At 43.8% G+C, this 142,933-nt stretch overlaps 9 protein-coding genes across 19 annotated transcripts in view; 6 read left to right on the forward strand and 3 right to left on the reverse strand.

Moving 5' to 3' along the window:
- mink1 (misshapen-like kinase 1) overlaps positions 1–13,194 on the forward strand; it is a 38,630-nt gene extending 25,436 nt beyond the window's left edge. The window contains exons 13-32 of one of the 7 annotated variants that reach the window (XM_042708575.1): positions 667–753; positions 1,567–1,758; positions 2,042–2,212; positions 3,006–3,272; positions 4,069–4,148; positions 4,510–4,613; positions 4,820–4,914; positions 5,532–5,555; positions 6,175–6,305; positions 6,976–7,105; positions 7,354–7,470; positions 7,872–7,980; positions 8,305–8,460; positions 8,610–8,753; positions 9,550–9,684; positions 10,052–10,152; positions 10,729–10,878; positions 11,925–12,084; positions 12,416–12,555; positions 12,812–13,194. In XM_042708575.1, the coding sequence (XP_042564509.1) occupies positions 667–753; positions 1,567–1,758; positions 2,042–2,212; positions 3,006–3,272; positions 4,069–4,148; positions 4,510–4,613; positions 4,820–4,914; positions 5,532–5,555; positions 6,175–6,305; positions 6,976–7,105; positions 7,354–7,470; positions 7,872–7,980; positions 8,305–8,460; positions 8,610–8,753; positions 9,550–9,684; positions 10,052–10,152; positions 10,729–10,878; positions 11,925–12,084; positions 12,416–12,555; positions 12,812–12,895 (2,577 nt within the window). In that variant the 3' untranslated portion in view covers positions 12,896–13,194. Of the gene's footprint in view, positions 1–666; positions 754–1,566; positions 1,759–2,041; positions 2,213–3,005; positions 3,273–4,068; positions 4,149–4,509; positions 4,614–4,819; positions 4,915–5,531; positions 5,556–6,153; positions 6,306–6,975; positions 7,106–7,353; positions 7,471–7,871; positions 7,981–8,304; positions 8,461–8,609; positions 8,754–9,549; positions 9,685–10,051; positions 10,153–10,728; positions 10,879–11,924; positions 12,085–12,415; positions 12,556–12,811 lie in introns of all 7 variants that reach the window. The other 6 variants (XM_042708574.1, XM_042708577.1, XM_031572511.1 and 3 more) reach the window with 6 other exon arrangements.
- A 5,107-nt stretch (positions 13,195–18,301) lies between these two features.
- On the reverse strand, positions 18,302–32,390 carry gnb2 (guanine nucleotide binding protein (G protein), beta polypeptide 2). The gene is made up of 11 exons (XM_012834793.3): positions 31,409–32,390; positions 24,884–24,986; positions 24,677–24,715; positions 23,990–24,096; positions 22,955–23,018; positions 22,098–22,260; positions 21,677–21,743; positions 20,340–20,541; positions 19,950–20,166; positions 19,671–19,822; positions 18,302–19,588 (listed from the first exon to the last, which is right to left on the reverse strand). The coding sequence occupies exons 2-10, from the start codon at positions 24,938–24,940 to the stop codon at positions 19,716–19,718; spliced, it is 1,023 nt and encodes a 340-aa protein (XP_012690247.1). The 5' UTR covers positions 24,941–24,986; positions 31,409–32,390; the 3' UTR covers positions 18,302–19,588; positions 19,671–19,715.
- Positions 32,391–36,058: 3,668 nt separating this feature from the next.
- On the forward strand, positions 36,059–46,848 carry slc12a9 (solute carrier family 12 member 9). Of its 2 annotated transcripts, XM_031572515.2 has the most exons (14): positions 36,059–36,671; positions 37,366–37,579; positions 38,338–38,472; positions 38,970–39,107; positions 39,229–39,537; positions 39,834–39,941; positions 40,164–40,275; positions 40,381–40,538; positions 41,005–41,087; positions 43,127–43,251; positions 43,502–43,694; positions 43,908–44,082; positions 44,594–44,740; positions 45,040–46,848. In XM_031572515.2, exons 2-14 carry the CDS (start codon positions 37,369–37,371, stop codon positions 45,915–45,917), a joined length of 2,772 nt encoding a protein of 923 aa, XP_031428375.1. In that variant the 5' UTR covers positions 36,059–36,671; positions 37,366–37,368; the 3' UTR covers positions 45,918–46,848. The 2 variants fall into 2 exon arrangements, with proteins under 2 accessions (XP_031428375.1, XP_042564516.1); XM_042708582.1 differs by having other exon boundaries at positions 36,059–37,579.
- Positions 46,849–47,057: 209 nt separating this feature from the next.
- hsd20b2 (hydroxysteroid (20-beta) dehydrogenase 2) lies at positions 47,058–59,899 on the reverse strand. Its single transcript, XM_031572517.1, has 11 exons — positions 59,638–59,899; positions 51,938–51,984; positions 51,614–51,689; positions 51,231–51,341; positions 51,064–51,131; positions 50,708–50,752; positions 49,503–49,537; positions 49,323–49,404; positions 48,836–48,901; positions 48,531–48,680; positions 47,058–47,854 (listed from the first exon to the last, which is right to left on the reverse strand). The coding sequence occupies exons 1-11, from the start codon at positions 59,852–59,854 to the stop codon at positions 47,717–47,719; spliced, it is 1,035 nt and encodes a 344-aa protein (XP_031428377.1). The 5' UTR covers positions 59,855–59,899; the 3' UTR covers positions 47,058–47,716.
- A 3,375-nt stretch (positions 59,900–63,274) lies between these two features.
- si:ch211-284e13.9 (uncharacterized protein LOC566600 homolog) lies at positions 63,275–67,158 on the forward strand. Of its 2 annotated transcripts, XM_042708583.1 has the most exons (3): positions 63,275–64,287; positions 65,727–65,813; positions 66,404–67,158. In XM_042708583.1, exons 2-3 carry the CDS (start codon positions 65,754–65,756, stop codon positions 66,893–66,895), a joined length of 552 nt encoding a protein of 183 aa, XP_042564517.1. In that variant the 5' UTR covers positions 63,275–64,287; positions 65,727–65,753; the 3' UTR covers positions 66,896–67,158. The 2 variants fall into 2 exon arrangements, with proteins under 2 accessions (XP_042564517.1, XP_042564518.1); XM_042708584.1 differs by lacking the exon at positions 63,275–64,287 and having other exon boundaries at positions 65,201–65,813.
- A 3,774-nt stretch (positions 67,159–70,932) lies between these two features.
- Positions 70,933–88,076, forward strand: gucy2d (guanylate cyclase 2D, retinal). Its single transcript, XM_031572518.1, has 20 exons — positions 70,933–71,277; positions 76,075–77,122; positions 77,388–77,689; positions 78,218–78,590; positions 78,678–78,753; positions 78,919–79,024; positions 79,789–79,908; positions 80,461–80,544; positions 80,668–80,844; positions 80,952–81,108; positions 81,392–81,541; positions 81,814–81,962; positions 82,072–82,235; positions 82,417–82,609; positions 82,885–83,059; positions 84,092–84,190; positions 85,605–85,699; positions 85,845–85,930; positions 86,379–86,474; positions 86,647–88,076. The coding sequence occupies exons 2-19, from the start codon at positions 76,276–76,278 to the stop codon at positions 86,461–86,463; spliced, it is 3,438 nt and encodes a 1,145-aa protein (XP_031428378.1). The 5' UTR covers positions 70,933–71,277; positions 76,075–76,275; the 3' UTR covers positions 86,464–86,474; positions 86,647–88,076.
- A 1,284-nt stretch (positions 88,077–89,360) lies between these two features.
- On the forward strand, positions 89,361–93,289 carry si:ch211-284e13.6. 2 transcript variants are annotated; one of them, XM_012834825.3, is made up of 4 exons: positions 89,361–89,688; positions 90,055–90,194; positions 91,354–92,410; positions 92,543–93,289. In XM_012834825.3, exon 3 carries the CDS (start codon positions 91,379–91,381, stop codon positions 92,366–92,368), a length of 990 nt encoding a protein of 329 aa, XP_012690279.2. In that variant the 5' UTR covers positions 89,361–89,688; positions 90,055–90,194; positions 91,354–91,378; the 3' UTR covers positions 92,369–92,410; positions 92,543–93,289. The 2 variants fall into 2 exon arrangements, with proteins under 2 accessions (XP_012690279.2, XP_012690278.2); XM_012834824.3 differs by lacking the exon at positions 90,055–90,194 and having other exon boundaries at positions 89,362–89,688.
- Positions 93,290–100,276: 6,987 nt separating this feature from the next.
- On the reverse strand, positions 100,277–103,284 carry si:ch211-284e13.5 (uncharacterized protein LOC793850 homolog). The gene is made up of 3 exons (XM_012834820.2): positions 102,352–103,284; positions 101,900–102,229; positions 100,277–101,762 (listed from the first exon to the last, which is right to left on the reverse strand). The coding sequence occupies exons 1-3, from the start codon at positions 102,974–102,976 to the stop codon at positions 101,212–101,214; spliced, it is 1,506 nt and encodes a 501-aa protein (XP_012690274.2). The 5' UTR covers positions 102,977–103,284; the 3' UTR covers positions 100,277–101,211.
- Positions 103,285–121,528: 18,244 nt separating this feature from the next.
- Positions 121,529–135,237, forward strand: si:ch211-284e13.4 (insulin receptor substrate 1-B). 2 transcript variants are annotated; one of them, XM_042708585.1, is made up of 3 exons: positions 121,529–122,122; positions 124,348–127,650; positions 134,459–135,237. In XM_042708585.1, the coding sequence occupies exons 1-3, from the start codon at positions 121,771–121,773 to the stop codon at positions 134,464–134,466; spliced, it is 3,663 nt and encodes a 1,220-aa protein (XP_042564519.1). In that variant the 5' UTR covers positions 121,529–121,770; the 3' UTR covers positions 134,467–135,237. The 2 variants fall into 2 exon arrangements, with proteins under 2 accessions (XP_042564519.1, XP_031428606.1); XM_031572746.2 differs by lacking the exon at positions 134,459–135,237 and having other exon boundaries at positions 124,348–127,872.
- Positions 135,238–142,933: the final 7,696 nt, after the last annotated feature.

Below are 142,933 nucleotides of genomic sequence, written 5' to 3' on the forward strand. Positions count from 1 at the left end.
TGTGTGTGTGTGTGTGTGTGTGTGTGTGAGAGAGGTAGCTCGTGAGAGTGTTGTTTGCAGAGCTCGGTGGGTGAGCCATAGCCTCGCGCTCTGCTGCTCTCCCTGTCACTGGGATTCAGAGTGGCAGAAACATTACACACTAATCAGCATGAATTACAGAAAAGCTCCTTAGGCTGAGCCCCTTCTCCCCGCCACCTGCTTCACAGGCACAACATCCACCACCACCAGCGCCAAACCTATACGTTCTCCATACGTTCTCCATACGTTGTCCATACGTTACATACACTCGCTTTTGTCAGCAGATCAGCTGTGTAGGAACTGAACAAACATTGCAGGAATTTAAGAAATGTTTTGGCCCGTTTCCAAGTGCAACAGCAGAGACAAAAAAAAAAATGCCAGTGTCAGTGTTGCTAAGAGACTTTGCATTAAGCCATTCCACACTCCTTGGCTGCCGTGGCTCAGCCAACCAGAAGACCGGGGTGCCGGAGTACCGACACACCCCCTCTCAGTCTAGTCTGTTTAACATGGTGACGTTACTATCTCTCTGTCTCCTTTTCCAGTCTTTTTCTTCAGTCCTCATGCTACTTTCCACTTTTCTTTCTTTCTTTCTCTCTCTCTCTCTCTCTCTCTCTCTCTCTCTCTCTCTCTCTCTCTCTCTCTCTTCAGGAGTTCATAAGGCATAAGTTAGAGGAGGAACAGCGACAGTTAGAAATCCTCCAGCAGCAGCTGCTTCAGGAGCAGGCACTGCTCATGGTAACTCTGTGTTTTCTCTCTGCTCCTCTCTCCATCTCTTTTATTCCCCCCATCTCTTTTATTCCCCCCCTTCCTTCCCTGGTTTTCCCCTCCCTCTGCTTGTCCTTCCTCTGGCTCCAGGAAGTTTTAAGTGCGCTGGCAGATATGATTAACTCATATGCTGTCTCTCCTTACCTCTTAATGTGATAAACAGAACAGAGCTTCTAGCATGATCTGGGATTTAGTTTTTTTTATTTATATATTTTTTTTCTGGTGTTTATCAAGTGTTCTGTTACGGAACACTCAAGATCTGGCTTCTAGCATCACTCAATGCCATGCTAGAAGCAAGTGTCTGCATGTCCCTTTCTGTGTGTGTGTGTGTGTGTGTGTGTGTGTGTGTGTGTGTGTGTGTGTGTGTGTGTGTGTTTATTGCGTGAAGCGTTATCTGCATGTGTGTGAGATCGAATAAACACACACTAAAAAGAGCTCAAAGGCTGTACAGGCCTCAGCAAAAATACTCCCATAAACACCAGTTCTCACATGCCCATGACCTGGACAAACAGTCTGCCCTCAGCATGCAAACCCCCGCACAATCCCATGTGTACAGACGCCATATTTCCTGATCAGTTTGCCCCGATCAGTTTGCCCCGATCAGTTTGCCCTGATTAGGTTGCCCTGATTAGGTTGCCCTGATTAGGTTGCCCTGATTAGGTTGCCCTGATTAGGTTGCCCTGATTAGGTTGCCCTGATCAGTTTGCCCTGGCCCAGATGCGCGTTCTCCTCTGACGTGTCCCGTGTGCGGGCGTCCGTCCGTCTGTGTGTGTGTGTCTGCAGGAGTACAAGCGCAAGCAGCTGGAGGAGCAGCGCCAGTCGGAGCGTCTGCAAAGGCAGCTGCAGCAGGAGCATGCCTACCTGGTGTCCCTGCAGCAGCAACAGCAGCAGCAGCAGCAGCAGGAGAAGAAGCCCCAGCTCTACCACTACAGCAAGAACCTGGAGGCCAACAACAAGCCTGCGTGGGCCCGAGAAGTGAGTGGGAGCGTGGGAGCGCCTGCATGCCAACACTCACACGAGGGGGGCGGATGGAGAGAGTACAGAGTGTGCTGGATTTGTTCTGGATCTTTTTTTTTTTCTCTCTCTCTCTCTCTCTCCCCAGTGCTCTTATGTGCAATTCTTTTCTTTCTTGTGTTGTGTCTGTCTGTATACACCCCTCCCACTGTCTTGTGTGTTTTCAACACCCCCTTCTCCACCTGTGCCCCCCCCCTTCTCCACCTGTGCCCCCCCCCCCCCCCCCCTTCTCCTGGTTCTTCAGGTGGAGGAACGCAGCAAGCTGAACAGGCAGGGCTCGCCTAAAATCTGCACCACTGTGTCCGACACCAACATCCAATCACGCTCCGACTCCATCAACCAATCAGGGGCGGCGCAAGCTGCCCAGACCCCGCCCATGCAGCGTCCGGTCGAACCACAGGGGGGACAGGGGAAGGTTTGTATTTCTCTTTTTTTTTTATTATTAAAAAAAAAAATATATAAATATTCCTCCTGCCTGATGCTGTCCATATGGAGAGCAATATGTGGTGAGGGAGACGGGGAAGGCACTGTCACGACAAGTCCACTTTGTGGGTTTCAATATGGCCAAATGAGCGGCTGTCAAATGAATGTGATGAACCATAACATTATAAGCAGTTGCACTATATTTACAGTTCACTTAGCTTTTTCATCCACATCGAACTGATTATGTAAAAGTGCCTAGTTAGACTCGGCTTCTTGCTCTTTCTTTTACTAACCTTCCTCTCCTTCAGATGCCTAGATCTAAATCTGTCTCTAAAGTGCTTCTCTTCTCTTCTTTTCTCTTCTCTTCCTCCGTGTTGGTTTTCTGTCTCTGCCCTTTCTCCTGCATGTCTCAACTTCCTCTGGTGTGTGGGGAAATGCTATCCTGTGCTGCTTGCGACACGCCGATCCACTGCTGCCGGCCTGGGCCTCCACTCCCATCCTGTGCTCATACCTCTACAAATGAAATTTAAAAAAAAATGGACGTGTTCTAAACCGATCAACAATCAATCGACACAAACCCAAATGATCAACCTAATCTCCTTTGTTACCCTTGATGATTTTTCCACCAAAATAACTATTCCCTATTCCCTCCAATCGAAACCAATAACATCCACTCATCTGAAATTCAACCCCCTAACTCCCCCCTTTCCCCTTTTAATCACCTGGTGACCCCTGAACCCCCTCCTTACCTTGGTGATTGGTTAATCTCCTGGTCCCACCCCCAGTTCCAGATGGCCCACCTGGTGCCCCTGAAGCCGTACGCGGCCCCCGTGCCCCGCTCCCAGTCCCTGTGCGACCAGCCCACTAAGACCATGTCGGCTTTCCCCACGCAGGAGCCCTCCCCCTCCCCCACCCCCCGCCCCCTGCACCCCAGGGAGCTTGTGCGCCAAAACTCCGACCCCACCTCCGAGAGCCCCGCCCCACAGCCGCGGCCAATGAGGGAAGACCGCGGGCCCTGGATCCGCCTCCCAGAGATTGAGCAGCCACCAAAAGTGAGCGTGAAATGATGGCGATGATGATGATAATGATGATAATGATGGTGGTGGTGCTAGCACTAGGAGTAGTTTCTCCACCAGCGAAAATGAAAATCACTCACACCCTAAAATATATAACAGACCAAGGACGGCCGTGTTAAAGTAAATATACAGATCAATCATTACCAGACTAATCGGAGGGCAGTATTATTGGGTTAATGTGCTGTTAATGAGACTATGTTTATCTAAATATTCATAAACACAAGCCAGGCAGTCCTCTTGCTAACCAACTTAGCTCTCATTTACTCAGTCATTGCCGGGTTCTTGCAAAGGAATTAGAGAAAGTGAGTGTGCTAAGTACTTAGTAATTCAAGTATTAAGAAGCAAACAGGTGGCACTCTATGTCCCTTAAACAAATCTGAAACGAATACATTGAATGCCTTTGAGGACATTCATACATGCACAGATACACATTTGACTGCATTCATGCATGACCATATGTTTGGGTGGCTAAGTGCTGTAAAACAAGCTCTGTACCAAAAACAGACATCAGGAACATGTTGTAAAACAGGCCGTAGGTCTACCGTGGCCCAGAAACACACCTCCACAGACAGACAGACAGACAGACAGACAGTCTTCATCATTGGCCTCTGGTCATTGAAGAGAGTCTCTCAAGCTTATTCATGACTATTCATAACTGTTTATGTTCCACACACTAAGACCATCTGTCTCTTCCTCTTCCTCCTCCTCTTTTTTTTATCCTCTCGCTTTCTCTCTCTCTCTCTCTTCCTTGTCTTCACTCCTCCGGACTCAGATCCCCCAGCGGACTTCCTCCATCGCCACGGCGCTGAACACCAACCTCTCCTCCGGGATCAGACACCCAGTCCGTGCAAGGTGAGCCACAGTTGAAGATCACACACACACACACACACACACACACACACACACACACACTCTCTCTCACAGATGTGGTAGACATAATTATAACTGATGTCAAGTAGGTCATCTGAGTGTACAGTGTATGAGATTAATATGTGACGCATGTATCCTGTGTAATGGCTGAGGTAATTGCTTGTCCAGATTATTGATTGTTGCTGTGACACGATGCTGCTAATGGGAGTTTCCAGTAGGTGTGTGTGTGTGTGTGTGTGTGTGTGTGTGTGTGTGAGGGCTGGGAGTGTCCAGTAGGTGTGTGTGTGTGTGTGTGTGTGTGTTGTGACACGATGCTGAGCTAATTGGGCTTCCTCTTTGGCAGTAACCCGGACCTGAGCCGCAATGACCGCTGGGAGAGGGGAGACAGCATGAGTGTGGTGGCCAACCTGCCACAGACAGGCTCCCTGGAGCGACACCACATCCTCGGTCAGTGTGTGTTTGTGCATGTGTACAGATCAGGCAGCTGAGGTGTACGTGTGTGTGTTTGTGTGTTTGTGCATGTGTACAGATCAGGCAGCTGAGGTGTGTGTGTGTGTGTGTGTGTTTGTGTGCCTAGGGGTGTCATGTTGTTGTTGTGTATGTTTATAAGATTTTTCTCTTTTTTTTTTTTTTCTTCCCCCCCCCTCCTCCAGGCTCCTCCAAAATGGATTCGTCTCCCATCCTCCACCATGACGGGCGGCACAAGCCAGGAGAGTCGCGCACCTCCTCGCGCCCCAGTCGCCCAGCGGTATGTCTGAGCGCCTCCCTCCCTCTCCCAGCCTCCCTCCCCCTGCCATGGGGCTGTTCTCTCAGGTTGTAGACACTCAGCTGTAGTTAGCAAAATTTGGTTGTTCAAATTCAGTTTGTTCAATGTTTTTTTTTTTTTTTTTTTTTTTTTATCATTTTAGTAATTATTCTTAATAAATGTAACTACATTATTGCTCCTATTTTAGATACATAAATCTAAACATATGTATATATATATCTCAATATTTCGCAGTATTTTTTTTCAAATTCTGTCATTTTGTAGCTGTGCTAGATGTAGACGAGATAGAGATGGTCTGGGGGTTTTGTCAATTCCCTCTAGTCAGTCTACTGCAGGCTCAACTTCCCTGTAGCCTGTGAAACTCTTCATCCTTTTCACTATCGCACTATCTTTCACTAACCTCCTCTTCTGCCCCTTTCCCCTCCTCTCTCTCTCTCTCTCTCGCTCTCTCTCGCTCTCTCTCTTTCTGTTTTGGGATTGCTGTCATTTGCACCTCTTCCTCTGTGCCCTGACCTTCACTGACACCCCCCGCCTTTCTTAATAACTCCCTCCTACTCCCCCTCCACCTCTGTACCAAACTCCCCATCTGTGATGCCCAGAGTTATAAGCGAGCTATAGGAGAGGTCAGTAACCAGTTGTGTCCGGTGTGTGTGTGTGTCCAAATGCAAGCTGTTGCGTGTGTGTGTGTGCAAGCACAGGCTCTTGTATGCGTGTTTGTGTGTGTGTGTGTGTGTGTGTGTGTGTTTCCAAGTGCAAGCTCTTTTGTGTGTGTGTGTGTGTGTGTCCAAGCACATGCTCGTTCATGTGTGTGTGTGTGTGTCCAAGCGCAAGCTCTTGTGTGAGTGTGTGCCCAAGCACATGCCTGTGTGTGTGTGTGTGTGTGTGTGTGTGTGTGTGTGTGTGTGTGTGTGTGTGTGTGTGTGGCTGTGCCTCTGCATGCCACATACTTTGGTGTTTGAAAACATCCGTACAGCGACCCCAAATGACCCTGAATGCACTGCAAATCAGATTATCCGGTGTGAATCCCCTCTCTTGGTGCTGTTTGCATGTCCTTCAGCCCGTGTCTGATGACTACATTTGTTTTTTGCACGGACATTTAATTTTGGGAGCTTTGAACCATTTTTTCAAAAAGTCCATACATTGCTCTTACTGGATGTGTCTTTTGTGTGTGTGTGTTTTGTGTGTGTGTTTTGTGTGTCTGTGTGTGTGTGTGTGTGTCAGGACCACGGGCTGTACGCTAAGGAGCGGGCTGAGGAGCAACCCAGACCCCCAGTGAAGGCCAACGACTACTCCTCATCCTCCGAGAGCAGCGAGAGCAGCGAGGAGAGCGAGAGTGGAGAGGGACCCGAGGAGGAGGAGAGCCCAACTGACCGGTGAGGGGGAAGAACCCAGGGAAGAGAGAGAGGGAGGGGCTAAAAACTGGAAGAGAAACAGAGAGAGAGTCTGAAAACTGGTAGAGAGAGAGAGAGGCTAAGAACTGGAAGAGAAACAGAGAGAGAGTCTGAAAACTGGTAGAGAGAGAGAGAGGCTAAGAACTGGAAGAGAAACAGAGAGAGAGTCTGAAAACTGGTAGAGAGAGAGAGAGGCTAAGAACTGGAAGAGAGAGAGAGAGAGAGGCTGAAAACTGAGAGAGAGAGAGAGAGAGAGAGAGAGAGAGAGAGAGAGAGAGAGAGAGAGAGAGAGAGAGAGAGAGAGAGAGAACTGGAAGAGAAACAGAGAGAGAGGCTGAACTGGAAGAGAGAGAGAGAGAGGCTAAGAACTGGAAGAGAGAGAGAGAGGCTGAAAACTGAGAGAGAGAGAGAGAGGCTAAGAACTGGAAGAGAGAGAGAGAGAGAGAGGCTGAAAACTGGTAGAGAGAGAGAGAGGCTGAAAACTGGTAGAGAGAGAGAGAGGCTGAAAACTAGAGTGTGCTGGTAGCTAGAGACAGAGAATGATATCCTAAGTGTTTCAAGCAAGAAAGAGTCATCATGTTGGCTGCCCATTCCCAGGTTCTAGTTCTCTGTGTTAACCCCACTCCTCCTGGTGTCCTCTTTGCCTGTCCAGCCCGCGGGATGCAGACACAGACTCAGTGAACACCATGGTGGTCCACGAGGAAGAGGAGGAGGAGGAGGGTGAGGGGAGAGAGGAGGAGCGCGCCGGAGGATACGGGGACCAGACCATGCTGGTGCAGCGAGTAAGTTTCAGTGTGTGTGTGTGTGCGCGCGTGTGTGCGCGTGCGTGTGTGCGCGTGTGCGTGCCTTTTGTATGTTGACCACAGCATTGCCTGTCTGTCTACTATAGCTATTTGAGCCTGAGCATGACAGCTGGGACTCATGCCTGACGTGTGGTCATGGTCAGTCCTTTGGTGGTTCTGGTTCTGCTGGATCCAGCAGGTGGCGTGAACATGTGTGCCGACCGCATATTTGTCCCTCTGTGTGTCAGACTCCCGAGAAGCGTAGCCATAACGGCTACACAAACCTGCCCGACGTGGTCCAGCCCTCCCACTCCCCCACCGACTCCACGTCCCACTCCTCGCCGGGGAAGGACTCGGCCTACGACGTGAGTCAGCCTAGCGGAGCGAGCTCTAGCCACTCTCTCTCTCTCTCTCCGTCACCGGAGGACTTTGTGTCTCACTCTTTTATTTTTGTTTCGACTGTAGTTTGCATCATTAGTGTTGTGCTGCGGTGTGGTGGTGCTGTGGTTAGTGTCACCGCTGTTGGCGGATGACTGGGGTTCGATTAGGATCACTGCAGGTTAGGTCACTTTGGATGGCAGTGCTACATACTCGGCCTACCTTTTACCTTTTAATCACGTGACGAATATATATAGGGGACATGAATAGATGGAGGCTAACCAAGAGCACTTGCTTACACACCAGATAGCACTTTCCCTCCTTGACGAGACACAAATCCCCATGAATGATAAACCAGTGATGTGATTCTTGTGTCTTGTGTTCTTAGTATCAGTCACGAGGTCTGGTCAAGGCGTCTGGGAAGTCCTCCTTTACTACTTTTGTGGATCTGGGAATGTACCATCCACAAGGCGGCTCGGGGGAGTCCATCCCAGGAAGTGAGTACTGTTCATCTGGACGGATAAGAGCTGTGTTATGGAGCGGCTCATCGTGTCAGGTTCCAAAAAGCTGACAATAGTCATGATTGAATGAGATAATCTGCCGGGTATTATACGTCATACCTCCCTAGTTAAAATCCTACTGGCCTTTTACTGGCCTTAGAAAACAAACAAACAGAAAGAAAAAAAAAAACATATTGTCCCTTTAATACCCACAATCAAATCAGATTGTGGGTATTAAAGGGACAATATGTTGTTTTTTTTCTTTCTGTTTGTTTGTTTTCTGACCCCTGTTGTAAACCACAAACCTCCCTGTGCTTCCAGCCCTGGGGTCGAGGTTCGAGCAGCTGAAGGCGGAGGTGCGCAAGGGATCCATGGTGAACGTGAACCCGACCAACACTCGACCCCACAGCGACACGCCAGAGATCCGCAAATACAAGAAGCGCTTCAACGCCGAGATCCTGTGCGCTGCTCTGTGGGGTGAGTTGGCGTGTGCGTGATGCGTGTGCGTTTGCGCGTACTTCATGGTCCAGGTGTCTATGTGCGGAAGCTTTGGTTATTTATTGTGCTTATATTGTGTGTAACTGAACTGGTTCCGTGTGTGTGTGTGTTTTGGGGTTTTGCTGTAGGTGTGAACCTGCTGGTCGGCACCGAGAACGGTCTGAAACTGTTGGACCGTAGCGGTCAGGGCAAAGTCTACCCCCTCATCAACTCGCGCAGATTCCAGCAGATGGACGTCCTGGAGGGACTCAACCTGCTCATCACTATATCAGGTCCACTTTACAATCTGGCTGTTTGTCTCTCTCTCTCTCACATCCGCACACACACGCACACATCCGCACACACACACACACACACACGCACACATCCACACACACACACACACACACACACACACACACACACACACACATCCGCACACACGCACACATCCGCGCACACACACACACACACACACACACACACACGCACACATCCGCACACACACACATCCGCACACGCGCACACACACACACACACACACACACACACACACATCCGCACACACACACACATCCGCACACACACACATACACACACTCACACATCCGCACACACACACACACATCCGCGCACAATCGCACTAAGACACACCCAGACACACGCAACACATTCTTGCATCTGCTCCCAACTGTGCCATGTGTTGACCATACTCACCAACAGGATGGACAATTTGCCAGCGTATGTTATGTTATTTTCGTCTTGGCAGTGTCCCACCGCTCAACTTACTCCACATAATTGCTCACCTAAGTTTCTGCTCTCGAACTCTGCATCCCTTCACTATGCACATTACATTACATATTGAGGTTTTGTATATTTTTTTAATGATAATTTTTTTCCCACACAAACGTACTGTCTTGTATAAATCTGATTGTATAAACCCTAGGTATCTAGGTAGGTCTTCCTCTGTATTTCCAGTCATAACCAGGAAGCAGTAGTGGCATGTAGCCCGTAAGTAGCCATCTTCCCTCTCGCCGCACTGCTCAGGAGATTCACACGCCCCCCCTCACTCTCCCCCCCCCCTCCCAGGGAAGAAGAATAAAGTGCGCGTGTACTACCTGGCCTGGCTCCGCAATAAGATCCTGCACAACGACCCCGAGGTGGAGAAGAAACAGGGCTGGACCACTGTTGGGGAGATGGAGGGCTGTGTGCACTATAAAGTCGGTGAGTGAGGCGGAGAGAGGGATGGATGGAGGGAGAGAGGGAGGGATGGAGGGATGGAGGGAGGGAGAGAGGGAGAGAGAGAAAAAGAGAAAGAGAGGAGATATGGTCTCAGCACCTTACACTTTGACACCACTCTAATGCAAACACTCTGAACATCAAAGAGTTCTTTTAATTACCTTATATTTATGTGAACTTTATTAAAACATACAAGTACTGTTTTGCAAAAATATGCCGTAGAATGATTGAATTTATTCCAAGACTAAACGATAATAACATGCCAGTATTTTATTATTTATTATAAGTTTGGAAGGAGCGTTGGAGTGTAGGAGATGACAGCTGAGACGTGCCTGTGTGCTTCTGTCCACAGTGAAGTACGAGCGAATCAAGTTTCTGGTCATCGCTTTGAAGAATGCAGTGGAGGTGTACGCCTGGGCTCCCAAGCCTTATCACAAATTCATGGCTTTCAAGGTTGGGATGGGTTTCTGCTTTTGATGATGTTCACCTGGTCTGTCTGCACTAGGCTCTGTGTGGCATACATTACAGCAGAATGGGTTTCGAGTTACCTGTCCTGCTTGCTCATTTGACATTTTTAGTGGCCAGTTTTAAAAGAGAGTTGACTGAACACTAAAATCCTATTCCACGCTTTCTTTCCATGCTCTCTCTCTTTTCTTTTAATTCTTTCTCTCTCTCTCTCTCTTTCCTTTGATCACGCTCCTTCTCCCTCTCTCGATTTCTCAATCTTTCTCCTTCTCGCTTTCTGTGTCCATCACTCTCTCCCTCCTTCTCCCTTGCTCTGTATTTTTATATTTCTCCTTTTCTCTCTCTCTCTCTCTCTCGCTCACCCCCTCCTCCTTCTGACCTTCCTACCCGCCGCTCTCTCTCTCTCTTTCTCTCTCTCTCTCTCTCTCTCTCCCTCTCCCTCTCTCTCTCTCTCTCTCTCTCTCTCTCTCTCTCTCACCCCCTCCTCCTTCTGACCTTCCTACCCGCCGCTCTCTCTCTCTCTCTCTCCTCCTTTCATCCCCCTATCTTCCCCTCTTCCTCCAGTCTTTCGGTGACCTGCCCCACAGACCCGTGTTGGTGGACCTGACGGTGGAGGAGGGGCAGAGGCTTAAGGTCATCTACGGCTCCACCGCCGGCTTCCATGCCATCGACGTGGATTCTGGGAACAACTACGACATTTACATCCCTGTGCATGTAAGTCGTCACTCACAGCAGCTAAAAACACTGAAACATGACGGTTGAAATGGTGGTGGCCTTCAGATTGGCTTTAGCCTAATTAACTAGCCCCGATGTGATGAAATGTCATGAATTTCAGCACATGCAAATACGCACCCTTCAGCCTTAAAAAAAAAAGAAGGTCCAATCTGATCTAGAAACAGTGAAACGAGGAGTCATTTCAATTTTAAATAAGCAATATAGTAACAAAGTAGATTTCTGGGTTTCCCTTCCCATTAATCCAGCACCTGGTTGTGTGCTTCTGACATGTTGCTTATTCGTGGCTACTTTCAATGTGGTGAGAGGGAGATTCTAGGCCCAGGGAAGGAATTTGACAGATGAAGCACAGATCCTGTTTGCACATGAGTTAACCGGTAAACTCAACTGGGTGAAGAGCTGACTGAACTGACTCAACCGATTAAACAGAAACACAGTGATGAAGTTCTGGAGCTTAAACAAATTAAAGGCCGATTCAGAGATATATAAGATATTATTTTCTCTTTCTGTATAAAGTGAACTTTCTTACAAATGTTCTTCCTTAACCTTTACAATGTAGTATGTGCTGCTTGAGCTCTTCTATGTTGACCTCCATTTCAGGTTTGCTTGAAATCCCACTACCCCCACAACATATTTAGTTTTTTCTTTTAAACACTTTTATTTTTCTGTATTATTGTTCTGTGTGAATGGCATATTAGATGCACACTAACCCAATGTGCACTCTTTTCGTCACTGGTTGAAGTCTGTAAACCATAGGTACGGTTAGCTATAGTAAAGCTTTTTTTATTTTCTTGATTTAAATAAAGATCATTCCTGGATCACTGGTAGAAAATGTTGTTTTTTGTTTCTTTTCTGTAACTGAATATGTAAACCCAGTTGTGTCATTCCATACCATAACACACACTCTCTCTCTCTCTCTCTCTCTCTCTCTCTCTGCCTCCCCCCTCTCTCTCTCTCTCCGTCCCCCCCCCCCCCCCCCCCCCCTCTCTCTCTCTCTCTCTCTCTCTCTCTCTCTCTCCATCCCTTAGATTCAGAGTCAAGTGACTCCTCACGCCATCGTGTTCCTGCCCAGCTCTGATGGGATGGAGATGCTGCTCTGCTACGAGGACGAAGGCGTCTACGTCAACACCTATGGCAGGATCATCAAGGATGTGGTGCTGCAGTGGGGGGAGATGCCCACCTCTGTGGGTGAGTCCCTCACACACACACACACACACACACACACGAACACACACACACACACACAAACACACACACACACACACACACACACACACACACGAACACACGACCACACACACACACACACACGAACACACACACACACACACAAACACACACACACACACACACACACACACACACACGAACACACGACCACACACACACACACACACGAACACACACACACACACACACACACACACACACACACACACACACACACACACACATACGTATGCAGGCCAGGATGTCCAGATTCAGTTGAGCAACTTTCCCCATCTTTCTTTCCCCGTAGCTCACATCTGCTCCAACCAGATCATGGGCTGGGGAGAGAAGGCCATCGAGATCCGCGCCGTGGAGACGGGCCACCTCGACGGGGTCTTCATGCACAAGCGAGCGCAGAGGCTCAAGTTCCTGTGCGAGAGGAACGACAAGGTGAGCCGAGCACACCTAACACACACAGACCTGTACAAACGCCCACGACACACACACATACACACACACATATACACACATACACACTTCTACTCCCATACAGCCAAATGAACACAACTGCTGTATGTGTATATATATGTTCAGTGTATACAATATATAACGCAAGACCCCCACACTCCATTAGAATGACTGACCTGTGCTGGACACGTGAGTGACTGACAGGTCTTCTTGGCCCCTTCTTGCCCCCTCCTCCTAGGTGTTTTTCGCCTCCGTGCGCTCCGGGGGCAGTAGTCAGGTGTACTTCATGACCCTGAACAGGAACTGCATCATGAACTGGTGAACAGGAAGGAGCTGACACTGCCATTCCACTCTGCTGTCTGTGTTTGACCTCGAGGTTATCTTATACTCCTAAACAAGCCCTCTTTTCATACGCCTGTACACACACACACACACACACACACACAGACACACACACACAGACATAATGTTTAACAATGTTGCTTGCATATGCTCAAAACCAATGGGTGCAGCCACTGCTGTATTACAGACACACATGTGGACCCAACTAAATAATGTTGTCAGTATCCTCACAGTTCTTATACAAGTGTGTGTACACACACACACACACACACACACACACAGACACACAGACACACAGACACACAGACACACAGACACACAGACACACAGACACACAGACACACAGACACACAGACACACAGACACACAGACACACAGACACACAGACACACACACACAGACACACACAGACACACACACACACACACACACACAGACACACACACAGACACAGACACACACACAGACACACACACACACACACACAGTCACGTGCATGCCCCTGGGGTACTGGTTGGGGTTCTGTTCTGGCATCCACACCAAAGTGAGATGCCCTGGTGTTGCCTCTTGGTGTTACATAGGGGCTTTTTTTTCCCTCCTTCTCTCCCCCTTTGTTTTGTGAGAGGCAACCCCGTCTCGTCCGTGGTGCACTCCCAGAATCTCACAATCCAGAACAGACTCCAGTGTCCTCTGTACATAGCCCTGCATTAACACACCACTTCGGGGTCTAACAACATTCCTTCCTTCCTCTCCTGAGCAACAGACAGAAATAACGATCAACTGTACAGAAATTGATTTTGAAATATAGTGAAGATGAAGATTTTTTTTTTGGGGCGCGGGGTGCAAAAAAAAAAACAAAAAAAAACAAAGCAGTCTGTCATTATTATTTAACCAGAGCTAGCATATTAAAGACTGGCAGGCCTGTCTAATGTATTAAGCTTCCTGTCGGGGTAACGCCTTTGCAGAGCTCTTTGCCTGAAATGTACTGCAACGGCACACTCTAGTGTTTTGGAGTGGCATTGCAACGCCTGTAATTTACCATTCATCACTTTGGAGTCTTGTAGAGTAGGCTGTTTTCATGTTGGTGAAGAGAAAAAAAAAAATCATTCGTAGTGGTTGATTTTTCATTTGGAAAAGAGGGAGGGAAAAAAACACTTTTAAAGAATGCTGACAATACTTTTCACCTGTTGGCCTCTAATTGGAGACGCCAGTACCAGAACTCTGGAGCGCTAGTGAACACACTATGGGTGATTGAACACAGATAAGCTAACCGCGGCGGAGCGCCACTGTGCCACCAGACTGCTGCTCGGCCTCTGCCCCGCTTCTCGCTCCGCTGTGCATTACCAAATCCTACCAAACTACAAATTTGTCTGTCTGAGTAAAAGTGAAGCAGTCGATCCAATTCCCTTTTCTTTTTTTTCTTTCTTTAAAGGCAGTCTTTCTTTGTTTTTCCTCCATTGTCCTCAGTTCCTCTATATCTACAGCGACTTGATATTCTCCGTACTGTATCCGTACTTGATATTATTCCTCTTTTTATTCTCTACTGTTTTATTGCTGTTCTATTGCAATACGTGCCGTTCCAGTGGCGTTCTCGTTTGAAGTTCTTAGAGGGGACCTCTTCAGTTTTTACAGTGGGAGAGAGGCTTTTGGGGGGGGGGGGGCATTTACGGAGGATTTGGAAAAGAAGAATAGAATAATGTGATTACTTATGGGAGATGTATTATTTACAATGAGCTTGAAGGATATGTGGAATACCAGTCAGATCGGTCATACTACAGACCATTTTATTAACAGATCTGAACAGATCAGAACTCTTTGGCCCTTTCTTATCTTGATGTACTTATTTTCGGCTTGTAACAGAGATATTAGGGTGCGTGCGTGCGTGCGTGTGTGTTTTTGCTGGTTTGTATGTTTGTGTGTGAGAGAAAGCAACTGGAAGGAGTTTAAGAATATGAAACGGTTCTAAGCAAATGTCTAAGCTATTCAACAAAATTATAATGATTTTTTTTACTGAATTAGAAGTTATATAATTATGTTTAAAGGTATGTGTATATATACAGTGATGCACATGCATAGCTTGCTGATAGCACAGAGCAATGAAGATTATATTTCAAAATTATATAGCACTTTGACCTCTCCCTGATATGTAAGCATTTATGTATAATTTGCTTCAGAGTTGAATTAATTAATAATTTTAATAGTATGACATTGCCCTGTATACCTGAAATGGTCCAATTTATGGACACGTCAGAATTTGCCAAATTCTTTTGTTCCATATGGTATGATTTACATATCATTAAATGACTATGACTGTCACAAATACTTGGTAGCTTTGATTAATGTGCATCCAAAATGTTGCCCTGATTGATAGCCATTACATATTGTGTCTGAGTGACAGTGCACATCTATACATTTCAACCCTGGTCCTAAAACAAGTAGGCACGTATGAGCAACAATGCCATTGCTATCACATTCAAATATTGAACAAATAGACAGGCAAACTCATTAGTGATACAATCAGTCTTTTGCTTACGAAGCCAAACTGCCATGTTTACCACAATTGCCGTGCCTTGGAGTGGGATAGGTGGTCTGTACATGTGTGACTGTGTTTGTGTGGGACTGAAAAAGAGAGAGAGAGAGAGAGAGAGAGAGAGAGAGAGAGATGGGGAGGGAGGCAGGGGTGTCTTTGAATCAGTGCTTTAGCCGAGCACCTCTCCTCTGTCACGTCAGCCAAGGAACGTCAGGGCTTACCGATAAAGCGATAAACACTGAGACAAAATGGCAGCCCCCATACCCCCTTGTTCTTAAAAAAAGGTGTCGTGCCAACAAAGTGCACTTAAAACATTCAAAGCCAGAACTGACCCCTTGGTTTCCACCTTTTGAACCCATTCAAACATAAAGCCATGAAATTAGGAAGGTTATTCTAGTCAGGCAAAAGGCATCGGCGTCCTGGCATGTATGTCACCTCACCTGAGCATGGCCCCGTGCTTTCTCACACCGTCTGGCCAGGGAAGAGAGCTGTGAAGCGGGAGAGGAGAAGGGAGAGGATGGGGTCGGATGGCTGACCGTGTATTTTCTCATTGTGGGCACTAGTATTCCAGCTCTGTGTGTTTTGTCATTACATCGTGCCTGTGAACGGATTCCTCCAACTTCCATGCTTGCCACTCACTGGTGAAGTTGGTTGCCATGGAGAGGGGACTGGCTCGCTGCATTGCGATGCAGATCTGACTGATTATTTTGTTGTTGTTGTTTCCGCATCCTGGCCAGCCGAGAGATCCACCACCATTTTGCACCACTCTGTTTAGACTTGTGTGTGAAATTAGCAAGATACTTAGTAAGAGAAGCCATCAACTTTTTACACATTACTGCAGATTGTGTGAACCAGAGAATGATCAGATTTGAGAGGAGATACTGAAAAACTGCTGATTTATCAGTGTTCAAGCGAACTATAAGAAATACTTAGAAAGACTTTTGAGAGGCCTAAGAGATCATTTTGCTTTAATGGGGAGGGGGCAGGGAGAAAATTAATATATAACACATATAAGGATGAGGATATTTTTATTACATAGATATGTAAATTGTATTGAAAGAATTTAACGAATGTACCTCCACTGAAGAGATTTCTGTGTAACATATTTTTACCGATATATTAGCAATCTAAGCACAATACATTTCTGACTTCAATATGATACTGTAGCTGTACATGTGGCTATATACACAATATCATTTTTTTTTAGCTTTAGAATGAGTTCCCTTCTCGCTTTTCTCTTTCTTTTGTTTTTGCGTTTTAAAAGAATGTGTCCGTAGCTTTTGGAAGGTCTAAGAGCTTTTTTTTTCGACCAAGGTGTGTCACGCTCAGCCCTCCCTCTTTTAGGAGTAGTAAGCAGCTGGCACTGTTCTTTACAGAAAGGTGGTTTGAATCAATGAAAAATTCATTTCTTGGTCACTTCACAAGTTTGAATAAATGTTCTTTTTTTTGTTTTGCCCTGAAAAATGAGATGCATATCTCAAACATGGCTTTCTAAGCCAGCAACCTTAGTAAAGTCTTAATTTGTCATTATAGAAAGGTAGAATTATTGAATTCATTTCAACGTCGTCTTGGGTTTGCACTCACAGTTTCACATGTACAACAACAATTTCACCAGTCAGTTTATTATCAGTGTGTCGTAGTCATTACCACATCGCAATAAAATGTTGACTTAGTCGAGGTCCAAAATACTGCTTTCATTTCAGAGCAATATTGTGTCAATTGTATGCCTTGATGATAAACTCTTGTTGGCCCCCGATGTTTGTATGTACTTGTGTTAGTGTGACTGGATCCAGTGTAAAGGCTCATTGTGGCCTCCTGTGGCCTTCTGAATGTCCATCCCCTGCACTCCTCGCCCCCACATGGGTACACAGGCAAAACCCTTTGTTCTTTGTGTCACCCCCTTCCAAACGTACTGATCTTGTAAAATGAACAAAAATGAAAACAATGGTGGAGCTTATTAATATGTTTTATATTTGCGGGGGAAAAAAAACCTAGATGGTGGATTCGGATGTTTAGTAGCATGGCTCAGATTGCCAGAAGTCATTAAGATGGTCATTTTAGTGATGCGTCTTAATCAAGAAGGCCTTTTGACTGCTGTTTTTAGATATTGATCTATTTAACCTGCTGTAATCAGTACTTAGCAAATGGCATTTCCTCTACGACTCTAGAATAAAGAAGATAAAGAAATCATTACCATACATGGACTTTCTAAGTATTCACAAGGTTTGGGAAGGATTTTAACTTGGTAGTATGTTGTCATGGTAACCAGGAGAGGTGGAGTCTGAAGCGGTTTAAGTTGATATCCTCTGTGATGGGTTCATTACGTTAGCTTTTTATTTCATGTTTGTGTTTTATTTTCATTCATAAAAAAAGTTTGTTTTTTTGGATAAGTAGATGTTTGAACTGTATTTTAGTGTTCATGTTTTAAGAGTGGGAACTTCAGATTGTACTTCACGAACAGATGAGATTAAAGTCTTAAAATATTGTGTTGGATGAACTCATGAGTCTTTATCATGTCTTAACACAGGACTGGTTGGTAAAATAAAAATACTTTGATCTTAGTTCATCCTCAGTGTCATGTGTTTTTTTGTTCCAAACTACAATTGTCCTAACCCTATGCAAACACACCTGGTGTACATTTCCCCAAAGCATTGTTGAACAACTTCCATCATTAAATGATCGTCTTTCTCTCATTTTGAACACTCTCCATGGTTACCACAGTGGTTGCTCAGCAATGCTTTTGGGAAATGCAGTCCTGGATAGTGAGCCAAGATCCAGCCTAAGTGGAGTGGTGTTGGGCATATGAATGTGCTATAAGCAAGCCTTTGCAGCAGTGAATTGTAAATATCAAAGAAATGACCATTGATATACATTTTTAATAAAGACAGTGCAGTGAATTGTTACTGAAGTGTTACTTGCAAATGAAAACAATTTGAAAATGTAGTACATTCTGAAATATAACATGGCCAACCATTTCAACAGTTCCCTTAGAGCTGTGACATTCAATATATTATGAACTATTAATGGATGTACTGGGTTGCCAAAAATGTGTGTCAGTACATGGAGTTCTTATGTAATTACCATGCCATTCAGTCAGTGTGACAAGGGTCTGCGTTACTTCAGATATTTGGTGTTTTAATTATTTTCTAGTTACCGTTCTTACCTTAACAATGTATATGAGGCACACAGGAAAATGAATAAAATAAGCTTTAAAAAAACAAAAACCATTGAAACAAAACTATCATATATTACTTATATATATGCAGGTGTACATATCTATAAAAACGTTTACAACAGAAATGGCCGTGTGAGCCAGCTGACATATTTGGCAGTGTTTTTTGTGTTTTTGACCTTTGCCCTCTGCTTCAGTAGAGACAGTAGACGCCATCCTTCTGCTCGCTTCGGGTCACTGTGTTTACATAGTGGTGGGGATATGCGACAAAATCAAGACATGACAAGGGACTGTTTCAACAAGTCCCTCAAGGTCTCGGCGAGCTTCCGAGATGGTGTCCTTTAAACAAGCAGGTGTTTTGTGTCTGTGTGTGTGTGTGTGTGTGTGTTTGGGTGTGAATATCTGTGTCTGTGTTTGTGTGTGAGAGAAAGAGAAAGAGAAAGCAAACTAGAAAGAGAAAGAAATACTGGTCATACCAGGAGTTCGTAAAGCATCTACCAGCCTACCAAATACTTCCTTTAATGAAGAAGTTGTTTTGGTCACTTCGTGATTCAGTGTAAGAAGTAGTATGCAGTGTAAGATGTAGTATGCATTGTAAAGTGTTGTCGTCAGTATAGACATTTAAAGAGTACTAATATGTGAACACTTCTGTATACTTCAAGTGGGCAAACCTGCATACATTCTGATTGGTATGGAGAAGAATTGCTTGTGACATGTATATTAACGGGTACGTAAACTCATACCTAAATGGAATTAATATTTACAATGACCTTCTGTATGTTTGTGTGTGTGTGTGTGTGTGCATGTGTGTGTACACCTTATATACAATACAGTGTGCATACAGAGTGCAATGTGTGCACCGAAGTGTTAAGTATGAATACTGTAGGACCATTTTGAGAGGGGGTGTGTGTGTGTGTGTGTGCTTGCATGCAGGTGTGTGTGTGTGTGTGTGTGTGTGTGTGTGTGTTTGTGTGTGTGTGTGTGTGTTGGAAGGACACAGAGAGAAATGGAGAGACAGACTGAGTGAAATAGTAAATGTGTGTGTGTGTGTGTTTGTGTGTCTGTATGTGTTTGTGTGTGTGTGTTGTTTGTGTGTGGTCAGTTCCAAATCTTGAGGAAGCTATCCCAAGATCCGGTGCTCACCGCCATGCCATCTTCTGTAACACCCAGACAACTGACACGATTGTCATGACCCGCCAACACACCTGGCAGGGAGAACAATAGAGATGGATGGATTAGCATTAGCATTAGCATTAGCTTTAGCACTCTCAAAAAAGATTAACAAAAGCTCAAATCATTTCAATCTTCTTTCTTTGAGTGACGCCACCAAACCTGCTCGGTCGCCCTTCATCGCGTCCCAGATGTTGCAGTTGAAGTCGTCGTAGCCGGCGAGCAGCAGGCGTCCGGAGCGGGAGAAGGCCACCGAGGTGATGCCGCAGATGATGTTGTCGTGGGAATAGAGGCCAAGCTCCTGGTCGGCCCGCAAGTCGAACAGACGACAGGTGGCGTCATCTGATCCTGTGGCAAACGCACTGCCGCTCGGGAAGAACTAGGAGACCCGGAGGAAGTGGAAGGGATAGAGAGATGGATGGGATTTTAAAAGAGAGCGGGAGAAATAAGTGGAAAACGCCAGGCAATAGGCAAACACAGATTTAGTCACATTTTTACTGAATTTCTACATTCAAGTGTTTAGGTTGTTAAGGTGATGGCAGCCACACTCACACAGACGGCGTTGATGTCAGACTCGTGGCCGGTGAACGTCTGCCTGCACATGCTGTCCCGGATGTCCCAGAGCTTGATGGAGGCATCGCATGCGCCAGAGATGAACAAGCGGGAGTCGGGTGCCAGGGACAGACTCATGACGTCTCCGCTATGACCGGAGAACACGGTAGTCTGCTGCCCAGTCTCTATATCCCACAATGCACTGCAAAACACATACATCAGGAAGACGTCTTTAGCTGCACACACACATTAGTATAGTTACATCTAGAACACGACTACTTATACATGTATCTTATACATACAGGAATAAAGATTTACTTTGAGAAATTATTATTCATTTTTAGATTAATCTCAACTCCAGATAAGTAGAGAACCACGAGAACTACAGATGAATTAATCAATAATCAGTGATCAAGAATATCCTACGTTTTTGGTTTCGTCAGACATTTAGATTTTTCCACTTTTTCCTATTCTTTTCCTTGGATAGTATTCTCAGCTGGTGTGCTGGGCTTTTTGAGTTAATTATAAATTGATTGAACTGATTAGCATCATTCCAATTTTTATTGAATAATGAAATCGTAATTTGAATTGAGAATATAGCGTGTGTGTGATGAATACTGTACATAATTGCTATTAATATAGTTACATGTTGAACTAGTAAGGGTGCACCCACAGCCATATTTATAAATATATATTTGATTGAATCCCTTTACTGTTGATATTTAACTGTATAGGAATATCATTTCTAAGTTTCCTTAAATGATTCCTTTTATTTTATTTATACTATATAGACAGATATTAGTAAACTCTGAACAGACTATTGTAACTACTGAATAAGTTCATTGAAAATATAAATACACCCTTCTCTTTTAACTTTACAACACTGTTTGGTCCAAAAGCCTATTGAATCAGGTATAACTGAGGTACATGCCCCTTACACACAGAGTCACATAGAGTCACATAAGGCTCCATAAAGAACATTTGGTGAATAAACAGCATTTGACATAAGGCAAGGATGTCATCAGTGCTACTATCAGGAGGTAAACAAAGCCATATCATGTATTCTGAAACATCAAGCTGTAAGGGCTTATACTATGACATCGTAACGCTTTATGAATATGAGTGCAGTCATTACTATGTTATATAGACTTATGTCAATCATTATGTGACAGTATGAATACTTCATAACCCTTTATGAAACTGTTTATAATGCTTTATGGATAATGGGTTTAAGTAAAGTGTTATCAAAGTAATACATGTGTATGGGTTTATATAAAAAGCACAAAAAAAAATGATATGTTTTATGAGAGTTGTTTATGGTAAAATAGTGGACTGACCAGGTTGTATCTCCTGAACTTGTGATGATTTGATTGTCATCAATGAAACGACAGCAGGATAGGTAACCTGGAAACAAAGGCAGGCAGGTTGATTAATGATTAATAGGGAAAGCAAGAGCAGGTCTTTGACATTTGACAGATGGTGACAGATCATGCTAAACCAACACAGGGAACTGATGCCAACAGGCACATGTGCTAACATTAGACACAAAAGGGAGACCTGAGCTTCTCTGTTCTAATTTGGAACATTTACACAGAATGAATGCAGTTCAACGTGCACTGCATGCTGGGAGATCCCCACAGTCCATCACTTCCATAATGCGGAAGCTTCGCTAACCCCCATGCACTGTACGAAATATTATGAGAAGTTCCGACTATACTGTCGATGGGAATAACGGACAATAATGCAGGTGCAGGTTACCTGTGTGGCCAGGTAGTTCTCGGCTGACGCGGACATTGCCCTCGCGGGTCTTCAGGCTGTAGATGGAGCAGATGTTGTCCAGCCCCCCGCAAGCTACGAAGTTCCCAGAGGGAGCGTAGGCACACGTCATCACCCAGGACGAGCGCAGGGGGATGGCATGCATCTGAGGGAGGAGGGGGGCGACGTGAGAGAGAGTGAGAGCTTTACATTTACATTTACATTTAGTCATTTAGCAGACGCTTTTGTCCAAAGCGACGTACAAGGGAGAGAATATTCAAGCTACGAGCAATAGAACCTGGTGTAACAATAAATAAATACTACTTTACATAAGAAATATAACAAAATGAAATAAAAAAGAAAGAAAGAAGAGCAGAAATGTAACTGCTGTAATTGCAAGTTACGCACTAGTCGAAGTGCCAGTTAGGACAGGAAGTGCTCTCTGAAGAGTTGGGTCTTCAAGAGCTTCTTGATGACCATACACATATAAAGGAGACGCAGAGTGGGATCGGGCACCATAATCTCAGGTTATTGGCAAAAGTGATGCCAACAGGACTGCTCTTTAATGAATTGCCACTCTCAAACTTGACAACAATGTATGCAGTCTGCAAAGGTTACTCTACAACAGTGTGTTTTTGATAGAACATAGGACGTGTGAGAACAGGAAGCTATAGAAAATTGAAAATAGAAAACTGCTCAGGTCATCATATCATACACCAAATTTGTCAGACGTAAGTATTTTATAATACCTACAATATTTACAATTAGTTTATTTTTAAAAGAATCTTAGGTTTTTAAATCTCACAATACTCACTTTCCAAATGCTCGGACAGCACAGTGTTCCTAGTGAGTGAAATTACCTTATTAGTGGTGTAGCTGTCCCAGATAATCAGTTTGCCATCTTGAGATGCACTGACCAGGAGCCTTGGGGACAGAGGAAACATTTACATCAGCCGTGTGAAGACAAGCTCTCCCCCTAGTGGTCACACGAAGCACATGCAATGGCTCCAATGTCTTCCCATCATATCAGTTACACCTAAAATGGGGATGTGCTTCTGAAGAGGGAGCTGAAGGTTGTGGTGTCCTTTTCAGACCTAAACTCTGCTTTCTGTATTTGAGAGGTCTTGCAGACCGTATCAGTGGCAGTCTTGAGCATTAGGGTTGACACGCCCTATCCTCCATTTCTAGGAATTGTCACATTTTCATTACTGACCAGAGCACATTACCACAGGCCTACACATCACAGCACCTATAAAAAGAAATGTCATGAACTATAAAACACGCTTCCTGGTCTAAATTGGTCTAACATGCAACACAGCCACAAAAACAACAATTAGGGACTAATCCTTCACATCAAGCCCTAATTTAAGCATCTGATAGGAAACCACAGCAACAACAACATTTTACATCTGGTAGGAAAGATCTGTGAGGTACACAGATGTGTTGATAGAATTACCAGCATAAGGATGGGCCATTTTGGGATAGGTCAAAATATATAATTCGCTATAATTGACCATCTATCATACAAACATGTGATTTCAAGGCCAACCCATCATCTAACCGACACTTTAACATGACCCTGACCATAATTCCAAATCTAAATGTATTTGCATTAATAACAGTGTGCAAACAGAGCCTACACATTGGCTGTTTATTTACGGTGAGTCATTCAAATAAAACATTTGTATACGAGGCCTGGGTATTACTTGCCACTCGTTACCCACATATATACACATGCATGTATGTATGCGTGCGTATATATGGATGACTAACGCGTACAAGACACAAATGCAGGCGGAGTAGCCTTGCTGCACATTTTCAGAGAAATACATGCACAGCCTGTTTTGAGTCGAGAGCGTCATAAAAAGAAAGGTCGAGAGCCTGTGTGTGTTCACCTTGAGTCAGTGCCCCAGTGCATGGCATAGATCTTAGCCAGGTGCCCACGGAGAGTACGCCTCGTCCGCATCTGAATGCGCCCAACGGGGTCCAGACCTGCCGTTATCTGTCGAAGCGATGCACACACACACACACACACACACACACAAGCATGCACACATAAACCACGTGAGCAGTAAACAAGCAGACAATCGTCATAGTTACTACACTACACACCAACAAGGAAAAGAGGAAAGCAACTAGCAGTGAGTGGTGCTTCACTGATAACTATGACACCACACTTAAAAGGTACTAATAGCTTTCAAAACTCCATACATCCATGTCGTGATAGTCAAATATATACTGCTGACAGATGGGAGGGCATCTTGTCAATGCGTAGTTGACACCACTAAAAGTCATTAGCGTACTTAAGTGATCAACATTAGATCAAGCATAGTGTGATCATGATTGACATTTGGGTATTATGCATTCTCAACTGAGAAGTCAGGCTTCCACGTACAAGATGAGAATGCTTATCCACAGACTAACTGGATCAGATTTGGACCTTGTAGCCAAAAAAAAAAAAACCCATAGGTATTTTTGGGCCTTACAGTTTTAGCACAGTTCTTCTTTGTGAGAAAGCTTATTGGTGAGGGTTCTGTGTGGGGAATGTGAATGTGAGCTCCGGTGCTGTGTCTGCACCTTACCTGAGTAAGGGTGGAGTCTCCGCATGCTTTCCTTGCATCCTGCCACAGAAACAGATCAAAACAGAACCTGAGACATTGACAGCTTGTGCCTAGTGTCTGTCCAACACCACAAATGAACTTGAAGAGATACCGTTAAAACGTTAAAACAAACAAACAAACAAACAAACAAACACACTGTCAATACATGTATAAACACAGTCATCTCACTCTGATCTGGTTCCTCAGTTGCTCTGCCTCCTGCCGTAGCTGCTCCAGCTCGCTCATGGTGGATTCCCCCGGCCCGCTCGCTCACCCTCTGCCTCTCGGCCACCTGCAAGAGACACAGAGCACGACACACCGACCACACCAGTGAGAACCCTCTCTCTCTCTCTCTCAGCCCAGTACAGGCACAGCCGAACAGCATAGGGTTGAGTGTCACCTTCAGGGTGAGAACCAATAAAAGTGAACCTAGAAACAAGATGGCCTGACCGACCACGCCTCACTGAATGACCACGTTACTGTGATTTCTCCAGCATTGCTCTACAATGGGCTTTTTTTGTTCTATTTGAATATTAAGAATTGATATTCATTTCATTAGCATTTATTGTATGCAGTTCCCTCAATGAGCTCTAAAACAGACTGATTTGCTAGAGAGCAGGAGCTATGGTGTTGATGTACAGCAGAAGGCATAAGGCAGTACTCCAGGGAGCTCAGCTAATGCCTTATTTATGCTCGCATTCATAGCAAGCCACTGCCGCTTCATTGTTCAAAAGTCCCACACAAGCGCAGGACACAGGAAAGGTCAGCATACTCAACCACAGATTATTATTATTATTATTATTATTATTATTGTCTCATTCTTTGCCTTCTCTTCAAATTACCCAAAGACAAACAAACCTATTTTCCACTGTTCTGTGAACTAAAACATTTGTAGGTAAATACTTTCAAATATTTTAGACAACAGTTAAGTAACAGTTAAATAAGATTCTGTGATCAGCCCATACTGTATTCAGTCTCATATTGTGTTAAATTGCTCCTATCTGTATTATGCATCAGAAAATGGTATTAGTCTTAGTATCTGTGGGACATAATCTGTAATACCATGTAATCTGGGTGGAGAGCATCATGTAATGGGTTTTGTGGTCCATGACCTACTGCACTTTACAGAGAAACAAGATTAGGATTATGGCAAGTAGCAATCAAAAGGGTGTTTTTGCTTGTGGCTTCCGTGTGTGTGTGTGTGTGTGTGTGTGTGTGTTTGTGTGTGTCTCTTGAATGCATTATTTAAACCTCATTAATTGAACATGATCATCTCCACTGAGTCGAAATAGGATTTTCAGATCATTGCAATAAACAAAAAGGCAGATAGACATAATGCAATACAGCAAATTAGGAAAAATGAAGGCGGAGTAGATAGCATTCAAGTATTGTACAAGTCCACGAAGAACCCTGCAGTGCTAGTCGGAGGAAAAGAACACATTCAAATTGCGTTACATAAATAGAAATATTTTTTTTCACATTTGTGGGTGTATTCAAATAGGCCATAACCTCATTTAAACCCATGACAGGCTGCCCTGATACGGACAGTGGGTATTTGCATCCCGTGGACAGTTATATCTAGTGAAGGTCGCATTCGAGTTTGCATAGGGACTTTGTGCAACTATAAGGAGGCCTCTTACGAAGGAGGAATGTGAAGGTAAAACCACCAGGAGGCTGCCTCCTGTGAGGGAAGGTCGTACTTGCAAAGGACCTTACATCACGAGAGATGGCAATGGATGTGTTCCCTTCACATGAAAGCCTAAATGGTGTCCGATGAGAATTTAGTTATCACACCTATACACTCTCTCTCTCACACACACACACACACACACACACACACACACACACACGGGCGGTATTTCGGTTTAATAGTTGTCTGTATTATTACGCCACCGCATGAATTTTGCAATAATGTCAATACCGGGATATTTTTTTAAAGCATGAATTAAAGCATTAGAATTTCCCATAATTTCGTCTATTAGAGAATTCCACATCAGTTGCAGGTAGTCTGCTTAAATCTCTTGCCACCAATTACCAAGTGAGATAGCTAGGTAACCATCAAACTGATAAATAATCTGATTAATTAAGAACAATGTCCAGTTTTGAAATCGAATGGATGTAAAATTTTGACGCTGTTTGAGTCTGTAAACAATGGGAAGCTCGACAAAATTCCTAACACCCCCACGCAGTAGCATAGGTATGTCTCCTAAATAGTAATAATAAGTTAATGCCGTAACCTACCCTAGGACATCCATCAAGCTGGAAAACGTCAACAGGCCGGTGTTCCTAGCTAAGAACTTCGAGGGCCGATGTCTGCTTTTATTATTTTTAAGTTTTAGTTTCCTGTTTTTTGTTATTTCAGTCATAGAGAGTAAATTGCTCTAGTAATTAGGGGCCTCGTCGTTATTGTTACCTCCACCAAAGAGGTTATGTTTTCGGTGCCGTTTGTGTCTGTAAGAAGGATTACGCAAAAACTATCTGCCCGATTTTCATGAAACTTGGTGGAAAGGTGTAGCATGGACCAAGGAAGAACCCATTAAATCTTGCTACTGGAAAGATCAAATAGTGTAATGTTGAGCAGGATTTACATCCAGGTTTCCCTGACTTCTCTGCCATCTACTGCGACACAAGAAACACCGCACTAAATGGGAAAGCACACAAGGGAGGTCTAATCTCAACATAAAACATTGGTAAAGGGTGGACAAATACTCAAACTACACCGGATCCAACACACAGGCAGCAAAAAGCATGCCCCTTCTGCGTCGGTCAGTGCAGTGGACTGGCGATGATGAAAAGGCTCTGATGAAGCGTCGGTAGTATGACGCCAGCCCCAGGAAGCTCCACGGATCTCCATTGTTGCAGGGAGAGGCCAGAGGCCAGAGGCCACTCTCTCTCCACTGCTACTCTTGCTGGATCAGTGGCCACCCCTCCAGAGCTGATGACATAGCCCAGGATTGCGGTCTCTCGCCAAAACAGATTACACTTCCTCAGGTACGGATGCTGACCAGCTCGGTAAATAGCATAGAAGACTTCACTCAGGTTAGCCAGGGCGTTCTCGAAGTCTGCAGCTTGGACAAGAAGGTCATCTAGGTAGACCACACAGCAGTTACGAGGAACACCAGCCAGGACTCTCTCCATCAGGCACTCAAAAATGGCTGGTCCATTGCAGAGCCCAAAAGGAAGCACTCTGAACTGCCAGAGCCCCAGGCCAATGGAGCGGGTTTTCTTTAGGTATGCCTCTGGCGTCAGCTCCACCTGCCAGTGGCCACTGCGGAGGTTGATGGAGCTGAACCGGTGGGAACCCACAACGTAGTCGAGGGCATCATCGATATGTGGCAGCAGGTAGAAGTCTTCGCGGGTGACTTCGTTGAGGTGGCAGTAGTCGACACAGAATTGCCAGGTACCATTTTTCATATTGACCAGGACTGCTGATGGGCGTGATGATGACTCCTGTCTCCACCATCTCTTGAATCTCTTGAAACCCTCTTGGCTAAGGGGCAGCCGCCGGGGGCAAAGGCGGATGGGGTGCGTGTCTCCAGTGTCGTGCTGGACCAGGCTAGTGTGTGTAGTGACCACGGAGATCCCGGTGAATTGCTCCTGGGACCCTCGCAGCTGGTCTCTCTGGCTTGCCTCCAGCCCCTCAAAAGCTCCACTGGTACAAGTCATTGACCGCCAGTCTGGTCTCAGCTGTTGCCAATGGTCTCAGTGTGGTCAGCTCTGGCAGTGGTGCGGTGCCTCTATGATGTGTGGGCTTCTCCGGAGGGTGCCGTGTCGGTGCAGTGGCCTCTGGCTCAGCTGATGGTGGCGATGCGAGGACCTTGTGGACTGGCGGCGGCACGGCAGTAGATTTCCTCAGCTTTCGACAACCTGAGACGGCGTGGGCAGCCCTCAGTCTCAGTCTCACCTGAGGTGGGCTCAGTCTCCGGTTGCCTTAGTACCCAGAAGTCGATTAGCTCCAGACACATCCACCTAGCCAGCAGAACCAGTCCAAGATCCATCAGGACATGAAACTCCTTGCCCTCTAAGGCGCATGCGACCTGGACCCACCCACCCCCATCTCCTCCGCGGACCAGGTTCCGAAGCGAGCGGTCAGCTGAACTTAGACGAGGTAGGTCTCGAGTGGGCCTTCTGCACTACAGCGGGGCAGCTTCATCGTTGCCTCCGTTGTCTCATTGGTGGTCCTCAGCTGCTACCCCCCTCATCATCCAGGGCTGGGGGCGTTTGCTCCATCAGCTGCTCCTTCCTGCCATCCTCGCAGCGGGGAAACAGCCGGGTTCAGCCTCATTAAGGCTCTTCGAATATATAGCCTTTCGGCTGTGCCCCACCCCACTGCAACTAGTCAATGAGATCTTCAATGTCTTCCAGCGTGGTCAACCCAGATCCTGCCTCTAACACCACTGTAATGTCAAGTAGGAACAATGCAGTGGTTTCTCTGGCTTCTCTGCCATTTATTGTGATGAACACTGATACTGAATGGAAAAACCCACGAGGGAGGTCTAATAACTACAAATACACTAACTACACAGGGTCGAACACATAGTCATCTATACATATCACTTAAAAATGGTAACAGAAATACACGCTAACAGCAACACAGGAAGGAAGACACAAGTACATTCCAAAATGGAACACAATTAACATTCTCTCTACATTTGCACAGCACTCTAGGCTCACTGCATCACGTACACACACATGTGGAGGCACGCTACAATAATATTAGGTGTATGAACTTTAAACGATAAATTCAGTGATGTCATAACCTACCGATACCATCCATACAGTTGAAAATACTGTGAAATTTGAGTCCATATCGCCCACCCTTAACTCACACACACACACACACACACACACATACATAGAGAGAGAGAGAGAGAGAGAGAGAGAGAGAGAGAAAGCGGTGAGGAATTAGCTGGGTCATTGTTCCCTGGGGGAAACTCAACACAGATGGATCGCACTGCACTAATGGGAGGCGACAAGGGGAAATGACTGGGTCCCAGTCTCATCTCCCAGCTGCTCACTTTACCAATAGAGAGACAGGAGGAGGGGAACGCGTCACCCAGTCCACTGGATGCCATGAAGACTCACACGGGACCTCATCACCTACTGTGGATGCCGACCACACTTCCTTTGCACCATGCTTCAGATTTACGCTGTCACTGCATCTCCAATTACAGTAAGACAACTAAGCCCCCCTCCCCAGTTCCTAGGTCATGCATTATCAGTCACTCTGGAATGAAAAAGGGGATTCCTTATTGTATTTCCATGTTACATCCATATATATAACCACTAAATATTTTACATCAACACAGTTGAGATCGCTGGCCCTCGAGAACATAGGGATGTGGGCTGATAATGGGTATTTCAGTGTAACACATCAAGAGACATCACTTGGAACTAACAATAATTAACCACATTTCAAAAACTGAAGAGAAACCTTGGAGAGACGAATGATATGCTGCCATTCCATTTTAATTGTGTTTGCTTATTGGGGCTGTAAAGATGGGATGCCTTGGGGAAAAAGTCTGCCAAATGAACAAGCATATGACATTCCTGAGAAGTTTAATGGTCATGTGTTGTATAGCAACATAGTCTTTCAAAAGGACAACGCAAAGCTGTTATGACACTAATTATGTACATTGCTGATTTACTGGTTACAACAACAGTTCTGCTGTATGCAGCCATTATAGGCCATTTGGAATCCACCAACAACCACAAGGCATTTCCTCCCTCTGCCTATAGCTTAAAAGGTAGGATAATGGTGGTCATGGCCCACTTCAACCACATTTACTCATCCAATAAATCATGTGAGATGATTTGCAAAACTGAAAAAAATGGACTTGTGGGGCCATGTATTTGACACTGCAATGAAAGTGTGTAATATATGAACAATTTAGGCCCTGTGAATCTGAGCCTCCCCATCTACCATCGGTAGAGGGATGACAAGACTGCAATGTAACTACACCAGTTAAACGCAGGTAAAGTCCTCCTGACCTGGCAGTTTCTGTCTCGATGTTCAGTTCACTGTGTTCTATTTTCACTATGCTACACTTTGTATTCGATATTAGGCTATTACAGATCTGTATTTCATATTTTCGTTAAGTCCCAGATCAAATATATGGTAGGGTTCTGGTTAGGTGAATGACCGAGACGGATTCAGGCAAGAATTTTCAAGGCCTTCACGATAATGTGCGTTTTAAACCAATAGCCTTACAACAATGAACCTTTAATAATGAATCTTACAAAAAGGTATCAAAACTACAATGGTCAGTGTGCAAGGCTCCGTTAGTATGACCAATCGGAGGCCATCGCTCTCGATTTCAATGTAACAATAAACAGCAAATGTATATAAGCGCTTTTCTGATTAAATGTTAATGTTAATGTTAACGAATGCGTTTCTACAGCATACAGGCCTACAGTCTATGCCATGACTGAATCAGAAAGACCGTGTAATCTCATTCCTCGCCGTGCTATAGCCCACATTCAATCCAAATGAAAATGCAGTAGGCAGGCGATCCATAAACCGCAAAACTGGTGATTGTCCAATGTGGTATTTTGACAAGATCTACAATCGAAATCCAACAAGTAGCCAAACATAGTGCTTTAAATTTCACCATTTATGTCAATTGTACAGAGAGGACTTAAAAACAATCTGTAGGTTAAACTGAAAACCATGCACATCCTGATGGCACATGCAAGGGATGGATGGATGGATACCTGTATTTTTTTATCTTGCTGGTGAGGCAGCTGTTTCCCACGTCGAATGACTATGGGCTGGATTGTTTAGACGGGACGAGCGAAGTCCCCCCTTGATCTTCTTGACAAAAACAAAGACTGATTAAATTACAATGTATTCAGAGCTCCCCGCTGGCTGTTTCCTATCTTGTTTTCCTTCTGGTAGCTTCTTTCCAAATGTCAGAAATATATCAAATATAAGTGCAGGGCCACCATTGCTCCTATTGACTGGACGCCTTCTCGAGATGAATTTGCTTCTGATGTAGCCTTTCCCGTTTCCTCCTCCTCAGGTTGGGTTCGTCTTAGAAAAAAAATAAGCCTTACCAGCCTGACTATAAGAACCGGCGATCTAAACAATCGCAAATTGACACTTCATTTCAGTCTGTTTTCACCCAAGAGCTGGACAAAGATAAATAAATGTCGAGGCATTTGTTTCTCTCTAGTTGTGCTTTTGTGATCCTCGCTTCCTTCCTCCCTAGCTTGACGGTCTCTTCCTCCTCCCTCTTTACCCGTTCTATGGTTGCGATATGACCGTCGCCTCCCTTCTTCAAAAATGAATTATTAAGTAAATCGAGGCACTCTGGGTTTGAGGCTTGAAAGATAAATCAAATATGATAACGCAAAACGACTTAGTTATCTTGTTGGATGAGAACAAAACCCACCCATCGGTGCCACAATGCCAAGAGTCAAATCACCATGTAATTGATGAAGCTATGATTACAATACAGTTTTTTCGATGACACATTTAAATGTCAGTTTTGTCCCAAATGAAATCATACGGTAACGTAACATCAAATATGCACGACCAACCACACCCATTCTGCCTGAGACTGTACCATTTCAAAACTCCCCTTATCAACGCAATTTGCCTGAAATCTGAACTAAAGTTCTTCAGTAGGCTACACATCTCACGAGAGCAATGGTGAGTTGGCCATGGGAGGGACATTTTGTCAAAATCAAGCTGAATGTATTTGTAACAAAATAGGGCTACGCTGCTGCTATAAAATGGTTGTCGTGTTTGTGAACAACTTTAAACAAAATATCATTGGCAGCGGGCCTACTTCCACGCCCTCCAACAAGTTGAAAAAAGATTGCGTCTAGTTTGTTTTCACTTCTATGTCACATGACTTATCATCGCCGCAGGCCATTCGAGCAGCAGTCATTCAAAGTCACAGTGTGCTATAACAAATGGTAGAAAAGTCGAATTATTTTGATGACCTTTAGACCATTCCAAAAGAAATTTGCTCATGCTACGGCTACCAGCTATCTGCGACATGCTCTTCCTTATATAGCCTGTCATTTTTTGTCTATGAAAACGCCTCTGGAGAAAAAGAAATGCACATGTTCTCTTTGAACTCCCTCAATGATCTGACTAGATTTGCAACCAACAACAATCAACGTTAGTTCTATTCCATTTAATTCATTATTAGAAGCAGTAGTAATTAAAACTTCACACTTGGTTGATTGCATTGAGCTTTTGTTCTTCTGAGACTTAGACCAATACTCAGAGGATGTCCTTTGATAATGAGGTGTGTAATTACAGTTATACAGGTTTCTATTAGCCAAGAGGATTGTAACACAGAAACAGGAAAGTGAGAAATAAAGCTGAAAATGTGTGCTGATCATCTGATCATATTTTATACTAGAACCTACAGTGTCCCTCGGGAGGAAACGTGGAGATGGAGACTTCCACGAATGAGCACATCAGTATATGAAAGATTGTATCCAACATTGCATATTTGCACATTTTAAAGCTAAAAAGCTGTTTTATTCAGGCAATTCATATTTGGCAGATGGGAGTGATCAGTTCATGTTGGGGTCTATATAGGGACCCATTTCCTGAACTTGTGAGCTCTACTGTATGAGCAGTACATGTGAGCATTTCCTCCCCTGCACAAAGTCTGCAAAATGGTTTGCTCCACCTGCCCTGTCTTTAAGCCCCATCAGGGACTGTAGTAGCTGAGGATAGGTTGCTTAGCAACAGAATATGCAGGGGCTAGAGCAGGCACCGTATGGGCAGGGAAGGATATGAGGAGTAGTAGACTATACTGACATGTGTTTAGGAGCACAGTCTGTACTAATCACTACAGCACACTACAGTAACGGTCTTTGGTTGAATAGATATGCATGGTCTGTCGTGTGTGTGTTGAGGTATGTGATTAAGCTCACAGAAGAGTTCCTGTCACACTTGTACTTGTGAGTCTTGAAATAGGTGTCAGTCCAACCATTTTGTGGGGTGTCTAGTGTCTAATCAGTGTTGACTGTGAGCTTAAGGAAAAATGACAGACATCTAAATCACCACACTTTTCTCTCAGTTGTCCTCAAGGCAAGGGTACACCATGGAGTCATCCAGACATTTTTTATTTATTTTGACATCCACTGTCGAATGGATGTCGAATGTCGAACACTGAGTGGGAATACCCATTTGAAATCAATGGTGATTTAAACACTAGAGGGCGTGTCTGTTCTCTGCACCGTGGCTTCCTTGAACAGATGTTCCATTTTCATACCGAGGCGGCCTATTTGTATTTCTCCTCGAGTCTCTTCAATGGTGAAGTATATGACTTGGATGAAACCAGATGGACTAAGACTTATTTGCAGCCAGTGGTTTGACATCCAAAAGGATAGTGAAGGACTGCAGGCTCATTCCATAAATGCCTAAATACAGACTCAAATTAGATATGGTGGCAAATATATATTTATATATAAATGTAGCCCAAAAATGTCTAATATAAACTGATTTTGATTGTATTGTATAAAAATGTCTAATATAAACTGATTGTTGATTGTACAAAAGTTGTTTTATTCAGGCAATTTATATTTGGCCGATGGGAGGATTGTGAGACCAGGTATCTACTAATGGTTAACTTGGCAGCACTGGTGAACGGACATACAGTGTTTACAGGTGTAAAGGTCATCACGACAAACATAGAGCCGACTTTGTATCTAATGACCAGGTGTACAATACTTTCATTCCACAATACTCAGATGCCCATTTTTCTTATACCCGGAGCTAAATGAAAGATAAACACAACTGAAGACTGAAGACATCTTTTAAAGAATGTATACTTCACATTAAGCAAATTAATGTTTACAGTGTAAACAGTGTAGAAGTACACTCTGTCCACTCCCATCCACATTGTTTAGCGAGTGATGTGGTGGCACTGGGCATCAAACACTCATTTCACAATTGCCACTAAATTCCACTTAGGAAACCAAAGGTTGAGAGAGATGGGATATGGGAAACTTACCACAGACCTGTGCACTGCTGCATGACAGCTGCCAGAAGGTCCATCGCTATATCTTGTTCCTCAGTCAAAGTCCCTCTTTATTTAATTCTACACAGCAAACCCCTTGTCCCCTCATACACACTGAATGACAACCTCTGTCTCATCAGTTAGAATGAACAGGTGACACAAATTGACTGAGAATTCAAATGTTTTTGGACTGTACGTCTTCTCTCACCCATACTCAACCGCACAAACTTCAGCACCTGCATGGAATGTTACCAGTGCAGAGGAATGATAAATATTACTTTTTTGTACAGTTATTAATAACAAAGCTATGCTGACCGATCGCCATCCAGGAATACAGTTTTTACAGTGTATCATGGTCCATGACTGAATGCAGTAGTTTTATCAAACATACTAGTTCTCCAGCAGATATTTTGGGCTTCTTGCTTATCTTTATTGCTCTTATATGTCACGTGGTACTCAAAACAAAACCATATTGGTGAGAAATTATTAACACAATATTAGAGTTATGTGTAATATGTTCTATTGTACTAAGTTTTCAGAGAGTGGGGTTGAATTTAAGACTGTGAACATCTACAAACATTGCATTTCAACATTTTTCAGGCATAAAAGTATTCTGGCCTTTGTGCATTTTCACAAATTGACTATTAATCTAGAGTGGCCATTTATGCTAGATATTTCTTACAAAAAATGTGTGCATAATATTTCACAATACCTTAATAGCTCTGTGCATAATTCAAACTTATATGAGAATCATTTAAAATGGATGCTCTAATATAAAACAAAACATCTGGACTTCTACAGAGTTCAGTAAACAGCAACTGAAATGTGAACACAGTCTGGTTGGTCATTCAGAAGCTGCGAGATTTGGGCACTCCTCACCACTTTGTGTCTAGTGGAAATTGGCAAGAAATGCAAACACAAGGTAGAGCTTTATAGATCACACTCTGATGTGTTACACTAGCAAACAAGACTGGAAGGTTGAGGATGAATGTCAATACATCTGACTCACTCTGTTGCTTCTTTGCACAATACAAATCATGTTGCTCACCCCAACTTACAAGTTTCACCATCAACACATCAGTTATTTCTCTATAAAGCCTAAATATTGGACATTGACATAGTCTGCAATAAACATAAGAACAACGAAACTCCTTTTACCCACCCAACTGATGTGATTCTGAGAAAGATGTATTCAGGCATAAGCTACGTTGCTTTGAAATATGTTTCGAGAGTTGAACCAAAAGTACGGTATACAGTACAGTACAGTATAATTTACTCATACAGTAGGCCTAAACATGGACATTGCACCTTTCGCGCGTATTTGGGCTTTATAGCGGGCTACTAATAAACCTTTACAACTTCTAGAAAACTCATTATTCACGCAGCATAAGGATCCTTACGTAAGCAGCAGTGCACGTGCCTCATCCTTTCCAGGGGGTTATTGATAGTCTGCCTACGATCTGTTGGGGAACAATGCTGCCCGGCCATCAGTTTTAAACTCCCCTCCCCTTTTGAAGTCACATGGGTAATCTGTACTGTCCCGTGACTTGGGACAGCAAAATAGCTTTTAATGTTGTAAGTAGAGCTCTAGATGCATGAGGAGTAAACTATGCCAATACACACATAGCAGATGTCACGGGGAAAAGAGAGTGTATTGTCCACCCTGTGGCAATTTAAGCTATCTGTTTATTCAGAAAGAGGAAGGAATGTCACACCCGGCTGTAGCTAATAATATTCACGACAAACGTTTATTGGTCGAATTTTTATTCTGACGTGGTTATCTGATCGCTTTATTATATCTACCTTTCCAACTTCCTCCATATCTAACTTTAACGGCCACATAAAAACGACCTTTACTTTATTAGTCTGCAGACCTCACTGTTTGCTGGCTTGTGTATGTGTCTGAACTGAACGGAAGTAACTTGCGATTCAAAGCAGTCTTTTCTGCTCTGCTCTGCTCTGCTTTGCTCGACACACGCAAGAGACAGGTAGGTCGTTTTAACTCTTTGGGTGGGTTTTGACCATCTGAAGTCAGCACGGCAGTATAGGCTACGAAACTGTCAAACTTTTCTGTTCTTGTGGGTGGGTTGCAGTTATTTACTCGCTGCATGTAAGTTAACAGCGAGCATTGTTATGCCTCGTTCACGTGCAGATGTTGTTATTTGGACATGCGCTATTTCAGAGGCTGATTTGATGTTCAGGTGTTCTGGAGAGACAGGAGACATGTCGCAGTATAGCGGCCTTCTGAAATAAGGGTACCATGTAGTATGATTGCATGCAATGAGAAGGAACTTTGTGTTGCTTGGTTTTGTCACCCAGTTTCTGTTCTTGTAGCCCTCAATGGCCCAGTTTGTTTCACTGTATATGACCTAGCCTAGTCAAGGGTAGATGGACTCAGACATGATTCATTTTCAATGCAGTTTTAAATAGTTTCTTTGTGAATTGCCTCCGTGACTGTAGGCTACTGAACGCTTCCGCTATTTGCACCTTGTTATTTACGATTTGTGTGAGTGTATATGGAACACAAACTCTGCATACTATGATTTCTTACACCATGTGTAAATGACAACCGCTGTTATACACCAGTTTTTGATCTGTGGGATGATACTAGCTCTATGAGTCAGAGATTAGGAATCGTAAAGCTGGGGAGAGGTTGACCTGTTGTGAACTTCCTTGTTGTAGGTCATGGCCAGCGAGAACGCCCCGCTCCTTGGCCATGGGGTGTACAGTGTGGTTGGCGATGGAGATAAAACACCACGCCGCTCGTCACGAGGGGCCCTCGAAGATGACAATGCAAAGGCCCCCAACGCCCCTAACCGCAAACTTAACACTTTCTTTGGCGTGATGGTGCCCACCATACTCTCTATGTTCAGTATTGTGCTCTTTCTAAGAACTGGTAAGTGAACAAAACAGTGAGCACTGTGGATAGACAAGAGCCTGGAGGCTGGTGGTGAAATGGACGGAGCCCCTGAATTTCCCGAAGAGAGTATTTTTATATCTAGTGCACACAATTTAACATCTTGTTCCCTCTACTTGTTAACCTGTTCGCCCCACTGAAAGCTGTCTCGTGCACACAAAATGCTCTTCTTGTGAGCACACGAAAGTCTTCTTGTGCTCACAAGATCATTATGTGGCGCTCACAAGATACCCATGCACCTCCCCGGAGTCTGTAGCTGGAATAAGAAACTTGAAGCTGATGACAATGTCATGTGGCCTGACTACAGCAGCAAGAAGGTCTTTGTAAGACATTTCGAGATAGAAATACAACTTGATTGTGCAAAAGAATATACTACAAGACCTAATTGCAGTCCACGATTCTGGCAAAAGGTTGTTCAAGATGGTAAATTGTGCACACTAGAATAAAAAAAATACTTTCTTTACAGGACTTCACAGGCTCTGAAGAAACGTGTAAAGGAACTGAAAATTAAACCCGTGAAAGTAGAAGTAGTTGATTTGGTAATGAAAGATTACAGAGATCTGCATTGATGCAGTGAATCATTATTTGTAGAAAAGGTTGGATATTCTGTACAGATGAATACAATCCCTCGATTGCTTAACATGAACAGTTTACATGGTATACTGAAAAGGCAAGAGAGTCAGTTTTAATAGTGTATTCTGCATGGCTGTCTGTAATCATTCTCTTGTGTTTTGAAGGTTTTGTTGTTGGCCATGCTGGTCTCCTACAAGGCCTCTTGATGCTGGGTGTGGCCTATTTTATCATCTCCTTGACAATCCTGTCCATCTGTGCAATCTCCACCAATGGAGCGATCGAGGGAGGGGGAGCATACTGTATCCTTTGCTTCAGCTGTTGATAATGACATTATTGTGTCGCCACCATCCTCGGCAACATTTCACCAGCAGTACTTCATGCTCCTGAAGAACTGTTAAAGGTGCAGTCCTTGATTATACTTTTACTTTTCTCTAGCTGTCCACCCGGTTTACGTCCAGTGTTTGGACACAGTCCTGGCTCTGTAAATGGGAAACAAACAAAGTGGTTGGAACTAACCAATAGATTATTCCAGCCACATGCTCCACTGCTTTAGGAGCATGGCAGGAATGGGGTGTTTGTTTGTATGTTAAGCTCAAATATCAACAACCTTTCCCCAAGGTCGATAACTGCACCTTTAAGTCTTTCCATCTCCTGTGTGTGAATAGGACGCAGTTGTCAACACCCCACCATACACTGGTTGTGCAGTGGTCTGTCTGTTTGTTCCTGTAGCCACTGAGAAGAGCCACTGATTGAAAACTGTTATAATTGTTGATTCACCTTAACTGAGACATATCAGTCATGATCAGCAGGTCACTGGGTCCAGAGTTTGGTGGCAGCATTGGCCTCATGTTCTTCTTGGCTAAAGTCTGTGCCTGCGGGGTCTATGTGCTCGGACTGGTGGAGGCCGTACTTGCCGTTTTTGGCAAGGATCCAGGTCAGTCATAATCTAAAACAAACCCAACCTCTCCACCAAACTGTCACTTAATTGAATGTTCCATGCAGCTAAGTCAGGGCGGTCTCACACCCTGGTATCTGTTTTCCTGTGCGTCTCTTAGCCTCTGGACTGGTGGGTGGTCTGCGAGTGCTGCCGCAGGGCTACTGGTTCACGGTGCTGTACGCCTCCGCGGCGCTGCTGCTCTGCCTGCTGGTGTGCCTGGTGGGCGCGCACATCTACTCGCGTGCCGCCCTCCTCATCCTGCTGGTGGTCACCGGCGCCCTCATCTCCATCCTCATCAGTCCGCTGGTGGTGGGGCCGCGCACCTTCCTCATCAGTCACCCCAGCCCAGTCAACCACAGTCAGACGCTGAGCTACAATGTCAGCTACACTGGCTTCAAAACCACCACACTCCAGAACAACCTGGCCGGTGAGTGTGTGTGTGTGTGTGTGTGGGGGGGGAGGGGGTGAGGGTGACGTAGAGAGGAATTGAAGTAAGTGGATTCTTGATAAACCAAATTTGAAATGGCTAGGATGGTCAATTTGTGTGAAATGCTCTTTTTATTTAATATTATGGAGTGGAGACCTCTGGAGTGCAGACCAGAGGCCACAGGCTGTGTGCAGAGACCGAGAGAAGATAAGCACGTGAATTAAACGGGAAGGAGGCTTCTCGTGTACTTTCATCTACATCTAAAAGTGAAAACCCTCCTTGCTTCCTCTTTGCAGCGGGCTACTCAATCGACTATAGTACAAACAAGAAGATGTCCTTCGCCACTGTTTTTGCCGTCATGTTCACCAGCTGCACAGGAATCATGGCAGGTGCTAACATGTCGGGTACGTTATTTTTACTTCAGCTTTTCTTTCTTCCTCTTTTTGATAATCAAAAGTTATATGATAACTAGACTCTTGCTAGCCGCCAACATTCCTACTCCTATTTATTGCTGTGTCTCACACACACACACCACATCTAGATTTTAAACTTAGATGTAAATGAAAACGATAGCATAGCACTTCTAATGTTGTTTGAACGGTCCCCTTATTGTATCTCCATTGTAGGCGAGTTGAAGAACCCAAGCGTGTCGATTCCGAAAGGCACGATCCTGGCTGTTCTCTACACCTTCGTCGTGTATGTCATCCTCTTCCTGCTGGTCAGCTCAACGTGTGAAAGGTTACCTCACCTGAGTGCATACATGTAGACATTGAGATGTAGCATTAACGTTAAGGTCTACATTATGAAACGCCGACTGCAATAACTCCTTCATTCTTGTTTCAGAGCTTTGTTAATTGGGGACTACGGCTTCTTCCAGCGCATTAACATATGGCCTCCATTTGTGCTCGTCGGCGTGTACTGTGCCTCCCTCTCAGCTGCCATGTGCTCTCTGATTGGAGCGTCACGCATCCTTCACGCACTGGCCTTGGATCAGCTCTTCGGTCAGTACGAGGAGATGAATGGCGACTATAAAGAGACACTTACTATCTCTTACTATTTTTAAAGTGAATTCTTTAGGGTTTTCTAGCCTTTTTATTGGCAGAAGGGGGGTGGAAGAAAGGTGGGGAGAGTGGGGACAGGGAATGAACCTGGGTCCTCGTGGGAACGTAACTTGCAATTACAGCAGTTACACTTCTGCACTCTTTCTTTCTTTTTTATTTCATTTTGTTATATTTCTAATGTAAAGTAGTATTTATTTATTGTTACACCAGGTTCTATTGCTCGTAGCTTGAATATTCTCTCCCTTGTACGTCGCTTTGGACAAAAGCGTCTGCTAAATGACTAAATGTAAATGTAAATGTGGACCCATATGTAGTGTGGGACAGCAACCATTCCCATTCTTACTATCTCTTGAGTGAGGAATACTTATTGGGTGGTGGTGTGACTGATGTTTGTGTTCTGTTGCAGGTTTGCCTCTGGCCCCAGCTACCATCACATCCAGCTCAGGAAACCCCTGGGTGTCTGTGCTGTACACCTGGGGGCTGGTTCAGGTATGAATGTCTGCATGTGTGTGCTTGCATGCATGTATGTGTGTCAGATGGATGTGTTTGTGCTTATATGCATCTGAATAGATGATTGGTATCAGTAAGGTGTTTATGAATAATATGAGGCGTGACACAACAACATCAGTCCAGGTTTTTTTTTTCTTTTTTTTCATTTTAATTCTACAGTTACTCCTCTTTAAAATAAGGGGTCATTTGTAAAATGGGATGCAGCCAATCCAGAGAAATTAGCGAAAATGTTGAAGGTATCATCATCTTAACATAAAATTTAAGTTTGGAGAAAACCGTGAACTCTTTGTGTAAATTGGAATTCATGCATAGCAACTGATCCTGTCATTCAGTCGTCATGAAACTTTGCATACAGATAAAAGACAACCACATTTGTTTTATGTGGTAGTCCTTCATAACATACTCAGGGACTAAAATTCTATGAGCGTCTGTTCTAAGTCATTCTCTACGCTGTCCAAAGAAAGATCTAGCTGCCTTGTCTTCATTGCTTTGTCTACCATTTTGTGTCTGGTATTAGTGTGTGTGTGAAACTGTTTATCGCTTCATATTAGGCTGTTTGGTGCCTGTGGTACTTCCCTGTGTTCGTTTAGCATCCATCGTCAATGTCTTTGCCAAAAGATACCTGCCTCCTGTTTTCCACATTCTCGGGAGTTGTAAACCATCTAGATGCACCGTGTAGCGCATAGCAAAAGAACTAAGGCAATATAGTGAGAGAATGAGCAGGAATTAAGTGAATCTAGGATATAAAAACAGCATTGAAAAATATATTAAAAAGACAGAACATTAAACACTATATACATGTAATTTAAACCTGCAATGGCTGACTCATCCAATCCAGGTAATACAAATCTTTTAAATGGGCCTTTTTAGATTTTGACCCTTTCACAAAATACATCAAAATCACACATTTCGCCTTTATGGCAAAGCCAAATATTGTGCATTGTATTTGGAACATTCTGGAATATTTCATGTGGGTTGTTCTTTTTTTTCTCAAACAGGAACCTTTTTACAACCTTTTTATTTCAGCTTGCTTGTAGGCAAAGAAAACATTATAGCCCCCCCATTGTAGTCCCAAGTAGCAAAAGATTGAATGATTTTGTAAATGTTCCGTATGGATTTAGTCAAAATGATTTTTGAAGATGGACCAAACCATGTCAGAGGAACAGAGGAAAACATGGTGTAACTTGTAGTGACATCTTAAGGATGATTTGTTTGAAATTGGGTCAAAAGCTTCTATATGCCACACAATTCCATTAAGATTTGCCGTTCACGCAAGCATGTATGAGCTGCTGAATTTTGATTGGGCATAGGTAACCATTTTGTTGAGCACGCCATATGAAACTTTAGGAGATCGTCAAGTATAAGCACACCAAATTTCCAAATGTTAGCTTAAGCGGTTCCTGAGATATTTAAATGTGTCAGTTGCAGCATCTCCTTTGGATAAAATGTAACAAAATTTGACTTGTATCAAAAAATATAGCTGGGTATAAGTATACAAAACTTTAGCTTAAGCCATTCTTGAGATATTGAAATGTGTCAGTTGTGGTGCCCCTATGAACTTTGAACCTATATGACACAAGATATTGGCTAGTGAAGCACTAGATTTCTACTTTGAACATTATTCACCAGGTAGTGCTACTCCACAAATGAATCACAATGAGCTAGGGTCATGCGGCTCTTAGAGGCCTTTACTGAGATTCCTGTATCTGAGTAGCATTCCTCCATGCTAGCTCCCCACAATATTTTGGTGACTGATACATTATAGATTAAGGAATGTCTTTACAGCAAAATTAGAACAACGATATTTTGTTAAATAAACATTTTTCGACACACTCTAATTTCAAATCGCTATATCTGAGAAAGATATTGCGACACTGGACTCATTTTGTGGTGACTCGCCCCATATAATGTTTTGTCACTTGTAAAATATGATGTTTGATCACAACTGAGTTCTAAGTGTGTGTGACTTCCTTCTGTGGTTGATTTTGATGGGCACTAAACATTCGTATTTACTGCAGTGCACAGTGTTTGCTGCTGAGCTGAACGTCATTGCAGGCCTGGTGACTGTGTTCTACCTGCTGGCCTACGCAGCAGTGGACCTGGCCTGTCTTGCTCTGGAGTGGGCCTCCGCCCCTAACTTCAGGTGCTAATGTAACCCATAACCCCAGGCTAATGCTCAGGCTATGATTTCTACTATGTTTTACCCTGGCAGTGCATGTGTGTTGGTACTGTCCCCATTTGACATCAGTCTGATACTCCATTCTTGCACTATTCACACTCCCCCTTGTATCCAAGTTCAAGCTTATTTCTTTTTTATAGGTACTGATAATCTAATGGATGTGTTCCTTTCTGTGTGCCAGCCTCGTCATCTGTTTCTCATCTCTGTTCCACAGGCCCACGTTCCAGTTCTTCTCCTGGCACAGCTGCCTGCTGGGCATAGTCAGCTGTGTGGTGATGATGTTTGTGATCAACCCAGTGTACTCCTCAGCCAGTATTGCCATGCTGCTGCTGCTGCTGCTGTTCCTGCATTACCGCTCCCCCACCAGTAGCTGGGGCTACATCAGCCAAGCACTGATCTTTCATCAGGTACACACCAAAAACAACACAGTGAGCACACACACACACACACACACACACACACATGCATACACACACAATGCATGGTTCGGATGATTTAAGTATTCATTTGACATTCTGCCTATTTGTGGTCAAATTTCAGGATTACTGGTGCTCTTCACACATGTTCTTCTGAATCAGTTTCTTTTTTATTCATTCATTCATTTATTTTCCCCTCATCAGGTGCGCAAGTATCTGTTGATGCTGGACGTACGCAAGGACCATGTGAAGTTCTGGCGGCCCCAGGTGCTGCTGATGGTGGCCAACCCTCGCTCGTCCAGCCAGCTCATCAACTTCGTCAACCAGCTGAAGAAGGGGGGCCTGTACGTGCTGGGCCATGTGCAGCTGGGGGACCTGGGTAATGCTGGAGGCATTTGTCTCCACGGCAACATCCCCAAGGATGTGTAGAGATTTGATGTTGTAGTAGAAGGTTGTTTGTAAATGTGCCTGCATTAGTATGGGTAATGAGAACAAGCACTGAGGTGGAAATCAGCATCTGTGATGTAACTAGATTCAACGGGGAATGGACAATGGGAAGTTTTGCTCCCTCATTTCCTTGAAATCCCTTCATGATCACAAACAAGAACCTTAGGCAGAACAGCACCCACCACGGCTTTACAGTAATTTAGTAATCTCAGTTGCTACCTTCTTTTTAGCTTTTATTCAAATATTCCTAATGATGATCCCTGTTAAGTATTAAAATACTAGACCCCAATGTTCAGAAGGTAACAGTTCTATTCAGAAGGTAAGGTACTACTTGCCTCCCTGCAGATACCAAAAGTTACCTTAGTTAGTTTCCATGGAGAGTTAACTTGCTTTTTTTTTCAGTTTTTCCTTTTCTCATCTCCTCCCATCCTCTGCCTCCACAGACCTCCTGCCCTCAGACCCTGTCCAGCAGCAGTACAACTTCTGGCTGAGTCTGGTTGATAAGTTGGGGGTGAAGGCCTTTGTGGATCTCACCCTGTCCCACTCTGTTCGGCAGGGGACCCAGCACTTACTGCGCATTACCGGACTGGGTGAGCAAGACTGGTCCGTTGGACCAGATGTCTGGTATACGGCTATAACGATGCAAAACCATGACATTAGAACACCATTTTGGATATAGAATAGAGAGTAATGCAAAACCATGTCATTATGACACCATTTTGGATACAGTTTGAATCACAGTGAAATACTGCATGTGTGATAATTCCTCACTTAGATAGACTCAACCCTAGGTGGAGGTGAATACTAGAAAACTAGAAAATAGTCTGTGTTATGCAACTCTTTTTCTGATTTCATGCTGTATGTCATTTTTCTCTCTTACCTGTTCCAGGTGGAATGAAACCCAATACCTTAGCCATGGGCTTCTATGACAACTCCTATCCTGACGACTACTTCCTGCAGGACCCTAAATTTTGCCCGGACCCAAATGGCGCCCCCAGCAACGAAAACGACGATTTTGGGGTTGACCTGCCATCCCTGCAGGCGCACTTCGGCCCGGTGCGAGACGAGGTGAGCCCGCGCTCGCTCTCGCCCGAGGAATATGTGGGCATCGTCTCCGACGCCATCAAGATGAACAAGAACGTGTGCCTGGGCCGCTACTTCCACCAGCTGCACGCGGCCGATGTCCGGGGTCTGCGCGGCGAAGGCGCAGGGGTCACCATCGACGTGTGGCCCCTGAACCTGCTGCGCCCCGGCGGCAGCGGCAGCTTTGCCGACGTCTGCAGCCTCTTCCTGCTGCAGATGGCCTGCGTGCTCAACATGGCCAGCGGGTGGCGCCGTGCGCGCATGCGCATCTTCCTGTGCGCCGAGGCCCAGTCGGAGGACCAGGGCTGGATGGAGAAGGAGGCGCGCTTCCGTGAGCTGCTCCGCAAGCTGCGCATCCGCGCCAACATCAAGATCGTATCCTGGGACGTGGTGGTGAGGCTACGCGGGACGGGGAGCCCTGGGAGCAGCCCGAGCCAGCTGGGGGACCTGGATGGCCTGACCAGGGCGGCCCAGCCCATTTCCCAGGAGTTCCTGTCTGAGGTCAATAGCGTGCTGAAAGAGAACAGCGCAGAGGCGGCGGTGCGCTTCCTTTACCTGCCGCGCCCACCTCCTGCGTCTGGGCAGTACCAGCAGTACCTGGCCCAGCTGGACACCCTCTCCCGGGACCTGGGCCCCACATTGATGATTCACGGAGTAACGCCTGTTACATGCACTGAACTGTGAGAAGTTACCCTATTCTTCCTGTTTGTTTGTGTGTGTGTGTGTGTGTGTGTGTGTGTGTGTGTGTGTGTATACAGTGAGTGTGGTTGTCATGATGTGTGCTGTTGGCAAAAGGGCATCTTACCAAAGTTGCAATTCACGTTAATCTTGCCGTTTGCAAAAGTTCTACAATGGCCAGTGAGTACGTTACGTCTTTGCACTAACTTGTTCATTCCGGCACTAGAGGTGTCATTTTGCTTGTCATGATAGTACTTGATATTTTTATGGTCAGTTAGTGGTCAGTTCCTCAGTTCATACATCATGTTGCTTTTTCACTTATGTTCACCTGTGTACATGCAACGATGTATTTGAACAATATAAAAACAAAGATTCTAATCGCTGTGATTTATAAGTAGAAGCTACTTATCTTTTCACTCACAAAACCGGGACCTGGATAACAGCCTTTGAACTACTGTAATGTGTCTCTTTAAATGACAGGTCAGTGTTTCTTAGTGTTTTGTTGTTGCGTTACTCATTCAGGCAGACATGACGAAATGTATCTGTGTGCTTTAAAAACAGTTCTATGCATTGACAAAACTATTGATGTGTTTGCTGTCAAACGTGACACACAGACAGAGATGAGCCAGTCTGGGCCAGACAGGTTGAGATCTTTCTAGGATGTTTGGGCCACATAGTGTTTGAAGCACTGAAAATGATTTTCAATCCCACAAAACCATGTGCTTCCAAAGACCTGTTTAAAATGACCTGCTCCTTGCTCCCTTCTCCTCTCCTCTCCTCTGTTCATGTCAGAGAGGAGCTTGAAATAGAAAACGAATGGGTGGGCAGTGACAATCAGCTTTCAGGGACCCACGTACTACTACTGTCAAGGAAGAGGAAAGCTAAGGGAATATGGAAATATATATTTTGATTGAGTGGTACTAAAGTATGAAAAGGGAGAGAAACAACTATTGTTACTATGTCAGTGTTACTATGACCAAATACTTTTTTGCAAAAAGGTTTAAAGTAAGCTTTTGATATAATGTATTTGTTACATGGAATGTAAAATACTTTTTTTGTTTGAGTTTCATTAGGCTGCAAAGGAAGTGTTAATATAATACTTGATCTTTTTTTAGTTGGTCATGATGTGGTTTGTAAGGTACAATGGTGACTTTGTTTTAATTTATTTTGAAACTGAGACAGAACTGTGAGAAACTTATATTGGAGGAACAACTGTATACTTCGCAGAGCAAGACAGGGATATTAGTTTAATCTTCACTTGTCTGAAATTATCCTGAGAAAATGTTTGATAAAATATGTATCTTATTTTACATATAATATTTCAATATCCTATTAAATCACATCAATCTACATTGTGCATTGGAGTTCAGTCATGAATATAATCATACAGTCCAGTGAGAATCTCATACACTGCATGTGTCAGTTTTATGCTTTGGTTTATGTACATACATTAGTCTCACAAGGCCAGACAGCCTCTCAGGTTTCATATGTTAAAAGAACATATATCTGTACATTCTCACACAGTTGCCATACTTGATTACCTGTATATATACTTTGTAGAAATGTAATAAACACTGTCCTATGCAAAGTGATTCATGTAACAGTAAGGCCAGAAGTCGGCAGTAACCCCTTGCTGTGTTCTTCCTATGGAGTAGTGACTGATGTGTTACACAACAGTTTAGCCCGTAGACAATCACACACTGTACATACAACACCTTCAAACTCGAGCGCAAACTTTCAAAGCCTGCTGTAGTTCAGAGTTGCACTGAATGAACGTCCATGCGCACACGTGTGCTCCTCTGTCTTTAGTCCTCCTTGTAGGGGTGCTCAGCCATGGATTCCTTCAGCTGCTGGCGAACGCCGACGGCGTAGTCCTCTAGGTGCCCCACGCAGAAGGAGGAGAGACGCACCCAGTCCGGAAAGAAGGTGGACAGAGCAATGTGCTGAAGGGAAGAGAAAAGAAAACCACGTCATTGTCATGGGGTTTGAGCTCAGATTGCGCATGGATATGCCACGGGCCACTTGAGATGTGTGCATTTGTGTGTGAGTGTGTGTGTGTGTGTGTGTGTGTGTGTGTGTGTGTGTGTGTGTGTGTGTGTGTGTGGCTGTGGGAGTGGGAATATGTCAGCAGAGGTAGGGAAAGCACTGACTGTTGAGGCAGCGCTTCAGTGATGTCACTGCCTGTGGCTAATTGGTTAAAAGAACAATCCTGGCATTCACGGCTCACAATTAGGACAGGCGCGGCGGGAGCCGACACCTGCCGTTTCCTCCGTGGGCGTTGCCACATTGAGAGTCTGCTAAACCGCCACCGAGCGGCAGGAGCCACAGACGTGTGACCTCTCATTTGGGCACGCACTCATCCACGTACCGTTAGGACCTTCTTTCAAGTCATCGCAATCACATAGGGCAAGTGTGTTAGGATTAAAGGACGATGCCGTGTTGCATTTATTTTACATTATGAATGGAGGCCTTTTGGCAACGACCTGCTTACATGCAGCTTAGCTGCAGGGCATGTCCTCCTCGTTTGTAAAAAAATATATAAAACATAAATGTTTTCTAATTACTATGTCTGTAATTAGTATTATCGATATGTGCTGAAGAGAAGTGGGAGCATCTGACCTGCAGAGCGTGTGCCACGCAGCCACTGGTGTATGTGGAATAGCCAACTGTGTTGAGGGCCTCACGGGCAAACTCTGGGGCGCTCTTCACCAGAGGATTCACACCAATGTGCCGAGTCATGTTTGTGTGCACCAGGAAGGGAGCAACACACTGAGAGAGAGAGAGAGAGAGAGAGAGAAGGAGTGCATGAATGAATCAATGCATGCATGAGCAAATGAATAGGGAGTTAGAAACAAGTGATTATGGAATTGTTCCTTTAGGAAAATATTGAAGCAATAGCAACAAGCACTATATCTTGTATATACCTGAACTGTGATCCCGCTTGATCTGTACTCGGCATTTAGACATCTTGAGAAATAGGTCACAAAAATCTGAAGGGATATGAAAGGAGAATGAACTAAACTACTCACATACAGATTTGGATTTGACCACTAGGTTTGGGTATCGAGATGTAACCATTATGTAACCATTATCAGGTGGTGTGTATGTCTGTTGTCTTCGTCCTTATGATTTGGACATTAACAGCGTATGATAACAGTCTTGGCAGGCATCTTACGAGGTAGGAATCAATGTTTAGTGAGTTTCAAGGACCCAACTTATTTTGAAGACAAAATAAGAACGTAAACAAGTTATGTTTGTTGACATTAGACTTAGTACACTGGATACCGCAACAGGTAAACACAACATGTGTAATGAGTGTGTCTGAGTTTGATGTACTCTCACCTTAGTAGAATAGTACAACAGGCAAACACAACATGTGTAATGAGTGTGTCTGAGTTTATGCACTCTCACCTTAGTACAAGAGTACAAAGTCACCATGGGCTGTGGCTGGAAGCCAGCTTCTGAGGACATGTTAATTACAAGTCCTTTCCTCCTGGGAAACATACACAGAGACATACATATGAATTTTAACAGGAATGTTTCGTATGTATGGAAGTGTAATCCTGTTATCAAAATCATTAGGACTCGAACCTTTCAACCATGCATGGCAGAAGTATCCTGGTCATCTAGGGAGCGAATGAATCGAGAATGGTTATTATATTTATCAAATAACTGATTGATTTTCAGACAGTGTTTGATCAATGACTAACACCCTGTACTCACAGTTTTATAATGTATAAAGACAAGAGTGACTGAAAATAACATTTATTTTCTACGTACCATGACACTCTCAAGGAGGCCCCTAATGCTGCATGGTTATATTTGTATTTGCAAATAAAGATCTTTTTCAAAAATGGTGTAGGGGAGAATGGGGAATGTTGTCACACTTTTCAGTTTTTCTCACAATGCATCATAATGGTGAAAATGTTGTATCAAATGAAAGACCTCAGTCTTTGGCAAAGCGTTGCATGCTGTCGGTTTAAGTGGACATAAAAGTAACCAATCATAAAAAAAAGGATGCCGCATCAGTAAAAAAAGACATTTGATCTGCCAGAATTATTCAGTCATAATTCTGGCCTCTCGTGAAGTGGCCTACCACCGTGGTCCATTTGTTGCTTCTCACACAGTGAACCCAAGTCTCCTTTGGCCGGCTGTTTGAAAATAGTTCCACACAGACAAGGCAGAAACCCTTGTTCTCATCTGATGATGAGTCGTTTGTATGTTTAATATAATGCAATATTTAACGTGATTCTTTGTTGTCCTTTTCTTTCCTAAACTCAACTAGGACACTCTCTTCCCTTTCTGCACTGGCCTTTTCTTTCCCTGCCCACATAGGAGGAATTTTTAAATGCTGCACCACTGTGCAATAAACCAAAGTAAATGTCCGCTGACCCAGTGATGTTCCCTACCAGTTGCATTTCCAATTCAGGGGAGGAAACCTGCCAGGGCTTTGAGTAGTCAACACAACATGTGACAACTTGCCCCGGGGTCACCGTGACAACGTGCCCCAAACTCCTCAATCTTAAGCATCAGAACACACACTACTAACATGTCTAAACACAGAAAAGTAAAACATGTAAATATCCATAGTCAGTTTTACCACATGAAATGTAATATGCTCTAGTTTTACTTTACTTTTCAGTTCAGTTCAGAAATCACCAGTGTGAGAGCTTACCCCGCTCTCCCCTACTGAAAACGTACATTCACAGACCTGTGCTGTGTCACACTAATGTGGAGTCTCTCTTCAGCTTATGCAGACAGACTGACAATCGGAGAGGTAATATGCGCGCAGAGACCTGAGTGACGGAGAGGACGTTGCAGTTGATCATGTTGGTTATTCTCTAAAGGGAAGCCAAAGCATACGGATTACCTTTAAGGTCCAAGTAAAGGACGACATACAAACTTCCTGTATTAATAAGTCTACTTGCTCCTTAATGATCTCATATACAGTCCAAAAACAAAGTAAATCGGAGCACAGTAGAAGGGATTGTAATTATGCATTGATAAGTTTAAAATTCTTTACGTTGGTGTGAACACAGAGTTAACCGGACAGCTAGAAAGAATAAGCCTCAAACGATGCCAAAGCACAGTGCAACACAGGGCTCATACGTTTTTTATTGTAAGTCTGGGACTTAGCTTTAGCTCACCATACCTGTTCACAGTTAGGGACGTCCAAAAAGTTGGTCAACACTCCACTGTAGTTCATGCCGACATTGTTCACTACAAGACCATAAACAGGAATTAAAAAAGACACCAAAGCACAATCATCTGGTCAAAATGTGTTCGACGGCACACATCTTCTGTCATAACTCAAGTTACCCAGAATGCCGATCTCCAGGTCTTTCAGATCCTCTGTTATTGCAGGGTAGATATGGTGACCTTCTGTGAAGTCTGTCTGAATGACACGGGTCTGACGGCCAAAACGACTCTCTGAAACACAACCACAGGAAATTACCTCAAATAATCTCATCCACTGCACTCTAATTTCCATGTGGACTGTATGAAGGTATGAAGTATGAAGGTCTTCATCATGTTCATCATATGCCTGTCTTATCCAGCCACAAACAGCAGAAAAAACACAACATACGTAATAACACACAATTTTGAGAATCAACTTTGTTTTTCAAATTCTTAAATATAAGAAATACGGGTAAATGTCATTATATAACAAACTCTTTGGGAGTAAAATCTCAATAACTCACCTATTTCTGCTGCTACACTCTGAAGCTTCTTCATCGACCGACTAATCAGGACAATGTCCAAGCCTCTTCTTGCTAACTACAAGTGCACAGACACAACTATATCAGCAATGTGACATTGACAATGCAAAACCAAAAAATGATTTGATAGCCAATATAAATGTAAAGCTCATTCCTATGACCGTAGTCTAGCTGTTTTGGTGATCTACTACTCCCCACTATTCTCAATTGTACAATAATACTACCATAATAAGTGACTACCATATAAATAGCACACATGTGCAAGTCAAGTATTAGTGCCTGTATGGATTATTATCAATAACTCACCTCGTGGGCATAGGCTAGACCAATTCCAGAAGTGGCTCCAGTAACAACTGTAAAAATCGAACAACATGGAAGACATATCACAGTGTTGTGAGGCATGATTTAAAATTCATCAATAACTATTTTGTACTTGAAAGTAGACTCATAACACTGTTCCTGAATTTTCACCCTAAATTATCAACCCTATTCTCCTCCTCCTCCTCTCCCATAGTACCAGCCCCTGTGATCAGTGGATGTGCCATTATACCATTTCCTGGTTTGCAAGCTCTTTGCAGGCATACTACTGTCTTTTATCCTGCCATTCCAGAGGTTTGAGAGATTCACTCCCCGACCTACTGCATGTGTGCAAATCCAGGTTCAATAATTTATCAGATTTAGCGGCTTCTGCTTAATATTTTCCATTTCGTCAACTCACTTGCCCCTGAAGGGTTCCATAGGTCGGTGTCCTCAGCACAGAGGAAAGGTAATTAGCTCTAAACTTTTAGCCACACATTTACCTCAGGCAGTGGAAACAGCTCTCTATTATAGGAGCTCACAAAAACAAAAACATGTCTGAGCACTGACTGTATAATGATGCGCTGCTCGTTTTCTTTCCCACACGAACAGGAAACAATTATCTCAGAGTAAACAAGTCTCACTTGGCCAACATGATAGATAAACTCCAAGATTGAATAACATAGTACAAAGCTGATTGGCTCAACATGCCGAAGGCTGCTTAACCCTGTAAGGCCCACAGTTGCAAAATTACAACAATCACGTTTAGCTATCCTAAAAAGAAATCTGTAAAAAAAAAAAAAAAAATTCAAGACCACATTCGTATAAACAATGGGTCCTATTGTTTACCCTCGCAATGCAACTGGATTCAAGATTCAAGTAAGTAAAATGCCTTCAGAAAATGTGTGATTATTACGTTGTCTTGAACATGTAGATACTTAGTCAAATTATATTTTAAGCTTGTTATGTCTGAGTTGCAATGCCACAACACCTGGGTGGGGTTGGTAGTCAAATAGCATGTGCTGCTTGTTGCATCAGGCAAAAACAGGTTTTGAATAGGGATGAACCGATACCACTTTTTTACAAACCGATACGAGTAAGAGTATTTTTATTTGTGTACTTGCCGATACCGAGAACCGATACCGATACTTCTTAGATTTGGTCTCCATGAAAGTGCAATTCATTTGGAGGCAGATTTTATTTTATCCTCTGCAGATTATGTCAAGCCTATAGTACAAAATTAACAGAAGGCTATCCCAAGCCAAAAATAAACAGAGCTTTCTGGTTTGAACAAAAAACCAGAAACAACAGACAATATCATCACATTAGACAAAATGCAAATTGTTAAAAAGGCTGCTTCACCAGTTGCATCCAGCTGTGCACCCCCACTGTGCCGGCCACTCACGGGACCTGGGGTCCATGAAAGGTCATCCTATCATTTGATCCCAGAGTTCCGTGGGGCTCGTGCACAGTGAAATTTCACTGACCATTTGGTCAAACCCAACAGTTTCAAGGCTCCCCCTCAGCTCCCCTATATAAGCCTGACCCACCGCTGGCCAGTGTGTGGGTCAATAGAAGCTGGAGAGGAGCATTCTCATCAAGGAGTTAACAGAGAATTCTTTTATCAAGGACATTCACGTTCGTCTTGCCGTGCATCTTTGTGAATGTGAGTGTTTGTACATAGTATATGTGTGATTTATCGAGTTAGTCTGTTAATATTAGTGTAGATAATATCTTAGTCATTTAGGATATTAATCATTCACTGTCTTGTGTATTTCACTCCGTTACTGCTAATCCACGTGAATGATAGTAACGGAGATAATGGAATGTTCACCGTTACGCGGCACGGTGTTAAAGTAACATATCCATATTCAGATCATTGCCGTTATATTCATCGTGTGTATAATATAGTTATGCTTGTTGTATATATCATTGTTAATATTGTATATTTGTTATTCATGTCATTCTATAGAAACCACGGTCATTCACTGATAACTCAATTCACGGATCATTGTTAATTACACCGTTCATCATTCCGTATTCAACCACAACGTCATGTCTTCACTTCGTGTGTGTGTGCAATAAACCAGACCTCATTGGAACATTGGCATCCGTTATTGTTCTGACCGGACAAACCTGTGGCGATTGTCACTTATTCATTACACCAGCATACAGTCCTTTTGGGTTTCATTCCATCAATATCACCCTATTTTATACAAATATAACCAGATAAAGGCAATTCAATTTGCTGCATATTTAACAACACAGTCTGCTTAACAAAAAGTGAACAGAACTATTACTGGATTAGCACAAAAGCACATTTCAGTTACAAAAGGATCAAAAGAGTCTCCTGCTCAAGTACACAAACAATCACTTAACCTATGTGGCACTATTTCTCTCTACCTCTTTCTCTCTCTGTGTGTGCGTTTTTTTTCTTTTGCAAGACATCAGTTAAAATTGGTTGCTTCAGTCTTGCGCCACTAGCATCAGTGAACTCTGTGTACTTAGCACTATGGTGCGTCTTCAGATGTTTAATCAAATTGCTTGTGTTAAACAAAGTACTTTCCTTTCCGCCCCTCGACACCGTAGTAGTGCAGATCTTACACTGTGCCTTACTCCTGTCGTCGTCATTTATCTTAAAATGAGCCCAAATCGCCGTTAAGGCAGCACAACGGAATTGCTAATCGCTAATGAGATGCTAGCGGCTAAATTTAGCGAAACCTGTTGTCGGTAGGGAAAACGTATGGCTAAGGAATGTGTATTAAAACCGGATGTCGTCACTTTAATCCGGTCTCTGGTTGGATACAACTTTTCAACAGAAATGGACAAGGACCTTTACTTTTTAGTTGAGAAGTTGTGTTGATCGCCTGACATGCAAACGATCGGTTTTCTTTAAATTATTATTATTTTTGTGAAGTTATACGGCTTATGTGAATAAAGCTATCTACACAACTTTTTATATGTCTACATTGACTCGGTTAGTTGTTCATGTGGTACACGTAGGTCTTAACTGAAGCTAACGCTTAGACCAACAATCCATTGGAACATATAGTAGCTAGCTAGCCTCGCTGCTAATAAGTCTAACGTTAGCATGCTGATATGAATAGACCCATTATAGTCAGGTGGCTTAATGCTCAATTGACTTGTTAACCGAACTTTTACGAAGTCATACAACTAAACACACAAGTGACTTGTTAACCTATGTCTACATTGACTCGGTTAGTTGTTCATGTGGTACACGAATGTTGCAGAGTATTGCAGGACTTATAGCCACCATAACCACGGATGCCCTGTGCTGCAGGAGCATCTCCTTCGATGATTTTGCCTCATTTGAATATCATGCCATAGTTCTAAAGTGCCAGCCTCCTGTTCTGACAGTAACTGTGTATAGGCCACCCAAGCAATGTCCCACTTTTCTAACAGACTTTTCAGAACTACTCTCCATTATACACACAAACTACGATAAGATTATTATCACTGGTGATTTTAACATACATGTTGATAATGGGAACGACTCAAAGGCCCGGGATTTTATGAATCTCTTGAATTCCATGGACTTTACACAACACATCACTGAACCCACTCACAACCGTGGCCACACCCTTGATCTAGTTATTACAAAGGGTCTTACAACTGTTATATCGTCTATCTGTGACCTTGCTCTTTCTGACCACTTTTGTATTTTCTTTACAGCACTGGTACCTAAAGTTAGAAATAGTGCTGAATGTTTTATTAAGAAACGCTATCTTAACTCTGCAGCAGCTGAGAATTTCAAAGTAATGATGAACATAACTAGTGCAAAAAACCCAGATACGGGGCCATCATGTGTTAATGATCTAGTAACTACTCTAAATACAAAATTAAGGACAGCACTTGACTCTGTAGCACCATTGAAACAAAAAAAGGTTTTAGCCAAACAAAAAGCTCCATGGAGAAATGAGGAAATTATTAAACTTAAGAGATCCTGCAGAAGGTCTGAGCGTACATGGAGAAAGACCAAGCTACAGGTCCACCTTGATATCTTTAAGGATAAACTTTCAGTCTTTAATAAAGCAATAAGAAATGCTAGGAAGGATCATTTCTCTAATTTGATATCTACAAATTCTAACAATTCCAGGGTCCTCTTTTCAACAATAGACAGCCTTATAAATCCTGCACCTAAAGTAGATGATAGTCTCTTTTCCACCTCCAAATGTGAGGAATTTGCAGCATTCTTCAGAGATAAGATAACGAACATTAGGAAAAATATTGCTCAAGAAATTCCAAATGTCTTGTTTTCTGATCCCCTTCCACCATGCTGTAACAGTATGAGCTTTTTTGCACTGGCTGATATAGAAATGCTGAGCAAAGTAGTGTCACAACTGAAGCCGTCTACATGCCCTCTTGATCCCCTTCCCACCAAATTTTTTAAGACCATCTTTGACTCTGTGTCTAAGGACATTCTAGCCATTATAAACTGTTCCCTGCTTACAGGTATTTTCCCATCAGAACTTAAAACTGCCCTGGTGAGACCCCTCCTGAAGAAAAGCAATTTAGACTCTTCAGTTCTAAACAATTTTAGACCCATCTCTAACCTTCCCTTTCTAAGCAAAATCCTGGAAAAAATTGTCTTTAAACAGTTAAATAATTTCCTAGATGCTAACTGTGCATTTGACACCTTCCAATCTGGTTTTCGCTCCAATCATAGCACAGAAACGGCATTAGTCAAGGTTGTAAATGATCTCAGGATTAATGCTGACTCCAAAAAACTATCTGTCTTGGCCCTTCTGGATCTGAGCGCAGCCTTTGATACTGTTGATCACAATATCCTTATTGATAGACTTGAAAATTGGGTTGGCCTCACTGGTCTGGTCCTAAACTGGTTTAGGACCTATCTAACTGGCCGGGAATACTTTGTCGCCCTCGGAGACCACAGCTCAAAAAACATTTGTATGACCTGTGGGGTCCCTCAAGGAAGTCATACAACTAAACACACAAGTGACTTGTTAACCGAACTTTTACGAAGCTATATGACCAAACACAAAGCTAGCACTGTTAATTCCGCTATAGCTAGCCAGGTCAATTAGCTCGCCTAAGATACTGCAATTTAAGCTAACCAATTACCTAATTTCCCCCAAAACCCATCGATTACGTGTGTTTGTGATGTGTAACATATATCCTTAATCAGTCATTCAAGTTATTAACGTTTATTTACCGCTAGCGATTACACGACACAAGGGTAATTCAATCGCTATTAATGTTGAACTTGAACTTCAACAACGTCACACAACATTAAAAGTCAGGCATCGGCATGGTTCCTAAAGAATAAATCAAAGGTCCTTGTCCATTTCTGTTGAAAAGTTTTATCCAACCAGAGACCGGATTAAAGTGACGACATCCAGTTTTAATACACATTCCTTAGCCATACGTTTTCCCTACCGACACCTGTATACTGAAATACTTTGACACTATGACAAACTTTCCTAACACAGTCAAACATCAAGCGAATGCAACACAAGACAAAACAAGACGGCAAATAAGCTACTTACTAGTCCGGCAGAGAGTGGTAGGAAAGGTAGGACAACAAATCACATTTTGTGTCCGCATAGCCCGACCAGTTTGATGTTTTGAAATACTGTTGAGTGGTATCGGTGCTTGGTATCGGCAATTCAAAAACGAGTACGAGTATTTTAACGAAGTATCGGCCCGACACTGGTATCGGTATCGGTGCATCCCTAGTTTTGAATGTTCTGGAATATTCTGGGGGATGGTAATTGCGTTGTTGAGGGACATGTGAGAATGGGGGTTGCATGTAGTTCCTTTTAGTATGATTAGTAGAATAGGCTAGCCAGACAGTATTGTGTGACTTCAGCGTAATTTGTAAATAAAATTAGGATTAATTTGCAAATAAAACTAGGATTAATTTGCAAATAAAACTAGGATTAATTTGTGTTTAAATAATTAAACGAGGACAATACTTCATACTTTCTCCATTTCAGAATGCTACCAGCAAAGGTCTTCTATACAGTGTGCAAGTTGTGATTGATGCCATCTAAAATGGAGGGAGAGTGGTCTGGAGATCAGATGATACTGATGCAAGTGATGACGAAGCAAATGAAGTGGCCGGTGAAGTGGACAAAATAAACCAACAACCCACTGCTCAGTGATTATGTGGACATCAAGCCCCAAACAAACAAGCAGACCGCACTGTGTGACGGGTATCACTGGCTGAGACCAGACCTTGTGACGGGTATCACTGGCTGAAAAAGTATCATATCAGTCCCAATACATTACACTGATGATGCCATTTTCCTCCACACACCACTGGAGTAATTCAAGGAGTTTTTGTCAGAAGGCAAGCTCTGACAAGTTATTGGAACTCTGACAAGCTCTTGGAATTGTCATTGCAAATGAATACACCAACACAGCAGCAACTGTATGATAACTGTAACTGCAACTGTATGATAACTGTAACTGTATGATACCTGTAACTGTATGATAACTGTACCTGTAACTGTATGATAACTGTGCCTGTAACTGTATGATAACTGTGCCTGTAACTGTATGATAACTGTAACTGCCAATGTTTTTCTATATTTGGGCTTTACAGGGTTAACAGAGCCTATAGAAGTGATTGAGGACATCATCCCAAAAACAGGAGTCCACTATGTTTTGTCATAGGATGTGAGTTTAAAACCAACGTAGCAAACATTCACGGTGGACATATAACTTGCACAACCCGACATTAAAGTATTTGCATTTAACCACAAAAGTGTCAAGGCGATGTTCTCCCAACTGATGCAGTTTCTACTGAAGTTGAAGTTCCATTCAAAGACCACTTAAACTTTTAAGAGGTCATAAAGCCCAGGCCAAGATGATGCATGTCCAAATAGCTGTTGCAAAGGTTAGGGTATGTGATATAATCCAGCAGGCAAAGCATTGTTTTGATCTGTAGAGGGAACAGATCATTTGTAACACGATATACAGTATTTTCCCTCACAAACGCAAACGCCTCATATTCATATACTCATATTCACTCTACGAGCCTTTAGAAAACTGATGCATTGCGAGATAACACCATTATGTGTTACCATAGTAGTCGCGCATCTGTAAAACTCCAGACAGTGCCATAAGAATGTTGAAGGTTGTGCTCCCAACTACTTTCACCCAGAAGTTACAGCTATAGAACTAATCGGTGCTGGTGCATGTACATGAACCGTACGCTTCCTTCGGAAATGTCTTCAGGACCTCTAAACAACCTGGAAGCTCAGACCATATCACAGTGTTGTTACCACAAGTCATACTGACACTTCAAACTTTACAACTTGAAAAGGACTTTTAACAAACAGTTCAAATCAACTGCACTAAAAGCCCTTGTTCACATTCATCCACCAGCCCAATTGTTGCTGCAACAGAAACTGCTTAAGCCTACTGCCTATTGTAAGTGTAAAATGCATAAACCATAATGTACAGTGCTACGTATAGTTCACAGTCTTTACTTATAGTTCACAATCTCTTACAACTTGCAATTACTAACGTGCCAAAATAATGGCCAAAAGGCTGACTTGACTTCACTTTTTTTCTTGTCTGTCTGGTCTGTTATGTGCGTAACCTACTCATGAATTTCTTCAGTTATTCAAAATTCCACTGCAAAGGTGACAGCAATATATTTACCTTACCACACAACACAATTGTGTTAGCGATGAATGAGTCACTCAATATAATCTTACCAGCCCACTGTCCGTACGCTCTCAAGTCAACTTGCCAAAATTCTGATTGGATGTAGACCTTGAATCCACACCAACATTTCCACGACCAGTTCAACAGGTAATACAAGAGCGTGATATATCCGACGACGAGCACCAAGCTCTCTACTGAGAGCCCAACGTTGGCTGTTAAATCCATGTCTGTAAGGATATGAGGGTCTTGTACTGTCCTTTGTGACATTGGCAGTTAAATACACGGTCAGGTAGGCTACAGAGGACTGAAGGTTGGGTTTAGTGACTGAATTGTACCCAACACCGCCCCCTCAGAACTTTCTCATTTTCTTTTCATTGGTTGCTGTTGCCTGGCGGCCCTGAGCAGCAAATCACTTCATACTCTTGTTATATAACGCCACCTTCCCATCAGCCCTCAGTTATGCAGTCCGATATTTACGCATAACACAAGTGACCAGATAACGCGTTCACTGACTAGAGATGAGTGTACTACCCTTTTAAACAAGATATCCTTTGAAGGCATTTTTTTCGCATTTGCCTCTAGGTTGGCAAGAAGTGTATGACGGAAGTTTACAATCATGGTAGTCGGATTATTTCCCCATGGTCTCTGCCACAGTCCCTCATGTATCAAGCACGCGCGCACATTATGTTCCTTCGTGCATAAATGAGAGCGCACACCAAGTCTCATGCATCAGAAATCCCAATATGACTATGAGTACAAGTTGTTCTTAAATGTTTAGCTATATCAGCTACAGCTGTTAGAACAGTGACCACAAAAATGATGCCTCAGATTTGTGGTAAGGGCGTATCCTCACAAAGCAGTGAATGTCACTCAGGAGGCAAACATTTACGAGATGGATAAATAGATAGACAGATACTTCATTGATCCCGAAAGAAAAAGGCATTGGAGGCCAAAATGATCCATACAATAGAGAACAATAGAGTTTACGACAGTTTACAATAGAGTCATTTCTGGTCAATGCAAAAATGTTTACAGTAGAGTAGGTTAATCTTCTAAATTCTATAAACATGATTGAGAACTCTCGTTCACCTCCAGACCCCGATAATCCTCACCCGCCCTTTCATAGCGCTGCTGGGTGGTCTATCCTAAAGGGCAAATGAAGGACAAATCAATGCATTGATGATGATGATGATGATGATATTGATGATGATGATGATGATGATGATATTTATTTATCTCTGCTGAGATCATCTTCCTTCCTAACACCTGTAACACTTCTAATACTCTTACACTTACTGTGCACTTCTCTCTGCTCCTGATGAGGCCCATTTGTCAGATTGATTAGAGTTAGTACTGTAGCATGCGAAGGGAGGCTGCACGCTTCCATGTGTGTGTGGGCAAGACAGCTCCCAGCATGCCCTGCAAACAAGGAACTGCGTGTTCGGTAATTCCGGTGCTATCTTGGAATAATATGATTGTGCCTTCGCTTTTGTGTCTGGTGTTAGCGTGAGTAACTGTAATTGGAATTTCGTCCATGTTTCACTGGTGTTTGAGGCCTTCGTTTAGCCCTGTTTTATGTTTCCTGGTTCTGTGTGTGTTCTTCAGCCAGTAAATGACACTTCTGGAGTCATGCGGTGTATGGGGCCACAGGAGGGGCATCAGAACCTGAGATCTCTTTTCCAGTCTGCAGTCTTCTGGGCCAGCTTGCTTCAGAAGTCAGAAGTGGGATGAGGAATGGAGGGAGAGATCCAGAGACTAGAACGTGTTCTTTGGCCTTTAAATGGCACTTCCGAAGTCATGGGGTGTATGGGGGCACAGGAACCGCATTAGAACCTGATATCTCTGCGTCAGTCTGCATTCTTCTGGGCCAGATCCCTACAGTAATTCAGTGTTCTATCTTGGAAAAATGTGATTGTGCCTTCCCTTTTGTGAATAACTGTTTGAGGCTTTAGTTTAGGCCTGTTTTAAGTTAGTGTATCAGTCTCAGACCTGCATCCTGTTTCCTGGTTCCGTGTGTGTTCTTTGGCCTTTAAATGGCACTTCCGAAGTCATGGGGTGTATGGGGGCACAGGAACCGCATTAGAACCTGCGTCAGTCTGCATTCTTCTGGGCCAGATCCCTACAGTACTTTGTGTTTACTCTCATCAGGTCTCCTGACTTACTGCTGCTCCTCATGTGTAGGTCGTCTTGGGTAAAGGTGTCTGCCAAATGAAGAAATATTGTAGTCAAGTAAATGCATTGGGAACTCTAAATGCCAATAAGTGCTATTTGGACCTAGTTGTCTTTATAGAATAAAGTCTTGGGATTGTTGTGACGGTGAGAACAACAACTGGTTGTTAGCTTTAATATTTCAGGGTATATAAATAAGCAATTTAAAATGTATAATTTAATAATATAAATGTAGATTTGTGTATGACTTCAGAAAGGAGCTACCACATGTCAATAGATTTAGGAGGAATCAAGGGAGTGCGTTTAAGGCCACCTTACAGTAATGATTCTTGCGTGGTTCTGAGAAAAACTAAGAGGGGAATGGTATCTAGGGAATGTTGAGGTACTGTGTTTCTGAATGTGACCAAATGCTTCTATCCCAGAGGGAGGAGTGATGACTTGGACAACCAACATGCATCCAGGCATACCAGTGATCAATACGAAGGTCAACTTTTAACACATGGCCAAATAAAACATTCACTGACTGCTTTGCAACTCACATGATCACAAGATAATAGATGGAGAAACCAACCAAATCATGACTGTAGCACAGAGCACAGGTTTGACTCCATTCCGTTTTGTTTAGTTACTCAATGACCACTAGTATCAAATTACACAATGACCCCATGATAAATGACCTATTGAGACTGAGAGATGACCAGTGTACGCGAGGGTGATGAGTCCAATGAGGAGTCCAAAGACTCCCTAATGGCCACAGAGGGAGCAATCCTAATGGACAAGAAAGACCCAGAGAGAATCAGAGAGTCCCTTATAGTTTGTGAATGTGATCTGTGATTTAGAAAGAATACACCCATTGACAGAGGTTTTAGGTCAGTCGCTGTGGACTGGAAAGGACAATAACGTTATCATTGATTTGTTTTCATTTACATGGCTAAACAATTAGGTAGTGGGGACAGGAAGGATGTCGATCCTGTGCCAGTGAGCACGACTTCAATAGTATCGCGATGGATTTGAGGAAAACTGTGGTCCTTCCAGATTTTTGATGTTGTGGGAGTTATTTGAATGGATTTAAAGATGGGTGAAGTAGATTGGATTGGAAAAACGTACATGTTAAGGTTGTTTGAGAATAGCAATGAAACACCATGGTGGAGTGATCTTATGCCACTGTGGCACTCATAGTGTGCCCAAAGTACACGCCTCTGTCTATCCGGGTGGAGATATTCATTCGCATCTGTAAGCCAACGAAACAAAAGGACTTCTCATTGCAGTTTGAATCTTTAAGGAAATGTGGACATTATCATAACTGTATAATTTCCACTGTATATTTTTGTAATGTAAATGGTCTTTTTCACTTGATAATACATTCACATGCAGTGTGTCCTTAGAATCACTGATGTTGCTTGGGACTGGTACTGGTACTTGGTTCTGCAGTGTTGCCATAGTAGAATGCATTAGCACACAAGCTAAAGAAGACCTTAAAGAAATACACACAGCTGCAGGCGGTGACAAAAAGGGTCTAAGCCGTGTAGGTGCTGGTGGAAGACCAAACAAACAATGATGAATATGCCTGCTGTAGTCAGTCCGTGTGCATCCCTGTTACACTCACAGCCCAGAGCATTTTGAACGAGGTACATCAAATGAACGAGGTACCAACATCTGATCACAGGAGCATTCAAGGTGTAAGCTCACATATGTAGGTATGGATGTCTGCTTGGGACCCCCTGCTGCACGTACCCCCTATTGCACTCTTTTTGTCTAACCATAAAAATATTTCTCTTGATCAACAACAGTGAGGATATTCTAAAGAAAGGCAATGCTCCTCAATATTTATATGCGTTCTACATATCTTCTGTTTTTTTTTTTTTCAGGTGTATTAATGCAGCTGTGAGGGGCTTGAGAAGAAGAGATTTAAAAGTCCAACTAAACACACAAAACAGAGAAACAACACATAAAACATCAACAGTGATATTGATAAACTGTGCCATTCAATTATGCCTTGAGAATGGCATCTTGGGTATGGAAGCTCTGCTATTCACTCAACAACAACAACAACAAAAAGCAAACAGCATCTGTAATTCCAAAGTGCCTTGGTCTCCTTGACTTTAACCAGAAGAAACACTACATAAATGAACCAGCAGAGGGAGCTAGTTACTAAATTATTTGTAGGCGTGTATAGGAACATCTACCACAGGCAGGCAGGAAGGAAATTATATTTTCATCTCTATATCATTGTCAACAATTAGTCTATACTGCTAAAGATAATTGAGCACTACTGCATTGAGATTCACACTAAAGACACCAAACGCTACAGTACTGCAGCTCTCTGAATCAACATGGCACACTACGCCTTACTTGCTATGGTGCTTTTATTGTGGCATTCATTTATAAGAGAAAATGAAACCATATTACTATTACTGGTGTGGACTTCCCCCCAAATCAAACAACAAATTGACTTTCTCTTTTAGTTAAGAAATAAAAAGAGAAAGGGTTTAGTGAAAGATCTTCTTTCAAAGGAAACTTCTGACTAAAAGGTACCGAATTTCATTGCTTTCATTATATCATTACCGCAACTTTTAACTCCTAACTAGAAACTATGCATGAAAGTTACGTGAGAGAGAAAATGCTGCGCATATTACGATCTCAGGTGTTGTCTTCACTTATCTGTGTGGGGCCTTTGAACTTTGCCAAAGACTCTTGTCATTTCATAACCATGAGTACATATTTGTTCTTGTCGGCTAGCTGTTTTGTCCTAAAAATACATGAAATGCATGCAAACAATGAGGCTCAAGGTGTCGCCTTCAGACATTCATGGGGACGACACCTTGTCACAGACACATTTAACAGAAGACTAATCTTTTTTAAGGTAATAGATAGACTGCAAAATGATTGACTTGTCGTGTCTTTATTCACACGCTTAAAACAATCAACAGAGGAACAGCATTGTCCTCAAGTTAGGGAAGCTAAGATGAGAGAATCCCTGAATGACCCGAACAGGGATCCCAGTCCCCATGAGACAACACAGTTGCAATCAAATGACTCATGGACTGGAAGTAGATTGGTTAATCTTTGTTGTTCCTAGTGAGTTCCTATGAGTCTGTTCTCATGTTCGTGGAACTTCATACAGCCAAAACAAATTCAGAACAGCAGATGAGAACAGAACCCATCCAAATGTTGCAATTGATTTAGTCATACAAGCACTGAATCATATTGTAAATTCACACAGTTATACATTGTTTCTATATCCCCTGATTGTACAGCAATGACCCCATTTTCAGTTGAATGCCTCCATGAACTGTTTGGATATTCTTTATGGCACACTATCGCAAGCACATTGTTCAAGACAACTGATGATGTCAATGAGATGTACTGAATAACGATAGACCTATCTTAACAAGGAAACATAAGCCATGAGGTCATCATATTAAAAGGTCATCATATTAAAAGGAGGCTCTAACATGTCCAGTCTCACAGTATGGAGCTCTGGATCACAGTGATTGCTTTTACCTCATGATGCTCCAGTATCCTCAGTGCCCTTAGCTGCATTGGTGAAAAGAAATTAATATATTATTACTTGAAATTATGAAAGGGAACAGGACGGTGTTGGCAAGCTGAGGTTCACTGAGTTTTGTTTATTTGTTCATTCCTCAAAGCACCTCAGCTCAAAGTTCATTGAACATTTGACTGACTAAACAATGTCCAGGTAAATAAATATATTGTAAAAAAAAAAGAACTAAAATAGAGAGTAGAGGCCATGGATAATCACTTGAATATTGTGTAATCATTTTTCTTTAACCATATTTCCTCATGTGTAACCCGTTAGGAATGAAAAAAAAATCAGTAGTTAATCAGTAGCGTGACATTAGGAAACTGGACTGTGGTCTTCAGTCATTAGCTAAAGTGAAAGTGACTGGAGCAGCTCTCCGCCCCTCTCTGTCCTCACCTGACTCACCTGTGCTGTCTTGTCCCTCAGCCTTCCACTCCTCCCTCTCCCATCGCCATGGCTTCCGCTTGGCCCGGAAACAGACAGACTATTAGTGTCCCATCCAAGAAGATACAGGTAAAAGACGTCACCGACCGACCCGGTATGACGTCAGCGGGGGCGCACGGGTGGTATTTTAGGCAGTGGGTCAGAGCCGAGGCATTGGAGGGACTTATGTAATGAGGATTTGGTCCCGCATCTACCGTGTGAAGTGACTAGGTTAAATGCATTATTTGTTCCATCGCTGGAGGGACAGTAGTGTGCCATTGTTGCCCCAAATTCACAGTGTATAATGAACAGGGACCGCAGGGGAATGTGATGCAGTGAATTCAATCAAAAAAGCTTTGTTTAGCATGTCATGATTTGAGGTTGTATGTAGGTTATGGTTTGATATCCACATCCTTTAAAAAAATACTTTATACTTTAAATTGCTTTGAAGTAACATTTTTGTAAAAATCATTTAGCAAATGTAGTATTTGTTTGGTTGCACTTCGAGATTCTACTTATTTTCCATGACATCTAAGTCTTTTCATTCAAGTTTGAGATGCTTTGTCAGTGTTAGTATGTGTTTGTGTATATATATATATATATATATATACACATTTTTTCCTCTCTCTCTCTCACTTCCTCTTATCACCCCTCTCCTCTTGCCCCTTCCTCATCCCTAGTGCCCCCGTTGTCTCCAGTCTGACGGCCGTGTTGTGGAGGGCCATCGCTCCGTGTGCCGCCTGTGCTCCAAGTCCCTGCGCCGGGTCTACCAGTTCTGCTGGGCCTGCCGGCGCGAGTGGCCCAGAACGGGCTCCCTGTCCCAGGGCCACAGCTGCTCCCTCCCGCAGTGTGCCCTGCGCGCTGCCCTGCTCTCTGCGGAGAAAATCATGGACCCCAACAGTGCCGCGTTCGGCTGCCCCTTCTTCAGGGCCTGCCCGGGCTGCAAAGCCCTGCTCACCCATGACGGGGTGGGATGCAGTAACATCACCTGCCCCCACTGTGACAAGGGGTTCTGCTTCCGCTGCCTCCGCGATGAGTGCTATCCTGAGGAGGAGTATGAATATAACTTTAGTGGACTTAGTGGTGATGATGATGATGATGATGATGATGATGAAGATGGTGATGGCCCCTGTGTCTTAGTGGATAACAGTGCAGCAGTCCTGAGCCTGTAGCTGTTAGGCTTATGCTGAGGTAGAGTTATAGAATGTGCCTCTTGTGAAATCGTTTTGCTTCCCAAGTGATCTAACAATTTTGAACATGTCTACATGTCACAAAAAAAGGACTGTGTGAATATCATTATTTGTAGAAGGACTATAACCTGGTGATCACATCACATATCCTGTCTTCTTCCATCTTACCTGATTTGTATATTTTATTATCCTCCCTTTTAATTAAGACTTACTGAGATCCAAAATGAAATAAAAAAAACGCCTGACTCAGGCATCTTTGTACAGCATGCTGATGAAAACCTTGAACCCTCTGCTCTCTGATAAAATGAGCACAACGTAAAAGTCGGTCAACCCTCCCAGCCTCTGTCTCAGTTCTGCGAGAGGACACACACCTTACGTAAGCAGAGAGCACAGAGAACTGTGGTAAATATAGACCTAGCCCAGAGATGTCTCGCCATCTCCTAGGCCAGCAGGATTACTTGCTAAGCATCTCCAGGTACACTTTCCCTGGCACAAGTCGTAACACTTGAATCAAACTGCTATGGAGAGATTATACCATAGCAATTACTTGGACGAACTGACACCATGAAGTGGCAAACACAACCACGTAGATCAGTGAATCATTTGCCAAGAGCAGAGAACAACATCTTTGCTTGGTATTACTGTCTAAGGTCAGCGGTGGTCTGTTACAGTGAACCTTCCACACATAGCAACTCCCACAAAGCGCACTGACATGCACAGTCTTCCCAGTACATGAAGCAGCGCCCCAGTACCAGGAACTTCTGATGGATTGAATGCATTCCAGTGTCCGAGTTTCCCCTGTACAGGTCTCTATAGGGCACCAGCGGGGAGGGGTGGAGAGCGAAAGGGGTTGTGTCATACAATCTGTGGACAGCCAGATCCAGAGAAGGACAACCCCTATCACTATAAACTTAAAGGGCTATTTCTGCTCTGATCAAAGGGTGTTGCACTAATCCACAGTCTATTTCAGGAAACAGACTTATTTTTGGGGTAACCTCGGCACGCGACTTATTTCCACTGTCCCCGTGCACTCTTTATTATGACCCTAATACTGCTGACTACTGATCTCTATCTGTCTGTCTCTTTAACCTGCTATGCATCTAGCTAGCTACCAAGCTTTCACACCCATGTGAATGTAATGACGTACCCAACACATGTGATTCTGCATAGTTTTGCAAAATGTTCATCAGCTCATTGGCTTATGAAGAAAAGTTTGTTAAAAGGCCAAATTATTTGCTAATAAAGGTCTATGAATGTGTTGGGGTGCATGTGCAGAGTGCGTGCTGGTTCTGCTCCCACCTACCTAAATGCTCTTGTAAGGGCCGCTGCGCTCGTCTAGTGAGCGTCGTTTGGCACTGCCGTCCGTGCAAGCACGGCAATCCAAACTATTCTCATTTGTAGTTCCACGTTGGTGGAACGAACTGCCTAGTACTACCAGAGCAGGGGCGTCCCTCTCTACCTTCAAGAAGCTTTTGAAGACCCAACTCTTCAGAGAGCACCTCCCTTCCTAACTGGCACCTTGACTAGCGCTTAACTTGCACTTCAGCAGTTACATTCCTGCACTTCTTTTTCCTTTCTAGGTCGTTTTTCTAATTCTTATGTAAAGTAGTATTTATTGTTACACCATGTTCTTTATTGCTCTTAGCTTGACTGTTCTCTCCATTGTACGTCGCTTTGGACAAAAGCGTCTGCTAAATGACTAAATGTAAATGTAAATGTAAATGTTAACTAAAGCAGGCAAACTGTAAAAACTTGTAGGTCCGACATCAGTTTGACAGAGAAAGATCAGTCTTTCTCAGCATCCACAGCCTCTATTCAGCTTTCTGCTAATTTGATTCTTCAATTGTCCATATTGGAACCAGGCTATCTATCCGTCCGTCTGTCTGTCAGCTTTTAAGGTTAATCACTGCCTTGTTCATGTAATTATTCTGCCACGTTTTGTCTACTGTGCTGTGCATGCTAATAAATTCACGAATGAGTGCATCTAGGCCACTGCTCTATGTTGGGAACAGCTCACTAGGAGGACTCGCTAGGAGGTTGTCCATGGTTACAGCTCCTTGAGTCAACTAATGTCAGGTGAAGCCATGGAGGGGGAAAGCCAGGCCCCTTTGAAAGCTGATTTCATTAACTGCCCTCTGGCCTAATTCACTTTGACTTGGAGCTTAGAGGTAAGACGACGAAGAAAGAAAGCAAGGGATTGATGAACAGTATGGAAGAACAAGGAGGAAAAGAGAGGAGAAGAAAACAGCACAGAATGCTGAGAGAAGCAGAAAGAAAGTCTGTAAAGAGTTCTTTATCAAACACTTATGCGGTATAATGTGCTCAAACGGTACATATAGAGCATGCGTTTGGCCAGTTAGATTGTGCTGTCGAATCGATGTTTTAGACTTCCATCACTCTGGATTCCATTCACCAATATTACATTCACTCTGGCCCAGTAAAGCTCACGGGGCTAACTTGGAGTCCGTCCTGTGTGTGTACCTGTGACAGGTAGCATGAATCTGCACTCTGCTACCAGGCTGCCACTCCCCCGCTCACGGAGCAAAGAGGCTTGCAGGTAGCCGCTGAGTTTAGCAGTCTCGCTAATCTGATTAGTCCAACTAGGCTGAATCGATGGCAAGACAACAAGATTGATCAAACATACACAGAGGTTGGCTTGCTCCACCTCTTATCAGTCTCTTTCTCACGCACCCCCACACACACACTCACACACTTACAAGCACCCCCCCACCCACACACACACACACACATACAGAGATCATAACATTTCACAGTACATGCAAAGTTATGTGATGTGAGTTATTAAGCCTTTCTGAGTGTACCTCTGTTCATGTGCATATGCGTCTGTGTGCGTGTGTGTGAATGCAAACAGTGGCTCGCGTGTCTGGTTGTGTGAGTATGCGTGTCTGTGAGACCTATGTCATAAGCACAACTGTGAGGCGCAGCCTGTTCTGTGCCCAGTAAGCCTCTGTGCCCTCGCCCTCGCCCCCCCCCCCCTGCTGTGTGCCTGCCAGTGCTCTTGCCACTACTGCTCCAGTCTCCAGCGGGCATCATCTGTCACCCGGGATCGCCGACCTCCGTGGCGTGGGGAGGCACAAGTAGGGCATGGATGTAAGCTGGGGTGGCTCAGTTGCACTGTCAAACTGTAACGCTGTGCAGGTCATCTGCACTTGTGCTGGGAATGTGTATGCGTATTCATGTTCCCTCCTTTGGTTGTGCTTTGGTGGTGATGATTCTACCCCCTCTGACCGACCCCCTTCTCTTTTTTTTCCTTTTTCTCATTTTGCCCCGGGCGCTGTCTTTCTCTGTATCATAACAATGATGGGTTGTCATTGAAGCAGGGTTCCTTGTGACCCCTCAAAAGCCTCCAAGGGGCCCCAGTCATCCCTTCGCTCAACACTGCTCCTGGGCTTCCAGAAGGAGCCGTGCCACGACTGTCCAACTGCCCATCGTGATCTCAGAGTAATTGGTTTTGTAGGTGGTTGTGAATGACAAAGGGCTGTTGGGCTTAGCCATTCCTGGGAACTCAAATCTCACACGGCTGCCAGAAAGAGGTTTTTATCCCGGTGCATAGAGGCATTGCGTGCCCCATTATGCCATCTCTGCCCAATATGACAGAACCCTGTAGTATATATGTCAGGCCAGATTTGGTATTCCCATCTTCCTCATAAATGGCTTCAGAGAGTCTTTGTCATAAGCCTTTGGGATGAAGGGCAGGTTGGAGCTTCTCAGCACTTGGTTGGTTGTGTCATACTCTCTCACCCGAGAACCCACCCACTCGCCTCATATACACACACACACACACACACACACACACACACACACACACACACACACACACACACACACACACACACACACACACACACACACACACACACACACACACACACACACACACACACACTCTTACTGTTAGGAGAGTGTGGATTAAAGGCTCAAGAAGGTTGAGAAGGCAAGTCAAGTCCTGGGTGTCCGCGCACCCCCTGTGCAGCTCCTCTCTCCTCCCCCCTATCGTGCAGCTCCTCCTCCAGATCGACAAGCTGTCTTTCGCCTGGCAGATCAGAGGCTTGGAAAGGTCACCTTTCTCTCCGGTTCTCCTCCCTCAGATCTAGGCGCCTTGGTTTGGGGATAGTCCCAGTCCATCACAAGGCCACAAACCTCCTAGGACAAAAAGAAAATCAGAACCACAGCAATTTCTCGACTGGAAAACCTGTACATTTTCTTTTTTGAACTGCTACAAAGACATACTTACCAAGGGGACGTATCTGGGATATTTATTTTTTTCTACTTCTGATACTGTATTTATTCTGGAATCTGGATAATCTGGAGCTCAATTGGGTACAGCGACTGGATCTATGCAGGTGAGAATCTTGTTCTTTTTATGATCTCTTTCTGGTGTGACCTTTCTAGTGTTACCTGCCTAATGCATGGTGACCTCTAGTAATTCTCAAGGCCCTGCTACGCACAATGGTTAAAATGTTTAAAACCACTAGCAAAAACTGTCACATTTGTACTGTGGCAATTATAAGATAAGAAAAATAACTATTACCTATTACATAAAATGACATGCAGACACATACACACATACACTATTGCAGAGTACAGTACACAAGAGGATAAGGGATCAGGTATCAAGAGTTAGACTAACAGTAGATTTTGCCTGGTTAGTGTACACATATTAAATTGTCATTCAGTCCGAACGGTTAGTTCAGGCCTTGCATACGTAGGCTGTCAATCTAGACCAGCTACGAGGTCTTCACAATAAAGGTCAACCAAAGGTTCCCAAGGTGAGATCAAATGTGTTTGGGTAACTCGCTGTGTGTGTAGCTTTTAAGATATTACATGTCAGACTAACAGTGCAGCATGACTGATGACGATGTGGACTGTAATGGGCCTGTGACTACTTTCACTTTCCATAGGGCCAGTGAGATACATGATCTGTAATGGGCCTGTGACTACTTTCACTTTCCTTAGGGCCAGTGAGATACATGATTGAACTATAGCATAGACTTCTGAAACGAACACAAACTTCATTTTTAGGATGAGACAGTAAACTTGTTAATTAACAATGTTAATCACAAAAAACACAATCCGTAAAATACATCAAATAATAATAATAATAATTGTCCTCTTAACAAGCAATAAACAATTTCTTACTCTAGAAATAATTGTCCACTCATGCTAAGGATGGTACATTAACAGAGTGAGGTTGAACTGCAAGAAGAAGTTATTTGTGTTGAGGGAGGAAGTAAGGGAACAGGAAGGAATTATTTTCCTCTCACTGAGGTCATATCTCCACATAAAAATCACATTGGATAAAACATACTATAAAGTTGAAAAAAAAAAGTTAAAACGTACGGCTCTATAGTGTCCTCATTATAATATACCAAAATAACTAACACGTGATAGTATGTACTTCTCTTATAAGGACATGTTACTACTCGTTGATAATCCTAATCCCAAACACATTTTGAGAATACATACTAATCTTCAAAAGTAAATTGCATTTACTAATCAAATTACTATGGACACCTAACAACTAAAGAGGTCTAAACACTGATTATGACAGTTTTGCAACCAACACCCTTGGGAATTTACGAAGGGGGCACGCTGTTAGGAGAGGTATGATGGTATGCAACTTGAATGGCACAGTCAACAAAAGAACTCAGTCAAGGAAAAAGCATGCTGTGGTTTGTGAAGCAGAGAGAGCATTGATTCATCAAAGTGCCATGCAGATGTCTGTCCATACTGACATTAGTCCACAATGTTTTAGTGTACATGCATTTGTTGTACATGCTTTCTGCACCCGGCCAAATAACTCCTTCTTTTGGGTTCAGTCTTTACACGTATCCTGCCTTTGGTGGTTTACCAGGACAATTATGACTATAGTAGTGCAGTATAGTTGTGACTATACATTATAGTTGTGACTATAGTAGTGCAATAGTGGTCCACAAGACACAAGTGCACTAGTCAAAGAACAGAGAGGCTATCAAGAAACACACTCTTCCAGTCAGGTGTACATGGGAAACTGGATCTGACACAACAGGTATACATAGCAAGGTAAAGTAAAATAACAGGTGAGTAATGTAATTATCCAAAACTACCTATTTGCACTGAGCCTGTACTGTAGATGAGAGAGCCCCATAACTACAATCAAAAATAAAAAGCAATGGTTTGTTTTAGACTGTGAGTGGGTGAAAACACCACGTGGTGGAGACTCTCGAGATTAGAGATGATGTCTTTCCACAACAGGGACAAACATGCTTTAAATCACTAGTTGTTTGGACAGCTTTTAATCAGTAAGATATAGAGAGCTATGGGAAATTGATATACATTTCTGAACTTATTGTTAATGCTCCCTGCAGCTTCAGTGTCAACTTTCTTTGACTGATCGGGGCAAAGTTTCCCCAAAGCCATGATGTCAAGACCATCTGACTGCTAAACAGGTTAGGAAGAAGCTAAGTGCTGTCCTGCCTACCAGAGTGGATGTAGTCAAATAGGCCACAAATGAATTCTTCACAGCCTGTATGTTACTGTTACACTTGATCATAACATATAGGAAGTAATATTTTCAAAGGTTGAATAGTTGTATTTCATAGATAGTTGATCATACATTGACTTCTTAAATTGATACACGTCTTAAGTTAATCTGAATATCGAATATTCAGACCATGAGGGCTTCAAATGGCTAAATATGTTTCACATACCTGCAAGACTGGGTCGGGGTAGAGAGCTGGAGGTATGGTTTTAAATTGTCTCTTAAAACTACAAAGACAAATACTCGTATACCTAAGTAACATGAGCTAAATTGTACTACATAGTGCAACAATATGATACGCTGATGAATATGTGCCTACTTGGACACCTCCAGATGTGAAGGGCAGTGTAACTATTACTTAATCTGATGTCCTGCAATTTCCATAATCTTATTTGTTAGAGTTCAGGGACATATTTTCTATTACACCTAAATGACAGAATAATTTAGTAATGTTGATAACAATGTTAATTAAATGCTTATGGTTAATCCAGCATAAATGTGAACACTAATACCATGTGTTCATAAGCACAGTAAGACATCAAACAGGTTTCACCATTTATCATTAGACAGCATCTGAATAATATTCCACTTACCCAAAACATACAACCAATCTTGATACGGGAACTGAAATACTCAAACACTGCATTACAATGAATAAGCGCAGTAACGGAAATCTTCATTTTAGATCTTATATTTGGAGTGTTAGAAGATCCCTATGACTTTTGCCATCTCTGGCTAAATGTGTATAGCATGTTGAGCGAAGACAATGAATGAGGTCAAGCAGGATGAGAGACCTAAAATGCCAAGATGCTTTACATGTTCACAAGTTCACAAGGTTTAAGGGTGTTCTAATGGGTACAAGTTTCATTATGTTCCCTTTTAGTTTAAATCGTAATTCTGCCATTAATGAAATGATGGCAAATACCTAATATATGATATATTATAATTGTAGCCATGTATGCATACATATATAATAAGTACTACATGTGTAGTTAAATCCATGGTCTCTTTGATGCAATTTAGTTCATTTTTATGACAGAGCACTTGACATCAAAATGAAATGCAATTAAATTTGAAATAAAAAAAAAAGTTCCAAAAGTATTTCATACAATCACCAGCTTAGCTGAACATTTAATGAAAAGCCAAATGTCCAAGGTTATATAATAGTGCCAAATGTCCAAGGTTATATAATAGGGCCAAATGTCCAAGGTTATACAATAGGTTACAATGTGGTAACCACCATTAGCACCTGTATAATCCCGGCCTGAGCCTTTTACCTTTTAACACTGTGCTATTGAAGCCATGAATCCATTGGTTAATGCATACATTAGTCCCAGACAATAGGCATAGATGTCCATTCAAAAATAATTATTAAAAAAAACAACATGCAATGCAAACATCAAATAATGAAAAACATTAAAATAAACATACAACACCTGCGGCTAGTTCTGAAGACCTCTCCAAAAGGTGTGACCTAATCTGTAGGAGTGTACAAATTTACTTCATTCCAACAATACATTCAAGGGAATATCAGCTAGGGAAGATACATCCTAACAGCTTGTTCTTTCCAACCTTGAGATAATCTTAAGTTATTTCCCAGTGGGCTAAACAGTCTAACTAAACATACATTTACGGAAAACACTACTGGTTTACTGAAACAATGAGAGACTTCAAAATGGTTACTGGTTGAGGGGTACAAGGACAGGAAACCGTTTATTTGCAGTTTATTTTTCCTCAATGATAAAGATTACTGCATGACCATGATTTGTACAAATTCGCTCTGGCCTGATAAACGCATAGCACAGAAAAAACAAACGGTTGAGTCAGAGTCAGACGTGTGTGAGAAACAGTGGGGGATTGCTCCAAAAAAAACCCGAAAAGATAAGGAGAGATAAAAAAGGTTTCTCCTCATGTTACCTGGCAACAAGCCCGGGGGAGACTGGGGTTAATTGACCCAACGTGCTAAGTCCTGCTAATCAGCTTTCCAAATGTACACTGTGGGAGCCAGCTAGCAGGAGCATGGAACCTGGCCAAGGTGCATGTACCGGCATCATACCATGGCACCTTCACCACCGCGGACACCGACAGATGGGCAGAGAGGATCACCTGATTCTGCCGGGAAGTTGTTGACTGAATCTGGTTGAATTGTTGAGCCCTCTGGTCTGTTGGTGATCAAGCCCTCAAGCTTCTTGGATGAGTCAGACATGTGTGGGTGAGGTTGGACCTCAGGGGCAGATGGGCATCAGACATGTTTGGGTGAGGTTGGACCCCATGGGCAGATGGGCATCAGAAATGTTTGGGTGAGGTTGGACCCCATGGGCAGATGGGCATCAGACATGTTTGGGTGAGGTTGGACTTCATGGGCAGATGGGCATCTGGACCCCCCTTAAGTTGATCTGACTCAGGTGTTCATGGGTTCATGGGTTTAACAGTCATTGCTATGCACACCGGTATTTATGATGGCATCACACGACATCTTTAGATACTAGAAAGTCATGCTGCAAGAATGTTGACTGATGGATAATTGTTTAATGCTTCTTTTTTTTTACCCTTTTCCACTTTTCCTTCCCCTTGTCTCACTTGCGTTCCATCCCTCTCTGACCTCTGACCTCTCCTGTAGTGATGGCTGGGAGATTGGTGGATTCTCTGGTGGCTTTGGGCTAGAGCCCCTAACAGTGTCCAGGGACGAATCAGGGTGCTCGTCACCCTCCAGTCGGTCAAACTCTCCTTCTTTCCACATCCCGGAGCCTCCCCTCACTCCCTCTCCCCTTCCATCTCCTATTTCTCCTTGTCTGTCACCAGCAGCAACCATAGGAGCCGAATGGCAACCCAAACAGACTCTAGCCGCATGTTCAGTCTCTCTCACCATCCGCGATGGCAACCGGAACACCCATCCAGAGAACAGAAGACACAGAGGCACCGAACCAAAACCAGATCTGACAGACCGAAAGCAAAAGTGAAAGTGAATGCGAACAACTCCCATCCCATTGGAACCCAAACAACCATGGCGATCCGCAACCACAGCTCTTGGAGCTCCTGGCTGCTGATGCCGCTGATAATGATCTCCTGCCTGCCCTGTCAAGCCTGGGGCACCACCTTCAAGATAGCCCTGGTGGGGCCATGGACATGTGATCCCATGTACTCAAAAGCCCTGCCCGACCTGGCTGCCCGCATGGCCATGGACCGTATCAACAAGGACCCACATTTAAGCAAAGGCTACTGGTACGACTACGCGCTGGTGCACGAGGAATGCCAGACATCGAAGGCTCTAGCACGCTTTGCCGATCTGGAAAGTTACGGGGCGGTCTTCCTGGGTCCGGCAAACCCCGGCTACTGCTTATCAGCTGCCCTAATGACAAAGAACTGGGATAAGGGGATCCTGTCGTGGGGGTGTCTGAAGCCGGATATGAGCGAGGGGATGTACCCCGGCTTCCTGCGCCCGATGCCCCTCACGTCTCAGGTGCTCTTCTCAGTCCTGCGCTTCTTCAAGTGGGCGCACGTCAGCATCATCGCCGAGGAAACGGACCTGTGGGAGGCGACGGGGTACGAGCTGGCGTCGTCACTGCGGGACCTCGGCCTGCCCGTGGGAACCGTGTCCATCATGGAGCTGGACCAGGACGGCCCTCGCAGGGCACTGCAGAAGATCAGAGACTCAGACCACTCCAAAGGTATGTGTGTCTGAACAGAGACACAAATACAGAACAGACACCAAAATAGAGAATGTTTGTTGTCGTGTATATGTTTGATGTCTTACTATACTCCTTCTGTACACAACATACGTTTAATTCATCTAGGGGAAATGCAATGCTACCTCAAACAACAAGAGTTACAGCAGAAGGAAAATGTCTGTGAAGTACTCTCTTCTTTAATGTGTCTTATGTGTGTTTCTTTTCCTCCCTCTCTCTCTCTCTCTCTCTCTCTCTCTTTACCCAGTGATCATCATGTGCATGCATTCAGTACTGATAGGAGGCGATGCTCAGTACAAGCTGCTGACCACAGCGATGGACTTGAGGTTGATCGATCGGGGCTACATCTTTATCCCCTATGACACCCTGCTCTACTCTCTGCCCTATACGAACGCAGAGTATCCCATCCTCAACGACGACGTCAAGCTGCGGCGCGCCTATGATGGAGTGCTCACCGTCACCATGGACCAGGGAGAGAACAGCTTCTTTGAGGCCTTCAAAGAGGCCCAGACCAACAACGAGGTCCGCACTAGCACACCAGCAGAACAGGTGAGTTACCGTCAGTGCTGCAGGCATCAATACATATGACAGGGGGAACAGGTGAGTTACCGTCAGTGCTGCAGGCATCAATACATATGACAGGGGGAACAGGTGAGTTACCGTCAGTGCTGCAGGCATCAATACATATAGATATCAGACTGTGTCAGACCAGACAGTGATCTGCTACATTTAGATTCTAACACTCCAATGAATCCATCTGCTACAAATTTCATGGATCTTATAATTGCAAGTAAAATATTAAAACTGACATACATGAAACCTGTAGGCAAAACTGGCTCTCTTATTGCAAATGAGGATTTTTAAAGTATTGCCATTGTAATGCTTGCAACATCTCAGTTAAAGATTGTGTTGAATAATGAATATTAAACCTTAAGCTCTTTAATAAATATACAAATGATCTGATGATGAAGACATGCATCATTACAGAGGGCTGGTTTTGAAAAGTGTGTGTTTTAGGGGTTGTGAGTTTCAGACTCCATCCATCCTCATCAGCTGAAACTCTGTTCCCATCATCAGGTTTCTCCTTTCTTCGGCACCATCTACAACATGCTCTACTACACGGCCATGGCAGCTGAGCAGCAGAGGGAAGCCACCGGGCGCTGGGTGTCGGGCAGCGTGTTGCCGGACGGCGAGGGTGGCTTTGAGTTCGACGGCTTCAACCAGCCCGTGTACGGTGGCACCGGGGGCGAGGGCATGCAGGTGAAGTTCGTCGTGTTGGACACCGACGGCAAAAGCGGCAGGCTGCAGTCCACACACATCCTGGACGCGCCGCACACCGCCGGCAAGTTTGGCGGGCTGAAGTATCTGGGCCGCTCCATTCACTTTGCCGGGTCCACCCCCAGCCACGACTCCAACTGCTGGTTCAGCCCCTACATCACTTGCACAGGAGGTGAGAGACACGTCGAGGGATGTGTATGCGTGCGCATTGCGTGTGTCTAGGGTGAAAGGATTGACCGAGTCTCTCCTTCTCCACCAGGTATCAGCGGAGTAACCCTTTTATTCCTGTTCCTCTTTCTGGTTGCTGTGGGAGGAGGAGGCTTTGCCTATGTGAAGTAAGGCACACTAAAGGCCTCAAACCTGAAAGATTTTTTTTTAATATATTTTCAAAACATTTCTCTAAAGCCCATTTGTGGATTATGAGACAAGTTAGGGTGTGTTTGTGTGTGCTGTGGTGCATGTAGCTGACGTGATATGTCCGCATGTTGTTGGTTTTACAGGAAAGGGGGTTTTTCAGGCTTCAGTTTAGGTGGAGGCGGAGGAAATGGCAAGACAGTTCTCAATCTGGACGACCTGGTCTTCATCAACACGGCGCTCAGCCGAAGGGTCAGTGATTTCTCTCTGTCTCTACGCCTCAACCCAGTCCTCAGCATACCACATCCACATATAGCACACATATCACACTACACACAAACACACACCAACACATAGCACACATATCACAAACACACACCAACACATAGCACACATAGCACAAACACACACCAACACACACCAACACATAGCACACATATCACAAACACACACCAACACATAGCACACATATCACACTACGCACAAACACACACCAACACATAGCACACTACGCACAAACACACACCAACACATATCACACTACGCACAAACACACACCAACACATAGCACACATATCACACTACGCACAAACACACACCAACACATAGCACACATATCACAAACACACACCAACACATAGCACACATATCACACTACGCACAAACACACACCAACACATAGCACACATAGCACAAACACACACCAACACATAGCACACATAGCACACATATCACAAACACACACCAACACATAGCACACATATCACACTACACACAAACACACATCAACACATAGCACACTACGCACAAACACACATCAACACATAGCACACTACGCACAAACACACACCAACACATAGCACACTACGCACAAACACACACCAACACATTCACAGTATTCCATCTCCACTTACGCATTATGAACTGATGAACACATCTCGAAATATCTCTCTGTGTCAGGTCCTCCTATCCTTTGTGTCATCACTTCTCTTTCTCTCCATGTTCTCCTTATGTAGAACCTGAACCAAGACAGCATGGTGAAGAGTCAGCTGGATGTAAAGACTCCTCGTCACTCTGTATCCGGCCGAAGCTACATCACCTCCACCCCTGACTGCTCCAATGTGGCTGTTTTAGAGGTGGGCAAGTGTGTTCTTCCGGTGTGTGTGTATGTGTGTGTGTGTGTGTGTGTGTGTGTATGTGTGTGTGTGTGTAAGTGTGTGTGTGTGTGTGTGTGTGTGTGTGTGTGTGTGTGTGTGTGTGTGTGTGTGTGTGTGTGTGTGTGAGTGTGTGTGTGTGTGTGTGTGTGTGTGTGTGTGTGAGAGTGTGTGTGTGTGTGTGTGTGTGTGATGGTGACTAGCTAGAGATAAAAGTGGGAGGATGGGTTTGGTTTCTTTACTTGAAATAAATAACCGACGCTGACAAACAACAGGACAAACACTGTAGGTCCATTTCCTTGTTCGTCAGTAGACAAAGACAAAAACAAAAACACAAAAGCTGTCAGTAGAAAATTACAGGTAAAAATTTGCTAAGTGAAGAAGAACTAGAATGCAATTTAATGTGTGAGATGTGTGGTGGGACCTTGACGCTTTGTCAAAGAAATAGAGAAATATTTTCCACCTGTTCACTCTGTACCGGAAAGAACATTGTTACAAAACTTGTCAACACTTTATTTTCTTGTTTCTTTCTAGGGTGACTGGGTGTGGTTGAAAAAATGCCCCAGTGCTGGACCAGTCACTAGTGTTACTGATACTACTCTGACTATTTTTACACAGGTAAGTTCTGTGCATTTGTTGAGATGTTTGAGAATATTAATAATAATTAATAGTATAGAATTAATAGTGTCGTCATTTACCTCAGACTTCTTTGCCTGAGCTGCCCTCTTTTTCTGGTTTTAGTTTACGGACATTAGGCATGAGAACTTGAATCTATTCCTGGGGCTGTTCTTGGATCATGGGATATTTGGCGTCGTAACAGAACACTGCACCAGGGGAAGCCTGGAAGACCTCATCAACAGTGAGGAGATGCGCCTGGACTGGATGTTCAAGTCCTCCTTACTGTTGGACCTTGTCAGGGTAAGAAAGAGAGAGAGAGAGAATTACAAAGAGACACAGCCTTTAGACAATCTGTCTCTTATCTTTCCTACCCCTTTCTTTCTCACACGCTGTTTTCATTTCAACAGGGGATGAAGTATCTGCACAACAAATGCATCATCCATGGACGGCTGAAGTCTCGGAACTGTGTTGTGGATGGGCGCTTTGTGCTAAAGGTGACAGACTACAGCTTCACAGAAATCCTCAGGGGCCAGGGAGTCATGCTGGACGAAGGCTCACCAGAGGGTGAGTAGGAGCCAATCAGGGCAGATGGCTAAACGTGGCATTTTGCAGCTCCAGTGAGTCCACCACAACATTGTGAATCTCAATCTGTTTTCGGACAGTGACTGTACTGTGTAAATGTGTTCCTACCAGCTCATCTGATAGAGTACGGTGCCAAAAAGCACCCAGGTCATGGGTTTAATCCTTATGTACTGCTAAATGACTACAATATCAAATATAACTGATATACTGATTACTGATACTGGTTTACTGATAGCTCTCCTTGTCCATCTATTTGTTCTTACAGAGCTGTTGTGGACTGCACCAGAGATCCTGCGGGACCCCAGCTTGGCGTGCCCTGGGACGTACCCAGGAGATGTCTACAGCTTTGCCATCATCATGCAGGAGGTGATCTCGCGATGCGCCCCCTTCTGTATGCTGGACATGCCTCCGAAAGGTAGGAAAAGAGGGGAGAGGGACAAATACAGAGGTAGTGTGGAAAAAAAACAGACGACAAGTACAAGACGGAATAAATGAAAGAAAAAAATGTAAAAAAAAGACAGAAATAACTGTGTGGACGACAATTTTTCGAAGTGTACAAATGCATAATGGTAACGTGTTTGCGATACCTCCCAAAATACCCCTTGCCAAAATGCAATGTTTTTAGCAGTAGTAAAACAATCACCCAAATTAAATCAATGAATCAATGAATTAATGTCTGATGAACAGAGATTATAAGCAAGGTGAAGTCCCCCCCTCCACTGTGTCGGCCGGAGGTGTCTTTGGACGAGGCCCCCCTGGAGATCCTCCAGATCATGAAGCAGGCCTGGAGCGAGGAGCCAGAGAAGAGGCCAACGTTTGAGGAGATCTTCCGGCATGTAAGGGCTCCTTCCAATACCCCCCCCCCCCCCATCCTCATAAACAAAGGTTTACATGCCAAAGTTGCCATCCAATGACAATGACTCATTGACTCCCCCCCCCCTGCAGTTTAAGAACGTGAGCAAAGGCAAGAAGACCAACATCATCGACTCCATGCTGCGCATGTTGGAGCAGTACTCCTCTAACCTGGAGGACCTGATCAGAGAGCGGACGGAAGAGCTGGAGGTGGAGAGACAGAAGACAGACACACTCCTGGCTCAGATGTTGCCCAAGTGAGTCCCCCTCTCGTTCACATCTCTGACATTAACACTGATCATCATCATCATCATCAACAAAACAATTCCATCGCTACCATCCATCATCTTCACCTTCCATCAGAACAAGTGTCACTCACCATTGTGTTTTTTTCTGCCTTCTCTCTGCCTGTGTGTGTGTTCCCCTCTCTGCCTTCAGGTCTGTAGCCCAGGCCCTGAAGACAGGGAAGCCTGTGAAACCAGAGCACTTCGCCTGTGTGACGCTGTACTTCAGTGACATAGTGGGCTTCGTCACCATCTCGGCTATTAGCACGCCTATCGAGGTGGTCGACCTGCTCAACGACCTCTACACATGCTTTGATGCCATCATCGCCATGCACGATGTGTACAAGGTGACCGACCCTCATGAACCATGTGCGATGAGTAGGGCGAGCTCTCACTGATCAAAGTAGTCTAGTAGTCTGACAAATGCTAAAAGTATAGGTGTCAGGTTGTCAATTAGAGGACTTTGATGTGTGAATGTATGTTTATTAATAATAATAATAATAATAATAATCATTCAATATTATATAGCGCTTCTCTAAATATCCGAAGTCGCTTTACAGAGTCCAGGTTTAGTGCCTAAAGACTTTTTTCTTAGCGTGTTTTTGCTTCTGTGTTTGCACAGGTCGAAACCATTGGCGATGCCTACATGGTGGCGTCAGGTGTACCCAACCGCAACGATAACCGACATGCATCTGAAATGTGCAACATGTGTCTGGACATTCTACACAGTATTGGGACCTTCCAAATGAGACACATGCCTAGTGTCAAGGTCAAGATTCGCATTGGCCTGCATTCAGGTAAGGCAGTTGTCTCAAACCTTCACATGGAGCTCAACATCCAATCAAATTACTGCTAAATGCTAAATAAGATCATTCTATACTTTAAACCTGCCACCAAACTGACATAATTGCACTCCCATGAGTTATTTTTCAATATGCTGCTTTATTTCAAAAGAGAAAGACAGTAGTTGAAATGCAACAGTCTTTTTAAACAAAGCAGCATATTGAATAAGAAATGCTTGAATTTGCAATTTTGTCAGTTTAATGGCAGGTTTAAAATAACATGCAGATTCTTGTTCACGGTGTACTGCAGAAACATTAGGGCACACAGAAAAGCTGAACAGCCTAGCCTGAACCAGCTTACGGTAGAGAAAATCCTGGGAAAGTCCTTCCCTGTTCAAATCTTTAACGCAGGCGATTAGTACAAATACAGATGACAGAGATCGCATCAGGTGACAAGTATGATTTAGTGCATGGAATCTCACTCACTTCTATGACAAAGTTTTATTTTTACAACAATGTCCCATAACCCCTTATGGGAGCTTCATTTCTACTTGATGACTCTTGGTGCAGGGTACGCATTCCAAGAACAAGTGAGATGTCAACCTAAAGCATATTCCAATCATCCCATTAGCCCGTCTTATCCAATTACAGGCCGCCGTCCCTTTCGTTCCACTGTCTCATGGACGGTCAGCTCAGTCACACCAACCTATTTCTGACTTTCTTGCACACAGACATATATTATTTAACTGTGTGATGAACACTCTCCATAATTTATATCCATTCATCCCTTTAAATATGTATCTTTAACTATACCCTTAACTATGGTATGACCCACCTTAAACTAAGGCAATGGACATCGTTCTGGGGTGAACAGATTTATTTTCCAATGATAATAACAGATAAAGTAAAAGATACATTAGACACATGCTGTTAGTCATATTATGTTAAGGCGCACAATGGGGTTGAACTGAAGGGAACCTTTCAGGTATTTTGATGATGAGAAGACAATATTTTGAAAAGCTATGTGTGTGTTGTTGTGTTTCTTAGGCCCTGTCGTGGCAGGGGTGGTGGGCCTCACTATGCCTAGGTACTGTCTATTCGGGGACACTGTCAACACAGCCTCTCGAATGGAATCCACATCGTTGCGTGAGTACAGAATTAAAACACACTCCATGTTTGTGCATATACTGCTTTAATGTATAGCCCCATGCATAAGGTTTTTTTTTTTATTATTATTCAAATGTAACTGACAAAACTTTAGCCTACTTTAATTTACAGAATTTATGTTCAGAAAGATAACGCTTGACATAGAAAGGATTCATCACATGTTTTAATGAATCGATGAAGATCAATGGTTGTGATGTGGACATTCTGAAAAGAAATAGCCTTTCATAAATGAATGTGAAATATATAATTAGGTAATAGTTATTTCCAGCATTATTTCTGGGAAAGTCAATAGATAACTTTCATCTTAACATCTAAAATGGACTTTGGACATGCAAACTATTGTGATGTGGACATTTCAATATTTCTACTTTTTCAAGACAACTTCAGTCGAAAAGACTTTCAGACTGGTTTTAGAGAATGGTTTTAGCTAAATGTGACTGTTCTTTTTATTACAAAATGGTTTCAGACTGGACCTATATTGTGATATTTGATTAAAAACAAAACACACCATTTAAAAATCACTGTTATTGTCACTTAGAGGCCTTGTGTTGTGCAGTGGGGATGAGCTAATAAGTGTATTTCTCCAGCTCTAAGTGCGTTCACAGTATGTGCGTCCATATGTGTGTGGGTGTCTGTCTGCGTGCGTGTCGATGGAAAGTCAAGTATGCATGTGCCTTAGTGCATGGTAGCGAGAGGCTTAGAGAGCTTTAAGGTGAGCAGCGTTCAATAAGCCTTTAAGGCTATCAGCAGAATTAGTAAGACAACTCAAGGTTTAATGTCCAACGTCCTCCAAGACTTGGCCTCTCTCACCTCACCTTTAGTCTAAAATGCCAATGAATAAAGATGTTGGACTGAATAGTTGTTTTTTTAAACAAACGTAAAGGAGACTACATTCATTTCTGGCATAAACCAGGAGATCATTAAAACTTGTCATCGTAAACAAATTGCATTAAAAAGGGTAAGAAGGAGCTTGTCCTCAACCTTTTAACAATTATGGGAGTTGACTATACATTGTTCTCCCCCCACAGAAACTATACATGTACCTTTAACTTGAAACAACTTCCTGACACACAAGAGATTTGTAACATTGCCATCTAGTGTTGAGACTTTGCAATGACAAAGCTTAACTCCTCTAACATTCCCATTCTGTGTCTAGGGGGGTAAGGAGAGGGCAATGGAGTGAGAAAGAGAGAAAGACAGAGAGAGAGAGAGAGAGAGGGAGAGGGAGAGGGAGAGGGAGAGGACAGAGAGTGTGTGTGTGATTAATTTATTCAGTAATCAATGTTTGTTACATTAACCTATGTGTGAAGCTGATTGAAATGGAACTAATCCTTGTCTTTGGTTTGTTTGTTTGTTTGTTTATTTGTTTCCTTTCGGAATGTCACCTGTATAGCTTACAGAATCCATGTCAACAAGAGCACATGTGACATCCTCTTGAGTTTGAAAATGGGCTTTAAAATAGATTCCAGAGGCTTGACAGAACTGAAGGTATGGCCAAAATATGCACAAGCATTCATTCCCTCCTCCATCTTTCATCATCTCTCTCTCTCTCTCTCTCTCTCTCTCTCTCTCTTTCGCTCTCTCTGTCCTTTTGCTCCACTGACCCCATTTCTCCTCTGGTTTTCTCATTCAGGGTAAAGGGGTTGAAGAGACATTCTGGTTGGTTGGTAAAGAGAGTTTCACCAAGGCACTGCCCATACCTCCAGACCTTACTCCAGGGTAAGCTGAACATCCTTCAGGAATCAGCAATACTGTGCTCAGGAATAAGTTTATGGGATGAAAGAGTCCTTTGTCCCCCCCAAAGATCTATCTGGAATGCAGTTTAGCTCTGAAGAATGCTTAAATGTTCTACTTGTTGCTGGCAAAGGGTCCTTTGTGTGTAACGGTTACCGAAAGGAAGCTTCTATTTGAGTACTCCACATAAATGGAGCTCAAACACTGTTTGCTGTAAAACTAAATATTCTAAACATAATATAATAAACATAAAAAATTCTAAAGGGTCCTGAAACAGTTCAACAAAAGACCTCTTCTCGATGCGTAGATATGGAGTAAAAGATGTATCCTCCATTAATATCAGAAACATTTTCTGTGTGTGCATAAACTACTGTACACACTGCATCCTCAGCAGAACATCCTTCAACTCTCCTGTTTGTTCTTGTACATCCAGGGCTAGTACCGTCGGCATCAGTCTAGACGAGCTTCCACCAGAAAGAAGGCAGCAGTTCCTGGACCGACAGAAGAAAATGACCTAAAAGCCAGCTGGGTAATTCCTCTCTATCCACTCCCTTTTCTCTAACATTATGAAGTTTAAACATACACACACACATCATCTAAAGCCAAGAAACAATCCAAAATGTCAAAGACACCCCACAGTGACATCTGATTGGCCCAGAAAGAACACCTGCTTGAGCTCTTGTTGTGCTGTGCTTCTCCAGGTGGTGGCGCCCTCCCTCCTGAAGTGACCGCTGCTGGGAAAGTAGGACAGAGGAGGCGCCTAGGAGTGAGGAGTTGACGGGGCTTTGCTGAAATGGCCCCGCTGCCCTGGCCCTTGACTGATCTTTTTCTTTCTCTTTCTTTTGACGCACAAAAAGAGTCTAAGTCTACTGCAGACAACAACAGAATTACACCTGCAGTCGAGACAATAGAGGAAAGCATTGCAAACGGTCCAGCAATGTAACGCGATGAGACGGAAGAGCACGGACAGATGGGTTTCATAGAGATTACACAAAGACTTCTGAAATACAATCAACTACACTCTGCTTGAGACAAACTCCTTACGGAGCAAGCGGAGAAACGAGAGGCATCTGGGTGCATATATTTTGTGATAAATACTGCATGCAGTTCTGGATACTCTCTAGGCATGACATAGATATATCCTCCATCAAAAGACCCAAAAAGTGCTTTTATAGAAAACAACAGGTTATAAAGTTAACATGTATAGGCTGCATTTAAAATATATACTGAAATGTTTCAGTTGTAGTCTTAAAGGCTTACTAGTATCTTCAAATGAAATAGTAGAAATACTTAGTTGGTCTCGGACCAGCAATAGTTATTTTCTGCTCCCTCCTATTTAAGCCCTAAAAATGAACATTGACGAGATGAACCAATTGCGTCAATCAAACCATAATCCTAAACGCTTTTAAGTCCCAATACATGTGTACACAAATCCACAGAGGGCAGTGAAACATCTTTTGCATTGCAGTTGTTTGAATGCCAGCTCCCTTTATGTGATGGCTAATTACATTGTCTATAGAGGTCAACTTGTCTGTGGACCACTGAATGACAACTCACACCTGATTACCTAAAAATGCTTAAATCAGTTTGCATACATTTCACAATCATACATTATATGACATTTGTGAAACTTTAAAACAAGTGTTATTTTTTGTCCTGCAGAGAAAGGTAATTTGATGCAGTTTACTCTCTCACCTCTTGTTAATATTGTGTTAGCTGACCATGCTTCTTCATGAAGTATATAGATGGGTTTGTTTATTACATTTATGTACATGAACTTCATTTTTTTTTAAGAGCAAAAGGTTGGAAAACACATTTTCTGTTACAATGGCAGAAAGATGTGAAGCATAGCTGCCACTAAACTGTGTAACTATACAATTCAACATTGTGTTGAAGTCTTTGATATCATTGAGCTAAAGTTCCAGATCTATCCTGTTGCACAGGGCACCATCAGCACAGCATAGGCATCTCAGGAGACGGTCCTGCTTGGACCTCTGGTATGACATACATGTTACTGATACAGAGTCTATCTTGGTCTCATATACAAGGGCATTGGTGTTAACTACATCCCCGTTTAAAATTGTTGTGTCATTCTTGTTCTTGTGTAAATAAACATTTGGTTTAGTAAAAATGTGTGATTTGCCTCCTTATTGATTTATTTAATTATAACAATAAAGGACCACAAACAAATAATAAATCATTGCAAGAACGCCCACCGACATGGAATAAGGAAATACACATGAGCATTAGACAGCCCTCATTCATTCTAGTGAGAGATTCTCACTGATAAATAGCTTGAGTCAAGTGTTTCACCCATGGTCTGCTATCTCCCCTGCTCCCCACCCCCACACACCAAGCAGCATGCCTTTGAAATGCCCCGCCAAAAAATGTTGATAGGTTAATAGTTAGTTAATACTGATCTTCTGATCTTGACAATGGATCTTGTCCTGTTCAATTCTGGATCTGTCAGATCAGAGCCGGATAGATCCAAGTGTTGGCTCTCCACTGGGTCCCACCACAGCCTGTCAAGTTTCCATACTGTGCATTCACACAGAAACTGCCCAAATGTATTTTTTTTTTCTCCATGAACTTACATCCATCACCCCAAACCACCTGTTCTGTTATATAGCTCTCTGGTTTTAATCTGTGACCGTTTCCCAGCTATGTCTATAATGCCAATGCTCATATGTCGAATGCATGCTGAATTTGGTGTTTCAGTTTTGAACTTGTGTCACCTTTAAGTGCTCAGTCCACCTTCATTCTCAAATGGTTCTTTGCTGCTTACCAGGTAAGTATATACATGGCAATGTCGAGGTTAAATGTATTAAAATAATAAAAAAATAAAACAAACTAATTCAGAAGTGGTATAATATGTCACCAACCATGATGTTAATGGTCGAGTGAACAGTGACTCAATCCAAAGGATGCCCCCACCCCTCCTCCAAAGGCAAGTCGCAAGTGGATTATGTGTGAGGAAACATTGGATGTGATAAGGTATTTGGGTGATGTCACTGGGGGGATGTTCAATCGGTTTTAATGGGGTAAATGTACAGCAAGAGTGATTTTTAACGGATATGTGAAATTATCCTGAGGTAATATCTGACTCCACTGAAATCATCAATCTTTTCCCTTAATTCTGTCACCTTATTATTTGGGCCACAGTTGGTAACGTGTAGTGGGATTGGTCGTGATCCATAAGATACGTAGGATAAACTACAAACGACCTGAATCGCATTTTCAGGGGAAGTAGGGCAGGGACGCTCCGCCCATATGCCCACTGATAGCTCAATGATTGGATTGTTGTCTAGTGAGAAGGCGGATTTTATTAGAGTGGTATGAAACGTGACCAAATTGCGATTGGCCTTTGCTCCTGTCAGTCACACTTAGAGTGGCGGCTTTCAGGGCTAAACCACATTTAACACATCAAGCAACTGTTTCTTTTGCAAGTAGAGCAGTGACTAGTAACATACTAACAAACTGCAATGATGCCGCTATCTCCATAAAATTATATTTGAATAGTCTAACAGAGATTTGTACAGAAACCAGGCGCCTTGTCAAATGTATTCGTATTCACGTTTACTTTATTTGTCATTTTAATGCTTAAATGGAAGCGTGTGGCTTATCACTAGTTGATTTAACCCTAACTATTCGCACTTGAATCCCACACGATGCAGAGCATATCACTATCACTGACAAGAACCATCACGTGCACCACGGACTTCCAGGAACAACGATAACATAAGGTAAGGTTTCTGAACACAATAAAATAAATGTCGAAAGATTCTATGATGTGTGTGGAAAGGTTAGTTTAGATGGTGCTGTAGATTGTTTTGAATGTTTATATGGACATATTTTTTATATTGTGCGGGTGATCTATATATGGTATTTGTTCAGTTGTAAAGTTGATATTTTTGACAAGGTCCCTCACTATCATGACCTATAATAAATGCTTTACTATACGCATTTGTTGGCTGTCCGTGCGCGTAAAAAATTGTATGCGCTCTCAACTTCTTGTGACCAGGGCTACTATTGTGACAGTGATCAGGCTTCAAAGCGATTCTGAAATTATTGGTTAGAGCACTATGTAGTTTTGGATCTTTTGATTCTAGTGGTTCACTTGGCAGAATACTGTGAGCTGGTTGCAGTATCCTCATTACTACCGCGCAGTCCGCGCAGTTCGAGCATCGAGGGCGGGGCCAGCCGAAATAAATGTGGGGAGGGAAAACCGAAGACAACAAACCCTCGAAATGTAGGCCACCGCGCGTGACCCAATTCCTCATACACAACACAACGAGTGTAAATGTAGAGCAGTTTCCCCCCCTCCCCTCTTCACAGCTCGGCGCTGTTCCAGGGTTAGTTCTTGTGGGTGTTTAAACACTGTCAGGCAATCTTCACAAGGTTCAATAAAATGTAAAGCCATGACCCACTAATAGCCACTGTCTATGTCAAACCATTGCAAGATAACTTTATTTTCTATGTTGGCATTAACAGTTGAAAAAAAGTTACACAATATGTCAATAAAATGTACAAAGTGACCTATTTTTTTTCAACAAGGAGTGTTCAGTTCATCTGCTGTTTCAGGTACTCACTCACAATGTTGACATATATCCTAATCAAATATTGAAACAATTTTAAAAGTTACCTTCACCCAAGGCCAAAAGGCTTTAACTAACAAGGCTTTACCTTAAAATGGCTCAACTTCTTCTCAAATATTCTTTCAATTTATCCACAGTATTTTGAAAACACTAGGTAGACAGAGCTTGGGGTTCTGGGTGAGGGATTTCAGATTTTCCTTAATTTAGTTTGTCACGTGTTGCTAAATCATAGGTTGTGGAGTGGGACAGATATTTTGTTTGTGGGCCCTTGGTGAATGCGATCAGTTGGGCTCTGACCTACTTTCCTTCTTTACTTCATACCTGCAACACTATTTATATCCCTGACACAGGGCTGTGGGAGCAGCTCACAGCATCTCACGCTCGGCTCAGTTTCCCCCTTATTATCAACAAGCCATTATGGTCCGCTGAGAGGCCAAACCCACCCTGGGCTATCGCCTCCTTTTCCTTTCACGCAGAGGGAAATCCTCGCAGGAATACGCTCAGTGGCCATTCCGGTCTGTCATATTATGTGCTCGCTCAGAAGAGGAGAGGGGGACTGTCGGAATACACTAGAACAATTTGTCTATTTCAACCGAGTCTGAAAACTCTTGAGTAGGGGAAAGATCATCTGCTCAAAAGAGATGATTTGTTTTGGGAAGGGGGGGGGGGTAAAAGAATAGTCTTTTTCCCTTGTAAGGCTACATAGGCTATGTATTTCACGTCTGGGCACTGGTTTATCTGTTCATGGGATGACCACTTTACAACGGGGCTAGAAAGCTGTAACAAATGTCAATGTCACTTTTTTGTTTGTAGGAGCTGATCACCTCAGCATTTGGTCATGGAAGAGAAGAGTCAGTGCCCTCGGCAGGGGGGCAGAGGATCAAAGCTCACGCCCTCAGCCATCCAACCAGAGCGGGAACGCGAGAGGCGGAGGCTCAGGGCCAGGGAGCAGAACGACGCTGTGAGCTCCACGCCGGACAGAGCCAAACGTGACGAGGCGTCGGGCGTGCCCTGCAAGGTGCCCAGGTTCCAGTACGTGGACTTTCCCTCGCTGCACCAGTGCATCCAGCAGCTGAGCGTACCGCCGCTGGAGAGCTGGCTGTCCGGTTGCCACACGGGCAGGCCCACCCCGGGGCTCGCCCCAGCCGGCCCCAAGGAGAGGGCGCCCAAGTTCAAGTACGTGGATTACCCCTCGCTCTACCACTGCATCCAGCAGCTGTCCGTGCCCCCTCTGGAGAGCTGGAGCTCCGCGCTACCTCAGCCCAGGAGCGGTGATGGCGGCGGGGCCAGGACTGTGGCGGGTAACCCCTCTCAGATCGTCATGGCGAGGGAGGACCAGGCCACGCAAACGGCTCCAAGCGACACGTCAGACGTGGCTCACAAGCAGGAAGGGAGCTTGGCTATGCCCTTTCTCACCGGTGAACTGGCAGAGCGATCGAACCCAGGACCAAACGCACCCTCAAACAAACCACAGAAAACTGCTCCACCACACATACTTTCATCAACCGGAACAAAAACAAGGCTTCTGAAAGGCTCTTTCGATCAGGGCCCGTCACTGTCCGCAACGACAGATTATTACTCTGGACCAGTGGCGTGCTCAGACACAGACCGAACGTCATCCCAGCTCAGTCTGAAGGCTACTCGGCCATCTGTGATCAGTTTGCACCCGGGAAAGGAGACGCTGCTGAAGCGTCCTCAGGGCCCACCGGCAGGCTGTCCAGACCTCCAGCAGGTGGCCAGGAGTACATGGTCAGGGTCAGTCTGTCCCCTTTGCCAAAAGATGTTTTCTGGTCCTGAGGAGCTTAGAGAGCATCAAGAAAACCACTAAGACCAAGGGGGTCCAGATGTTACTTTCTAAAGAGTATTGCAGGTGAATGACAAAAACAAAATAACATTTGACGTCATCACTAATGATGATTATACAATATTCACAAGACAGAAAACTAACATGAATTCAATATCTGTGCAGATGAAAATAATGTTGTTATGTATGTCTTTTCAGAGAACACTCTGAGTATTTCCTCCATAAGTGTTGGAGATGCCCTAAAAGCTACTGATCCGCTGTGCGGTCCTCCGTCCGCAGAAGAGCACCACAGCAGCACAGAACTCTGTTTCGCTGGGCGAGAGTGAGGTGGAGCTTTGGCAATGCTGAGCACATCGCTTTCCCTTCGCCTGAAGATACAAACTGTCTGGAAAGAATTTCTACATTGTTCAAATGACAAGTAATTCGGTCTGTTACTTATTGGCACTAGAGAACAGGATCCCGACAATGAACGTGTGTAATGTTGTGCTTTTTAATAACTTAAGAAATAATATGAGTGTGAAAGAGTGTGCACATTCTTTTTTGCAGTGGGCACAGGATAAACCTTAGCTTTAATGTTTCTTCTTGAAAGGGATGGCAGTGTTTTGCTCGTTTACATGCTGTTGTGGGTTGAGTGAGGGTTCGTGGCAGCAGTATTGCTAGTGAATGATGTGCAGCTCGTTGCACTGGGGATGGCTATGTGTTCAGAGTGAGCTTGGGTGCCTCTAAACCCTGTGGCTATTGCAAATGCTGCAGAAGCAAAAAAAAAAAGGTCCTCTTTATAATTTGTTGTATGATCTTTTTACTCTTTGTATTGTAATGTTTTATAAATACTTGACTGCTGTTGCTTCTAGTCTAGAATTTATTAAAACCTCTTTTTATTATGTTTTCAAATGTCTAAAAATGTTAACTTGTGGTTGCATTAAATATTTTGTACAATTGCTTAAATCTGAGTTTTTCTGTGGTCAGAAATAGTTAGATGTTCTTATAGGGAGGACACACGCCTTGTGATCCAATAGTACTGTAGTAAAACCGCTGATTAGCTTCAAAACTGGAGCACCATGAGACCATATTACCATATCTGTTTGAAGCCTGGAGATGGCAGCATAATCTGCTGAACAAAACAGTGCGTGCAGAACTATATCTTTCACAACCATTTGTGGCCTACCACTAAAAGATAACACCACGAACAGACAGAGATGTACTTATTTGTTCTCACCAGAGGCCTTATCAGAGTTGATCCGCAAAATAAATAGACGGATAAAGTTCTACTTTTTTCACCTTTGGACAGTATATATGTTTAAAATAGCAGAGGACTGGCTATGACCTTCTGCAGTGTCTAACATTTACACAGAAATAAATCTCTGGATCACGTGCACTCACAACTTGTAGGGACTTTCCAACAGGACAAGGACATTCCTTCAGCATATCAGGTTTCACTAACAGCTTTGTAACAGTATCTCACAGAATTTGGGCATAAAGAACTTCTCTTTCGTTCTTGTCGGAGGAGCAGGATAAATGACATTGTGACTGCATCCAAGGGCTGAGCACTCTCTTAACAGAGACTGACCCACAGGATTGTGGCAGAGACACCCTGTGTGTGGTCAGGGCTCACTCAACAAGGGGTGTGGCCACACATTTAGGGGTGTATCTATACAGTCCATATGCAAAGCCGCTGGCTGGGCCATAGACATATATAGGTCTATAGGCTGGGCCACGTCACATTCGTTTGTCAAGCGTCATCACCTTGATGTCCCGGTGTGGGCTGTGGGACGCGCTGTGCTTGAAGTGGGTGGTTGGGGCTGATGGACACCACTTAATGGAGCACATTCTGTGCAGCTTTCAAATATATTTCCATGTTGACAGGGCTCTGGGCATTCGGGTTGTTAATACTCCTATAATCACATCTGTGTGGAACGATTTGACGAAAGAGAACATAAGGCAGTTCCATAGCTACTGTACTCTGAGGGAGATAAGTAAACACAGTTCTGCGACTGCCTGCCAGTGTAACAGTGCTGTGCAATGAGTAAAACACATTCCCCGACAGAGACGGAAAATGTCTTCAATGAAGGCCTGAAAAGGATATTTTCAATTAAATAAAATGACATTTTGTAGAGGGTAATTTGGGGATATTTCCAGGGACAGGGTCAGCTGGGGAGAGAGAATCAAATCCGGGGACGTCTGGCCATCGTGGAAAACAGCACTGAGCTTAAGACCAAGTTGATGAAAGTACTTCTACTGTATCTCAGGTCACATCAACGGTACTGGTTACCAGGAGGAAGACAAATGAGCCAAATAAACTAGTGCTGCCATCCTCTTGAAAAACCAAAACTGAAAATTAAGTTTCTCTCCTTGGCAGCTATTGTGGTCTTCAGTATCTGCATCCTCCACAGCACTACTGCCCAGCAGTCTGAGGTGAGCCCAGTCAGGCTTATAGGTATGGTGGAATACTGAATGGTGATTGCCAAACTTCTGTCAAGTGTTTGGAATAACACCCATGGAAAAGTCAATTTTGGTGACTGAAAGATAAATCAGTCCGCCCCAACACGAATGAATGTCATGAAGTCAGATTGGGTGGATGCAGGTAAGGTACACACTATCTCTGCAGGAGAATGAATGTCATGTAGTCAGATTGGGTGGATGGCCCATGCAGGTAAGATACACACTATAAGAGACCGCAATGACAGTTAAATCACTTTAAACTTTAAACCACACAAGAAGTGAGGGCCCCTGTAACCTCACATGACTAAATTAGATTGTTATGCCCTGCCCTTGGGAAGACCTATGAGGCAGCTACAGAAGACCAAGTCAAAACAGTGTTTACCAGAGTTAAAAGACAACAGCAACACAGGGTAAAACCCCTGGGTGAGAGGCAGCATAACCAGCAGTCCCCAAACCAGAAGCCTCTCCTTCTACAGCAGACACACAAGCTTTTAAGCATCTTGTTACCAAGGCCAAACTCACACAACAAAATTATACATATCTCAAAACTCAAAAGTGTAATGCCTTTACTCAGGAGGTAAACTACAGGTTAACTCACCTCACCGTCTCTGTTCCTTAGTGCCTGACCTGCTCCTCAGTCCGACACCTCGTCTTCACACCTGCCCCAAGTCCACTCGTGCACGACGGACGGCTGCAAGTATGTCACCTGCTCGCAGTGCACCCATGGTCTCTGCTACCTGCCTGAGGAGCTTTGAAGAATGTATGTTCTGTTCACTTCTGATTGGCTCTAAACTAATTGCTGGCAGACAGCAGTTCAGCCTGTAAAGAGGAACAACTGACTGCTCCCATGACACGCTACTCTCTCAAGAGCCACCACTGGCCCCACAGTTCTGTGTCATTGCACCCTGCAGTTGGAGACAGTTAGGACATGCAGGTTCAATCAATCTACATAACCAGATTGTTTTTTGGAGGGGTATTAAGTTGTTAGCCCTCCAAGATATCCACTCTGAAGACGTGATAACAATGCAGGAACAGAAAAGAAACACGTCTGATAAACCACGAAACATAAGTAGACTGAAGACAAATTATTGGTAAATAATAGCAGTAAAGAAGCCTGGCTACTGTCAAATGTCAAATATCTGCAATGATTTCATTCTGAGAAAATATTTCTTGGAGATGGGCATGGGGATATCAATACAAATTCATAGTTTCCAATCTCTAGGTGGCAGTAATCGTTTAGAACACTTCCAAAACATAGTAACTGATTTGCACTCATGTTGTGTATTCCCTATATGTATAGAATGAAGGCAAATTAAAAAAAATGTAATGGCATTGAACTTAAATCAAATCACCAATGAAATTCTCCCAAAAACGTCTTCGAAGATGCCCAGTAAACAGTGTGTGAACACATCACTGACACATCATCAGACAAGGCTGCCTGGTGAGCTCTGGCTGAGCATTCATCATTGAAATGTGAAGTCTCTTTCTGGTCACAGAAGAAATCAAATCAAACAGGATAGAACTCTAGATGACCTCTCGATGACGCTCAAAACTGCAGCACCATGAAAACCACCTTACCTGTCTGAAGCCTGAAGATGGCAGCATAATCTATTGAACAAAGCAATGCAGGATTATACAGAGTATGGTTATTAAATAACAAGATTTTTAATACGAGTATATATGAATTAGACAAGTATAACGGGTTTTATTCATTACAATTGAATAACAGCATTAGTGTCATTATTTAACAGCCACACTTTGTATGTTTTACCACCTGAGAGGCTGTCATGAGAATGTAACTGCGAGATAAAAAAGTGATGAAGTCGACAGATGGAGCTCTTTTTTCATTCCGTACATGATACATGATGACCTATGACCTGGAGTTGCATCTTTGTTTATCATTACTAGACTCAGCCAGTGGACCTGGTTATAACCACGGCAACATCAAAGACATATTACACAGAAATAAATCACCGAATCATGTGCCCCCACAAACACACACTGGTAGGGAGTTTCCAACAGGACAGGGGCATTCCTCTAGCAAGGTTTCACTTTCATTACAAACAATACACTAAAAGCTTTATAACAGTGTCTTGTGGAATCTTTGCACAAACAAGTTATGTTTACAAGACAGAGAGCGAGACTGGAAGTCAATTCACTTGAGAAGACTCGGCTTGTTGTACCACAGCAGACAGCTGTTCCAAACAACAGGAGACGCAAAAAGTTACTCATTCATGCTATGGGAGCAGGTAACGTAGCTGTCGAAGAATATTGTCGACTCATGGATTGGTAACAGTGTTGTAAACATCGAGATTTATCAAAATCCGTTTGTTTTAATCTGCAGTCTATATCTGACATTGTCTAATACTGTTTAAGAACATGTACATGACATTGCACTAAAATAAATGTTTCTGATGTTATAACTAGAAAAACATAACAAATCAACTGAACTAATTTCACTTTCACTCTAATTGGGAAGTACCCTTTTCTAGGATAAGTTTACATTCATATGACTTAATGTAGGCACTAAATATTGACCTCACTCACAGGTCAGAGCACACCAAATAAGGAGCTCATTGCAACACCCTGCAAAGTGGAAGACAAATTACAGTGGGTAAGATACTCTTATTTATTAATATGATTTATATTACAACAAGCAAGCAACACTATATATATATATATATATAATTATTAATTAATATTAATAATATTAATGTGTCATGACGTGGAGACCCCTCATCCTCTCTTCAGGATTGACGGCCCAAGTCAGGTTTAGGAAAAGATTAGGATAATTAAGTACTAAACCAGGCTAATAAACATGAGATTTACATTTCTAACCTATAGGGAGATTGATGCCATCACTTCTCGTCAGAATAATCAAGAATACTGTATGTGCGGATTTTCTATTTGAAAGACGTGTAAAATATGTCTACATCTTTATTTCAGTTAACAGGCCTAATCTTGATTTTAAAAATAAAAATGTAATGACTAAAACGTTGGAATGATGTAGGCCTAAAAATGAAAGATCAAAATGCCTCATAAACATCAAAAATGCACCCAATTCAAATGTATACAAAAGCATATCTCTGAATGAATCAATCAATCTTTGTCACACACAGCCACCTGAGCAGATTAAACCAATAGCACTGGATGCTCATGTCAAAAAGGTAAGCAGCGTAAGAGACCGCAATGACAGTTAATAGCTCGGTCTCATCCATATCAATCCATAAGGTGAAAAATCCGTTATTTAATCTAAGTTTCAGTTTTTTTATTTCCCCAGTAAGCAAACCAGGTTAACTCACCCTCTCTGAACTCACACAACTAAATTATACACATCTCAAAACTCAACACTGTAATGCCTTTACTCAGGAGGCAAACTACAGGTTAACTCACCTCACCGTCTCTGTTCCTTAGTGCCTGACCTGCTCCTCGGTCCTGCACCTCGTCCAGGGCACAGAGAGCCAGTCCAGTCCAGTGGCTCAGTGCCTCATCTGCCCCGCCCGCCCCTTCATCTGCGGGACCTGCCTCTCTCCCTGGCACGGTCCTCCAGGGGCCGGTGAGGGCCACTGTGCCAACGACATGTGTGCAATGGTGGGCACCCTCCTCAACTGTGAGCTGATCACCGACCCTAAGAGCAAAGTCAAGGGCTGCCCATTGTTCCGCGCTTGCCCCAAGTGCCACAGTCTGCTCATGCACCACACGGGCTGCAAGTATGTCACCTGCCAGCAGTGCCGCCATGCCCTCTGCTACATCTGCTTGTGTGACAAGGCAGAGTGCATGAAGGAGAGCTCATACTGGGCTCTGAGCTGCTCTAAGCCTACAGCTGGGAGACAGCAGTTCAGTACATGAAGAGCAACTGACTGCTCCACTGATATGCCGGATTGCAACGAAGACAAGCCAGTTCAATTAATCTACGTTATCGTATTTTTTGAGAGGTGTTGATTTGTAAGCCCTCCTCAATATCCAGTTGACAGATTGTTGAGTTTCATCTTGGCTTCACCTGGTGTTGAAAAGAGATGCGAGACTAAATGTTTCAAAGAATAAGCGCTATGGAACACAAGCTGCTACGACATTTGTAATCTTTGCACTGATGTTTTCATTTTAAGGAAATCTTCCAGATGGGTATGGGGATGCCAGCAGAAGTTCATAGTTTCTAATCGCTAGGTGGCAGTAATATTTCTTTTCAGATCCGCAGCACGACCAGAAGAGAGTAATACATTTGCACACGTTGTGTATAATCTATACATAAACAGACTTTTGCTCTGGCCTTCAGCATATCAAATCATCAATCTAAAGTTCTTCTTTGTTTCTTTCCTCCAAAGAAGATGCAATCGAGAAACACAGCGCTGCTGCCCAAGCAGACCATAACGCATTCCAAGTTGTGGATGAGATTGTAATGACTTCTTGTGCACCTAATTAGCTGCATTCCCTAAAATCAACATGGCGTAGATCTGATTGTGACATTAGAAGATGCGGGATTGTTGGTTACTAGATGGAAAATGACAACACTCAAGAAAGTGATGTATGTATGTATGTATGTATGTATGTATGCATGTATGTATGTGTGTATGTATGTATGTATGCATGTATGTATGTATGTATGTATGCATGTATGTAGAAGGTTGTGTGTTGTATGATGTATTCACTTTGCTTTCACATACATGCCATGAAAGAGGGTATTTATATACTGCTGTAAAAGTCTAGCCTGAACAGGCAATATGCGGCACTTTCACTGAGACTATCAATCCTGCTACTGCACCGTATGAAACTTTATTAAATCAATATAGCCTGTGCTTCAACGAAGAGCTTCTTTCATTCAGGTATGCAGGGCCTTAATAATGATGCAAACAGTGATAGAAATCCACCTGTATTTTTATTCTTAGTGCAGCATAGGGAAACCCCGAGACAGAAAGCAAACACCTCAGGGCCGAATTCATGATGTTAATATGTAAACAATTCCTCAAGGTATCCAGATCACAAAAGTAAATCACATGGTTTTTGGTGGGGAAGAAATAAATTATAATAAGGCTTACATTTTACAAGAAAAGGGAGGAAAACGTGGACACTGGACAGCATTCTAATTTCCAATGGAAACACAAAATGAGCATTTTTAGATTACCTTGCTCTAACCAGTAAGCTTCATTCCTGATCTATTTAATATAACCAATCTGGCTGATGATAAACAAGGGGCACTTACTGTGAAGCCCTGTGTAGCACGGTTTCTAACAAAAGGACTAAACTGGTCTAAACACAACCAGACTTATGCACTGATGATCATATTAATACATTTAGTTGTTGACTATGGTTTATTGACCTGCTATAAATACTGCAAATATCTTCCACATCAGAATTTTTTAACCTCAATGAAGACCTCTCCAGATTAAATGTTAAATAAATACATTTTTAAAAAATTGAAATGATTATGCCGCTACCAGCTGCCTTCATTGTACCATTTTCTTAAAATTGTCAACACAGCAAAGGAGGCACGTTTAACAGTCTGAACTCTATGGTTACAAAATAGTCAAGTATGAAATTAGGTTAACACAACTGTATAGAATGCTCATGTGTACAACTCTTCAAAAAAAAACATAATCCAGACAGAATCATTACGTTTGTGCCCTTCACACTTACTACAAGAAATGTCACAAAGACTAAAAGCATGATCCTCAACATATCTTTAATAAAATGTGAGGCTGGCAAGGGGCATAACACATTATTAAAACCACCAAGGCCACAGTCTTGTCCGTCTGAAGCCAACCAGCCAGTCAAGTTACACAAGTTACACTAACACACGTCCAGTGTCAGCTGGGTATATGAAGCCATCCACTGTCCAACCGGAGTGGCCCTGGAATGAAACAGTCAGGCTCATTCACAAGACTGCACCTCACAGCAGCCAAAAGGGATTCAAGGTCGTGAAGGAAAAAGCGGAATATTCAGCTTTAGCTAAAAAACAATAACATAGTCATATGGCCCTTTCTTGACTGTGGTAAAAAATAAAATAGCAGCATCCACTTTGCCTAAAATATATGCTTTCTTTTCTCTTCCTGATTTCTCAGTAGGTTGACTGCAAAACAAACAGCATCTCAAAGTAGCTGTTAGGACCGTGTTCTTCTGTGATGCTGACTAGGAGACGTTCCTTTATTGAGTCGTCATGTACGCAACAGATTCTTCAAATTTTTTAAACAAGTCGTAAAAACCCGTCTGTCAACCTGTAAAAGTCTTCATGTCTTTATGTGTGACAGCCCTAGCTGTCAAATGTGGACAACATGAAAACAGCATCATGTGTGTAATACGACAGAAATGTTAAATGCAAAATGTCTGCTCTGAGAGCAACTTTACCAGCTGAGGAGTATTTGCCCTCCAAGTCCAAGCATAACAAAGCTCCGAATCCCATGACTGTTCCCAGTCTTCAGGGTAACAGTCTGCCATCAAGACACTCCACCCACGGCTCCCACTCCATGAGACCGCTGGTGGAAGCGCAAACCCCCGCAGTTCCGAAAGGTCTTTCCGCAGATGCCGCAGGCGTACGGCTTCTCGCCCGTGTGGATGCGGAAGTGACGCGTCAGAGCCCAGGAGTGGCGGAAGCGTGCGTTGCAGACGGTGCAGCCGTAGGGCCTCTCGCCCGTGTGGATGCGCTGATGGATCTTCAGGTGCTCCATGCGGTTGAAGTCGCGGCCGCACAGGGAGCAGTGGTAGGGGCTGCGGCCCGGCGGGAAGAGGCTCTTCTTGGGGCTCCGGATGTGGTTTTTGCGGTGCCGGCGCAGCTCCTCGGACAGACGGAAGGTTTGGCCGCACACCTTGCACACGTGCTGGCTTCGCGAATGAGAGGGATACGGTTGATTCTGGGCCGAGCTGGACGTAGGGGGGGCCGCAGGGTTCCTGTGCTGATAGGGTTTGGAGAAAGGCGCAGGATGCCCCGACCCAGCTGGAGGCAATAGGGCCAGGTCAGGGATGTCTGCTGAGAAGATGGGCGAGTCGGCTAGAAATCAAACACAGCAAATGTTTCAGCATTTATTTACACTAGAAAAAAAGACAAACACACGAAATGCATTTCGTCTTAAAATATGGGAAAATACAGGAAACAGAACACTCCCGATGTTGCCTCACCCCACCTACCTAGAGAATGGCTGGTGGATGGAGTGAAAGTGTCTGAATCACAGCTCTGGAGCTGCAAAGGGTCTGGCCGCCAGTCCTCCAAAAGTTGGGACTGGGCGAGAGACAGACTGTCTGCTCCAAAGTCCTCATCTCCCCGTGCTCCATAAGCAACCGTGTCTGAGCTGCAGTTCGGGGCTGATGCCTCGACTTTCACTTCAGCTTCAGAGAGTTTGCTCTGGCCATCAGACAAGGCCTGTGCTGCACTGTGAGCTGTGGCTGAGCATTCATCATTGAAATGTGAAGTATTTTCCTGGATACAGGAACGCAGTCCGGACTGCTCTTCCTTGGTCACTAGTGAACAGAAGAAAATCAGAATCATTTTTGATCAGGGTTGACTTCTAGATGATGCCTAAACCTACTTAATATATTTTGTGCATATAAAAGTATAGTTTTACAATACAAGAAGAACATACCAGGCCTTTCCTGAGATTCATGTTGTAGCTGAGGCTCCTCAGACATGTCATGTTTAATGTCTTGGGTGCACACACGTCCATCCTCTCGGATCTCACAAAAGGTTTCAGCAGAGTAGGTATTGGGGTTTGTATCGGGCGGGTCATCCAGAATTCCAAACATTTCCTTCACATCAGATGGGCCGTCGACACGTTGATTAGAAAGCACTTCTCCATTGCTCTCACAGTCCTGTGTTCTGATGTTAACTGTTGTTTGTCCCCGGCCGGTGCTTAAGGAAGTGAGTTGGTCATGAACCTGCTGGATGCCAATACTACAACTAATGACATCTCCTTTATTCCCACCACCCGTGTGGCGGTGTTCCTCCAGACGATCTTGCACTGTGCTGAGTTCAAGTTCTGCTGCCTGTAATCTAAACTTCAGGGATTTATTATCCCTTAACGTTTCGTGCATTTGGTCTCTCACACCTCTCAACACCTGGCTGACCAGTTTGGTTATTTCTACAACAGCTATCTCCACAGCCACCCCAAGTGCATTTTGAATGGTTGCAGTCAACTCGTCCTGAAAAGAGAAGGACAGCTCTGCGACTAGAGAGGAGCTGGTACCATCATTCGCTGACATATTTGTCATAATCGTTTTTTCCAAACGACCAAACCTCAACCAACGTTCACCCCCACTGGTACACGGCTGGGAAGCGCACTGCTGCTTCTAAGCCACGTAGGTAGTTTACGAGGCTGGCTACTCTCCTAACGTGAAACCGTTAACGTTGCCTAACTAGCCAGCTCACAGTCACACGAAGTTCTAATTATTTATTTGGTTAGCTCGACATCACAACGTATCCAAAGCAGTTTTCACAATTGCCCATGATATCTATAAGCGTATCACGGCCAGCGTTTGTTGAATTAAGCTATTTCCTTGTTGCTAACTAGCTGTATCGAGTTAGCAGCTAATATAGCTACCGTGTTGTTAGAAGTTAGCTAACGTTGTCTACCTGGACATAGCATCAGATATCACAGAGGCTTCTCATCTATGTCAACGGTCAAACGTTAGTGCTTTTCTTCATCAATGTTGAAAATTTTAACAAGAATTATTTGCTGAATAAGACATAAATGTACTACCACAAATACCTTTGACGTTTTTAAGGAAAGTTTACAGTGCCGATGCTGGTAACTGACTTCCTGTTTGTCAAGTGGGACAATTAAAGCGGGCCTCTTGGCATACATTTCAAATTCGTAAAATATTCCTCTAGAAATACCATTATGAAACAGTTTTTAATATTGGGCATCATAAAAACGTTTACGTATTAGCGTCTTCATTGGATATACAAATGAAGTATACATGGCTGTATCCACATATTTCTGTTCTCAAAACCCTGGAATACCTTTCATTTGGCCAAAATGTTTACGCAAAATCGTCATTCTTGTCATTCTTAAAGGCACCCGCCCCTTAAGGCGCGGTGTAGCGCAAGTCTTTTTTTTTGTTGTTGTCAAAAATGACAATTCTGCTGTACGAATAAAACACTGAAATGTAATGTAACCGTGGCCATTTCCAATGTCTTTGTGGCATTTTATGGATCTAGGCTCTTGGTTTCAGATGTTTCTCATGCCCTTCTTTACATTTGCTATTGGCTCAAGAATATAAACAAATGCAACAGAAAATTTAAGTTAAATGAGACTCAAGGACACATACAGAATGCAAAGGAATGTTAGGACACACTGGTTTCTGTTGTATGTCCTCTGAGTTAATTGGTTTAACCTTAAACCTTAAAATGTAAAAAAAAATATTTTTTTTGACAAAAGCTAAAGTAACTTTAATACATACTTCTCCCATCTTCAAAAGTGTGAATATTTTAGGCTAAACACTGAACTCAGAATAATCCCTGATGTGTGCATCTATGTCATTGGTCTGAAAATTAAGCCAGAAATAGAAAGTCTCTAGGCAAATTGTGATCCATGTCGGCCATGTTGGTAGGACCCAAATGAGGTAGAGAGGTAAAGTTAACATTTTAGAGGCAACAATTTATGGGCCCCACTGAACCCAATTAATCATTATTTACCTCATGTGGGTCCTACCAACATGGCCGACATTAGTCTACTAATGTCATTAGTCTACGTATTTCCGTGATCAAATCTGTTTATACAGACTGTAACAAATTATTTTACCCATTGAGGTATGGACTTTCCTATTAATTGAGAATCAACACCCTCGTCTGTTTGCCCTCATTCACTCCTGTTCATCAAAAACACACAACCTTTACTAACTGTTTAATGCATAGCAGTTGTGATTTAGTATAATAAATATATTCATGGGTCCCACCAACATGGCACAGTTTTCTCAACTTTCTGCATTACCCATTTGCAAGGCATACCCAATCATCATCATCATCATCATCATTATTTATATATATACCGGGCCAGACTCTGTCTCTCCATCCTTCCTAAAGCACTGTGCTGAACAGCTGTCACCGGTGTTTACAGACATTTTTAACTCCTCACTCCCCACGTCATGCCACGTACCAGCCTGTTTCAAAACCTTGACCATCATCCCCGTCCCCAAAAAAACAAAGATCACAGGACTTAATGACTACAGACCCATTGCTCTGACCTCTGTTGTGATGAAGTCATTTGAGCGGCTTGTGTTGCGGCATCTCAAAGCCATCACTGACCCTCTACTGGATCCCCTCCAGTTTGCCTACAGAGCTAACAGGTCTGTAGACGATGAAGTTAACATGGCCCTTCACTCCATCCTCCAGCTCAGGAACATAACCTATGGCAGGATCCTGTTTGTGGACTTCAGCTCTGCCTTCAATACTATCATCCCGGCTCTGCTACAGGACAAGCTTTTCCGGCTGAGTGTGCCTGACTCCATCTGCAGGTGGATCACAGACTTCCTGTCTGACCGGAGGCAGCAGGTGCGGCTGGGAAAACATGTCTCTGACCTCCGGACCATCAGCACCGGTTCCCCTCACGGCTGCGTTCTTTCCCCTCTACTCTTCTCCCTGTACACCAACAGCTGCACCTCCAGTCACCAGTCTGTCAAGCTCCTCAAGTTCGCGGACGACACCACCCTCATTGGGCTCATCTCTGGTGGGGATGAGTCTGCCTACAGGTGGGAGATTGACCATCTGGTGACCTGGTGTGGACAGAACAACCTGGAGCTCAACGCGCTGAAAACAGTGGAGATGGTTGTAGATTTCAGGAAGAACCCAGCCCCACCCAGCCCCATCACCCTGCGTGACTCCCCAGTTGACAGTGTGGAGTCCATCCGCTTCCTGGGCACCATCATCTCCCAGGACCTCAAGTGGGAGCTAGACATCATCTCCCTCACCAAAAAAGCACATCAGAGGATGTACTTCCTGCGGTAGCTGAAGAAGTTCAACCTTCCAAAGGCAATGATGGTGAACTTTTACACCTCCATCATTGAGTCCATCCTCACCTCCTCCATCACCATCTGGTACGCTGCTGCCACTGCCAAGGACAAAAGCAGACTGCAGCGTGTCATTCGTTCTGCTGAGAAGGTGATTGGCTGCAATTTGCCATCTCTCCAGGACCTGTATGCATCCACGACCCTGAGGCGTGCAGGGAAGATTATGGCCGACCCCTCCCACCCTGGACACAAACTCCTTGTGACACTCCCCTCTGGCAGAAGGCTGCAGTCCATCAGGACCAAAACCTCACGCCACCAGGGCAGCTTCTTCCCGTCTGCGGCTGGCCTCATCAACAAGGCCTGGGACCCCCGCCCCCCAACACGGACTCTTATCCCAAACTCTTATTTGCACATTCCTGCATAGACTGCACAGCTCAAATATTTTATATTTAGTTTTTCCAATGTTTGAAAAATAACTTAATATGTGTATTGTTTATTGTTTATTGTGTATGTTTATTGTTTGCACCAACGTACCACAAAAAATTCCTGGTAGGTGAAAACCTACTTGGCAGTAAAAACCTTTCTGATTCTGATCTTCTGATTCTGATTTATTCAGGGAGAATTGACTGAACACAGGGCCCCGTTCGTCGCAAGGGCTGAAGCTAAGTTAATCAATTGTCCTTTTAGCCCGTTAACATTAGCGAGCTGATTGAGGACAGGATATATCGGCTCGTCAAAGGCTGATCCGCATCCAAATCATGTGGTTAATTTCAACCAGGCTAAACTTATCAGGGCAATTGCGCGTGCACGTCCTACTTCAAAAGGCAGTAAAGGTCGATCACCAAAACCATGATTTTCTGATGGTAAAATGGCTTCTAAACTCAAAGAAAGTGTCTCTTTTTTTCTCCGCTGGCGAGCAGGAGATGATCATGAACACTTATGAAGAATACAAGACCATAATCATGGCAAAATCCAACACCGCCACCGCTGTGAGAGCAAGACAAGAAGCGGTGTATGAGGCTGTCTATGCGGTGATATCTATGTATGAATAAGTGACGACAAGTGTGATCTGTTACAGTGGGTAGCGCTGTCGGTTAGAAACTGCAAGGTTGCTAGTTTGATTCCCCTCACCTCCTACCTCGGTGTAGTTTTACATTTCCTTGTAAGTCGCTTTGAATAAAAGCGTCAGTTAAATGACTAAATGTAAATGTATTAATAACAAATGCAATAAATTGAAGCAGTGAAAATTAGGGCTGTCAACGTTAACGCGTTAATCTATGTGATTAATGCGGCCGCGTTTAACGCGATAAAATATTTTAACGCAATTAACGCAACTTTTTTTTTTTTTTATGCCTTTATTTGGATAGGACATTACGTTATGACAGGAAGCGAGGTGGGGAGAGGATTGGGAAATTACATCAGGCCAGACTTGAACCTGTGTCCCCTCGGGCAATGTAGCCCGTAAGTAGGGGGCTTAGCCTACCATTTTATGGGAGCGATGAGGGACAGGTGGGGCTTGAAAAGCCCCCCTTGTTCAAAGTGGGGAATGACAGAAAAAGTTTGAGAACCACTGCGGTAGTTGAAGATGGAGAGAGCTGAGGGATTGTTGGGCGGAAAGTCTCTGTTTAAGAGCCAAAATGACGGAACAATCGACTAAACTAAATGTTACACCCAGGACGCTGCGCTCGTCTAGTGAGCGTCGTTTGGCACTGCCGTCCGTGCAAGCACGGCAATCCAGACTATTTTCATTTGTAGTTCCAGGTTGGTGGAACGAACTGCCTAGTACTACCAGAGCAGGGGCGTCCCTCTCTACCTTCAAGAAGCTTTTGAAGACCCAACTCTTCAGAGAGCACCTCCCCTCCTAACTGGCACCTGACTAGCGCTTAACTTGCACTTCAGCAGTTACATTCCTGCACTTCTTTTTCCTCTTTTCTAGGTTGTTGTTTTTCTAATTCTCATGTAAAGTAGTATTTATTGTTACACCATGCTTTTTTATTGCTCTTAGCTTGACTGTTCTCTCCCTTGTACGTCGCTTTGGACAAAAGCGTCTGCTAAATGACTAAATGTAAATGTAAATGTAAACTAAAGTTGTATGTAGCATTTGTCAAGCTGAATTTAGCTATCACAGAAGCAGCTCGTCTTGAAGTTATCACCTTAATGCAAAGCACCCGACAGAAAGCAGTCCCAGGTTAGATGATCGCCAACCCACACTCCACGACTTCTCTAGGAAAATAACTAGACCAGTCCGTGAAAAGGTTGCCATTTGGGTTGCCAGCGACTGTCGGCCCATCAACATAGTTGAGGACAGTGGGCTGATTGAGGTGATTCAAATTGCTTCAGGGGAAAATTCTTACGATTTACCGTCGAGGGGCACCATTGTGTTTAAAAAAAAATACAATTAAACAACAGTGTCTAAAATACACGCTGTCTGAAGTGATTACTCGTTTATTTATAATATTTAGTCTTGAGAAGAAAAACAAACTTTTAATCGCGATTAAATAATTAAAAAATGTACGATTAATTAGTTATTTTTTTTAATCTATTGACATTTTCTACAATAATGATATGCAATGGTGTACTAATAACACTGTCATATAATTATGAGTGCTTTGTTCTCTCCATCGCCGACACTACAAAAATGTACCACTTGCAAAAAAGCGCAAGACAGTCAATGTTCGACTGTGGTGTTTGCAATAAATGACTCGAGAAGGTCTTGTAAATTAATTATTCCTTGTCGGCTGAATCGGTAGCGCTCATACAAGAACTCATCATGGTGGAATAATGGATCTTGGCGATCGCAAAGAACTCTCTCCTTACGCTAATCTAACTATCTAATATCGCTCCTTGGTCAATGGGATCTGTCCTTTTTCCGGGGGTGTGGCAAGCTTATCCAGCTACGCTTAAGTTAGCCTGCTCTGGAGCAGGTCAGAGCGAATTGATATGTTGCTATGGTGATTTATCGAAAGTTGCTTCCACGAACCAAAAAGAGGGGCGTTTTTTATCTTAGCCTGAAAATTAGCTCGCTAACTCGCTTAGCGAGCTATGACGAATACGCTCTTTTGCAGCAATGCCCTGATTGAGGGTACATAATACAGATGAACAATAAATAAATAAACAAACCATAACAAAACAAAACAGACAAAATAAATAAACAAAACACATTAAACAACTCAGAAATTAAGTATAAAAAAAAAATAACATAAAGTAAAAAATAAATAAATCAGAGAATCATTTAAAACAACAGCATTGAGGCACATACTTAGCATCTAAACGGCTCTTTAATTGGTTGAAAGACAAATACTTGGTTAGTTTCAAATCCACTTGAACAGTGTTCCATTTATGGGAAGCAAGGAACTTAAAAGCTATTTTATCTATATTAGTTTTTGTGAGGGGGATTTCAAGGGAGATAAGGCTCTGTGACCGTGTGTTATGACAGATGGATTTTAATTTAAAAAGTGACATAAGATAATTAGGCAGTTTTTCCACTAAGGCTTTATAAACAAATAAAAGACAGTGTTTTTCCCTCCTGTCTGCTAGAGGGGACCAACCAACATTCTTGTATAAGTTACAATGGTGGGTCCTGAAAGCGTCTCCTGTAATAAAGCGAATAGCACTATGGTAAACAGAGTCCAGGAGTTTTAAGGTAGAGGGTGCAGCATACATGTAAACAATGTCACCATAGTCAAGAACTGACAAAATTGTTGATTGCACTATTTCCATTCGGTTTTCAAAAGGAAAACAAGATATTATTCTATAAAGAGCCCCCAGTTTAATTTTAACCTTCTTAGCTAGGTCAAGAACATGTGATTTAAATGACAGCCTATCATCTAGCCAGATACCTAGGTATTTATAGCAAGGAACTTGCTCAATATTAGTCCCAGAACGGGTGCATATCCTATGGGTGGAGGGGACACTATTTCTACCAATGGAGAAAATCATGAATTTAGTCTTAGACTCATTCAGCATCAATTTGAGGGACTTTAGGGATTCCTGTACACAATCAAAAGCATGTTGAAGGTTTGAAACTGCTTGATCTATAGAGGGTGCTGAGGCATACAAAATTGTATCATCGGCATAAAAATGGGCTTGGCAATGTTCTAGATGGTCACAGATATTATTAATGTAAAGTGAGAACAATACCGGGCCTAAAATAGAGCCCTGAGGGACACCAGAATTAATGTATATGAATATGTAATAGGCAAATTACTTGTGGGGTAATCTTGCTCATAGGCTTGTAATTGAACAACAAACCATACATTCATAGTCTAATTTAGATTGACTTGTTACAGATTGAACAGAATAGATATAATAGATTGACTTGTTAAGAATAATTCATTTAAAAAATGTGAATGGCACCTTAAGTGAAAAGGAATGAAACATGTATTGATGTATTTAATATAGAAATTAATTAAGTGACGCATGGCATTTGGGGACTGAATGGATGCTGTACAATTCAGGACACAAGACAATATTTCTATATCCTGACATATAATAAATAATGCTATGATATAGTTACAGAAAATATAAATCAATCTGGAGAGGGAAAAATTGCGCTTGCAAATATTCAGTTGTTGCTGAAACGTATTGGAGTGTGTGAATACAAGAACTGCCAGATGATTAGTGTATGTGGTGGTTTTCCGAGAGCAGAGGTGGTCTCAGAGCAGCAGGGTCAAAAGACCCTTGAGCACAGGACACCAATAGAATTACAAAATGTATGAGGCCTATTGTAAAACAACGTTTAAAAGGAATTGACTGAAAATAGTTGAATTCATTGCTATTGGCCTAGCTGTAGAGGTGTAACCACGGGATACTGAATTCAAACACAAACAAAAAACGAGCTATGATGTGAATCTTTCACACTTGCCCATTTTTACACTGTCTTTTTTATATTATATATACCAGCTCCTTTAACCCTCAATTGGATTTTACAAAATCATTCACTTCAATGAGCCCTGCATTCTGACATTTCTGCCCAGAAGCAATGTTCAGTCAACTTTAGCCTCTTTCATGTAGAAAACCTATATAAGTATCAGATAAAAACAACACGGGATAGATAACAAATGTTCATTCCCACTCAGTATTCCATAACGATAAAGTCGTGGGTGTCATGTATTCCCACCAGGCTGTATTTAATGGGATGCTACAGTGCAAGAACCTCCACCTCGTGGAAACATGGGAGGTCTCGTGCCAGTTAACCTAGCTATGATTTATCTCTATCTTATGGAAACATCTGAAAGGGAAACTTCGGGATTTTTCCTTCTGGGCCAGATGGGCCCAATTTGTAGATCATTTTGGTTCCAAATTTTTACAAGGGACAAAAAAAGATTGAAACCGGTGCAAGCATGCACGTCAAAATAAACCACTGGTTTTAGCCTCTGACAGGGTCGTAAATATTATTATAAGGGTCTGACATCATGGCAAGAGAGGCAGAGATGCCCCTGCATCTGTTTACCTGTAGAAAATGACTGTTTGCACCTGTCTCTTCTTCCGGTCTCTGACATAACACCCCATTAAGTGCCTGTAGTCGATTGGGCTACCAGGTGGTGATGTAGTGGGTACTCAAAGGTGAGCACCTCCCTTTGATAATTGACTAATTTGGAACCAAAAAGATCTAAAAAAACAGGGCCCAGGTTAAAAAATCCTAAAGTATAGTTAGGGTTTCTACTTTTTCCTATTGTCATTTTATTAGTTAAATTGAGGAGACTATAGTGTAGACTATATGTTGTATTCTCTGCCACTAGGTGTCAGTCTATTATGATTACGTATTAATGTATGCAGATTAAGTGAAGAAGTGAAGTGGAATATACATGTGTTGCTGTACGGGTTAAGTACGAGTTCCAGTAAAGTACTATTGAAATAGTATTACAAGCCTCTTCATTACTACAATACATAACAAATTGGCGACGAGGTTGCTGCTTGATGTACGAAGATGGCTTTTGCTTCTACGCCGTTTCCACCGCCTTTTCTACCTTGCCCGGCTGAGCCGCCTATTCCTCTCGTTACATGGGAAAAGATGTTCCAGAACTATCTACTGGTAGTTGGTGCCACGGGGGATGCATGGACGGAGGTGAGAAAAAAGGCACTCTTGCTGCACAGTCTTGGAACAGAGGGCCAGAGACTGTTTTATACGCTTCCAACCCAAGGTACGACGATGGATGAAGCCCTTACGGCTCTGAAAGCTCACTTTAATCCAAAAAGGAATGAGGTTGCTGAACGACATGCCTTCAGAAAGAGAGCTCAGAATCCAAATGAAACTATCCTGCAGTATGTTGCTGTCCTACGAGATTTAGTTGTTACATGCGAGTTTGCTGACAAGCAGGATGAAATGATAAGGGACCAGTTGGTGGAACACGTTTCTAGTCAACGCATACGAGAACGCCTGCTCCTAGAGTCTAAATTGACATTGGAGAAAGCAATCACAATTGCCACTCAAATTGAAGCTGCTATAGTGCAGGCCAAATCGATCTCTGCCATTGCTGCGGCTCCTGTTGCCGCTGTACATACGAAACCTACAGAGGGTCGAAATCGTTTCCGTAACTCTCACTCTATGAAACCTACTACTGCTCACAATTCAGGACATGCTACTGCCTCTACGTCTTCACGTGCATGCTATCGATGTGGTTCTGACAAACATATGGCAAACCACAAGAACTGCCCCGCTGCCACAGTCAAGTGTAAAAACTGTCAAAAGACTGGTCACTTCGCACGCGTCTGCCGCTCCACGCAGACACAGCATGTGGATTCAGTAGAGTTGCCTGAGATTCAGATCTTGTACTTACATGATAATGCCATGCCTGACAGAATTCGATGTAAAGCTAATGTGAAAGCGCAATCTGCTACTGCCACTAGAGAGTTCATTGTGGACTCAGGTTCATCAGTTTCCATAATACCGAAATCACTTTATGAGGCTAGATTCAACCATGCTACATTGCAGGCGCCTACTGTTAATCTAGTCACCTACTCCCGCTCTCCGACCCCGGTGCTTGGATGCCTACCTGTCTTGGTGTCACGTCATGATGCCTCTTGCTCTACAAAGCTGTTCGTTGTGGAATCAGGGACTGCTCTACTTGGGATGGATCTCATAAAGGGACTTAAACTATGCTTTAATGGCACTACGCTACAGGAAACACAAAGGCCTACTACATCTGTGCCTGTGATGGATCTGTCTACTACACCGCCACTGCCATCGGCTTTTGGCTGCGCAAAACAGTTCGTCCACAAAGTGAAGATCTCCAGTACCGTTACCCCAGTGAGACAGAAACTGCGTCGCTTGCCGCTGTCAGTGCGGGATGCAGTGAGTAAAGAAACCGACAGACTTCTCAAGGAAGGGATAATTGAGAAGATTGATGCTTCACCGTGGGTTTCCCCCATAGTGGTGGTTCAGAAAAAGTCAGGAGGCATTCGAATGTGCGTGGATTTGCGAGCGCCGAACAAGGCTGTTGTTATAGACAGTTATCCACTGCCACACATTGACGAGTTGCTGTCACTTCTCAAGGGCGCTACTGTGTTTTCTACTATCGACTTGGAGGCAGCATACTTCCAATTGCCTTTACATGAAGAGAGTCGTGATCTGACCGCTTTCGTTACGCACGATGGACTGTTCAGATTTTGTCGAGTCCCATATGGGTTAGCCTCAGCCCCTTCTGCATTTCAAAAGATGTTGGCTACAGTGCTGAAGGGCTTGCCCAATGTAGCAAATTATTTAGACGATGTAATTATCTGGGGAAAAACTCGACCTGCACACGATGCCACCCTTGCTTCTGTTCTACAGCGCTTACAGGAGGCAGGCCTACAGCTTAACAGAGACAAATGTCAGTTTGAAAAAACCACCTTGCGCTTTCTTGGGCACACAGTTACACCGCAAGGGATCCAGCCAACTGACGACCATCTCTCAGCTATCCTGAATGCACCACCTCCTCCTGATGCACAAACACTGCGCTCCTTCTTAGGACTGTTATCTTGGTACAACAAATTCATTCCAAATTTCGCCACAGTTGTCGAGCCCCTGCGCGCTTGCATCCGCCAAGATGCAGATTTCAAGTGGACAGAGGAGGCTCAGTGCAGTTTCGAAGCTGCAAAGTCTCTGCTGGTAGACAGTCCAGCCCTGGCTTTATTTGATCCTGACCTGCCGACAATAGTCTCAACTGATGCGTCCAACTATGGATTAGGTGCTGTCCTGACCCAAATGCACGGCGATACAGAACGCATTGTTGCCTTTGCCTCAAGGACATTGTCGTCTGCTGAACGCAAGTACTCCACTATTGAGAAGGAGGCTCTCGGGTGCGTCTGGGCCGTGGAAAAATGGAGAACATATCTGTGGGGACGTAAATTCACACTCATCACAGACCATCAGGCATTGACTACACTGCTCACGCCTAAAGGGACAGATCGCGCAGGCATGCGAATCGCGCGCTGGGCTGCGCGTCTACTGTGCTTTACCTACGATGTCATATACAGGCCTGGTTCACAAAACCATACTGCAGACTGTTTGTTACGCTTAACGCTGCCCGCTGTTGCTGACGGTTGCGTGGACACTGAACCAGAGTTCGTTGCAATGCTGTCTACTACCATGACCGCAGTATCACCCACTGAGTTTGCATCTGCATCCGCTTCTTGCCCAGACCTGACTGCTCTGCGATCACAGATTGCTAAAGGCTGGCCTCACTCTTGCTCTATACTCCCTGACAATGTACGCTCTTACTTTCGCTTGCGAGATGAGTTCAGTGTGCAAAATGACTATGTGTTCAGAGGCACTCGCCTTGTTGCTCCACTCTCCCTGCGTAACACACTGGTCAAATTAGCGCACGAAGGTCATCAAGGAATAGTCAGGACGAAACAGAGACTCCGTGACCTATAGTGGTGGCCAGGCATGGACGAGCAAGTCAATCAACAAGTCAAGGGATGCCAGTTATGCCAGTCATGCGACAAAACGGCTACACCTGCCGCTGCTCCACTACAGCCGGTGCCGTTCCCATCTCAGCCGTGGGAAAAGTTAGCTATGGATATAGTCGGGCCAATGGAAGTCGCTCCGTGGGACTGCAAATACGCAATCACACTGACTGACTATCACAGCAAATGGCCTGAGGTGGCTTTTACTTCCACTGTTACGTCTGACAATGTCATAACATTCCTCACATCAGTTTTCAGCAGATTTGGAAACCCCAGTAGCATAGTGACAGATAACGGCAGTCAATTCACGTCTGCCGAGTTCGCTGCTTTTGTGAAATCCAGAGACATACAGCACATACGCACATCTGTCTATCACCCTGCTGCAAATGACGCTATTGAGCGTTTCCACCGTGTGCTTAAAAGCTGCATTCAATCTGCCATCCTAGAGAGGAAACCATGGAAAAAGACTGTCAATGAATTCCTTCAGGTGTATCGCTCTACTTCCCACTCCACTACTGGGATTTCTCCTTGTGAATTACTGGTCGGGAGAAAGATGCGCACTCGCCTAAATATTCTGCCACTACTGCCTTTCTTTAAGGATGATGCCTCCCTGTCACGAAGAGTCACAGCTCAACAGAACAAGATGAGAACCTACACTGACTTCAGACGAGGTGCACGCACTCCTACATTCAGAGAGGGAGATAGCGTGCGCGTTCGGAAACCAACGCATGTGCCAAAAGGACACCCAAGGTTCACAGAACCAATGCGGATCCAACGCAAAGTCGGTCCTGCGACTTATCTGTTACAGGATGGGAAGAAGTGGCATGCTTCTCGTTTAACAGGTTCCAATGCTCCTGCAAGGCCGGTTAATTCGGACTATCCTGTAATTGACTTGCCTACTGAAGAACCGCCTACAGTTCTTCAGCCAGATGTTCCTCACGATGCTCATCCAGCTCGCGTGAGACGACCACCACGTTGGCTGGAGGATTTTGTGGAATGATTAGTCTTTTCAGTTAATGATTAAGAAGGACTAATTTAATAGATCAATGTTGTTGATGTATGCTTAAGTTCAATACAGAGATAAATTTAACTATACAAAAAAGGGTCAATTATAGACTTGTATGGTTTATAAAAATAATACTTTTGGTTGTTGCTTTAATACCTTAAGCTTGATTACGTTCAGTACACCTATGTACTATTCTTAAGTAAGAGGGGAATATGTTGTATTCTCTGCCACTAGGTGTCAGTCTATTATGATTACGTATTAATGTATGCAGATTAAGTGAAGAAGTGAAGTGGAATATACATGTGTTGCTGTACGGGTTAAGTACGAGTTCCAGTAAAGTACTATTGAAATAGTATTACAAGCCTCTTCATTACTACAATACATAACACTATAGGAGATAAATAGTTATAATTTAATTAATTTTCATTATAACCCTGCCACTTAAACCATGTAAAGTTATCTAAGTGTCCTTAGCTAGCTAGCTAGCTAGCTAGCATAATAACCGGGCACTATAGCAAGCAAGAAACACTGTTTGCTGCATAGCCTGAAGATGTTTATTTTCTCAAAATCAGCTCACCAAAAAAAGGGCAATGTTGGTTTCAAAGCGATCACAACCACTTGTGGATCATGTTAAATGGCTTCATATAGACATTAAACAATCCTAAGAGAAATAATGAGAAATCAATGGGGCAATGGCTTACTCTGATGTCAATATAGTTAATGAAGGGGGAGAAATCCCCGCCCTTGCCCTTCTCGAACATGTTAATCCAATGGTTCTAATTCCCACTGGAACATATTGTTAATGTTGAACATGAATTGGCTCTCCGGTTTGTTCTGTTGCTACACTGCTGTCAAAAGTGGATTGATAGAGTTATGAAGAGTGAAGAGTTATGTTCCAGACTCCATTCGAATAGTCTTTAGGAAGCTTAGGAAGCTTTCTAACTGAATGAAATGACCTGGAAGTATCAAAGTGGCAGCCAGGATAAGAGCTGGTACAATTCTCTAAATGCTTTGGAATGGAGCTTCAGACCTTCCTTTCGTATCTCCTTTAGCATAGGGTACAGTGGACCATACTTTAAGAAAGGCAAGGCACAAGACAATAACGCCCCACAATTCCTTGCGGCAGCAATAACAACCCAATCAACAACTGATCAAGTGAGACACGTGACCTATCCGCCTTTGCATAATTAGTAGCCTAGTGTAAGTGCAGTCGGATTTTGTCGTCTTCGTATAGATTATAGGCACATTATATCTCTAAAATATATCTGTTGCTATCCCTCTGCTAACAGCAAAAAATAACGGACAACATGCAAGTCACTTAACTAATGGGTCACCAATTTCACAATGTTGTTAGAAGCTAACCATAGTTAGCTGCACCGATCAGGGATCATAAGTGTTCTCACAACAGCCACAGAGTTAACTAAGTAAACACATCGATTACCTAAGGAGTAATAGCCACAATCTGTTGCATAGATGTCTAACATTCCAAAGCTGTTTGCTTTCACCAAGTTGCCTTACAACGCGATCGCACAACGTTACTTCCAGTAATTCACAGACCAGACAAATACTAGCCCTCTGTCATTGGGTTCAGTGCTAGCAAGTTAGCTGGCATCTGAGTGATCTAAAATGTTATGAAAACGTCTATAAAAGAAATGTATGGCTGAGTGTATTGACTCGAAACTACGGCAAAATTAGAGCCAAATCATGTTTTGGCTGGAGTAGTCCTTTAAACTATCATAAAGTACGTTACGTTATATAGGGTAAGATAGCCTAATGTAGCCAATTTCTTGTCAGACATGGCTTGTTTCACAGTGCACACTGTCCCATGCTCCAGATGCTCCCATTGACTTCTGTTTAAGTCAATAGATGGTTTCTCTATGTTTACCAAAAATGAGCTGCTTGGCACACTCAGTGGTGGCGCAACTTTCTTGAGTGTGTGTATCATGGACGAGAATACTAAGGGTGCCCCTGGTTAGAATCGTTCATACATTTTATTATTTTCCATCTTGTAGAGCTACATTCCGAGTGGTCTCATTCCCTAAATTGTGCCAGACTGGGCAGCCACCAAGCTCCCCGTTGCCACCGTTACCAAAGAGCAGGCACAGATGAAAGGGAAGAGAACACTGCAGGTGACTGTCGTTGGCCGAGCGGTCCTTCACCCATTCTGGCTGGCCAGCATCCAGGACCCATGCATCATTAGGCTGGATCAGCTGGCCAAGTAGGGGGCTGCGGTTGATGTGCCCAGAGCTCAACTACTCCTATGCAATGAAGCTGTGGCCCTTCACGCGGCTGGTGAAGACCACCCATAGACCAGAGGGGCTGCCACATCCATGTCGCCAGTCCTGAGAGCTTTGGCACCATCTACCAAAGAAGAACTGTAGCCAGCTGGAGAGAAACCATCGCCTTGGCCTCGCCGGAGATGTTGCAAGCTGAGGGGAGCTGTCACTATGTTACCAACTGCTCAGAGCTCGTCACCTCCACGCCAGTCCAGAGGGTCTTCACACCACCATCATCAGCCAAGACAAAGACCACCTTATCGCCACTGAGCCCCGCAAACAGAATCCCAGCAGCCACCTTCATAGACATCAGCTGCCATATCGAGAATCTGCACCGCTGCCAGAGACCAGCATGCCTAAACCACCACCGACAGCTGAGACCAGACAGGTCGTCAAAGATCTGTGCCAGCGGAGCTGTGAGGGGCTGGAGTCGAGCCAGAGATGTCAGTTGAGATCTCCTGGAGCAGTTCACCAACATCTTTGCAGCCAGAAACGGAGACCGCACACGCACCAGCCTGGTCCAGTACAACATCAACACTGGAGATGAACGCCCCATTCACCTCCGCCCTCGTTGGCTGCACCCAATGAAGCGGCATCTGTTCTGGTGAGGGACAACGTTCCTCGGCCATGTAGTCGGCGTGGCAGGGGTGTCCACTGATCCAGTGAGGGTAAAACCTGATAAACTGCAAAGTTTCTGCAGCGGCTGACACAGAAAGGACAACCGTTCCAGTGGTGTGAGGACTGGGCTGCCGCCTTCGATCGACTCCGGACGGTGTTCATCACGGTTCCCATGCTGGCATTTCCAGACCCTCAGCCTGGACACCAATACCAGTAACTTACACAGAGCTGTTGCAGGAGGGGGAGCAGGGTAAGCAGGTCATTGCTTATTTTAGCCACTCTCTCAGCCTCAAGTGCAGTCCCACACCGGACTCGAACTAGCAACCTCGGGAAGGGGAGGAGGGCGTGCTAGCAAGGAGGCTAAAACCCATGGGTGTCTGTCACTAGCACATCTCTTAAGATTTCAGGGAGTGAGGTTTACTCACTGCACAGCACTGTACCTGCTGCCTACTATTACACGACCACTTCAGGCTGCTCTCTCAGCACTGGATCCTGAGACCAAGGCCCTCCACTTGCAGCGGCCCTGTTTCACTATCTAGAATGGGCTCTCAGGAATGGCCAAGACGCTTTGTTGGCTCCGGTCCAGCTTTTACTGTCACTAGGACACGGCGCTGTACTTGAAGTCAGCAAGTAATGGGTTGCTACGCAACACCTGAAACTTTAAAGTTCTATTTGCTTGAAGAACTATTTTTTCTTAGCGGAAATCACGAAACGGCAACAAAATCATTAAAAAGAGGTATTCTGGAGGAATGTCTTCTATCGTTTTGGCAAGTAACCGTATAATAAGCGGGATAATGTATTGTCCGGTGGTCATTATCCTGATGAAGAATCCCACATTATCCATTATTCAGGACGAAACAAGACCCTTCCACGGCGCGTCTGGGTCCTGTTCGTCCCGTCGGGATTTATTTTTGGATAATGACTGCCAGACAATACATTATCTCTTACGTATTATGATTTAATAAACGCTAACTTCGTTCACTGCGAACATTAAGCATCAGCATGCATGGCCACCTTCTTATCACGTTCTTCTTCAGCCCGCCTTAACACAGATCACAATCTTCATTATTCTGCAGTGCCTCCTAGTGGCGTTACAAGATAAGCTAACGTTATAGGACAAAAACTGTACAACCTGAAAAGTGAATTTTTTTTCTGCTTTGACATCATGGTTATACACAGGGGCGGACGGGCCATCGGGGATACCGGGAAAATCCCCGGTGGGCCGAAGTGGTTGGGCCGGTCCAATACTGGCCCACTGGGCCACTTTTTTTCCCCAGTCCCATCAGCCCACCGGGGATTTCCCCAGTATCCCCGATGGCCAGTCCGCCCCTGGTTATACACGTACGGAATCAGTACGCATCACGTTGGGAAAATATATCAAAGAGAAAGCAAAGTGTATTACTTGCTAATTCTGGATTTATTTCTAAAAAGCTGAATCAGAGTAGGCTAACAATGAAAACGTAGCGGAATCGCCTGGAGCTAACTCTCAGGGAGACAGAGGTTAGGTATTTAGTGTGTAGGAAAGCAAAGAGAAAAATGGATCCATGGTGAAGTTAGTGATCCTGATGCAAAGAGGGTACGAAACAAGCTCAAACAGAAGGTTAATGGAAATAGCCCAGGTGAAAGATAGAAGGTAGAATATTGTTTCGATCTCTAGACTATGTTTGCTGTGACTGAATTGTGATGGACTTCAGCATAACACTGGAGCTCTAGTTAGTTGTTAGAACATCAAATCAAAATCATTGCATTGCCTGAATATTACCCATCAGAAAGATCCGGACTACCCCTTTGCACCCACAGACTGATGGACTTGTGCAATTGTTTAACCGCAATCTGGGGACATTTTACCGGCTCTGTGGGGTGTTAATGTTGTTAGTGTGTATTTCTGTTATCCTTTTTGAGTCTGTGTACCATGCACAATTGAGTTTATGTGATTCTCTGTGAGCATAGTTGCCCACCCCTACCTGTCCTGTGTTGTGTCTGTATCAGACTGTCTGCCTCATAGACATATATAGATATATATGTCGATGGTCTGCCTTCCCTGCCTTCTGTATCAGTTCTTAATTGGTTACTTCCTGCATGTGGTTCTTCAATAAACAGCAAGAGGCCAAAGAGAGGCCCTTTAACCAACCAATCAATCAATCCAGTACAAATAAAGTCACACAAGACATGACGTTAAGTAGTTTAATCGTCATTGTATTCATGTATATAATCTTTGTTTACCTTTAGGAAAAGAATTGTATGAAAACACTGATTTTATTAATCGCATTCGTTGCATGATTGTCTTTATTGCATCAAAGATATTTGTAAGATTATTATTATTATTATTAATTTTCAAAAAAGGAATGTATTTGTATTTCGTTTGTATTTCGTCTTCTCTGGTGCAACTGCAGACACGGGCATAGTATCCAGTCATGCAACCCGTGACCAACAGGTGTCACAAGGAGTCTAATATTGGCGTGAAAGGGGGATCTAATATGGGGATTCCGCATTTAATAATTAATAAATACTGGACACACGCGTGTTGCACACACGCATACACACACACACACACACACAGTGAGAGAAAGATATATACTTCCTTTACCTGCAGAACAACCGTTTATAGTCTTAGCTAACATGTTTGCAGTTCTGTCACTCTCAAACAGAAAGGATTAAAACGCAATGGCCTTATTTGACATGGCTAATATAGTCTCTTAATGGCAGGTTCAGGATTCACGTCTGTCCACAATATAATGTTTTACTAAGCACTGATTTTAAACATTATCCTGTAACACTGTAAGACTATTCATGTACACAGAACTCCTGTCGTTATCGTTCCTTATAGTCTACTCACGGCTACTGAAGGCATTTTATTTTTGACTTGCACAAAGGTGGCCGGGTGGTGGGCATCTGTGTATATACAGAGTAAATATAATCGAGGTAGGCCTACTCTAGCAATTACAACTACGACAGTTCGATGTCTGATCAGCTAAGTGTGTGTGCGTGTGTGAGAGAGAGAGAAAGAGAGAGAGAGGGAGAGAGAAAAGGGGGGCTGTGGGGGAGAACGCCAGAGAGCGTGTGTGGGGAAGGCTGTGTGTGTACGCAGGCGGGCATATGAGAGGCAGATTCGGTTGCAAGAATTATGTTGAAATGAATTAGCTTGTCTGTGTTAGGGTGCACTTGTTTCCGTTTGGTAGCAAGAGGAGGTCGGGATGTTAAAATGATCAAGTGCACACCATAATAATTTTTCGCAAGCACAGGAGGAAGAATAAGAAACCTGGCTAGCCATGGAGACCCAGGCAGTGGTGGAACATCAATGCTATGATGACGTCCGGAAAAGCGGGTATCTCCGCAAGCAAAAATCTATGCACCGGCGATTTTTCGTTCTCCGTGCGGATTCGGACCACGGCCCTGCCCGCCTTGAGTATTACGAGAATGAGAAGAAATTCCGTAGCAAGTCCCCCGTCCCGAAAAAAATGGTTAACCTGGAGTCTTGCTTCAACATCAACAAGCGGGCGGATTCCAAGAATAAGCACATGATAGTGCTCTATACGCGCGGAGAGAGCTTTGCCATTGCAGCAGATACTGAAGAGGTTCAGAACGAATGGTACCAGGCCATGTTGGACCTTCAGTGCAGAAGTAAGCAAACCATCATTACCGTTATTTACACTGTGCTCCCAGTGTGGTTGACAGACCTGGCGTGGTATCTTCGGTCAAAAAACATGTAGCCTGTGTACTATGAATACGATAATGCATTATTCATCAAAATGTATGATTGCGATGCTGTACCGGCTTACAATAATACTATTGGGGTGGTGCACTAATAGTGATTAATGCACATCGGCTCGAAACAGCGTACACTATTCTACAGCAACATGGGATGGAGTGTTGCAGCATGACCCGAGCTGCAGAGCCAGCGTAAGGCATGTAAAATTGTATGACTGGCCTGAATCATATATAGGCTATTTGACGGTTAATAATCATCTTCATCGGTGATTTGAGAAATGCACAGTCCTATTAGTGGGTTTAATAGTGGCTGGGCAGTATTACTACGCTTCTCGTTATCGTGGGTGGCGCATTGTGCAGCGCCTGGCTGCAGCAGCAGCAGCAGCAGCACACGGCACTCTGTTTTTGTTTTTCTACACATTTGTGCGTGTTGTGTGCGTGTAACCTACATTTCTGTGCTATAGCGCTGCTGCAGCGACCGCGTGTTTTAATTGGAAAACGGGTTTGTTGCTGGATCCTTCCTATTTAGTTTGTAATGACTGTCGCCCCCGCCCTGCGAACTGACCACCGTAGCATACATGTGCAGTTTCTATGCAAACATCACGTTTCCCTTTCAGTTAATTAGAAGGGAAGCACAACCGCGAGGTCACTTGAAGAAGGCAATGCTTGCTGCTGAACGTACAGTCCCTAACGGAAATACTGAGAAATGTTAAGGACATCATCCCATTTAGCATGTTTGGTGATATTTGGCATCTAGTTTTTTGAGCAAATGCTTTAAACACAGCATGGCGTTTTCATTTCATGAAGTATTTTTGTTTCTGAGGAACTGCCGTCTACCATTCAGTACGCTTATATATATAGGCTATATATATATATTTGTTTTTAAAATATGAAGAAAGTATTTAGATGTTATTTATTTCTTCCATTCAGTTTATGGCGCCACACATTTATACTGGTGAAATAAATACATACCTGAATATAAATAAAATAAAATATACGTAAAATAAGTTTAAAAAAGCAACACAGAACACTTTACATGGTGTACACCTCACAATATTCTCCACCTCTTCTAGTGCATCCTCAAATCCACTAGTATCTAACTAACTTTTGCATCTTACTCATGATTTCATTTTGTATAAACTTATTTTAACATATATGTATGTATTTACACTCACCTTTGAGTGCCATGTATCACTGCTTAAATCGAAACATAACACATTTAAAATACACTTACACTCCCCTTGCTTTGCCCCTCAAACTACGCCAAAGGTCCTCGTTTTTATTAAGAAGTTCTTAATTTGTAAGCATGCTCCCTTCATTTTACCTTGAATTTAGCCAAGCCCTTAGTGACTCCTTAAAAACAATGTCCAGAGATATGTGATACAACTGTTGAGGTCTTTAACTTAGTTCATCAAAACTCAAGGGATTAATAAGGAGTTACATGTAAACAGATTTAAGGAAATCTCTGAATGATCCTTATCCTTAAGACGGATATCTTAAATGTAAAATGTTTATTTTGAGGCCCTTAAAATGTCTTTGTTGACTATGCATTGCCTACTTAGTGTGAACAATTTTTTGTATATATACTGTATATATGTGTGTGTGTGTGTGTGTTTGTATATTTATACAAACATAAGAGTGAACACTCGAGCAAGAGTTAGCAAGTTAGTAAGCTTTTATCAGTGCCACCTTGGGTGTTGGTGGTACTTGCAGGGTTTTTACATGCATTTGAAGGACTTGTATTGTATTGTATTTTGCATGTCTTACCTATATAAACACTTAAAACAGGAGCTGTGAACTTTGATCACTGCATATTATACATTCAGGAATATTGTACAGTATGTATAAAAGTACCGTAATGCAATATTTAAATTAAGGTAGAGAAGAAGAGCCTTTTTTAGATGTTATTTGTGGGATCAATTTTCCCTGTTTTTTATTATATTTAAGTGGTTTTGCCCCTTTAAAAACCTCTTAATCTGTTAATCTGTGCACAAATCCACTTCATTTTCCCACTGAAAAAAATCAGGATTCATTTTAAGGATCATTTAAGATGTAAATTAAGGGGTTCTGTTTTGCAGCAGTGAATAGTCCAGTTTCCCTGGTCTCAGAAGCTGTTTTGTTTTTTCCCCTCTCCTTAGGTAAGACCCCAGAAGACAGTGGGAGTGGAGGCGAGTGTAGCCTCCCCTCTCCAAGTTCTGCTTTCAAGGAGGTATGGCAGGTAAAAGTGTGGCCCAAAGGCTTAGGTCAGGCCAGGAACTTGGTGGGCATCTACCGCCTTTGCCTGACTGACAAGACGGTCAACTTCGTCAAGCTCAACTCTGACGTGGCTGCCGTGGTCCTGCAGCTGATGAACGTGCGCCGCTGTGGGCACTCCGAGAACTTCTTCTTCATCGAGGTGGGCCGTTCGGCCATGACGGGCCCTGGCGAGTTCTGGATGCAGGTGGAAGACTCGGTGGTGGCACAGAACATGCATGAGACCCTGCTGGAGGCCATGAAGGCTCTGAGCGAGGAGTTTCGCCAGCGCACCAAGACCCAGTCTGTGGGGGCCACTGCCGGCGGGGGTACCGCCTCGAATCCAATCAGTGTCCCCTCCCGCCGGCACCACCCAAATCTGCCACCGTCCCAGGTGGGCTTCTCCAGACGGGCCCGCACGGAGACCCCTGGGGCAAGTGGACTGAGCAGCACCAACACCTCCCCTACTCCCAGGCATGGTATCTCACGCTCGCGAACAGCTAGCATTGGCGCTCGCATGGATGACAGCGGGTCGAGCATTGCGAGAAGCACAGTTACTAGCACCAGCCCCAGCCTGAATGGTTCTTCCTGCTCCACAACGCCCACGCTGAGGCCCAAGCCCACCCGAGCTCCCACCCCAGCCAAGATCACCCTCAGCCTGGCCAGGTACACGCCCAACCCTGCTCCCTCACCAGCTCCCAGCCTATCCTCCAGCTCAGGACACGGCTCCGAATGTGGCATCATTGCGGCTGCTGGTGGATTTGGAAGTGTCGCCATGTCCACTTACACCCGCATCCCTCAGAGAGTCTCTGTGTCAGGCTCTCCCAGTGATTACGGCTCCTCGGACGAGTACGGCTCCAGCCCGGGGGAGCATTCTCTGCTCAGCTCTGGACTTCCTTCAATGTCTGCGGTGGGTATGGGACTCCAGGGTGGCTCTGCAAGCTACATTGTCATGGGGCACCGGGACGGCAACTCTGGCTCTGGGCACCGCTCGCACGGGCGTAGGATGCTGCGGCGATCCTCCAGCCGTGAGTGCGAGGCCGAGCGAAGGCTACTCAGCAAGAGGGCATCACTCCCATCCTCCAACACCCAGGACCGGCTAGTCCCGAGGCGCAGAGAGGAAGAGGAAGATGAGGACGAAGACTATGCAGTGATGTCGCGGAGCGTTAGCAGGGAGTCGTTCGCATCTCGACGAGGTTCAGGAGGCACCGCGACCACAGCATTGGTGGGGCAGGGAGGTGATGTTTTGTCCGTGAAAGTCGAGAGTGGGGTAATCGGAGCCAAAGACGAAAGCGAGGCATCTTTGGAGGGTGGCTACATGTCGATGTTGCCAGGAGTCAAAGCCACTCCTGTTTTGCTGTCGCTCTCTGTTCCCATGTCGGACTCCAGCTCCAAGGGGAACGATGGAGGGGGAGCAGACGAGTACATGGCCATGACCCCCAACAGCAGCATCTCACCCCCACAGCATGGCCGCCTGCCCAGCTCCGAGGGCTACATGATGATGTCTCCCAACAGCAGCTGTTCCCCCGACCTGCACGGCCTGGCAGGCAGCAGCCTGTGGGGCAGCCGGGGCAGCATGGAGAGCCGGGCGGGCAGCGACTACATGAACATGTCCCCAATCAGCGCCCGCTCGGCCTGCAGCACGCCACCCTCCCATCACGACCAGCACCCGCTTCAACCCAAGATGGTGTACTCATACTTCTCACTGCCGCGCTCCTACAAACACACGCTCTCCACCCGCTTCGAGGATGACCTGGGCCAGGGGAAAAGACCCGAGGGAGGAGGGGGTGGTAATGGCGGAGACTGTGGGACTGGAAGGAGAGGAGGGCGGAGGGGATACCCCAGCACCCAAGGGGACGCTTCAGTGGGACACACTGGAGGCTGCCAGCTCTCCCTCTCCTCCTCCTCCTTCTCCTCCAGTTCGGCCAGCAGCGAGAGCTTGGAGGACAGGCCCATGTCGTTGTCCATGGCAGGGGGTGGGAGGATGGCCAGAATGGGGGGTGCAGGGGGATTCTCGGTCGGGGGAGCACGTGCCAAAGAGGTAGCCCACCATCAAAATCAAAGGCGCGCAGGGCCAGGGTCTCAGAAGCAGGGTCACTCTCAGCAGAGAAAGGGTCGTCCATCCAGCCTCTTTGTGGACATGTCCAAAGCCAACACCCTGCCCAGGGTGAGGGAGAACCTCCTCCCAACCGTGCCCCAGAGCCCTGGGGAGTATGTGAGCATAGCCTACGGTAGAGAGTGTGGTGGGAGAGGGAGAGGCCAGAGGAGGAAAGACTCAGGACTGTCGGTAGCCCCGGGACCTCCGCGACCCTTGCACAGACCCCCTCCCTGCCCCAGCAGCGCCAACAACCTCCCCCGCAGTTTCTCGGCACCCCTGTCCTCCTCGGTGTCCTCCGAATACGTAAACATGGACCTGGGAAACTCCCCTTCTCCACTATCCCACACGCCCCTCTCCTCCTTCTCCCCGGCTCATGCTCTGACGCCGGCTGTGGCACCCAAGGCCCGCGAGGAGCGTGTCATGGCGCCCCAGGCGGTGCGGGGCGTGGAGCTGGGCCACCGAAAGACTGGCCCTCTGGCCCTGGTGCCGGCAGAGATACCAGCAGAATACTCTGAAATGGTCTTCGTTGATCCCTCAGCTCAGTGTGCCAACACATCCCAGCCCCCTACACACACTGCCCAGTCATCGTCATCCATGTCCCAAGACGAGGCTTTGAACTTTTCGGCCAAGCCCTTTTCTAGTCCGGACCAGGGGACCAGGCTGGTCAGGGCAGACCCCCTTGGGAGGCGGCGTCACCGCTCCGAAACCTTCATTGCATCTCCCTCGCTGCCCCTCTCCTTGTCCTCCGCGTACTACGAGAGCAGCCAGGTCGTGCCATCTCACTGTGTGGGATTGGAGGGCTCCCCGTGGAGCGGCCAGGCGACCGTCCCGCAGTGCGTCAGTACTGGGGTGTCCACTGTACCTTCTACCCCGGCTCCTTCAGGCTCCCTTGAGCAAGGCCTCAACTACATAGACCTGGACCTAGCCGCCAAGGACTGTCCGCAGACAGGCCTGGACGGGTCCACTGCCACCCACTCTCTGTTTTCCTCGGTCCTTGGGGGAGGGTCGGTGGGGGGCAGTGCAAGCTCCAGCATCAACACCTATGCCAGCATCGACTTCTACAAGTCAGAGGAGCTCAGAGTTCACCAGAATAGCAGGAATGAAGGCAAAGGTAAGAACAGCACTGACATACATTTTTTTTTGCCTAGTGGCATTTTACGCTTCAGGTATTTTTTATTTTCGCATTTTACCATTCAGATATTCAGCACGTATTTAGGCTGTTCAGTGTATGTGTTTTAAGTTTCCCAAGATCAAAAGGGCTTTTAAATTCCCAACTTTAACATCATACTGAAGCTGTACATTCATTGTTATTCATACCGTTATTTCTGGACCATCACACAGAAGTCCAAGAAGGGGAAAAAAGCACCACCGTGCTCAGCCCCTTCCGAGTGATGTAGAAAAGACGGTTGAACTCATGAATGAGTAACTCCCTCTTTCCACTGTTATTTTTGGGCCCGTGCTGTTTCATTTTGTGCCACCGTAGTAAATGGCCTAGTTCTGGATGGCGATAACTCTGTCAGGCCCTATTAGGGGACGGAAGGCAGGGTGTAGGAGTAGCGCGAGGCTGACAGAGTGCGTATAGTAGCACTGACAGTGGTGCGTGTGGTCAGACTGTGGGTGTACTGTGACAGGATGGGGAGAGATCCGCCGCTGCTCTGAAGCATTGCTGTGGGAGACCATGCTGCGTCTGCGCGGCCTTATCTATATTTTACTCACTCTGTGCTTCTGAACTAATTACAGGATTTAAAGTCAGTCTCGGTGGGGATGTGTGTGTGTGTGTGTGTGTGTGTGTGTGTGTCCTCGCTACATACCAATCGTCAAGTGTGGCCACAGCGTTGTAGCGTCTGTCAGTGACCATTCTGTCCTTCCCCTTCATTCTCTTTTCACTCTCTCACTTCTATTCATTGCATCTTTTTCTCTGCCTTTCTGTCGTTCCTCTGTCAATCTTTGGGGTGAGACTGTTGAGTTGGCATTTCCTGAGGAGATGTATGACAGGGTTTGGCTCCCATGCAGACTTAGGGAGATGTGCGGTGGCAGACTTAGGGAGATGTGCTGTGCCTACCCCAGCACTGTGTCTGACATTGTACTGTCACTCCTAGGTAACAACATGTTTGTTTACATCACCTGTGTGTTGTTTCAGTATGTGGGTCATGTTTATATCACAAGAGTTAAGAGTGTGGCGCATAATCAGACAAACACACACACACACACACACACACACACACACACACACACACACACACACACACACACACACACACACACACACACATTCTCACATTCCTGAGAATATGAGATGAAAAAGGGAGAGGCATTGCAGGTAAAGTGTGGGTTTTGAAGCAGACTCACTGCTCTCTCCCACACAAACCCAGCCATCTCCACCACTGCCTGGCGGAGGATTGAGGGCCTGTCTAGACGGGAAAAGTTGAGCAGGGTCAGGGATGCCTAATCTACTCATCCCATCCACGGCTCACACAGCAAGGCATTCTGTAAACCAGTTCCATAATGGACTTTCGGCACTCGAGACCATTAGCAAGAGCTGTGTGTGTGTGTGTGTGTGTGTGGGTTGAAGTGTTGTATTAGTGACACCTTACATAACCTGGTCTGTCCTTTGCTGGATTATAAAAGGATTAGAAATTCGAAGGGATGTTTGGAAGAGGGGGGATAAGTGCCCACCGAATTCTGGCCCTGTCTTCAATTCTTCTCCACCCAACAACAACACACACAGGCAAAATGTTAAAAGGGGTCCCTTGTTTGACTTCTTTGTGATGTTAAAGCTGCTGAAATTTGGCAATAAGCCTTTTTTTTCAACCAGTACAGATTTTCTTCATTAGTTACATAGATACGGTTATATGAATGTTGCATTGTTTAAGTGCTTATTTCAAGTGAAAGGGTGTTTTTGTCTGTTAATATGCCAATGGCTTGTCATCCAATCACCTTTGTTGAAGTTTGTTTTGTGGCATACTTTTCAACATTTCTAAGCTGATGTGAACTGGACTGAACTTTCTACATGACCTGTTTTTGAAGGAAGCATTAGTATTGTGATGGATGGGTTCAATTCCATTGTTAGTCTTTGGGTACTTTGATGATATTTCTAATCTGACATGGTATTGGAAGTTATGTTCATCTTATGGCAGACATGTGAGAAAGGTTTCCAACCCAACACTGCAGGGAGAGAGGCTACATAGCGAGCTAGCCTCATGTTGAGTCAAAAGAGGCTACATAGCGAGCTAGCCTCATGTTGAGTCAAAAGAGGCTACATAGCGAGCTAGCCTCATGTTGAGTCAAAAGAGGCTACATAGCGAGCTAGCCTCATGTTGAGTCAAAGGCACAGACCCCATTTGCATTACATATGCTGGACTCAGTCTGTGTTCCTTTTGATACCATAAACAAATAGCTGGACACAGCATACCAAAGTGGTTCAGAAAACCACTGTGCATTCAAGACATGGAGACAGACATGGACACAGACATGAAGACATGGAGACAGACATGAAGATTGGCAAATGTTCCTTTAACGGTTGAACGACAGTGGTGTGTGACCAGACGAAGACTGCTGTGAGGATCTGATCACATCAACTCAGTGCTGTTTTTGACCTTTATCAGCACAGTTTGACATTTTGTACCACTTTCACCTTTGATGGGATTGCTATTATATGCATAATACCTAGAATAATGACTGAACCCAGTGACACTAACAGGGAATACACACACAGACACACACGCACGGAAAGAGAGAGAGAGAGAGAGAGAGAGAGAGAGAGTCTCCAGGAGAACAGAGAGAGTAGGAGGTATTTTTGGATTTCGATTTTTTTTTTTTGTGCGTCAAAGGAAGTTTTCGGGCGCTTTGTCTCCTTAGTGATGCCAATGAAGGTGTTGTTTTCTCTGTCCAAATCTCCCTTTGTGTCTCCTGCTGTCTCTCTCTCTTTCTCTCTCTTTCTCCGTCATCCACTGTTCTGATCCTTTCTGCCAAGCCCATTTTCACCTTTGTTTCGACACCCTCTCTTCCGTTTTTCTTTTCGTAGTTTTATTTTCCATCTCTAAAGACTGACGCACAAAGTAGAAAAACATCAAGACATAGATTTAAAATGCTTCTTAATTCAGTTGCATCATGTCTTCAGGCTCCCTTTCAAATTGGCTTGGACCTGTCATTGCATTTCAGGTTTGCCTCAGCACCGAAGGGTTTCAATGACAGTCCTGTTCTTCGAATCTGATCCAACATGACCTCCAGTCCCATGTGTTCTGTGAGCTGTTTCACCTGCCAGGATGTCTTTGGTGACATTCATGGCATAGCTGGGTTCCATGGCAACTCTCGTTTTCTTTTTCTGCTTGGGTTTCTGTACTGTGTGTGTGTGTGGGTGTGTGTGTGTGTGTCTGTCGCTGTCGTGACTCACCCACGTCCATTCAGAACTGTGCATCCTGCAAAATAATAGCATTTGTACTCACTGACTTTCTAAAGGAAGTTGTGTTCTCAGCTACCTCACATAGAACATCCCCATGGAAATAGCACAGAAATCTCTTGTATTAGCTGGCATAGTGACACTGGTGTGTTTTACTTTTTTTACATTTTGTGTGTGTGTGTGTGTGTGTGTGTGTGTGTGTGTGTGTGTATGCATTCTGCAGATGCAAGTAGAGCCAACTGACGTGTATCGGTATCAGGTAGAGCGAGTGTAACGTGGATCTCAATGCTGGTGTGAGTGTTGAAATCAGATACGAGGATTCATTTAATATTGTTTTACATCCCAGAACAATAGGCATGAGGTACATATGGAATGCCATATTCACATGCTGAAATAGCAAGAGCACATCAGCTTACGTGCGTCAGAGGAGACGTCAGAAGAAAAATAACTTCATGAAGGTCAAATAGTGTGTATATATATATAAATATATACCTCTACCTCTGTGCGGGTGTATATACACGCTGTATAGTAGTGTAGCAGTAGTTTTCTCAATGTGTACCTAAAAAATGATGGAGAAGCCATAGTGTAGGGAACAATGCGGATTACTGTGGCAGATATTACAAGTACAAAATGGTGATGGTGCTTGTGTTAGAGAGAGAGAGAGAGAGAGAGAGAGAGAGAGAGAGAGAGAGAATGAGAGAGAGGATGTGTCTTTGAATGGTAATAACCAAGGACCAATGTCAGTTCCACCGAAAGCACATAATGTCCAGTGTGTTTGGACAGGTGCAGAGTGGCGCTGCATGTTACTGAGACACTCTCTGTGCGTACGGATGAGTGTTTGTATGTGTGGGGGGCACATGGCCGTTTGTATTCCAGCCCCTTTGCCATCGGCCTCGAGGGGAAATGGAGGAGAAGATGGATCAGGATATATTTCTTTGTTTCTCTCCCTCTACCTCTGTGTGGGTGTGTGTGTGGGTGTGGGTGTGTGTGTGTGTGTGTTTGTGTGTGTGTGTGTGAGTGTGTGTGTGTGTGTGTGTGTGGGTGGGTGGGTGGGTGTAGGTGTGTGCGGGTGGGTGGGTGCGTGGGTGTAGGTGTGTGTGTGTGTGTGTGTGTGTGTGTGTGTGTGTGTGTGGGTGGGTGGGTGGGTGGGTGGGTGTAGGTGTGTGTGTGGGTGGGTGGTTGGGTGTAGGTGTGTGTGTGTGTGGGTGGGTGTGTGTAGGTGTGTGTGTGTGTGGGTGGGTGTGTGTTAGTGTTTTTCATCTGTCACAAGAAGAGGTAAAATAGAAGTGCAGGCCTGGTTCCAACTGCTAATAGGGAGAGGTGAATTTGGCCAGGGCCCAGCGCGCCCAGCTCGCCCAGCGCGCCCCCTCTCCATCACGCTCCCCAGTGAAACGGCTAAGTGCTGGCACAGAGACCTGAGGTCACAGAGCCTCCCGTAGCACAGACTGGGTAGGTGGGCTGAGTGGCTCTCCAAACGTGCTGTTGATTCATCCTTGCTTTTGTCACAGCTTCCTGTGCGGAGGCAGGCAGGGAGGGAGGGAGGGGGAGTACCGGATGTTCAGGTGTTTTGTTTTTTTCTGAAAGTTTTCTGGAGTTCTGGTTTGGGGCACTGTGAGTCATAGCAGGGCTAACGTTACTCTGACAAGTGCTCTGTATGTGTGTGTGCGTGTGCGTGTGCGTGTGCGTGTGCGTGTGCGTGTGCGCGTGCGCGTGCGGGTGTGTGTGTGCGTGCGTGCGTGCGTGCGTGCGTGTTTGTGCGTGTGCGTGTGCGTGCGTGTGGGCGTGCGGGTGCGGGTGTGTGTGTGTGTGTGTGTGTGTGTGTGTGTGTGTGTGTGTGGGTGTGTGTGTGTGTGTGGGTGTGTGTGAGTGAGTAAAACAGAAAGATGCTTACCTCTTACCTCCCTGCTTGATACGCAAGGAAATATTGACAGGTAAAGGATAGAAACGTTTGAAGCTGCCTTAATGGTTATACTATAAAGCACTAACACCAAGAACAGTTTCCTTTGGAAGACTTGCCATGTTTTGTCTGAAGCAGCATTCCACATTGAGTTAAGCCCTGTCTTTACACTCAGCCACGGTTCTTGTCACTGTGACATAACAACTTGACATCAGTGATCAATTTTCAATTATTATTTTCACCCTATTTATCAAATATTGAAATGTCTGTCACTCAAGTACATTTCTATCATTCTGGTCATTTAAGTATCGGAATCCTCAGCTTCTGTAGACCAAACTGATTCAATCTTGGAGCCTGTTAAGCGTAGTTATCCTCTTTCCTTGGAGAGAGTGTTCCATAACAATGAGATATAAACACATGTCTGAGAGGGGTGTGGTAGTGCAAAAAACATCACATAGATAAGCTGTTACGTCATTCTGCTTCATAATGGTTCAACAAACATGAGAGATGGTCTGGCTATGTTGTTACAACTTGGATAATCAGGGTCAAAAACAAGTTGGCAAGTGCAATGAAACACCAGTTGCTGGATCTCCAGCCATCTGTGTGTTGATAATACCAAATGGTAAAATACAGAATATAAAAAATATCTCAACTACACTGTGTGTGTGTGTGTGTGTGTGTCTGTGTGTGTGTGTGTGTGCGCGTGTGTGCAGTTACTATAAGTAATAATCAACATCTGTTTCATCTGTGTAGTAACAGTCTCTGTTTACAAGAATCATAATCGAGCGACCTGATGTCTTAAGCAAGAAGTATAAGCAAGAGCGGTTTTGATGTCAGAGAGCTCGCAGTGAGAAGCCCCTGCTGTGAGCGAATGATCAGTCAGTTGGGCTATAAATGCCGACTTGTATTCATTTTAGAGGCCAAGGATATATGGATGGCTTTCCAAGCAAAAATATGGGCCTAGATACAGTTTAGCATCTATGATTTTTGGTTATTACATTGTGAAGAAATATAGCGCGCTTGTAAGACATGTTCTAGCATCTGCATGTAGATGTATGCTTGTTCAATGATACAACAATTGTTTCTGACAAGATCAGGGAGTTCTTGTATCTCCTTTGTGAGATGGTTCTAAAAGATGGCTAGACGGTGGACGGAGAAGTCTAATTGTACATGAAAATTGCCATTACATCATCATGCACTAATTGACCTAATTCAGTTTGCACTGAATTTTTACACTTTTGTTATCAGGACCTTCCAAATAATTGGTGCCCTGTTACCTTGTCCTGGGAAATGTCACTTCCAAGAAAAAGACAATAATCTCCCCATAATAGGATACAAGGGAACCAAAACAACAACACTGTTCTTGTGTGGTGAGGATAAAGAGTGCTTTAGTCGGAGCACAGGTTTCCCATTGTTTGTATCCCCTGATTAGGTCAGATCTTGGACTTAATGTCCTGTATGTGGTTTGTAGTCAACACTGACGTTGAGGCCTGGCTGGAAAAACATGGATTTTGAATTGGACTCTTTTACTCTCATTTTAACCCTGTGTTTTTAACACTTACAGGTTTGAAAAACAATTCTCGGTCTCACTCTGCCTTCCTCTCTCTTCTGTTTTGTTCACAGAGTGTTGAACGCACCCCTGCCTGCACGGCCCCGCTGCGGCCCACATGTCTGTCCATAGATGAGTGTGGCTGATCGATGGATTTTACGTCTTGAACATTGCCATGAGGGTGTGGCTGGGACGAAGCATCTGTCAGCATCCTTCTCACACACACTCTCTATTCATCCTCATCCATTCGTTGCAATCAAATGAAAACACGTGCCAAAAGACTACTGGTCATATCCGCCAGGTAGCACTGAGATGTCCTTCAGCCAATCAGGAGGGACTTATAGCGACTCTGACTGCCAACAAAGAGCCAATGATTTATTTTTTCTTTTCTTTTTTTCTTCACCACTTTAATGAAATTGTAATACAGATGTTACATAGTCTAATATTAGAAAAAGAAAATATATAGTATACATAAGATTACCGAATAGACATCTATATATTACTTTTTTTTAAAAGTGCCTCATTTTCGATTGTAGCCATTTTTACACAGAAAATTCTGAACTGGTCTGTGAGAGAAAAAACCTAATTTATGTTCCTTGTCTTCTATGTCATCTTCTTTTAATACAGTTGTGAATATGTTTCAAAGTGCAGACATAAGTAGTGCAAAGGTATATGAGTAATAGTGAGCATAATCAGATTGCCTTACTGTGTTAGTGTGAAGTGTATTGAGAACAGCCTTCTCTTACTTTATGCCGTGCCTCTCGCTTCCATCAGCCAAAGGGCTGCAGCTCATGGCAGCCTTCCATAACCCAGCCGAATGCAACACACACACACACATACATATTTACACACACACACACACACACACACATATGTACACACACACATGCATACACACAACCACACACTCACACACACACAAACATATGTACACACACACATGCATACACACAACCACACACTCACACACATACATGTGTACACACACACATATGTACACACAACCACACATATATATGTGCACACACACATACATACACACAAACTCACACACACACACACACACACACTCATATACACAAATGTTATGTGCAACATGAATACAGACCTGCAACAGGCAAATACACATACAATCTCATGTACACACACACACATGTCATGTGTGTACAAATACAAGCTCATTACACATACATACTCACTCATAAAACATGCACACAAACAAAAGGTGACTACAAATACAACTCCAGCCAAATACAATACAATACACATGCTCACAGAATGTTAGCATTTTTCCCATCCAGTTGGAATACATTCACTGTTCATTACTAACAGTAATACTTCTGTTTACCAGACCATGATCACATTTGTCATCATAAAAGGCTGAGATGGGGATGAGCTGTTGGAAGTTTGCTCAATATCCAGAGATTGCTGTCTTGGTTGTGTATGTGTGTGTGTGAGTGTGAGTAAATGTGTGTGTGTGTGTGTGTGTGTGTGTGTGTGTGTGTGTGTGTGTGTGTGTGTGTGTGTGTGTGTGTGTGTGTGTGTGTGTGTGTGTGTGTGTGTGTGTGTGTGTGTGTGTGTGTGTGTGTGTGTGTGTGCGGGGAGTTGAATGTGAGTGGGTGAGTGTGTGTATGCTGTATGAGACAGACATATGGAGATAAAGCAGCATGATGTTCGGTAATACATAGTCTGATCACCAGGGTGATATTATACAGCCCCTTTCTGATCCACCTTACAACCATACACACACACACACACACACACACACACACACTCACTCATAAACACACACACTCACACTCACACATACACACACTCACTCATACACACACACACACACACACACACACACACACACACACACACACACACACACACACTCACTCACTCACTCACACACACACACACACACACACACACACACACACACACACACACACACACACACTCACTCACTCACTCACTCACTCACTCACTCACACACACACACACACACACACACACACACACACAGGATTTCACACCAGTCAGAGGTCAACTCCCTTTTCTTCCATTTCTCTATAGATTGCTGGGTAAACCCTTTAGAAAAAAACACATTGCTGGGTAAACACATTAGAAACACACTCAAGTGCCTGCTTTCAATAACACACTCTCTCTTGCAAGAACACACACACACACACACACTCACTCACTCACACGCTCACTCACTCACACACATACAAACAAACAAACAAACTGCCCCATCACTGTCACGACTCCTAAGGTTTATACACACTCCAACCCACATCTTTCACATTCCAACCTCTGGTCTCTAAACAACAACCACACAGTTCACATCCTACCTGGGCGCCCGGGCCAAGGTGTGGGATCTCTGGCCGGTGTCACTGAGAGAGCTGTAGCCTAATAACTTATCAGAAAGATTTGGATATTGAAAGAGGAATCGTGATGTGAACAGCACTATATCTCAACGTTTTGTTTTTTTTAATGAATGTGGGCCTTGCTGTAGATGATGATGTTAAGAAAAGATATGTGTAAAAAACAGGGTCTAAATATATGCTCATATCTTTTTTTTTTTATTTACTCTTCCTCTACAACTGTCTTTCTTTCAACGGTCTTTGTTTGTTACTGTTCGTTTTATGTCCTGAACTTGTAGTTCTCCACTGCAAACTGTAGCATAACAGGGGAAGACGACTGGCCCCGACTTACTGGGACCTTAGTGCCAAACCATCCTCTGGCCTTGTCTACACTCCAAAGTATGGCCTTCTAAGGGTTACAGTGCAAGTGCAATGACATGAAGTATTTACATTGTTAATGCCACATGGCAGCGGTGTGAAGACTCGACCAAGCACTCACTGTAATGGTGAGATGGTGAAACGACTTTGATCAGCGACTCATTTGGGCTTCTCACGGTTTCATGCGTTTCTTTCACAGAAGGCGTTTTTTTTTTTTGTGTGTGTGTGTTCTTTCCTATTCTCTCTCCGTGCGCTGTCAGGAATGAGTCTTTTTTTTTGACACCGACTCTTTTCCACCAGGCCACCGTAGTGTAAAAGAGCGCTAGTCAACGTCCGTTCATCATGCACACTATATATAATGTTTCAAGTCTTCTCACTGCTGTCATGTACAATTGAATTCTCCTCTGAATCCACTGAGGTGTTTTCCTTTAGTGCACAGGGTTTCTTTCTTTTCCAGATTTTTCAGTGAAAGCCATTACCTCAGTATCCTTACCAGAGAAATATGAACAAAATGAGACATACTCATTTCAATTGATGATGGGGCTGGACTAATCTTTATGTCCTTAGCAGTCATCCAAACTCCACTCTTCTCACCCCCCAAACCCCCCCCCCCCCACCTCAGATTCAACCATATCCACCAAACCAAGGTCATAGAAAGAGAACTCCAAACTGAAGCTACATGTGTACGAGTGTATGTGTAAATGTCCCGGCCCAACTTCGTGTGTCTACCTTGACTGAACTCTGTGTTCTCATTTGTTCTTTTTATATACAGAAATACCTGTCTTTTATTGCCTTATCGTCTGTACAAGCTCTCACACAACACACGGCAGCTGTAAAAAACGACGCTTCGCATTCTATTATCCCAATTCTGTTGAGTCGTAAGATTCTTAGTTTCGATGATATGCAGGGGCCTTAGTACCTCTGTGGCTATAGTCTAAGGAACATAAACGCGGTACCAAGTGATGTAGAAACAAGGCGTAGGCCTATATATACTCCAAAACAAACTAACAAAAAAAAACTTTACTGTCTCAGTATCTACCAATAAATGTTGGAAAAAAAAGGGTTTGATATGTACAATCAGGGTAATGTGGTGTTACCAAGCAGAGAGTGAATCTGTATACTTGTTCTAATGCTCTTTAAGAATGACAATGACAATGATGTACAAAGATGTCTGAAGAGAGAGGGTGGGGGGTCGATTCTGTATGTTTCTGTGGGCATAAAGCGGGTGGGCATGAGGGGTGGGGTGCGGGCGCGGGCGGGGGGGATTTATGATATGGCTAGGGTAGCAATTTCTGTGAAAAACAGGAGTTCATTAATGCTTGCCTGTGATGTAGACAGAATTACTTTGTTTTCTGGGAGTAAAGTTGGAAAAAAGAATGGACAAGCTAAAATATGTCTTGTGTGTTTTTTGTACGTGTGTGTGTGTTTGTATAAACTGAATGTACAGGGGAGGGGGGGGGGGTTTAACAGGTGTTTCTTAAAACTTGTCTAGACTGAAAACCCTCTTAGGGATTAACTTAGCATGTCACCCCACCTGCCAAGCTATACAGCTAGTGGACAGACCCTGTGTGTGTGTGTGTGTGGGTGTTTACATATGCATGTGTGTATGTGTTTCACTTATCTCCACAACAGATGGGTTTGTCTGCTTCTCAAATCTGTGATGCAAACAGAAACATCTACACAGTGGCATGCACACACACACACACACACAAAAACACACACACACACACACACACACACACACACACACACACACACACACACACACACACACACACACACACACCTACCTTTCTGGTCATGTCAAAAATTGCCTGTCTCCATGCTTGAGGTTGCATTCATTGGCCACCATGTGGTTGGTTAGAGAAAAATCTTCACCATAATTGCTATTTTTCAGACGTCTGAAAAACAACAATTACAGAAGTATTTTCCACAAGGGGGAAGTTTCACAGTTATGCGTGACTTATGCTCAAATAAACACTCACACACCCCCGAGCTTCTTCTTTTATTACAACTGTTTTCTGGGAGTGAGAACAGTTCCCTGCAAATTTCATGAAGTCAGTTGATCCGGGGATTCCGGAGCATTATGACACTCCGAGCCTGTGACGCCTCATATTTGAACCACCCTGTCTCCACATGAACTACATAAGCTATGGAAAAAAGCAATACCTTTGTGACAGTTTCGGTTTAACACGATTCAAAACAGTGTGCATTGTACCTTGCAGTAACACCTTGGTTTTCTTCTGTGTACATATTTAAAGGGCTTATATATATTTTTTGGAATACAAATAGAAATTGTTTTCGTATATAGCTTATATATTCAGTAACCATATATATATATATATACATACATACAAACATACATACAGAATCAGACATACACAACCATAACACTCACTATATGACCGCCATCATCATGTATGGGGTTCCTATAGGATATATGTGATGGTCACGTGTCACCCAGAGATGGAGCACCGTCTCGATCTTCCTGTCTTTATCTACAGGTCAGTAACTAACTGTACATGGAAATGAAATATGGGCTTATGCATGATTCAGCCGCCCCATTCAACCCTATTTTCATCCTTATGGTGGCTGTTGGTATGATAAAGACTCATTGTGACAGTGCTCTATCTAGTGGAGAATACCTGTATTGTTTCTCAATGTTACGTTTTCTCCACAAAGTATTAACTAATGCCACCTAAATAAGGAATTCAGTGCATAGTTTGAGTGTTATGGTTGAGGCAGTTAGCCTCATTATATTGTAACCTCCACATAGGATCAAGATAATCCTGTATTTTAGCATTAAATATGTCCAGATTTCTTCCATGGCTTGGTGAAACAAAAGCAGCCTGTGAAATCTGATTTGACAGACTTGCCTTTGGTAATGTAAATATTGTCTCAGATGAGCTACTACTTACAACCTACAAGAAAAAATCTATGAATTTTTTTAATTTTAAGTTCACTAATCAAAATAATTCTTTATCCCTTTGATAACCAATGAGTCTTTACTCTTCTCTGAAATTCTATTTTGAACTCTATTCTTTCCTTAAACTCTTACCAAGATACATTAGCATAACATATTTATGACAGGTGTTTTCTTATGTGAATGATAATAAATGCACATTCATTTCATTTCTATTGCGAACATGTTTATTGTCTATTAAAATCCTTTCAGAGGTGAAGTGTGGTGAAAGCAACGTTGGAGTTCAATGCAGACTTTTTGACGGACTTTCGATCCTCAAAGTGGAGATCACTCAACGAAAGAGCCCCTTCTTTTGAGTTTGTTTCTGTGATAAGCCGGCGGTCGATCGCTCTTCGTTCAGTGGAGAAATCGTCCTGGAGGAAGTTGCGTCTTGGCCCACTACAGTACAGGAGCAATACAAAATGGCACACTCAGTATTTTCACCAGATGTGCAACAGATATACAACAGGCGCTATATATATATATATATATATATAATGTGATATTGATGCTACACGGAAAAACTCTTAAACAAACCTGTACCCACCTGTGTCATTGTCAGTGAGATCCAGGGTCCCGTCCATGTTGGAGGTCAGGTGATCTGTCTTGCTTCCTGACTTAGATCTCTGAAAAGTAGAGTATAACAGTGTGAATTTAAAAAGCACAAATATCTCAAAACACAGATGCAACTCTGTGAGGGCTGATCTCACCAACAGATGACTTTGTTTTTTAAAAGGAGTTTTGGTATTTTGGTCTTTTACAACTAGTCTTTTATCTCGTCACTGGATGTATTTAATTGTGTTAACTATTTAGAACTAATCCTTTCACAGTTACATACATATGCTGAGTCGAATACATACAAGATATTTACCTTAAAATTGATCATCTTGGACATTTTCTGAAAGGATGCATGTATACCCCTTCTTTTCTTCACCTCCTTTGGTTTAGTGGCAGTTTCCTCTACTTTATCTTGACAGGGGCCACGACTTGCAGTGGATCCCTCCATGACCACCAATGAAACGCTATTTTCTTTAGTGGCAGTTTCTTGAACTTCTACTTGAGCCACGACTTGAAACGGACTCCTCTTTGACTAGTAATGAAGCACTACAATCTGAAGATGGGTTTGAGTAGCGAGAACTGGATGAATGACATGATTACATGCCATGGTATTTCCAAAGCTTGAGTCATTGATCAACTTGGTATCACCGACTTCCTTCTGCTGATAAACATGCTTTGCAAAGAACGCCTTCAATTCCTCACAGATAGAACAGTGTGAAGTCTGCCACCTTGAAAAATTCACATAATGTATGATTTAGACTTGATTTGAGATCACCTGTGCCTACACAGATATTTGGCTTATACATAAACGTACAGTGCATGTTACACAAGAACATCGGGCATGCTTGTCTGTGTATGCAAACAAAGATGTGTTTTCATCATTTAACACACTGTACACTGAAAACAAAGTTTGAAAGGCCCTACCTCTTTTCAGAGGAATTCTCAGGTGACTGCACACTTTGGGGCAGCCTGTATTGAGGTGGCAATGGAATAAGCCTCATAAGCACACCATTCAGACGCACCACAATGTCCTTCTCATCATAAAGGCACGACACAGGTCGGCTAAAGGAGGGTGGAATGATGTGAACAGAGCTCAGAGTCGGTCTGTTCAGCATCACAGCGTGGATTTTGACCAAGCGCTGGTAGGCTTCCTGCTTTTCGGAAATATGAAATGTTACACAGCTGTACTCGAGACCTTGTCAACAAGAAAAATGCCGTAAATAAAATAAAACACCATGGCATTATATATTCGCCGTAACAAACTTACCGGATTCTTCAGCGCTTCTGTTAAAGCAGCCCAATCCCTAAGAAAAACAAGCATTAGAAACCATATTGATGGATCCATGCAGGTAAATTACTGCACATCTGCATCATTACAAAGAAAGCTTTGGCCAGAGAAATGTTGCACATACTGTTTAGTGAGGCCACTGAAGTACACAAAAACAGGGGAGTCATCCTGGAGCTGTGAAGAGGCCTCTTTGCTCTGTCCTTTAACTTCAGGTCCTTGCACTGAGGATTTCATTGGGGCAGACTGTGCTGCAGCTGGAAGATTTGTTTGCAATGATATATTAAATACAGTTGTGTATTACCCTGAGTGGAATGTTTCATGCAGTTAGTTATTCCGAGTCTCACCAGCACCAAGGGCATCATTCTGCTCCTCTTCAGCTGCTCTCTCATTGGAACACATTGTGCTCTGGAAAATGAATAGTCAATATGCACTTAAAACATTTCAGGCAACTCTTTTACATTTTAAATGGCACTCAAAGAACGATCTCACATTATCCAACGAATTTGTCATTTATGTCTCGAGGATTTCATTTAAAGTGAGAGGCAATACAAATAAAAACAAACAGACGGTGGCGCATTCACCAGCATGGAATTAAACGATGAATTATTCAAAGAAGAACTAAACGTGTATACAAAGTGTGAAAAGTCCCACTGAATTGTGGAAAACAATAGGTTATCTCAAGACTTGTTCAGCAATAGGACTTTTGAGTGTTTTGGCGTTGAACCTTGAGTGACCTCAATTCGGCCGCCCACTTTCGGGACTGTTTAAGAACCATCTCTCTCACTGCTTTGCTTGAGACGCATGTCTTTCACAGATAGCATACCAGTAACCCAGCTTCCTCAATTCAGAACGTACAGTACAATTTAATCTCGTTAATACCTAATCTTTCGGTCCGTTTTTGTACGGATTTTTTAAATGTGGAATTCATATACGTAGGCTACATGCCAGGCGACAAGGCTATTGTTCAAACATGAATAGGCATACTCTGGTCGTGGGTTTATTACAAGGT

Source organism: Clupea harengus, chromosome 8 (assembly GCF_900700415.2).
Source record: "Clupea harengus chromosome 8, Ch_v2.0.2, whole genome shotgun sequence".
Taxonomy (NCBI): Eukaryota; Metazoa; Chordata; class Actinopteri; order Clupeiformes; family Clupeidae; genus Clupea; species Clupea harengus.

Bases quoted from the DNA above. Each gene is read 5' to 3' on its own strand.
- gnb2 (XM_012834793.3), bottom strand. From the start codon at position 24,940: ATGAGCGAGCTGGAGCAGCTACGGCAGGAGGCAGAGCAACTGAGGAAC. The intron at 24,716-24,883 runs GTGAGATGACTG...TTTCTGTGGCAG, and splicing joins AACTGAGGAACCAGATCAGA to GATGCAAGGAAAGCATGCGG. The intron at 22,261-22,954 runs GTAATTTCACTC...CTCCTCCCTCAG, and splicing joins ACAGCTACACCACTAATAAG to ATGCATGCCATCCCCCTGCG.
- slc12a9 (XM_042708582.1), top strand. From the start codon at position 37,369: ATGGCCAGCGAGAACGCCCCGCTCCTTGGCCATGGGGTGTACAGTGTG. The intron at 38,473-38,969 runs GTATCCTTTGCT...GAGACATATCAG, and splicing joins CGAGGGAGGGGGAGCATACT to TCATGATCAGCAGGTCACTG. The intron at 41,088-43,126 runs GTATGAATGTCT...TATTTACTGCAG, and splicing joins ACACCTGGGGGCTGGTTCAG to TGCACAGTGTTTGCTGCTGA.
- hsd20b2 (XM_031572517.1), bottom strand. From the start codon at position 59,854: ATGTCACAAAGGACAGTACAAGACCCTCATATCCTTACAGACATGGAT. The intron at 50,753-51,063 runs GTATGGTGAGCT...GCTTCCCTTTAG, and splicing joins ACGTCCCTAACTGTGAACAG to AGAATAACCAACATGATCAA. The intron at 48,681-48,835 runs GTATATACAAGA...TCTCTCTCTCAG, and splicing joins CAAGCGGGATCACAGTTCAG to TGTGTTGCTCCCTTCCTGGT.
- si:ch211-284e13.9 (XM_042708583.1), top strand. From the start codon at position 65,754: ATGGCTTCCGCTTGGCCCGGAAACAGACAGACTATTAGTGTCCCATCC. The intron at 65,814-66,403 runs GTAAAAGACGTC...CCTCATCCCTAG, and splicing joins TCCCATCCAAGAAGATACAG to TGCCCCCGTTGTCTCCAGTC.
- gucy2d (XM_031572518.1), top strand. From the start codon at position 76,276: ATGGCAACCCAAACAGACTCTAGCCGCATGTTCAGTCTCTCTCACCAT. The intron at 77,123-77,387 runs GTATGTGTGTCT...CTCTTTACCCAG, and splicing joins AGACTCAGACCACTCCAAAG to TGATCATCATGTGCATGCAT. The intron at 83,060-84,091 runs GTAAGGCAGTTG...TGTGTTTCTTAG, and splicing joins TCGCATTGGCCTGCATTCAG to GCCCTGTCGTGGCAGGGGTG.
- si:ch211-284e13.6 (XM_012834825.3), top strand. From the start codon at position 91,379: ATGGAAGAGAAGAGTCAGTGCCCTCGGCAGGGGGGCAGAGGATCAAAG.
- si:ch211-284e13.5 (XM_012834820.2), bottom strand. From the start codon at position 102,976: ATGACAAATATGTCAGCGAATGATGGTACCAGCTCCTCTCTAGTCGCA. The intron at 102,230-102,351 runs GTATGTTCTTCT...TCTGTTCACTAG, and splicing joins TGAATCTCAGGAAAGGCCTG to TGACCAAGGAAGAGCAGTCC. The intron at 101,763-101,899 runs GTAGGTGGGGTG...TTTGATTTCTAG, and splicing joins ATCCACCAGCCATTCTCTAG to CCGACTCGCCCATCTTCTCA.
- si:ch211-284e13.4 (XM_031572746.2), top strand. From the start codon at position 121,771: ATGGAGACCCAGGCAGTGGTGGAACATCAATGCTATGATGACGTCCGG. The intron at 122,123-124,347 runs GTAAGCAAACCA...CCCTCTCCTTAG, and splicing joins GTTGGACCTTCAGTGCAGAA to GTAAGACCCCAGAAGACAGT.